This window comes from Astatotilapia calliptera, chromosome 16 (genome assembly GCF_964374335.1).
Source record: "Astatotilapia calliptera chromosome 16, fAstCal68.1, whole genome shotgun sequence".
Taxonomy (NCBI): Eukaryota; Metazoa; Chordata; class Actinopteri; order Cichliformes; family Cichlidae; genus Astatotilapia; species Astatotilapia calliptera.
Window position 1 is genome coordinate 18,190,158 of NC_137437.1, and position 137,922 is coordinate 18,328,079.

The 137,922-nt window shown below is 41.0% G+C and overlaps 3 protein-coding genes and 1 long non-coding RNA gene across 14 annotated transcripts; 1 reads left to right on the forward strand and 3 right to left on the reverse strand.

Annotated features, from left to right (window-relative positions):
- The first annotated feature begins 2,275 nt into the window (after positions 1–2,275).
- rpe (ribulose-5-phosphate-3-epimerase) lies at positions 2,276–7,051 on the forward strand. Its single transcript, XM_026145745.2, has 6 exons — positions 2,276–3,110; positions 3,411–3,490; positions 3,568–3,707; positions 3,888–4,022; positions 6,190–6,276; positions 6,379–7,051. Exons 1-6 carry the CDS (start codon positions 2,989–2,991, stop codon positions 6,499–6,501), a joined length of 687 nt encoding a protein of 228 aa, XP_026001530.1. The 5' UTR covers positions 2,276–2,988; the 3' UTR covers positions 6,502–7,051.
- A 9,308-nt stretch (positions 7,052–16,359) lies between these two features.
- igsf3 (immunoglobulin superfamily, member 3) lies at positions 16,360–94,499 on the reverse strand. Of its 2 annotated transcripts, XM_026144082.2 has the most exons (10): positions 93,775–94,499; positions 93,528–93,685; positions 75,808–76,188; positions 47,399–47,818; positions 44,030–44,416; positions 37,523–37,930; positions 34,710–35,135; positions 23,546–23,956; positions 21,367–21,813; positions 16,360–20,200 (listed from the first exon to the last, which is right to left on the reverse strand). In XM_026144082.2, exons 2-10 carry the CDS (start codon positions 93,565–93,567, stop codon positions 19,950–19,952), a joined length of 3,171 nt encoding a protein of 1,056 aa, XP_025999867.2. In that variant the 5' UTR covers positions 93,568–93,685; positions 93,775–94,499; the 3' UTR covers positions 16,360–19,949. The 2 variants fall into 2 exon arrangements, with proteins under 2 accessions (XP_025999867.2, XP_025999866.2); XM_026144081.2 differs by having other exon boundaries at positions 93,528–94,499.
- A 21,109-nt stretch (positions 94,500–115,608) lies between these two features.
- LOC145421130 (uncharacterized) lies at positions 115,609–123,587 on the reverse strand. 10 transcript variants are annotated; one of them, XR_013902431.1, is made up of 6 exons: positions 123,175–123,587; positions 118,907–123,076; positions 118,288–118,389; positions 117,721–118,109; positions 117,427–117,516; positions 115,609–116,658 (listed from the first exon to the last, which is right to left on the reverse strand). XR_013902431.1 is itself a non-coding variant. In XM_080290984.1 (6 exons), the coding sequence occupies exons 3-6, from the start codon at positions 118,319–118,321 to the stop codon at positions 116,555–116,557; spliced, it is 408 nt and encodes a 135-aa protein (XP_080147110.1). In that variant the 5' UTR covers positions 118,322–118,389; positions 118,907–123,076; positions 123,175–123,586; the 3' UTR covers positions 115,609–116,554. The 10 variants fall into 10 exon arrangements, 2 of the variants coding, with proteins under 2 accessions (XP_080147110.1, XP_080147109.1); XR_013902430.1 differs by having other exon boundaries at positions 117,174–117,516; XR_013902432.1 differs by having other exon boundaries at positions 117,174–117,516; positions 117,930–118,109; positions 118,247–118,389.
- A 5,995-nt stretch (positions 123,588–129,582) lies between these two features.
- On the reverse strand, positions 129,583–133,851 carry LOC145421131 (uncharacterized). Its single transcript, XR_013902435.1, has 2 exons — positions 133,319–133,851; positions 129,583–130,451 (listed from the first exon to the last, which is right to left on the reverse strand). It is a non-coding gene; the product is annotated as an uncharacterized LOC145421131 (long non-coding RNA).
- Between the last annotated feature and the right edge of the window lie 4,071 nt (positions 133,852–137,922).

Consider the following 137,922-nt stretch of genomic DNA (forward strand, 5'->3'; position numbering starts at 1 on the left):
CCATGAAGAAGTAGAAAATATAGAGGAGGCTACAGACGGGCATTTGAGGATTTTCAGTCATCCAAATAGACTTTGAAATAAATTGTGCTTTGAAGTCTGTGGAGAGGTCCACCCTCTCACTTTAGTGTTAAGTAGGTAAGATGAGATGGCGTGGCATTATAAGCAAACAAACATGGCTCATGGCTTCATTCATGCTTTGTAGATGACTACAATGTATCTTAAAAACTTGACAATATGACAACATGAACATTGTATGTGTTGGGAAAATAATATTATTTCTCAAAATACTTATTGAGAAATTGCATTATATGTAGTGCATAATCACTGATATGCATGTGATAATATGTGACATTATGCGGCTGATACAAAGCTGATTTTTCAATTTTTTTTGTTTTGTTTTTAAGAATATGTCAAGAATGAACAAGTACAGCTTGAAAACATCCGACAAATGACTGCAAGTCACATTCCTCAGCAGTCCCTCCTCCTCTTAACCATAAAAAGGTGTGTGTCCCCAGTAAACAGAGGCTTATGGTTGGCTGAAAGTATGTGCATGGTGTTAAAGCTGTTTAAAAGTAAGAATGCTTTTCTTTCATTTTGTGTTTTGGTCAGCTGCAGGAAAAAGAATGACTGCCTCTTCAACCTAAAACACAAATTCATCAACTGGGCTTGCCGGCAGTGGTTTGACCTTGAGTGTGACCCAAGTAGAAAGAGACTTTTCAAGCACTCCTAAATTTAAATTTTTTCTAAATCACTTAACGAGCTGCAGTGAATCACCTCTCTCATCAGAACGGCTCGAGAGAGTGAGACACTTTGCACAGAGAAAAACTGTGAAGGACTGTTGTATGAGCCGACCAATAAAACGCCTCTTTCAACAACTGCACCAGCCCATTATATGGTTTTCAAACCTCAAAGCTTCATTTTTGTGATGCCTTCTTCAGTTTCTTGAGGCCCCCAGCTTCTCTACGGCACAAACGTATCCTGCCTGAGCCCTTCTTAGAATCTGTGTGTATCATGACCGCATGTCAATCAGGATAAGCCATGCCTCTAGTATTTCCATTACTGCAGTGGTAATGCAAAAACTTGGCCAGAACTCCTAAATGTCAAATTCTGTTGAGCCTATCTGGGTATAACAGCGCAACTCTTGTGGCTTCCAGAGTGCTGCAGAGAGGCTCAGCTCAGCTTTCTGCTCGTTATAAATCACAGCAGCTTATTCAGTCATCTGGAAAAATATTCAAACTATTTTAGGGGACTGCATCCAGAACGGTGAAAGCGACAAACAAATCACACAATAGGGAGCTAAAAGTTAACTGAGATGAATTATAACTCATTTAAGCTTCTATACCAACTTGTGCCAACTAACCATGAATGGGGGCATACCAAATGTGATGTAACATGTAAACACATTATTGGAGACTTACGTTTTCTATGCAGGTGTCAGGTTTTTAGGAGACATACATGTATTTGGGTTTTTTTTGTTTTTTGTTTTTTGTTTTTTTTTGGGGGGGGGGGGGGGGGGATTGTTTCATTTACTTGGAAGCCAGCCTTTTTCAGTAATACTCAATCAAACTTTTCTTCACAGACAGACTTATATTAATGCCTTCAAACTAGCGATTGAGTCACGCTAACATATATTTATGACAGAGAGAGGTCATAAGAATAAACTTGTTAAATCTAAGAGAGATTCAACCATAAAGCAATGGTCAATTGCAGAGAAAAAGACAGGAGCAGAAAGCATGCTAAACAATTAGAATTCAGAAAGGTTACAAACAACTTAACAATTTCAGGCCTTTTTACACTATTTACTACATCCAATTACTTTTTACAGCAGCATCCAATTACTTAAAGCGACTGAGGCAGCTGCAGATCGGGAGGTAGAGTAGGCCGTCTACTAATTGGAAGGCCGTTGGTTTGATCCTTGGCTCCCCTAGTCTGCGTGTTTAAGTATCCTTAGGCGAGATACTGAACCTCGAGTTGCCACCAATGCATCTATGCGAGTCTGTGTGAATGTTAGGCAAAGCACTTAGGCATAGAAAAAGTGTTTGTATTGCATATGTGTGAGGAATGAGTGAATGAGGCTTGCAGTCAGAAAGCAATTTGAGTGTGCAAATCGAGTAGAACAGAGCTATCTAAGTGCAGCCCATTTACTATTTTGTGTTTGCATAATTATCTGTTGTGATGTCTCAGGAAATGGATTTGCCTTGTTCTAAAACTATACCAACCCCCCCCCCCCCCCCCCCCCCAAAAAAAAAAGAAAAAAAGATTTGCTAGAAATTGTTGCACCTACTTATTACATTGTGGGGGAAATAACTATTATAGTTTTGTTTTGTTTTTCAACCATTTTTTTCTTCTTCTTTTTTTAAGAGGCTTTGTGATCTTTCTTTTTCCCGATCAGCCTTCTGCTGTTCAGATAAAAACCACTAATAGATGTAGGAGCTCGTTGCTATGAGCTCTGCGCCATCTAGTGTCCAAATGCACACATTGTCTTAACCTGAAGGCGGAAGTGTGACAACAAAACGTGAGAGAAAGTTATCAAACTACCCACTGACACTTAGAGCAAAACAGGAAAGTTTTTGAAAAAAGTTAAGATGTTAAAAAATACGTCTTTATTCATTCATAATTTTAGTACTTTATTAAAATTGGATAGTTGCCTTTAGCTTGTTTAAGCATAAAAATGCAATAATACATACTTTGAAGATATATATCGACGGGAAGAATATCACAAATGAAAAGACATATGTCTTAAAGACAGTCACACGTTTATCTAACTTCTTCTTAGCATAAAACACAGACTTGCATGATGTCCTAAATATCTTCGAAGCTTGTCTATGCTGCCTAGCTACATATTTCTCCACGACACGACGCCAGACGTTTCGCTCTCCGTTCTTGGATTTTATTTTGAAAGTCATCAGCGGAAGTTGAGCTTTACGGTACGGCGAGCTTGTCCTGTTAGGTGTCAGGCTGCACGCAGAGAAATACAGCATTAGCAGCATGGCTTACAGTGCGAAGATCGGTCCGTCCATCCTTAGCAGCGACCTGTCCTGTTTGGGCAGCGAGTGTGTGAGGATGATGGAGTGTGGGGCGGATTACCTGCATCTGGACGTCATGGATGGGTCAGTTGGTTAGCATATAGTTTACCTGTTGTGCTAGCTGCTAGCAAGCCAATTTCAAGCTCAGTACTTGAGAGCCAAAGTTGGCTAACATCAACAAGCTAACCTAGCTTGTCAAAAGTTAAGCCGGGCTAAACTATTACAAGACTGTCTTTAAAGTGTTATTGCCTTATACTTCTCCGTGGTAGTTTTGACATTTTTAGCTTTCTCCACACTTACGCAAGACGTCAGTGTAAGCTTTTTATGCAAGATGAAGAGCACAACAGTTGCAATCTAAAAGTTTCTCTTTGTTTCCTCTTTAAGGCACTTTGTACCCAACATCACGTTTGGCCATCCCATGGTGGAGTGTTTGAGGAAGTCAGTAGGCCAAGACCCGTTCTTTGGTGAGACTTAATGATAAAACAATCACTGTTATTGTATTGTTGTGCCGCACAGTATTGGGACAGTGTGAATGTTGCAGATATGCACATGATGGTGTCTCGGCCTGAGCAATGGGTCAAGCCTATGGCCGCAGCAGGAGCCAATCAGTACACCTTCCACTTAGAGGCCACCACCAACCCTGGAAACCTCATTAAAGAGATTAGAGAGAGTGGCATGAAGGTGAGGAAAAGACCCCAAAAGAAGAGACAGACTTGCTTTACTTATTCACTGCCTTGACGATAAAGACATCTGCATAATTATAGTGTAATTGTATAATTGTAGTGATAGGGAATTATAAAACCCCGGCATTTGTTATAAACATGTGAGTGTTAAAGTGACCCTCGCTCACTTGTATTACAGGTGGGTTTGGCTATTAAGCCTGGTACTACTGTTGAAGAGCTGGCTCCCTGGGCTAACCAGATCGACATGGCTCTGGTAATGACTGTTGAACCTGGTTTTGGGGGACAAAAGTTTATGGAAGACATGATGCCCAAGGTAAGGACTAAGCAAAGATGGAAGAATGACCTTTCTGAAAAAAAAAAAAGAGTATTACACATAACCACAACAGAACAAATTGGATTTATCATACTTACTGAATTTACAATTTAGCACAGTGCAGTTTCTATACTCTTCATTAGCATATGAGGTGTGAGGTCATTGTTTGTCTTATTTGAGAAGTTTAAGAAAGGAAATTAAAGGAATATGCATTAAAAAAATCAATGTGCGTTTCTCTGTACACTACCCCTAAAATTATCCAAATAAAAATGCATAGTAAATGGTCATAGCATTAAAGACTGCACAGGAGACTGTATAATCATGGTAAAAAGAAAGCATGCACTCATAGTGCTTCCACATGAATTAAGAGGGTACGTAGCAGCCAGGAGCGGCTAATTAAACACACTTCATTAACTGACCATCAGTAAGTGTGAAATGATAAAACAATCAAAAAGTAAAAGTGGACGTTTTGTTAATTTGTTGGTCTGGAGGATTCAGGTGTGTGTTAATTCTCTAGGAGGAAGGATAACAGCATGATCTTACAGAAACGATCATTGCTATCCATCAATCTGGGAAGGGTTATAAGGTCATTTCCAAACAATTTGAAGTCTGTTATTCTACAGGGAGAAAGTTTGCTCATAGAAGGCAAACATTGAAGGCACTTGTCAATTTTCCATTAGTTGATGTCCCAGCAGATTTATCCCAAGGTTATTGGGTGCAATCCTCAAAGAAATTGCAAAAATCCCAAAAGCTACATCTCAGACTCTACAGGCCTCTGTGAGAAAGTTCATGACAGTAAAATTAGAAGATTGAACAAGAATGGGTTGTTTGAACGGGTTGCCAGGAGAAAGCCTCTTCTCTCTAGAGAGAACATGACAGCCCAGCTCATCTTTGCAAAGTTGCATCTGAGCAAACCACAAGACTTCTGGACCAGTGTCCTTTTGACAGATGAGACGAATGTGGAGATGTCTGGCCAAAGTGCACAGAGCCACATTTGGTGAAAACCAAACGCATATCAGCACAAACAGCTCATACTGACTATCAGCACTGTGACAGAGGGGTGATAATTTGGACTTGTTTTGCAGCCACTGAGTCGACTATGAACTCCTCTGTATATCAAAGTATTCTAGTCAAATGTGACGGCATCTATCTGACAGTTACAGCTTGGCCCAAACTGGGTCATGTAACAGGACAATAATCCGAAACACAATAGCAAATCTGCAACAGAATGGCTGAAAAAAGAAAATAATCAAGGTGTTGCAATGGCCTAGTCAAAGTCCAGACTTCATACTGATTGAAATGCTGCAGTGGGCTCTTTAAAAGAGCTGCACATAAATTACCCACAAACCTCAAGAAATTGAAGCAACATTGTAAAGAAAAATGGGCCAAAAGTCCTTCAACACTGTAAGAGACGATAAAATCATGCAGTCAACTTCAAGTTATTGCTGCTAGAGGTGCTTCTAAAAACTACTGAATCATTGTCACACGCTGCTTCTAAATTTTGGCTTTGTTTTTTATTAAATGAATAATGACACAGTATAATATGCAGTGTAATATTGCTCACCTGAGCTTGTATTAAAATAATTATAAGCAAGGATCAGATCTTTTTTTTTAAAATGTCCTGGTATGTAAACACTTAGAACTGCTAGTGTATTTTACCATGACTATTCTTTGTAGCCAGCCTGCTGTGGGCAATGCTGGTTTTCCACAAGCATAGCCCACAGCAGGCTGATACAAAATATTGCATTGCACACTTAGAAAAAAGCAGTGCAATGGGTTCAGGTATATGTGAAGTATGTGGTGTATGAGTGCTGCCGGGCCTTTGTAGTGATCACGTACAGATGCTTTTCAGATGAATCTGTGTGTTCCATTTTGAGGAGGACCTCTTGTGTGGGTGAAAATTTGGTGTAAAAAGCAAAACACTGATCCAAGGCACACTCTGTATGATTTGTGCAGACTGTTGGTTGTTGACAGTTCTGAAAAGATTATTCAGTCATTATTGAAGCAGATATTTACCACAATATAGTGGTTTTGTTTGGCCTGCAGTCTTGTTGAAGGGGGGTGCATGTGATTAAACCGGCATTATTGTGTGCCTTTGCTCTCCTACTAATCTGTGAAAATTGTATTTGGCACATTTTGAGTTCTTTTCTGTGTATGTGTGACCCAGGTAAGCTGGCTGCGGAGTCAGTTCCCATCATTAGATATTGAAGTAGACGGAGGGGTCGGTCCTGACTCTATTCACAAGTGTGCAGAGGTAAACGACGCATACACGACAGGCTAATCAAATAACCGTCTAAAATCAAAATGTATATGCTTTTAGGTTTTCTTACATTTTGTTTGCTCCCATTTGCTCTAGGCAGGGGCTAACATGATTGTGTCAGGCAGTGCTGTGATTGGCAGTGATGACCCTCGTTCTGTCATCGCCCTCCTGCGCACCGTGGTGGCCGAAGCAATCCAGAAACGCTCGCTGGACCGCTGAGATGTTCTATTTATGGTCCTCACAGCGACACTCTACCTACCTGTCCCAGCAACACCACCACAGCAGCCAGCAGAAAGGAATCAATATGGACATTTCTGGGTTAGAGGTTGAGGGTCCAAGTCTGAACAGGGGGCTTCAGTGGAGGGTGTGTGTTGACAGCCAAATCCAAATCACTTTGATGGAGTGAACTTGCGTCGTGCCTCCTAAAACTTGAACTTCATCCTTTTTGCCACAGTCTCCTGAATAGTTAACTCAAAACGAGTCTCACCTCAGCATAGGAACATCTATTTCAGGACTGGAGCCAATGCTACTCTGAGAAACTCTGTAAACATTCCTGAGTATTGTTTTGATTTACACTGTGTTCTCCCTATGAATCACAGAAATAAAATGGCCCAGATATCATGGTTCATACATCACAAAATCCAATTTTGACTCGTTCATTGTTGTTGAAATCACAAGCTATTTACTGTTATACTGAGTAGAAGTATTGTACACCATTCAATCAAACCATGAAATTTGATTTTGCAGATTAAAAAAGTTAAAAGTGAAAGGAAGTGTGTGTTCTTTGCAGTTTGACCATAAATGTGTATTATACATTATGTACTTATATCATTGGGTACACTGCTTAACAACACAAATGCCTAGTTAGCCAATTACATTGTATTAACTCAACACGTCATCTGGACGTAGCGTTTTCAGTGGGAGAAACGCTCCATCACTCATCCAAGTGACTTCTTCAGTCTCAGGTGACTGCAGGTTTCCCCAACGCTACACGCAGATGAACAGAATCAACTTTTGGAGATTTGGAGAATCCATCCTTCGTTGCATCAAGAATACAGGTATGTCGTAGAGCTGAAATGGTGGTCGGGGGGGATTTTTCTGGCTCATTTGGACCCCTTAATTCCAATTGAGCATTGTTTAAATACCACAGCGTTTATGCATGCCTTAAGACCACAGTGTACACATCTTCTGACGGCTACTTCCAGCAAGATAACACATCACAAAGCTCAAATCATCTCAAACAGCTTTCTTGAGCTGACTCAGCTCACTGTACTCAAATGGTCTTCACGGCCACCAGATCTCATCAGCATCCAACTCGGTACTAGAAAGGTGTTGTAGGTTGTGATCCTGTTTAAATGGTTGAAACACTTCAAGCAAGTCAAAAATGTGGAGTACACTGAATTTTATCCAGCAGGCACTTCTCTGTTTGTGAAAATAGAAGGATGTCCATGTTACAGGCTACTGCAAATCCAGTCTTAATACAATAATTCAAAAGATGCATGTTTAAAAGTAATGCCTGCAGCAGTATGAAAGAGAAACAAATGTTAATAGTTTAACACACTGTAAATATTTTAGACATAAAATTGGAGCTGCCTCAATGAGACAGAACTGTAAGGTGCTCCTTAAACATTAATCTTGCAGCAATAATCTTGAATTCAAACCCCATTTTACATTAGTGGAGCTGATGAACAGCAGGTGAACATATTTCAGTTCTCGGGAATGAGTATCACAGAGAACCTGTCACTGCCGGCACACACCTGCCTGGATAAGGACGCTGAGGAGTGACTGTACTTCTTAAGAAAACTGAATTTTCATGTCAAGTTCTTGTTAACTTTTACTCAGGAGCAGTGGAGAGCAACTTAACTAGAAGCATCACAAAATGCTTTGATTTTCACCAGCATCCATCTGTTGAGCCTCACTGTTAACAGTGAGGTATCTGCATACAGCTCAAAGGATACTAAAAAAAAAATTACCCACCACAGCCTGTTTACCCTGCTGCCATCTGGCAAAACGAGGAGGGATCCAATGCTGTACCACCAGACTCCGGAGCAGTTTGTTTCCTCGGGCAATTTACTTATTATTCTTTGTTAGTGCAATACATTTACAAAATTTGAATTTGTCATAAAACCTTGTGTTATATGTCGACAATTAAATCTTACATTTCACTGCAGCAGCCTGCTCGATCTCTTCTACTATTGATATTAAGTCTGTTTTTATTAATCCTCACTCAGGTTTTCAGTGTTAGACTTCTGCTTGTCACTGGGTATATTTTCCACAGCTCTTTTAACTCACGTGGAAGGAGATTAATGGCTCCTTCACAGAGAAAATCTAGAGTACATGATCCAAGCTGCGTGACTGGCTTCCACTGATTTTTTTCCCCCCCTCTCCCATTTGTACACAAGATGGCGAGTTTGGACAAAAACCTTTTTGATTAAATAGTCAGGGGTATATTTATTCATTTGTAAACACGAACAAATATTTTACAAGCCTCCAGATTAAAAACTCTGCGCTGTAATCTATGGTGTGTTCAGGCTTACTAGTGTGAACAGCAACGCTACAAATTCAGCAGATAATTGGACACAGAGTGATTGCTGTGAATAAGAGGAGCCGTCTGTCTCTCTGCATATCGACAACACTGCTTTAACCTTTGACTGCTTTTCAAAGACTTTTATTGCTCTGTCAGTTTCAATCATTACACTGAAAAAAGGGGGCTGTTATTTTTCAATTGATTACTGTCTCGCAGTGGTGCCAGTGTCTGATTTGTTTGAACAAGGAGAAATGCAAGTTTACGAGCAGGATGTGTTTCCAGGAATCGATACGTAGCATTGTATTTGTTGAATCACCAGAACCAGAACCTTGTTTTTCCCGCACACCCAGAAAGACCAGAGATATATCTGTGGTTTCTCTCATCTCTTTATCTGCTGAAAGAATCCCTCCTGTCAATGAGAATCACCCATGACATACTTCAAACTGCAAGCAGCTCACTCTTAATAATGCAGCATATGTCTTGGAGGCAATTCACAGAGCTGCTGAAATATTGATGCCTAAAAATCTGTATTTTTATTTTAACATCACAGATAACGGCAGATAATGTCATCATCTTTGCTTACAGGGTCGATGCACACGTGTATATAGAGGTTTGCATACTGTGCGAGTGTGTTACAGTTGAGTTTGTGTATTATATGTGTGTTTGCGCATTATTGGGTGAATCTACTGTGACCGATTTCTGTTCTAATAGAGGATGACAGCCGTTTTGTATGCCTGTGTTGCTGCCACTTGGAAATGAGAGACAATTCAATGTGAGTGAGTCGGCAGCACCTACACATGCTCCACACTACTTAAGCCATGTCGTAGTGTCATTATTAGTTAATTGACAGTTGCTGTTTCACTCTCCACACTATCTACATGCCATTTGTTGATTTGTTACAAAGTTTTAAAAGCAGAGAGAGAGAAATGTCGGCAGCAGCAGTGGGAACAAGGACAGAACCGGTTCGCGGGGGTTAGAGGATGCTCAAAGAGGGACATATGCACACACCTCACATACTGGCCCTTAACTTATAGATCAAAGTCAGCCATGACAACAACATCCAGAGGTACTGTTATTTGTGGTTAAAGGCCATAATAGATGTGGGAATGACTGGAGCACAGAAAAGAATGGTCCCAGATCAATCAGCCCTTGGCTTGTCCTAGTCACATGTAAAGTACCTATGCCTTTCACAGCATGCTACTGGCCTTGTGCAAAATAAAACAATGGACACACACACCACACACTGGGAATGGCTGAGAGCAGGTGTTGAAAGTCCACAAAACGATTTTACACTAAAAAAATGATTCAGGCAGCCGTCATGCGGAGCTTTTGATCTTCAGAGAGCTGAATGTCTCAATGCCTGGCAGAGGTGTTTGCAGACTTCAGAGTACCACAGGGTGTACAACCAAACAGTGAAGGTGGTCAGATCAGCAAACAGCATGTCCCTCCAGAACCTGTCTCGATAGACTGCAGTTCACACATTACCACAACAGGGTTTTGCTTTAACACCTTGTTTGAGTACGAGTATCTACATCTACATCTGGAAATTTTACCCCAGGGTCTCAGACATTCTGATACCGGTATCTCTTACCATATGCATGATCACGAGAGATGAAAAACAAGATAGGAAAGCCTACTACATGCTGTCAAATACTCAACTGGCTCATCCAAAGATGCCGTTTGAAGTAGCTAGCTTGTCACAGGGGAATATGTTTTTTATGTTTCTGTATTTTCCTCTCCTACTCTTCTCTCTGCTGCCATTTATTTTGTTCCATCTATTCCCCGCAGCACCATCTTTGCCTCTTCACTCTTTCCTCCTTTTCTGGGATTATTGTATAGCAGAATTATATCTTTCTGCTCCTCCAGTCTTCTTCAGCACTAAAGGCACATTAGTGAACTCGCTTTGCCCGCTCCTGCTCATTCATAATTACTTGGCATCCCACAGGAGAACAAGATGCACATCACTGATTAGCTTGCTGTTTACCAACTTTACTTATGCATAAAGGGCTCATCTGATTGAATGTGCATCATTATATTAACAATTAAAAACATCTTGCCTAAGATAAATTTACAAAAGATCTTTTTTGCTTCAGCTCTCAGCAAGGTGGGCTACTTTGTAGAATATACTGTTAATGTATAATGGATATAATGGATAGTAATGGAGGTATGGGTTGCCCTCGTTGCCTCTCAGCTCCTGCTATAGGGCCTACTGATGTGTGAAATAATGCATTTTCTGGAAGGTGACAATTAGCTTGCATATAGCTCTTTTTTTTATAACTATATGTAAGGCCTATGGTCTTAGCTGCCTGGTCTCAGGGTACTACTAGATAGACTGCCATGAAATATTATAATTAGACCCTAGAGAACAAACCCTAGAGACCTAAATGACAATTTCACAGATTTTTGCACTTCCCTGATGTTAACATTAGTGGGGACTGGTGAAAACTGGAGAGGAGGAAAACAAACTTATCATGCTATTTTACACTAGCTGGGAACTTACTCTATTTCTGCATTTTAACATTCAACAAAAGATTAAGTTAGATTAAGTCTTTTAGATTTCATTACAACTGTTATTTATTGAGTTCTTGATGGGAATGCTTGATGTGTTGCCATCTGTATATGTAGCGTCTGAGTCTGCAATGCATTTTTCCAAATGTCCAGTAGGAGGCGAGTCTTGTGCTTGGTTGGCTAAATTGATCTATAACCTCAGAAAACATTTTAATAATAACTTCTTCTTTTTTTTTTAGCTTGTGAAATATAACATATTGCTCAGTTCTACATTAAATGACCCCATTAGCTTGCATTGTCCTTCTCTTATTCAGTCAGTCTGCCTCTTACTCATCACATTCAGTTTAAAAATGGCGGTGTATGTCCATCTTTTTATATGCACTGTCCAAAAGGGTCACATGAAAATTTTGGGCTGTTTTCTAAAGCCCCTCCATAACAGTCTCAGCTGTGACAGTAGAAGCCAGCAAATGATGACATAGCACACAGTACATTATGCCAAAAATGCATCAGCTCTGCTACAACAAGCTAACTGCTCAGTTGGTTAATGCAAGTTGCAAGCTAACACTAAAAAAAAAAAAAAAGAAAGAAGAGAGGAATAAAAATGAAAAAGGAAATGACTCCACTGAAATTTCTAATTTGCAAGCAAAATTTGTTTGCAAGTCAGAAATCATGACTCTATAATTCTAAATGTATTTTGCTTCTATGTCTCTACAAACATTCATTGCACTCACAGAGTGTAGTACAGAGAATCAGTAACATACTGTCATATCAATAATGTATTGTGGCTGTTGATTGGTTAGGGAGGATGTTTTCTGGTGGTGCACTGTTGTGCATGTCTTGGCATGCATTAAATTAATGCAGGATCTCCCTTCAGAAGGACAACACAAGCTCCTTCTTGCATACTTGCAGTATATGCAGAAAAGTGCTGAGACACCTACACATTACATCTACAGGAGCTGCTTGGCTATGGAAATCCATGCCATGAAGCTCTAGGGCACAATTTCTGTGCTGATATTAATGCCTGGAGGTCTGGAGTTCTGCAGTTATTGAGTAAGCGGAGTGTTGGCGACTTTTATAGACTATGCCCCTCAGCATGATGTCAGCTTTATCTGCCACATCCTGACTGGATTGCTGTGGTTCCTGAACACTTTCACTTTGCAATAAAACCACTTAACAGTTGATTGCGAGATATCTAGGAAAATATATAGACCTTATTGCAATAATGCAATGATTTTACTACAACTACAGCCACTGAACTTACATGAGATCTTTAGAGCTACACATTCTTTCACAACTGTTGTAAAGCCGAACTGCCTGGCCTGGTTTATTATATACCCCCATGGCAACAGGACTAAAAACATCAATGATTAAGAGGTGTGGTCCAGTACCTTTGTATATTCAATGTACACACACTCATGCATACAATGCAGGCTGTCGTTTCCCCTCCTGCCTTCCTTGCAGGGGTTAAAACAAACATTTTAATCAAAATTGCAATGGATTATGTCTAAAGAGCAGGAAAAATCTATAAATTATACTGAAATTTGGGTAATAGTTTATTTCAAGCAATTACTCTTTCATGTTTTGATCTCCTTCATGCCTCTAGAAAACAGACGAGGAGAAATCTCCTCTGCCTCTATTTAGCAGCCTCCTCTGGCTGACACAGTTTTTATTTTAAACGAAATGATTTTAAAGCTGATCAAATTTGTGCAATACATGCTCCCGCCAACCTCAGCGCACTTGATTTAGGCGCTTTTCATGGTGTAAATGCGACACTAAATGTGTATATAGCAAAGCTTCACCTTTATTTTTGTTGTATGTTACCACCGCTGTACTTCCAGCATCATAAAATGGGTAGCACTAGTCTTTTTAAAAACTCTCTCAGCGCTACCTTCACCCCTGCTCTTCCCGCTCACTAAAGCTTCGTTCTAAAATACATCTAGCAAACAAACCTTCTCATAGTCAAAAGTCCTGTGTGCTTTGAAAAGCTCAAGAGATTAAGTGGACTTTCTTCATTTTTTTTTCTTCACAAAAACCAAATATTTTGCAAGGCAATTCCATCCATCAAGCTTTAAAAGCTCATCTTAATTAGGTCTGCATCTGAATCTCCCGGCTTCCTCTGAGAATTGAGAGACTAAATGCTGGGGTCCCAAGCGAATGTTGCAGCAACCTTAGCACCAGTTTACTTCATCTTAGCCGAACCAGTGGAAGTACACTCATTTTGTGTGTATCAATTATGAATAAGATGAGAATATTTCAGTGTGTGTTTGAATGTTTTATATCTATAATGAATGATGTGGGGCCATCAGGGTTTTTGTTGTTGGTTTGTCAGTAGAGGTGTCTTCTGCAGTACATCATTTGCCTGTAAGTGTCCATGATAATCTCTTGACCTTTCCCCCCCCCCAACGGACAACCTTTACAAACACGTTTTGAATGGAGCTATTGATTCTTTTCTCAAGCAGCTTTTATACAGATCACAGATTAAAGACTGCTGCTGAGGCATCAATAGCAAATTACAGTGCAATTTTCAAGAGTACAGGTGGCACAACTGTTTTCTACTTTTACCGCCTCTTGTCCATCATCCACGCTAATGTCTCGAGAAGTAAATGTGCAGATTAACATTTCATGCCCGTTCTTTCTGATTCAGCCTTACATCACCGAGTGAGTCATACTACACAAAGCAATGTGGTATCATACAACAGTGAGTGCAACAAGCTGTACACAGTCCTCATCTACCAATCACCCTTTACAGGGTGTTAATTTTGTAGCTCTGCCTCCCTTATGTCTCTTCTCTAAGAACCAAACAACCTGTCTGTAGCAGATACTAAGCTCCGTGATTAAGCTAACATGTTTTTGCACACAGGCGAATATTCCCTGCAGAAATTCACACATGATCTGTATCCATCTTCAAACATTTTTATCCCCGTCCTTGTTTGTTATGCATCCAAGCTCACCATAGTGCAAGCAGAAGAGAAAATGTCCTTTCTTTGCATTTTCTCCAGCACTTTCTCTCTTCTATTGGTAATAAATCATAATATATTTGCCCGACTACTGCCCTGCTGCTCTGGATCGTTAAGTACTGTCTGCCCAAGTGTGCCCTTAGGTGTCTAGATTCTCTGCAAGAACTATGGATTTGTGATTATTGGTAACTTGTATGCAAAACACATCTTTCCTCATAGAGGGAATGCTTGAGAAAGTGGAGACAGACAGCACAGAAATCTTGAAGGAACTGGGACAGGGAAATAGTGCTCAAAGGGGGACAATTGGTGTTTTGCATCCTGTGAGGTTGCGACACAGTTTGCCAGAAAAAACACACACACAAAAAAACACCCAACAACCAACAATGTGTTAACAGTGTGTGCTAGCTATCTACATCAACAGATCTTTAACGGTGGCCTCCCTTTCAGGCAAGTTGAGAATCTGCATGAATAACAAAACCAGATGAAAACCAAACCACAATTTCTTTCCCTCACCCTTTCTTTTTCTGTGGCCATGCTTTATGGAGATAATTTCAGAATTTGTTCTTGGCATCACTGGGTATTCCTTTGCATTATAACAGGTAAATATGAATTTGGGAGAAAAACAAATGGCATAGACTGACTGAAGACAGTTTACTGCTGCAGTGTTTGATGGAGTGACGGTAAAAGATTGAGAAATTCCACCTGTGTTGGAGTTATGTAACTGCAGAAGTGTTTTTTTTTTTTTAAGTTGCTGGTTAATTTGCGTGAGGATCTCCAAGATCCACCTTACAGTTATGATACAAGTTTTGTAATTTTTTTCTCTGTACACCACCGCAACATGTTTTTACTATAAATGTGATTGGAGTGCCGAGTTTCAGCTTTAATTCAAGAGGTTTAACAAAAGTATTCAATCCTTTTGAAGCCTAGAACCCATGGACATCACCCAATGCCATGTTTGGTCCTTTGTTTGATCTAGCAAAGATGCTTTGCTAGATCTTTACTGCATCCACTTTTGGATAGCTGCTCATCTTTCTGCCTTTAGTTCTGTCTTCAGTAACTGAAAGTCATCCTCTGATGGGTTTAGATCAGGTGACTGATTTGGCCATTGAAGAACATCACATAAACTCTTGGGTTGTTATGCAGCATGCTTTAGGTCATTATCCCTTTAGACTGTGAAGCACTTTTTAAATCAGCTTTGCAGCTGAATATGAGCAAAGAGCTGTAAACTTCAGAGTTAATCCCATCACTTTCACTGGTATTGGCAGTCATACATGCCCAGGCCATCACATTGCTTCCACCATGTTTGAGATAATGTGGATTCAGACTATGAGCAGTTTGTCTCCTCCACCCTTTTCTCTTCTCATCATTCTGGTACAAGTTAATCTTTTAGTCAGTGGTTTGCACATTGTTGTAAAATCTGTATTTCCATTCAGCAAAGCATCTCTTGACTGTAGATTTTGACAACAGTGTTAGATTTGTTTTTTTCCTCATCCTCCACTTATATTTACATCTTGTTGGACCTCATACCTTGTATATATTATAATTTAAAAACGATTGTCAATTGTTCACTTTCTTTTGAGCATCTGACAATCGAGGACTTTGTATAAAACTGGCTGTTAATGCTGTGCGTTTGATAAATCAATTGATATAAAGCTGAAAGTCTGCACTTCAATCACATTAATTGAATGTTTGGTTAAAATTCACTGTAATGGTATACAGAGGTGAACCTACAAAAAAAAAAAGGGTCCAAAAACATATCGATCTACATACATACTTTAACATGATGATTAAATTCCTTTTATGCACAAACTCAAATGAATAAATAAACATTCATAAAATGAACACAGAACATACAGAATACAGTAACTGTTGCCCAGCAAAGGACAAAAATCTTACACTAACTGAACAAAAACCATGCCTCCTATAGTGCTAGTATCATTTAAAGAAAATGTAGATGTTTTGCAAGGGTGTAGAAAGCAGCTCAGCAAGTCGTGACTGTTGTGAAAAGAACTGATAGATATATCGGTTTAATGACGCATCTCCAAACTCTGCAAAATGTATATGGTTGGAAGCAAAACAGGAAGAGGCAATCAATGTATTTTTATTGCAATAAACTGACAATAGCTAAGTGTCTCTTCAATGGTCACAATGGTAACTATTCGATAGAATAACATAAGGAAAAATAAATTAACCATGGTCATATAAAAATACATCAGTGAAAATAAAGCATCACTGGTTCAACTGAACACATCAACACACACTGTTTTACACCTAAATCCGGAACCAGCACACAGCCAGAACATGCAGCCCTCAAAACACAGCTACAAGACTGTCAGAATGTGTGGAGAGATCTTGGGAGGTATGGGTGATATTATTACCACAGAAACACTAGAGACTGAGTGTACAGCGCTATTGATGGTAGTGAGCAATGTGACATGAAAAACCACAACCGCATCCTCCACTTCCTGGCTAAAGTCTAGAAAGATACAATTAATGTTGCATGAATTAAGTCTCAGATTGTGGGATTTACACATTAAAGCCGAAGCAGCTGTTCTGTGGGCACCATTTACCCATCCAGCATCCCTGGAAATGTCTGAGATTCATAAAAGGCAATCACTCAACCAACAAATGAGTTCATGTAGACTTTTTGTTTTTTCCTTCCCAGCTTTCGATTTAGCGCTGACGATAGCGCAAGCCCATAAGAAGTGGAAACCATTTTTGTCAAACCACACCAGTTATTTATGTCACTGACTTCCTTCCTGTTGTGAGTTTTTTTTTTTTAAATCTTGTCAAGAGATGTAGTTGTAAACAAACACAAAAATAATAAGGCAATATTTTGACCACCGAGGTCTTTGTTAGGCAAGCGCATGTGAGAGAACACTTAGAAAATTAGGACCATTGAGAAATCATAATGCAAAAAAGGGGAAGTCATTTGCTATGTATACAAAACAGGCCAGTTTTATGCATGTAGAATTAGCTTAGTTTCAAAAATCAAAATGTTGCCTCATTATATTGCTGGCCTTTGAGCTGGTACTACTTGTCTCGTTTCCACTGTGTGGCACTTTTTTTCTCCCCCGAGCACCTTGCACCTGACCCGGGATAGGATATGATCCGCAAAAATGTGTTTATCCAATCATGTTGGCATATGCATAATAACAGATGGACGGCTAGTTGATGCTCCAGGTTCTGTTATGACACTGATCAGGTTAGTTGTAGCTGTATTTGCTGCACATGCATCACATTTCTAACTCCCAGCCTCACTCAGATTAAAATGGTATTGTCTACTTGAAAAGGATCATTTGGAGAAAATAAAAAAAAACTAGGAAGCTGTGTAGCTCGTGTCACAGTATAGGAAACATACTTGTAGCTTCTTTTTTGTTGTTTTTTTTCTTGACATAAATATGTTTAATGAAATGCTGCATAAAAGCAAAGCATTAAAAAGACGAATAGGAGCAATAAATATCAAACACAGTCTCCACAACACCCATTCTTGAAATGATCTATTTCACAGGCTCAAAGGGCATGTAGAATTGGCAGTCAGATATCGTAAATGATGACTGGGGCCGGGGCTTCGTATTCACTCTTGGGTCAGGAAGTTTGGGGTGGGGCGGGGGCGGGGGAGGGGCTGGGCTGGGCTCTGTCACACGAACACAATTCACAGAGTTCGAAGTTTACAAAACATCAAATTTCCTCCTGCAATATTGTCATGCAATATACACGTTGACACGACTGAGACGACAATAATGTCACGTTTCTCAAGAGTTCTCATGTCCAGTCTGGCAGTGAATGGGGGTTAGGCCCACATTGGATAGAGGATTTCACACCTCCCCTGGCACTCCAGAGAAGGCAACAGAGGTTTTCAACCCTTCTCCCTTGCGTCAGGGGAGCTGAAGCGGATGCCTTCAGCCAGAATCCTTGATTAGAAGACATGTTAAACAGTTCCGCTGTCTTTGACCAAACATCCTACCTAAGGTGTTACATCACACTTCACTAAATAAATGCGACTCAAGCAAAAAAAAAAAAAAAATTGAATAAGCATTTACGTGAATCTATTTTTGTGACTTGCCTGGTCAACTATTGTATATTTAAAGCCACAGTAAATTTCATTATAGTTATAGATATACAGTGTTTTGACACTGACCGAACTTGACAACCTGGTATGAAATGCGCAGGACAAATCTAGCATTTCTACTTCTACCACATTGTCAACACACAGGCTATTGACATATGTGCTTGGTGCAGTTGCCTGGCAACACAAGCAGAAGCAGTTTTTTTCTTTTTTGAAATTCAAAGCAAAAAAGAAAATCTTACAAAGCTATGCAAAACAGTATAAAACAATAAATAGAAAAAAAACAACAACCTTAGAATAATCACAAAAGTCAAACATTTGTCATCATAAACTGGTCTTCTGATGTGCAGATAATGTGTTTAGTGGTTTATGATACATCTACACATTTTTAATCTTCAGTGTGGCGCTATACAAATCCCTTAAAAAAAATATGCATCTGATATCTTTTAAAGATGTAGGACTTCGTGGTCGTACGGGGGAATTCAAAGAAATGTGCAAGAATTCAATTTCAATCAAGAATGTGGAAATTCAACCAGGACAACTCAACTGATTCAACATAAGTACATTTTTTTCTTTTGTTTTTGCCAACAAGTCCCATAAATCCACAGCAGGAGGTAAGAAGACGTATTTACAATCTGCCTTTGAAACCCCCCCCCCCCTCTTTAAAATTTCAAAGAGTAGCTGTTGAGGAAATAAGGAGGACTTGGCACTGAGAAAAAATCACTTGTGTTAAAGTACATATATCCTCAGCAGGAGGGAGCTGTTCATTTATTTTCCATAATTTCTCCATCTCCCACTCTTTCGCTTGCAGTTTCTTTTCTGGGAGAAGAAGAGTGGGACAGTCTCCCACTAAGGCCAGAGTGTCTGGCAGTGTTTAAGTGGCACACCAGGACCTGTTTCTGTCTGCCAAGCTAAACTCATTGTGAAGGCAGGTGGGCCAACACACATACACACATCCTCACTTAGGACACAGACTTGTGTGTCCTAGCCTTTGTCTCTATGCAGCCTGGCAACCAAGTCGGCAGCTACGAAGTCAGTGGGCGCAAAGCATCACTATGGCAACCAGCATAGTGGGCAAGGCTGTAGCTGCTCCTGGATCAGTGCTGAGACTTTTTTTTTGGCATACTCTTAATGCCAGAGTTGATTATAGAGTTCCTTCTCTTAAATGTTCTTCCTAAATTGGCCCGTGATCTCATGTGCACAGTTTTTTTCCCTCCCCGCACTCTTTTGAAAAATAGACGAATATTCAGAGTAATAAAGATGCAACTAAGAAATTAAGATTCACAAAAAAAAGACAAAACAAAAAGAAAATGAGAGAGCCTCATGATACTTCCTTTCCCATACTTTGCACGTGCACAGTTAATTGTGCTTACACACTAGACACAACCTCATCCACACACACACACACACACACACACACACACACACTTTTTTAACATAAAACAGACAGCCACCAGGGTGTGAATTTTCAAACTGATCAACTGATTGACTAATTCAACACAGCAGTGAACGACAGTAAGGTCTGAAGGTGGAGTCCAGATCTGCTCCCTGGCATAGTGTAGGCTAAATCCACGATTTAAGCGAGGCAGTCGGGCAGGACCCTTGCTTAGTCGACCGAGCCGGGGTGCAGGCTGAGAGCTGGCGGGTCCAGGCAGGTGGGAGAGTAACTGAGGTGAGGTTCTTTAATCCACAGTAAGGGAGCACCGTTCTTGCCTTCTTGGCTCTTGCTGTTGTTGCGGCTCTTGTAGCGGACTAGCAGCAGGGCGATGAGGAGGATGCCAAAAATGGGGAAGGGATAAAAAAAGACAAAGTAGAAGAGGGAGCTATTGGAGCACACCACTGACTGGACGGTGGACACTGTTGGCAGAAAATAAACACGTTAGTTGTTTTATTCTTTCAAAAGTTTCTCATTTATGTGTCAAAATATCACCATTTACTGATATATATACATACATATTATATTTCTTTCTTCCACCTGAGAAGCTGCTGTATCAGCATATGTAAGCTGCTATGATGTCACATGAATGAATATGTGGTTATGTGAGAATAAGTGGGGGGGAAAAGAAATTGAAAACTACACCTCTCAGAATTTGTGTAAAACAATAATTAACAGGATTTCCGGCTTTTAAAAATAGTTTTACCAAGTTTTGGCAAAAACAGAAGGAACTTAGATTTTTCCTAGATAAGCTCAGTGCCTTTTTGATCAGCGTGTATATATCTGGAAGTAAGGAAAATGATGTGGCCCTCTGTAATGGAGAAAAACAAAATGACCTTAATGACTGTAAATAGAGAACATTCAGAGTTTTTCTCTTTTCTGTCTGTAGTCATAAACTTTTAGAAGTTCACCTGGCGTCACTGCAGCACATTTGAATAGGCTAGAATTTACTGAATAAAAGATGTATATAACCAGATTGTACTCGTTAGAAATGAGATTACGCAAGCATTTTTACACAATGAAACCAGGGGAACCAACGAACAGGACAATGTGAGTCAGACTTCAGAGGGTTAATAATAAACATAGCTGAGTACTGATAAATACAGAGTGCAGGTCTCTTACAGCTTGCACTTTTTGCACTTCTAAATCATCTTCTCTTATTTATTGAGCCTTGTAATTTGATTTATTTTACTGCTTTAAATACCAGCACAGCTTTTGACACTGTAAATGACTCCGCTTCAGTGCTAAACAGTAAGCGGCCATGTCTGGCTCTCATTTTTACTTGTTAATTGCAACTGAGGAAGCCAGATCCCACAAGATAGAAATTACGAGAAAAAAAAAGTAACTAAGAGCTGCATAACTTGCTTATTATTAGTTTCCGTTTGCCTGCACCAAAACACATATTAGGAGATATTAGGACTGCACAGTGTGACAATACATACGATAAGCCTAGATTTCCAAATAAGCAGTAGCTAATTGGTAATAAATTACCAGTATGCTGTTAGAAGGCAGCCATTGATAAAAGTATAGCTTTATGCAATCTTCAGTGTCACGACAGATCAAAAGATTCTGTCTTTTACGAGCTTACCTTGTTGTAATACATTGACAATAGTGTACCCAGAATTGTTGGTGGCCAGGCGGTACCATACGTTGCGGGGGTTGAGCAGCCACTCTTCAACGTGGCAGTAGTATCGGCCCCCGTCTGTTGGCCGGGCCCCTTGAATGGTCAGGCTGTACTGATCAGAGGCCATCCTCTCAAACTGCAAGCGAGAATTTGGCCCGGGTTCCTCTATGGGGCTGCAGTTTCCATTTCCAAAAACGGCATCATGTCCAATGGAGAACACGCACTCCCGGTCTCCTTCTTCTTCCCCTGGCTGATCCTCATTGTTGTCGTTTTTAGGGCGCTCTACATACCAGGACACGGAGAAGCGGGAGTTTCGGGATGACTGTGAGGGAATGCTGCAGCCTAGTCGGATTGGACCGGACTCTTCCACAGTCATGTTTGACTCCAGTTCTTCAACCTGCAAGCGAACCTCTGCAGGGGTCCGGAAAATAAACAGAAATTGAAGACCCTGAAGCTCTCCAAGAAATTTCTAATAATTTCAGCTTAGTTCAAGTTCAAATACAAAACAAACAAATCAGTTAATTAGTAGGTTACCATGCTGCTATTCTGAAGATCTTCAGAATAGCAGCATATTAATATTATATTATTATTTCCCCATACAAAAAACGCTTCTGTGATGATGATTTTCTTTTTTCTTTGCTGTCAGTTTGGCATTCGGTAGCTGTATTTCAGTGTTTTACTGATAAAATCATGAAGAGATGTTCTTTTTAAATGAATCAAAATAAATGCCAGTCATTGCTCTAATTTGAACAAGTCCAAAGAAATTAATACTACAAAACAGCAAATGATTCTGAAAATGGGACACTAAAGTTCCCAAATGCACAAACAAAAAGGAAAAAATAAATAAATCTCAGAGCGCTGCCCAGAGCTATCACTAGTCTTTCAGCTTCCCAGCAGGGTTGGATCCTACCCCAAGGCTACTGTGTCTGGTGTGCGGTTATACTACAGTCCTTCAGGGGTGATACTATGACCCAGTTCCACTGCAGTTTTAAAAAAAATGACAGTACAGACTTGGCATGCCTGGACTCATCTCACACACAGTTTGGAACGGTCTCCTTGTTAAAGCATAATGAGAAGCAGAAAGCACAGCAGGAAAGCAGGGGGAAAAAAAGGAGAGTTCTGGCACACGTCTCCCCTCATCTTTTTTCTCGACAGGCAGATTTTTGGATGACTTCCTGGGTGAATGTTTTAACACCTTAATGAACATCTACGACGTTTATACCGCATTTTATATTTAGCTTATGAAGATGTTTACATGTCCATAAAAGTTGAAATCTATAGGGTCATGAATAATAAAAGTTACAGTCCATGTTGCATGATGAGTTTCCACATATATTGTGTTAACTCTCTGAAGCATGAAAGGGACGAGTTAGTCTCCCCAAAACAAGCCTTGTATACGATGCGCATATTTCAAAATATTTTCATTTGCGTGAGTAGCTGAGTGCTTCAGCTATGCACTGGTAGACCAGATTCAACTTAAAAACATAGTACTGTAAGCACTTCTTACTCTACGGGCTAATCACCAGGTGTTTTCATCCTCACATTCTAGTTGGACAGATGCCTGATCAATGATATAAATTCTGCATTGTAAACAGCACACCTGGCAGATGAATACTGCTCCCCAAGTGCCTGAAAAGTCACCTTCAGCAGGACTGTTCAGTTATTATTGGCATTTATGGGGTTAGACAAAGAATCTCTTTGTATATGAAGAGTAGGAGGGTTTAGGTAAATGAGAAAAGGGAGAGGAAGTTAGTCAAGTTAGGGAGAGGAAAAAGATACAAGTTGGAGAGTTCCTAAAATAACTGTAATGAGGTGGGATGTCAGAGTGTAGGTGGCAGTTGGAACATCATAGCTTTAAGCTCAAGTTTTTGAATTCTGGACAAGAGGATTAGGGTTTTCCATCAGCTGGCATGACTTCAATCCATCTTTTTCCACCTGAGCTCTGGCTGGGGCAGGTGTAAGGTCATTGGAGTGAGACATAGCATGTCATAGAGGGAGGAAAGCAAGTTGGAGGAAGGATTGAGTTAACAATGGTTAAGTGGTTTAAAGGATCACAAAATGTAGGGCTTAAGTGGCAGCTGCTACCTCGCTGCAGTGGGAATAAACATGGATTTGGTTAAAGGGAAAAGCACTGCTTGCTCACCTGGTTTTCTGACCAGAACCTGCGTGAACCCCGAGGAATCCCGGGAGAGTCGATACCAGACTCCATCTGGGTCACTCAGCCACTCCTCCACCAAGCAGTAGTACGTGCCAGAATCGCTGCTTTCAGCCCTGTTCAGCGTCAGCACATACAGACGGGGTGACAACCTCTCAGCCTGCACACGCCGTCTCAGTCTCTCCTCATCTGCGTAGGCGCCATATTCGAAGGCCCCGGAGCGTTCGATCCTCAGCAGCAGCTCGTCAGCCTCCGACCCGGTCGCTCGTCTCACGTACCACATCACGGTATGCTGGGAGTCCTGGTTGGTCTGGGAGGTGATGGAGCAATTGATCCTGACACGGCTGTCTTCCAGGTACACCTGAGACTGGTTGTTCTTTTGCACTCTCAGCTTACTCTCTGCAAGGAATGAAGGGAGATGGGGGAAAAGGGAGAAAAGGAAAAGGAGCAGACAGTCATTTCTATGGGTATAGGAAAATGTGAGCGCTGGTGACAGGTACACAATGCAATTTCTGTTTTGTGACAGACGACATGTTGCTAGGTTTATTTCTGGTGGCACCAGGGGAGGAAAAGATAGTGATGTGTGGGTGGGTGCAGCGGTTGATGAAGAAAGAGAGAAAGAAGGGAACAGGAAGGAGAGGGAAATGTCAAGAAAACCAAAGCTGCAGGGATGGGAGGTCTGCTGGTATCAAAGTAAAAATGTATGATAAGATGCAGAACAGGAGAAGAGACAAGGGTGAATGGTAGTGGGGTGGATTGCAAAGTAGGGCTACGTTATTAAGTAAGATATAAGACAAAAGCAGTTGGGGGGGGGGGGGGGGGGGGCGTCTTGTCAGTCTGCCAGAAAGTAAACGAAGTAGGAATCCATTTATAAAGTCAAGCAAGGAGGGAAGAGAGCAGATAGGAGAGGAAGGAGACGACAGCGAGGTGTGACTGGGATGTCAGGAAGGAACTGAGGCTGCCCTGAGTGCTGTGACAGGATTGGTTACAGTGACATTGGTTGTGCGATAGGATTAGTTGCAGGTACATCAGGTGTGACCGCAACCAGAGTCCCACTGTCAAATGCCTGGGGGGAGAGGGATTAGTTGAGCAAAGTATGTAGAAAACCACAAAAATGCGTGTAGACATAAACATCCTTGTCATAGAATGTATGAAAACACAAGGACAGAAATTGTGTGTTTTCATACATCTTATGTCCACCTGCACCTCATAATTCTCCGTTCCTGTCGTGAAAAGCACATTTTTTCATGATGTAAGAGCTTCTGTAATTTACATGAGACGTGAAAATACTTGTTATAATGCAGTGAAGATCTGTCTTCAACAATCATAACAACAGGGGTACTTACAAGCAATCAAATATTCATACATTTAAGCCAAACAGGTCTGCATAGTTTTGCATTTATAGTTTATTTTTTAGCGGTTTTTCCCAGTGGAATTGGCACACCACCTCTATAACTAGTTTTAACCATCTTGCCTGCACAACAACAATTTGACTGGTAGAACTCATGTGCAGGGAAACAGATTCCATACATGTGAGCAGCTATAGACATGCATCTTGAGGAAATGCCATCTTTCTTCACACCAGAATGAGTGTAAAACACATTTTGAGGTATCAGCTAGCATTATCTAAAGGACATGGGTGATTTCTGGATGGATTAAAACAGCAGTTTTAAAAAACTGCCTGTTGTAATGCATCTATAGATGCAGTTTTTATTGTAATTAATAACATAAAGATTAAACAGACACAAAAAACCCCCAAAATTGATACTTAGATATCATATACTTGAGATCACAAATAGCACCATAGATCTCAAACCTACAGTTTTGGCAATGCTGCAATGCATCTGTTCCACTGAACATCAAAAACTGTCGAGTACCTAAAGCTGGCATAAAATGCTGGATGACAGCCATATTCTTTTTCCACTTGTCCTCCATCCGACCATTTCCGAACCGTTTTTATATTTTGAGATGGAAGCACAGTTTGACATTTCCCCCCAAAGTTAAAAGAAAGATTTTATTGAAAAATTTATTTTCAAAGGAAAATTTGGGTATTGATGCTTTGAGAGTCAGGCATATCTGTAAAAAAAACCCAAAACTGTAAATAAAAACAGATATGATGTGCAATATGCAGTGCATTTGTATTAATTCGATGTTAATGAGTTGTCATGTACATTTTGTTTCCTGTTTGATAACTTGAACTATATCTGACCTCCTTTTAAAGCTTCCCAATTCCTTTTTATGTTTCTCCTTTGTAAAACAACCTTCTGTATCCCCAAATTCATGCACCCTTCTAGCTCACGCTAGGCTTTGCTATGACTGACTGAATGATTGACTGCCTAGGGTCATAGCCATCTGCCTAGAGAGGCTCATCCTTATCCACAGATTGGCACGCATGCTAAAATGAGAGCCGTTTGTAATATTTCAAAGCTGCCGCGTACATTCAGTATGCGTGTGTTTAGCTGCATTCAAAAGACGCCTGTCTACAAGACATTGTGAGACCACCATGTTGCGTAAGAGTAAAGCTAGCATCTTAAATTAGTCATCATCATTGCCCCTTTACCTCTGTACCCACTAGACTTGGGAGGAAGCCCGACAATGTCCCTATCCGGAATTGCGGTAGAGCCCTGTGGAATCCTGGCAATCCTTTTTTCTTTTTCTTTTTTTTTCAGGAGAATTACTTCCGAACCTCCTGAAGTGGAACCATGCAGGATTGGATTGGCACAGGACAAAGCGATTCTCTGCCATTTCCATTCTGAAGTTTGAATCGGCAGCCAGGAGAAAAACTGGGGGCTGAAAGCCTTTTTTCGTACATCAGTGTTTACAGATATGCCGTTTAAAAATCTAAAATAGGCTAATTATTTGAGAGCTATTAAGTAGCATCATGAGCTATTACAAGTTATTATTGCTCAGTCAAGCATACACTGAAGGGACAAAAAAAAACAAAAAGAAAAAGAAGTAGAAGAAAAAGAAAATCTGAGAACAATGAGCACAGAAGCAGAAAGAAAAATTAAAGGAAAGAAAATGCATCTTTTCATATGCCAAAACATCTTAAAAGTCTCCGCTCCCTGCAGAATCCTCATGCTGTGAAAGCGACTTCACAGATCAGCCTGTCAAATCCTGACACGTGTCCATTCCCACAGAGAGCGAAGTTCCTTCTGTCAGCTACACTATAGCCATTCCTACCAAGAGTGCATGTGCTGACGCAAGCAGCAGACGAGCTAAAAATTCAGGATGATGTGCGTACAGTGTGCAGTGCTTTTTTATGTGCAGCACTGATGGGGGAAGATTCATTATGTTGTGGGAAGAAAACCAGCACAGGGAGACAGTTCAAGCGTTGATTGTTAACAAGGATGCTTATCATCTATGTGCATTCCCTAAACAGCAAGAGTAGTTCTGCATTCTTGTGTGTCAGCAAGGCTGTCGATACCTTTTTTAACTGTCATCACACGTTTTTGGCTACAGCGTTTCTTTAATAAGCCTCAAGGGTTCATCCACGAAGTAAGACAAATCCGTAATTGGAAACACTTGTTCTCACTGCTCCGCATTAGTTCACGTGCCAGTCAAGTTGTTAGTCGGGTGTGAACAGCAACGCACGGAATTCTTTATGTAGTAACACTTGAATTCTCTTCTTTAAACTCACGGAATAAACATAACAATTTTTCATTTAACCTTGAGCATTAACGTTGACAGCATCTTGCACTGTTCACCTGCCGTTTCCAGGGCAACGCTTTCTTCATGATCAACAAGGGTGGCCAGGATATATTTAAGAATGTCAGTGAGCTCATCCTCAAATAAAAAAACAAAAACAAAAAACACACAACTCAGTTAAACCTTACATCAGCATCCAGGACTGAATAACGTTTAATCAAAAAGTCTGATTTTTGCTCCACAGAAAGCCTGAAATGAATTTTACTTGATGAAATGGAGATGTAATGAGAGACAGAGCACGGCTCAGTCCACAATTGTCTCGGCTCTACTGGAAATACTGTGTTTCAGCAGTTTGCTGGGCATGTACAGTCATTACAGTACACACAAATCCACACAGTGGAGTCACACTAATTGGCTCACTGAACCCTCATCTCATCCCTTCTCCATGTGTGCGGATATTGTCTGGTTTAATAGCTACAGGAAAGTGCAGAGTTGAGACAAAACTGTCTTTATTCCATTTAGTCATCAGTGGAGGCAAGTACATAAAGGCTACAAACAACAGCCCAGTTTTGATGCAAAAAAAAAAAAAAAGGGGGGGGGGGGGGGATAGCAAAGTGCACTGCAAATCCCAAAAGCAGCACTGCACAATTGTTGTTTATGAAGCATAGCAGATGAAAACAAGTTTGAGTCCAGGGGGAGGAGAAGTGTACAGCTAAGGATGCTACTGTGGCACATCAGAGCATACCAACCACAGCTCACACAAGCACACGCTCATAACAAAATTTTAGGATAACTTCAAAGGATCTACAAAACTGCCCGGCCGAGCGCTCAGAAGAGGAGAATACAGCTAGAGATGGTAAATCAAAGAAAAAAAGTTATCCTTTTTTCTTTGTCAAGGGAGAAAATTGCAGTTCATTTTCCTTTTTTTTTTTCTTCTTGCGTGTGTGTTTTGTGCTGTCGCCGCTTTAGGTGAAGTCTTTTAATACATTGAGTTTCAGGTTAAAAAAAAAATCTGATTCAACCCTCTCGTCGTGTGCCTTCATCACAGTCTTTGTATTGATCAGTCATAACCTCTTTGCCCTACAGTCATTTATGCCAGTCTCTCTAATCACCTGATGCTTGCATGAATATTCAACAGACTAACCTGTAGATACATTAATTTTAATGAGGCATACAGTAAATGAAGTGTGAACGCCAGAGGTGCTGCTGGGTCTCTGCCTAAGACTTTGGCTTCTTTTTTTTTTTTTTTAAATAGTCTAATGATTACTTAATGACCACTGAGCTGACAAGCTTTCTACTAGGCCACAATATAATGCCTCCACTTTAAAGGGAGAAAAAGTGGGCAAGAGACAGGGAGAAAGAGCCACACACAAGAGAAATGAATAAAAGCAAAAAAAAAAAAAGGCGAACATAGAGAGGGATGAGATTTTTTTCTTAAAGAAGACAGGATGAGAGAAAAATGGAAAAGTTAAGGGATAAATCATCAGCTGAACAGATATTCACAAGACAAGTGAAAGTGAGGGTGCAGAGGGAGGAAGAGAGCCTGGAAAAGATGAGAGAGATGTAAAAGACAGAAAGTGAGAACATGCTCCTGGGGGGATTTTGAAAAGCAGCAGGCAGCCTCTTCAGCTCCACTCCAGAGGACTTATAGTCTTAATGGCTCCCTGCTCCGCCTTTAGCATTAGCCTTAGCACAGCCTGGGGCTTATCCACAGCCAGGACACCAAGCATGTCAGGACTGAAGGCTTTAGACACACCCCAATCCTCTGCAGGACAGCACGCTTTGGCCTGATGCTACTTGCCAACCCCTGCCACTTTACACACAACATACAATGCTACAGATGCCAGCTTGTCTGGACCTCTGTGAGCGGGGGCATAGATAAGAGTGTCAGAAACAACGAGGGAGAGGCTTCACCCGACTGACAATTGGCTTCTCTTCTGAACTAGGAGGCTAATGTCTATGCTAACGACCATGATGTATCTATGATCCCATTGTGTCAAAGGGATAGCACCACTTCTCAATTCTACTCCACAACTCCCCTTGAATAATTTCATTAAGACTGGGCCTATTATAGGGATATCTGCACATAAGGACAGCCTTGAACACATCCGCATACAGGGCAAACCCATGCAATATATATTCATAGCTAGTTGTAAAACACAATGTCAAACCAAATTCATTTCCTATTTCCTGCCAGCCTGTCTGAAAGACTGACTGTTGTAAGCAGGCTGGAGAGCAGGAACAGGATGCACAAGAGGTGTGCATCCTCTTGGGGTCAGGGCAACGTTCGGGACATTAATGACCCAGAAAAACTTTGCACAAAGGGGAGAGCACAAGATGTATCAGACTGAGCCATGTGTCTTCATGCTTGCCTGTGTGTGTGTTTGAAAGGGGTCTGCCAATGAGCATAAAACACATTATGCACATTAAACCACAGAACAGTGGCCATTCTGTTAGTGCAGGATGGAGGAGGGCGAGAGCGGGTGTGTATTCAGGAGGCAGCACTGCAGGGCCGTTTTCTGCTCGCTCCTACTATTAGCTGCTGATTTACATGGGGAGCAGCAGCACTGTATCTAGCTCTGAGTTACGACTTCAATTACAGCAGCAGCAGGACACACACACACACACACACATATACACACACGGGTGCTTATGAGAGATGGAGAGACACAACACAGAGAATCTCATTGTGTCGGCAGATAGGGCCGAACAAGGAAACGAGCCGGAGATTGGATTGGGTTTGACAGAAAAATGTGCCGTTGTGAGTGCACGAGAGAGAACGTGAGGATTCGCTCGCGTGAAAAAGAAGAAGACGCGATCGGAGGGAACCTGACCTTGAATGTCTGAAACAGACGTGATTAATCAAAAAACCTTTTTGGGAAATTATTTTCCGTTTCACCACACCCCTCAAAGTCTCTTAATTTATCACACATCACGACCTTGCGCGTTTATGCGCGTGTGTGCAGACAAACGGCCCATGACTGCACGTTGAACATTTGCATATGCAAAGAACACATTTGATGAGGCAGGTGATGTGTTTCAGAAATGGATGCAGCAGCCCCGTACACAGAGCTCTGCCTCAGGTGAGCTTGTGGCAATCCCAAACTACATCCATCGCAGGCCAACAAAAAAAAAAAAGGGAAAAAAGAAAGGGGCACAAAAAAGATTTAGAACCCTGTCACCAGCAATGACACTGTGGTAAAGCCTCTATTGTGCAAAAAACAAGCAGAGCTTCCATATCCTTATTATACAGGAGATACTAACAATGATGAAGAAGCTATCTGAAGAATTATGAGGAGGAGGGAAGAAGGGAATTATAAAATACTGAAAATCACAAGACTGAGGCAGAAGCTGGGGGCGTTTGCAGGGAAACATGCAGCTAAGTGAGAGTAAAGGGGAAAGAGGACATTAGATACTTATGGGAAGAGTGAGAACACAATATAGAAAGAAAAGGAAGACATGAGGGTGACAGGCCAGGCCCTAAGACAGACAGCTCCCATCTATTCCCTGATACGCAGCAATCTCCAGTCACTGCAGTGAAGGCAGCATTATCAATAAAAGCCTGGGAGGCAACTACTTCAGTGGCATGAAAGGAGGGCGCACGCGGCATCTCCAACTGCTGGCCCACAAGGCGGGACATGACGGTATGAGGAATATATTCTCTAACTCAAAGCGCAACCACAAGGGAGCAAAACAAGAGAGGAGGCTAGGAACAAGCAAAAATAAAAAAGGAATCCATTCCTGCACTGCGATGTTTGATCATGTGAGCGAAAGGTAGCCAGGGAAACGCATGTGTGGGAGATTAGATGAGGAGAAACTCTAAGTGGGACACCCCACCCCATCATCACCATCATCATTCTAACTCAGCCAATAACCAGGCGGCCTTAATATCCCGCTCCTCATACCAGACACGCACGCACGCGCGCGCACAGAAGTGCACACGCACACACTACAGTGATGAGAAAAATGTATTGATCTCCCCAAATTATCATTAATCTAAATTCTCGTTCCATTAGGGAAGATTCAGCATAATTAGTTTTGTGTTTTCTGCGTACGAGTGTGTGTGTGTGTGTGTGTAGTCTGCGTTATGAGTAGATGATATTAGATTGTGTTAGAGAGACTGAGGCTTCCCCGGTGATCTGCCATGCTGAACATGTGTTTGCCATTATTGCGTTTCAGAAAGATACAAAGAGAAAACTCAATCAGGTGAAATCTAATATCACTACCACTGTACGTGAAGCTGTATAGCCACGGCGTGTTTATGTTATTTCCGTTTGTTGGCGACTATACTCTGCTGTGGGATCTAATACGGAATCATGTTCCATCATAAGATAATTACACTTTTGCTCAGGGAGACAACCCCCCTCCAAATGTGTGTACACACGCACACATAGACACTGTGCTCTTGTATAGGATGATGATGGTTGTGCTCCTATGTGAGCGATGGTTTTCTCCATGTAGGCTATGGTGGATAATTCAAGCCAAACTGCTGCACAGAGTTGCCTCTCACAATGAACATAATAACTGTATGCGTGTGCAGATATGGTGGTGAACTTGTCTGATATGACTCATGGGACAGGCATCGTACTGTTAATGAAATCTGGAAAATGTAGGCTTGGACTGGGCTACAGACACCCCACTAGTTTGACGGTGTATAACGCTGACCAGCCTACTCCTCAGAGGGTTTGGTCCGGCTTTCATCGACTTCCAACATTTTTATTTTCTTCTGTTGATCAAGGGCAAACAAGTTTTAAGTCCCTGCTTTTGAAGTTCAGCGATATTTTAATGAAGAGCGCCATTTCACATATACAAACCTCCCTATGCTTGGCACACATGTACCTTTCTTCTGAATTAAAGATAGCGGTATAACAGACCATCAGAAAGCTGAGAGAAACTGTTTTTCTGTTGGGTGATTCTTTATACATTGGTAAGCCACTAAAAAAAAATATATATATATATAAATATGTTATTATTATTATTATTATTTGAATGTAGTGGTACATCAAAGTAGGTCAAAGGTCAAAGTAGCCACATTTCAAGGTTTCTTAACAGTACATTTTTAACAAGCTGGTCAACCTGTCAGATATTAACATGAAAGCTTGCAGAAGCTGACCATAAGGTGTGCGGCATGCCCATATGCAGTATGTATGTACGCTGCCAAAGCAGCTCATACATATTGAAAAAGTACCTCTGGAAGCATGGTTTAAAGTCTCTCAATTATGTATCTGGTCAGATGCTGTGTTTGCTCACACCTCATTACACACACTCTCCTTTATCCCACTTCTGTGGGAGAGGAACAGTAAATGCCAGCCGCTCATTTAGCCAGGAGTGGTTAACATTTAGGGAAACAGTGAGGAAAAACAGATGGTGAGGAGAGGCGTGAGGCAGAAAGAGACGTCCTACATTTTGACAAATGAATCATCGGCCTAAATGCAGGTCACAACCAAAAAAAGAAATGTAGAAGAAGAAGAAGATAGAAAACCCCATAAGAGGCAGTGGACACGAACACGGCATGACCATGACTGAAATAAGCTTTGGCAACCAATGAGATAAAGGAAATCAGTCGCTCGCCCTCCCCTGTGTGACAGTGCCCTCATGCACAGAATGACTGCATCGTTACGGTTACTGATTGGATTGAAGTCGATAACTGATCACATCGTCATGGTAACTAATGGTATTACTAAGCTAACCGATCACTTTGTCTTAGAGACAGACACTGCTGGAAAAGAGAGTGGAAGGAGGAGACCCCTGATTGCTATGAAATGTCTGTCTCTGTGTGTTTGTGTCCTTTTACATTTTTCTGGTTATGGATAAACAAAGTAAACTGCGCACGGGCAGGAGGTAAATGAGCATTCAGGATGATAAGTTGATTTCCAAATACTTTTTGAAGGGGCCGGAGATGCAGCGCGGTCTGCATGAGCGGTTAAGGTCAGAGCAGAATCAGTCACGCAAGTAAAGCACCGTCTCTGCACTGTAGTGCTTCTATAGGTTTGTTTAATACATGTTTGCATTATGTATTGCTCCATTCTAGATAATAAAACTGAACTCTTATTGCTCGTATTTCTTTCTTACATGTTTTAGTCCCATCTGCACTCATCTGGAGGTGCATGTGTGGGTTACACTGAGGACCGCAGCGGGAGAGACATTAAGTCTGAGTTGAGTTTGAGAGCAGGAAGAGAGGTGATGTTCAGCTGGGTCATCTTGACCTTGGATCAAGTACGAAAGCTGAGTCAGTGTATTGTACTGACTGACAAGAAGATGTACTGATGAAAATATGATTTTGCTGAAATTCTACTGGGCGTGGGACACTTGGTCAAAACAACCAAATTGACATTCACCATAAGATGCTTTGCTAAAGAAAGTTTCATCTGTTGCAGTATGACTTTCTGCAACAGCATCTGAATTAACAGCACCACGGAATGAAAGACTATTCATACTATACGTGCAACGACATTCATCTGGCCGACTTGAAAAGTGCTGTTGATCATCACAAAGTGCCTCTGAACTCAATACAGCATCTCACTTATCCCCACCTGAACAGGTGCCTGCAGGCACGCATTGTTCACGGTCACATGTAGAACACTGCAGACCAAATCTTTGTATTTCACTTCAATGATTGCTGATATTATTTTAACACTTGAAAGCCTACTTGTCATCCCACCCACACATCTCGCTGACATTCTTCCTGCTAAATCCAACAAATCGGATCCCCTGTTGTACAGCAGGTACAACAACGCTTAGTTGGACTGCTTTAAATCCTACGAAAATAGTGGGTTATTTTATCAGCAGGATGAGCTTTTTTCCAGGGGTAAATTCACCTGAATAAATGAAGTATCGTACTGTTAAGGTACATCAGACTGGGCTAAATTGGGCCAAAGCGGGTTTGTGCTTCTTTGTGGGGATTTTTTGTTTGCATTCGGCCACTAATTGGGCTGTGTCTGAATGGGTTCTGTGCGTGCATGTGAGTGTGCCTGTGAAGCACAGAAGGCCAATGAGGGCGGAATAGACAGTTTAATGCCTCCGCTGAGGAAAAGGGTTCAAGGACAGATCGCTCACTCCCTTTATCACACTTTCTCTCTCGCTCCGTCTCTGTCCTTTGCTACTTTCTCTCCTCCCTCCTTCACTCAGTTTTCTCTTCCTGTGGGATATTTAGCAATCCATTCACTGCGCTCCATTAGGAGGCTCCACCCTGCCCTGCATACTCAGACACACACACACACACACACACACACACACACACACACACACACACACACACACACACACACACACAAGGACATCCACAGAAACTCCAATTAGTGGCTAAACCACAGACTAAGAGCAATTAGAGCAGGTAGAAATCCTCTAAGCTCTGGTGCCTTCACCCTATTTGAAAGTGTATAAGTCTGTGTGTGTCTGTGTGTGACTGTATGTTTGAATCTGTGTTTATCCCCGTTTGTGTGCTGGTCTGTGTCCACTCCAATTAGATGTGTGTCAACCTGGCAACACAGTCTTGCAGCTTTACCTGGCTGTAGGACACTGATGCCAAGTGGGTTGGAAGTGCGATTGGCCACTCTGCTCCAGCTGTTGTCGTAGTTCCTCCTCCACAGGACTGCAGTGCAACGATATTTGCCCGCCTCACGGCGCCCGGCCCGGGTCACAGACAGCCAGAAATTGGTGTGGGAGTGGGAGCGGTCCACGGTGGTGCGGGTGCCCAATCCCAGCAGTTGCTCCCCCCACTGCAGCGTGCCTTCGCGCGTGAAAGTCACCAGTTCTTTGAACTCTCCTTCAGCCTCGCCATCGATTTCTGTTCCAGCTGGCTTAAAGTGCCAGGTGACGGAAGTGGGGACGCGTGGGTTATGGCGGGGCTTGACCAGGCACAGGAGATCAAAGGAGTCTCCGAAGGTTATGGATGGTGTGCGCGATGAGGCCGACACCGAGAAGGAGGACTCTAGATGATGGAAGAAGAGGGGAAAGAAAGTTAGGCTGGCACACAGTCAAATGGGCTTTTTATCTGACTAATGATAAATCTTTACATAATAAAGTTTAAAAAGTAATCACATTCTGGAAAGAGTTTTTGTTTCAGCATAGGTACCAGGAGGAAGAAAGTCCACTGCTGAATAAGACCATACTTATCTAAGAGTTCACAGGTAAAGCATTTCTCAGTCTCCAAGTATTCTCCAGCATCATTACAGGTGTCAAAAGACAGCTGTGTGTGCGCGTGAGTGTGAATTTGTAAGCTTGACTGTGAGAGAGCGCCTCAAAATTAACGGTGATGCAACAAAGAAAACCCAGGGGGGAGATTTCCTCTAAGCGCCGATGTTCGATCTACGCTCAACTGCTTGCCAAGTCTAAACTATCCTCATTAAGCTAAAAACAATCTCCCAACTCCTTATATTACTGCCAACAGACACCTACACTGGAAAACAAGAGTGATCAGAGAGGGAGAGAGAAAAGAGATAGGCTGGGTGAAACAAATAAACAATAATAATAATAAAAAAAAAACAATCCCTTTTCTCTCTGGCCCTGCTGCACCTATTTCAGGGCACTCATTGAATGTGACTGATTGCACTTGAAAATGAGAAAGATGGTCATACACAGATACAACACCAACAACAACAAAAAAAAGCGTGAGGTGGAATGAAAACATGTTGATGAAGTCTGACTTTTGCCAGATCGGATAATTCGTTTCCTTGAGACTTTGCGCATTCTCCATTATGTTCTTGTCGACAGCATCGTTGCTTTCTCTCCGTCCCTCACCCTCTCCTGTCCTCTGACAGTCATCATCCTCAGCGTCCTTCAGGATGTAATCAATGGCTTTCTGTCCAGACTTGGCTACAGCTGGGACAGCCGCCTGGGGCCATAATTCTCTAACAGACAATAACTCTCCCCTCTCACTCCATCTCTCATCGCCTGGCAACCCTCTTCCATTTTCCCCTCACAGTCTGTCTGCCTCAGTGACAGAAAAGAGGATTTCACGCTGATCCATTTTTTTCCCCATACAACTCTCTTTTTGTGTGTGAATAAACATTGTGTTTCTTTCCATTACCGTACAAAGTGTGCTTGATTGTTTGGAACACCGTGTGTGTGAATATGTACCCTCCACTGTCATTTGTCTGCTTATGTGTGCCACCTGAAACACCATAAGGGCCCCTAATGCCAGTCAACTAAATAAGTCCCAGAGGACATCCACTTGCTATTCTCAGTAGGTCTTGTCAGGAAGCAAAGGGAATTGTGAATAAGGATGATATAGAATACGGTATGGGCACAGTGGCCGCATGAAATTTCACCCACCACACTGTCAGTCACTGCTTTTACAAGCAGTAATCAATCCTGTGTTTGTTGTTGTCGGAGGCTGGGTGGGACAAACCCTGCTTTTGATGCAAGTTTTGAATGTCCAGTATATGTCCAATGATATACCCCTTGTCTCAATCGGAAAATGCTACTATTGGCCTTTTAAGCTTTAAGATTTTCTTTTTCTTTTTAAATCAAATGCTCCATTCACATGGTAGGTTTAGGTCCAATAAACATGCTTTTGGAAGCTAAAGTGAGGAAAAACACAGGCCAAAACAAATCAGACATAACACACGTATTGACCGTCATGCTATCATGCCTATTTAGAAAGCCAAGCATGGAGGAGAAGAGGGTTGTCGAGAAGTGCAACTGAAGAAAGATGAACATCTTTGGACTTCCTTTTTTCGGATTTGCATAATATGTCCCTTGTTCCTCAAACAAATGTTTCTGTTGTTGCCCAAACTTAAGAAATGGCCACTTAAAAACTGACATCTCCTCTCTGCAGCACCACTGTCTGCTGCTGTAGGGAGCTAATCCGTTAGTTGTGTGTCTATGTGTGTGTGCATGCTGCACCCGGTGCTCCTGCCCTGCCAGCGCCTCACTGCTCTGCTCCAGTGGCTTCCTCCGCCTGTACTGAGGATGTTCAGCTTAAGTCAGCAATGACAGAGGAGACCCACAGACTGTGAAACACATTTCCACTGCATTTCCATTCTAATAATTCTGGCTAATCCAAGTGTGTGTGTGCGCACGTGTGGGTCTATCATGGGTGTCATGGAAGCACTGCTCTTGACATGAGGCAGGTGGTGTGAGAGTGTGTGTCATAATAGCTCTAGCCCCTAAGCAGTACATGAATAAAACATGCTTTATTCTACCATGTGGACTCCATGTTTTTCCTGAGCCATTTGTCAGTCTTTAGCAAATCACAAAACCCATGTGTGTCCCTTTGATTCTGTGTACAGACATGCTGGAATTGTCAGGGCATTTACATGCCTCACTGACTTGTAGATATTAGAATACAGATCAGATTAGGATGACATTGCTCACCGACAGTTGTGACATTGACCATCTTGGTGTCGGATCTTTCTTCACTCTTCTCCCAGTTTAGCTCAGATTCAGAGCCGGTGTGAAGCCACTCAGTGGCTGAGCAGCGGTACAGGCCCCTGTCCCCAGGTAAGGCGTTGTGTATGGAAAGAGAGAATGTGTCAGCTCGCACCTTCTCCACGCGTATCTCCCCATAACTGGCACGCTCTCTGTAGCTGGGGCTATGCCATATTGTGCCGTCCCGATCAATGGAAGCCACTTCCTTGGTCAGTGAAGCTGTTTTGCTGTCTGTCCACTGCCAGACAACAGACACGGGGCCCGTGGTAGCGTGGACTGTGCAGGTCAGCTGGATCACGTCACCCTCTAGGACCACTGAGGAGTTACTGGACAAGAACACTGTGATGTTGCTCTCTGAGTGGGAAGAGAAAAATACAGAGATAGACAGTGAGTTGGTTGTGATGCAGAGAGAAAGCTGACTGAGAAAATATCCACACGCCCGTTTACATAAATAATAATACTAATAAGCTGGAGGGGGAGGCTGGGGAGAAGAAGTCTGCGCTTCTCTGCTTGGGCTGCTGCCCCTGTGACCTGCCCCCAATAAGCAAAATAAAATGGATGCGATGGATGGATTACTAAATTCAGAACTCTGCAAAAGTCTATCCAGCATGGCTCGCAGTGTTTTTCAATAAGTTCATGTCTTAACAGACTTAAAATGTGACATCTTCAGGTCTCTCCACGGGTAAACTGTGGTTTTTTAAACTGTGGGCTGTCACAGGGCCATTCTGACGAAAGAGCTGCACTTCTGTCACATCAGACCAGAGAAAAGTTTTCTTCAGCCTTTTAATCTGAGTCTGTTTGTCAGGTCAAATTCCAAGTGGGCTCTAATACATCGAGTCACAACAGTTTATCTGCCTACTTAATGTTGTGTAGCTCCCCCACTGTGTTGCTAAAGGTGCTTCATATTGAGGCCATTAATGTTAAGGCTCAAAGTTTGTTCATCTTATTACAAAGCAGAATGTCATTAACTTCACTGATCAGTGGTACTATTGTTGTGGCTGATCAGCATCCTTTAACTCATGAGTGGCCTTTGAACAACAAGGACTGTCAAGGTCAGTCATAGAGGGGCTACGTCCAAATCATGGTAAATATTTTATTGAAGAAAACAGACTTAAAGTGATTTTTTTTATTATAATTATTTCTATTATGGTGAATTATTCATACAGAAATACAAACTCTAACTCTCCTACAATAGCTTAGAATTAAGAACACTTATGTCTAACAAACAAACGAGAAAAGGAGAAAAAAAATGAAAGAATGTATCAGTAGAATTTATTTTTGATGTATTTTTCTCAATATGCACTTTTTTTCTGAGTCATTTCCAGTAAAAATGTTTTCTTGCAGACTATTAAAACTGTTTTGTCCATGATGGAAATCTAAAATTATTCTGATTTCATTAACACCAACAAACGAAACAACATTTTAATGATCAATCTGTTGAAAGATAAAAAAAAAGAAAAAAAGAAGCATATATATTTAACCACACTTTGCTGTGATGCAAAACAGCTTAAGCCAGATGCCTGGTCGTTGTTTTTCTCTTCAAACTGCAAGTTTAGTGTTTGGTTCAGGTTCTGTGCTGTGAATATTTTCAGGATGGATTGAACGTGTGCACAAGTAACGAGACTCCTGTTTGGTGTTCGTCTTTATCACAGAGAAAGTTGCCAAATGCGTTAAGTGCTGCCAAACATGCAGAGCATTGGAGCAGCTTGTGTGAGTGTGTGTGTGTGTGCTTATAGGTGCTCTTTCACAGTCAACTGCAAATGGATTGCTGAGAAGTTCAAACTTGATTTTCTGGGCTTCAAAGTCAGAAAACTCGCTCTGAGAGCGCAGTTGTGTTTGCTCAGTTTTTCAACAAAAAGTGCAACGGGCAATGCAGCGCTACAGATCTGCTCCATCATCGATTGACAGCAAGTGACTCGGGTTTCCTTCTAACATCTGTTTCCCACAGGGCCAGATTGGCTTTAAAAGCTCTTGCATGTTTCATCATCACATGGCCCTACCCCTGAAGCTGCCCCTACCACAGTGAACTGGTATTTCGCACCAAAATTCAAACTCACAGAGCCATTTTTCATCCACGAGCTCTTTGGCATCTTTCCCTTTGCTTTCCATAAACTCAACTTGAAACATCTTTCCAGCACTTTCCCTTCATTTAACCATGACGCTTCTGTGTGATAGGGCATGCCTTCATGTCCAGACATCATCTCTTAAACCGTTGGTTCATGTAATGATAAATGTTGGTGTTACCGGGCTAATTCCATGTTCCACTTTCAGGGTTTTACCACACAACACTTACTGGTGTATAAGGCAGTTATAAACTGTGACTTCACCAGTGCGTCTTCTCCCACACAGCTGTCCACTAAGCCACTCTTTTCACCACATATCGCAGGCGGTCCATCTGTTGTCATTCCTTTGGCGCTCCCCCAAAGCAGCTTCATTTAAGTTACGCACTTCGATTACTTCTTCAAATATGTCTTTTCCCTTAGTTGTGCCATTGCATTGATTTAATTCCCAACAGTTCCCCTGGAGTCAGCTCGACGCGTGAAGATCGAGAGCTGGGCAGTATCAACCATGTCACAGGAAGGGAATTTGCAGCGAAGTCTTCTCCTTTTTCCATCAGCTGTTTTTGCAGATTGGTGGCAACCTCACAAAGACAATCGGTAACAGTATTCCGAGTACTTAAAATGCTTACTTTTTGTCTGGGATTGCACACTTTAAATATGCACCACTTTAAAAATTCCTCCTCACTTTGTCACCAGGCTGATTTGGCCATTGCTTCTGCCACAATAAAACTGGCTTTAACAACAGCCTCTCTTTGAAATGTTGCTTCTGTGAACACAGTCTGCCATGACACCAAACTTCTTTTCATCTCTTCTGCCTTCTGAAGATTCTGCTGTTTGTCCTGGCGTTTTGTTTCATAGTGTCATCTTGTGCTATATTCTTCAATTATGGTCACATCGGCTCCGCACACAAGACAAAGAGGTTTACCCTTTCATGTTAGCGATCAGTTACTCTGCCTCCCACTTCTCTTGAAAGCCGCCGGGCCCTTTTGATCTTTTTTTTGTTTTGTTTTGTTTTGTTTTTAATTTCGACTGGAAAAGACTGGTTGATCATGAGGCTAACAAGTATATCAAATCAAGACGTGTGAGGGGTAGCTGGCACTAGTTTCAATTGACACGCTAATGCGCCAGCCATTCCAGTGCAATCAAACCAACTTGGTGTATACATACTTCTGTTTTGTAAAGCACTTTGTGAGTTTTGTTCTTGAAAAGTGCTATATAGTAAACCTTACTTACTTACATACCAACTGATAAGATTTTTAAGACTGATACCAAAACCAAGACTTATATTTGTAGATTTAAAAAAACGGATTTCCCCAATATTTTTATTTTTATTTTTAGACTTTTAAATGCACAGAAAGCTTTTTGAAAGAGAAAATGATCAGAGCTGTGAAACCAAACTTAAAAAATTGTGTGTAAATGATCAGTCTTCATTCTGGAAAAATTAATATAAATAAATAAATGTAAATAAAATTAAATAGTTTTACTTCACATTTGTGCAAGGATTGAACCACACATTTGTGAGTCTTCATAAATTACTGTACACATTTGTAAATCGTTACACTTGTGGATCATAGCATATGCATTTTTAGGCATATTTCTCTCCATAGATTTTACTCCCATGCCAGAATTTTACTGCAATCTCTACACTTGTGTAAAGTAGAGGTTTTTCAAAACATTTTCATCTTTTTTCCACTAGTGCAGCGCTGGGTCCAAACCTGGAACCAGTTCCATACTGAAAAAAACAGACTGGGGCTGGTCATTGTTTTTAGTGGGAACGTAGCCTGTGGTTTCTGTCTGCTATATTTTTCCTTGTATGAAAATTACTGTATAATTTATGTTTAGTTCCCAATCCTGATAAAATATTGGCTGCTTATAAAACACAGATCAATGCTATGACTGCACCAGCACAGTCACCGTGCTCATAGAAAACTAGATGATGGAAAATAATGACGTGTAAGTGTCGATTAGGGCAAAATGTCCACGATATCAATTAAAGATGAAATACACAAAAAGCCCCCCAAAAAGAAAACAAGAGAAAAAAAAAAGGAAAAGTGATCGGATCTAGATACTATATTTGATACGGATTTTAGGACACAGGAACTCATCCAAAAGCGTAACTCCTTCTCAAACTGAATCCAAGAGATAGCTAGAATAACTCTGTCTGTGTCAAACAATTCAGAGAGCAGAGGTGGCCATGGGCAATAAATCAAATTGCTGAGCTTTTCCCTGGAGTGCAACACTGTAAAAGTGCTGTGTGCGTCTGTTTGCATGCTTATGAGTGTGTATGGAAGCATGTGTCAGGGTAAGATAGTGCAGTTTTGTAACTGGCCCCAGGCACATCAGAGTGACAGCCACAGTAGACACACTGATAAGTTTTGTGTGTGTGTGTGGGTTGAGATTCTCTTCCTGAACCTTGTGAAGCTTGTTCACCAAGTCCTTAATACGCACAGGAAAGAAGGTTCAGATCACAGGGCTCAGTGGCACTTCAGAGGAGAAGGATAAAAGTCTTTACTGACTCTTCTGCTCTGTTTTTCTGCTTTATCTAGACTCCTATCACTTCAGCATCCATCAAACATCACGGAGCTCTGGTTGACCCATAAGCTCTCCTCCCCTCTGCGGAGCTAGTGCTGCTGTCTCGTGGGGGGTGCGGCTTAAGAATTCTCACTTTTTTTTTTTCCTTCCCTTAGGCCAAGCTCTGCTGCCTCCCTCTCAGCTCACCGGCTCTCCTAATAAGCATGAGTCCTCTGTGAATATGAAATGAATTCAATTCTTATTTCTATCAGATTCACATTAAAAAAGGGAAAATGCTTCATCCTTTACTTTTGTCTTTCATTTGAACAGCTCATAGTTTTCTTACACAGCTAAGAATAGACTGTAACATGTAGATATATCTGCCTGCCTACCCTTAAAAATCTCTTGGTCTAGTCAACGTTCCTTTCCCTGTTATTTAATTTTTTCAATTTTTACCCACCGGCTCCTTCTCCTTTGTGCTGAACAGAATGCATTTTTCTCTCCAATCCCAAAGAGCCCCAACTCTCTTTCCCTACCTTATCACCTGTCCCTTCCATCTTTATGATAGAGATTCAGTCTGGCAAGTGAGCTCTCCCTCCCTCTCTCAGTGCAAAGGTAAACTCCATCCATCAACATTCATTTGTCATGAGTGTTTACCCCTGTTTTTCCTTCGCTGTAACCTCTGCCTGCCGCTAAATCATCAACTATAAACCCCTGTCGCAACCCATTAACAGCTTCCCCCCCCCAATTCCACAAATTAAAGTGATGAAGCACATCTTCAAACTTTGTGTCTGTGCCTGAATGTAAGAGAAAGGAGGCATAAGGAAAGTCTGCATACGACACACACGCTCCCCGAACACTACTGCTGTGTTTCATGAAAGTTCTCCACCAATAACCATGCCCATTATCTTGTGTAAACCCTATAAACATCCTTTATATGGCATTAGGGCCTTTTGTTGGAAAAACAAACCTTCCATACAGAGATATTCCCAAGAGACTGCTGCAGGCTCTGGGCCATTGTTTTGGGGTGATTTAACAGGGGCTGCAGAACGGTCAGAATAAGGTAGCATCGGCTGCTTGAGCAGAGATACTACTTTGTGGCCATTATGTTTTATTATGCTGGTATCAGTTGGCTGGCTCCATGCACTGTTCTAGTCCTCAGAGGCATGGTAGCACAGAGAGACCAGGGAAGGCAGCATCAGACACAGATGCTATGAGTGTGTAGAAGAAAAAACACCAGAAGTGATTTGGGAACAAGGTTTTAAAGGTTTAACTGTATATTTGTATCAATCAGCTGCAAGGCTGACATCACCCCATTGGCTAGCCCTGCTTAACCCAGCTGAGGAGGTTTGCCCCAGCAGAACACATTAATTTAGCCTAGGGAGCCACTTAGAGGGCCCTGGAGAGCTAGATGCCATTCTCTGCTTCTTTTCTTTCTCCACACTTTCATTTCATGGCTGTTAGCTCAGCCTCCTTCACTCAGGACTCTTCTGCTCTCCATTATCCTACTATAGTGTTACCCACCCTCCCCATCTCCCCCACTAAGCCAAGGAAATGGGAAGGACCATAATGCTGCATTACCAATCCTTAGCAATCCACTCAAACAGAAAATAAATCAGGAATAAGAGTAGCATTATCCCATTCCCTCTTACTCACAGCTAACAATAGAACCTCTGCAGCTATCCGTTATAGCCACCCTTAGAAGGACAGGACACGGGGGTGGGGTGGCAGAGAAACGCAGCAGAGGATCACAGCACGATATTACATGTGGACTAAGTGAAGATAAAACAGCCATTATCAAAATGTCATCATTCTTAGTGAACTTGACAACTAAGGACAGGACGGCCACACAACTGGCTTCAGTGAACAGATTATTACTCACTCAGTGCCTGGACTGTGATCTGGACATTGCGGGATCTCTTGCTGCGGTCGATGAAGTCACCCGTGGGCGTCTTCTCCCGCTCTGTTACGCGGCAGATATACTTGCCGGCATCTTCAGGGCGCAAGTGCTGCAGCTTGAGCAGGTGCACGTTGACACTCTCTTTGCGCACAGTCATTTGACCGGCGGCCTCCCGGGCGACATAATCGGGGCCCAGATTAGGCACGGCACTGGGGCCCACCACGGCCACCGGTGAGCTGCTGAAGACCCACGACACCGAGAAGAAACGCTCGGGGACATTCTGCGCCTCAATGGTGCAGCGAAGCTCCAGCGGCTCACCGGCCGTGAAGGACCGTCGCTCCGTGCTCACCTGGATGCTGAAATCCCGGTCTGAAAGAAAGGAAAACAAATAAAAACAACAAGGTTAAAGGCTAATAAATGCACGGAGATTTCAATTAAAGCTGCTCGAAACCGAAGCGCACAGTGCTGCTTCATTTTCTTGGTAAGCTGAACATGCATTACCCAAGAGAAAGGGGTTAAGAAGACTGAGCAGTGGGTGGTAGAGGTGGGGTTTGATGTATTCAGGAAAGCCATGGGGCAATAACATGGCATCAGCTCGTGCAGAGAAAAAGAATATAAATTAGAGATGGTTGAGGTCACTCGGTGGGATAGTGGCATAACAGACAGGCCTGCTCTCTCCTCTCTAGTTTTCACCTCTGCAATTAGGAAAAAAAACCCACTTCTAATTAAAATTCTCGTTAGCTGTTTGAAACAGTCAGGCACGCTTTTGCTTTCCTGCATGATCTAAAACCACAGAGCAGAATAAACACTGGTAGGGCCCCCTACCTGGCCAAATCATGCTTGTTGTCTCTGCATGTGCAATTGCATTTGTGTCTGTTTGTTATATTAATGTTCAGATCCTGAGTTCTGTACGTATCGGAGACAGCTGCAAAACATCTCAGTGAGTTGGTAGCCCCAAGCAGTAATTACAAAGACTTTAAAGTGAATCGTGTGGAAAAGGTCAAAGCCTGCCCCTAGTATGGAGCTAGTTACGCAGAGATAATTATGATGAGAGGTAAGAGAATATTGTTGACACATACAAAACATAAATGTGTATAAATCTGCCTTCTGCCATGTGTTGCTGGCAACAAATTCCAAATATATTATTAAATACATATTAGGAAACTAAGCATTCATTACTGGGATTATTTTTTTTAATTTAATACAGTATAGATCTGGTAGAAGATCATCTTAAAGAGCCAACACATATTCATGTTGGGGTGTAATTAAAAAAAAAAAAAGAAGTAAATGCTAAGCACAAGCAGCCAAAGTGAGGAGGAGAGGAGGAAGGAAAAAAACCTGCAGTGATGAGCAATGTTTGCAGAAAAATAAGAGGGTATGTGAAAGAAGGGAACAAGGGAGGAGATGAGTGGAAAGACCAAAAAAGATAGGTATGGTGGAAAAAAAAAAGGGGGGGGGGGGAGTGAAAGGTACATTAAGATTCTGTCTGTTGCTCATCTCTCTGATGCCGGCAGTGGGTGATTAGCTAGTGATGGGGCTGTCTTGAGATCCACTCCATCTTTTATAATAGGAGTCTAATGGAGAAGCTGCTCCCTCTCCTTTCTAAATTTCCCTGGCTCTCTGTCAAATATGCACTTGGACAGGTGGAACGTCACATACACCAGTTCAGCCTTAAGGCGTGCAAGTGGCTCCTTCGTCATGCAATAAGCACGTGGAAAGAAAACCAAAATGAATTTACGCATTACACTGAAGTTTGAGCAGTTACATTCATAGCTCGCACAACGCAACTGCTTTATTCTCTTTGTCACGCAACAACCCTGCATCCATTATAGATTATAGGGAAGACAGAGAGTAACAAAGGATGTTTAGAGATGAGCTCTTTGTGCCCTTTGTCTCCTCACTAAAGTAGCAGGAGCTCATCTGACAAACCTGCTTTACATCGGAGTTCTCACTCTCCTTCTCATCCACGCACGACTATCTGGGGCACCATCAAGTCGCATCGGTCCAGAGCAGATCTGATGCTTAATGGAGAAAAGCAAAATGACTCCTCTTTGAAGTGATTTACTGGCATGAGACATTCGCCACTGCGTGCTTTCTTGGTAACTGAGCTAATGTCAAAGCAGTTTATCACCCATCTCTTTGGCCCTTTCTTGGAAGCATACAAAGGGATACTTTATGTATGTGGAACGCAGGACAATGAATGTGATGGGCTCGAGTCGGGTGAGAAGCTATAAGGACATGTAATGAGATATTAAGCTGCCTTTTTTTCTCATCTTTTTGGTCTAGAGGTTGGCTGCCTATTAAATAATTATCATATGAGCCCACTCAACACATTCTTTGTTTCCACACACTTGCACATCACGCAAACCTTGTTATTGCTACCCCCGCAGTACCTCCCTAAGATGGAAACTCCCATAATGCTTTCCGCTTTCCATAGGTCTCTTTCTTTACATTTGGCAGAAGCATTAAAAGAAAGCTGTCTCTCTCATAGCAATGCATTCTAGCCCAATCAACACCGGACAAACTGTTGGCAGGAAGTGGCTGAAAAACACATTCTGCCTTCTGAACCATGGGCCACATGTTGCTGGGGAAGCTGCTTATGTGGAAGCCATAGGTCTCCTGTGTCAAACACCCACGCTATTTGGAGCTGGTTACATTTTTCTTGGATGTGCTTGTAATGTTGCCCATCAAACAGACACAAATACAAAAGTAGGGAATCTGCGGAGGTTTAGTTAAGCCCTTTTTAGAAAGCTAATGAGCTTAGCCGGAGATACTGATCAGCAATCAGTGAAACCCGGCCCACATGCATGAGTGTGTGCCACTCAAGAGGACAGAGGGGACTGACACTAACCAATATCTATACCCTGCCCACCACCCCTCCTTTTCTTTCCCACAGAATACGATCCCTTTGGCCTATCTCTGAGGCGCAGAGAGAAAGGGAATTAGGGTTCACAAGGTTAGTGGTTCAAACCCCAGTTCCTCATGTCGGTGTTTCTAAAGCCTCTGTTCCACTAGTACCAACTCTGCCAGGCTCACCTCTGTTTTAGGGTGTTCCATTGGATGATAGTACCTGGTAACAGGTACCTTTTTTAATATCCACTTGGCAGGGGTTCCAAACGACCTGTGTCGAGCCCACCAACGTTGCGGTGGTACTCACTTGTAATGGAAAATGACTGAAACAGAGTAGAGTTGAGCCGAGTAGAAGCTAATGGAGAAGAAGTATAACGGTCTTGTTGGACGGCAGCTTTATCCACTGATAAATGGTTCAGTGAGAGAGCTGAATGATAGTTGCACTGTGTATGCAAAGGTAATTTTTTTTTTTTTAAAGCAGTCCATTTACAATTCACTCACCAGTGGGCTGAATACGGAGCTGAGTCTTGTCGCTCTGCTTGCGGGTCATAGCAAACCAGCTTCCATCTGGGTCCTGAATCCACTCAGCAGCCTGGCAGTAGAGCAGCCCCTGGTCGACTGGCTGCAGCTTGTGAATGGTCAGCCTGTAGGCTGTAGCGCCAGTTTTATCCAGCCTGAGGTCCCCCGCTGCCATTCTCTGCCGATACGGCCCCCCAGAGCGCAAAACGAAGTCTCTTGACAATGTGACTAACTCCTGAGGCGGGGCGGTTGGGTCCTCTGGGGACCTTAAGTACCAGCCTACTGACAAGTGAGTGTGCTGCACTGTGGTCCGAGACACCTCGCAGGTAAGCTGTAGCGTGTCGCCTTCCACTTTGGACAAAGTCTGGGCCGGAGCTGTTACTGTCAAAGAGTCAGCAATAACTGAAAAACAAATAGAAGAACAGGGGCAATTATTACTTAGCGTGTATAATTGTAATTATTCTGTAATTACTCAGTTTTAGACTAGCATCATCTGCTTCCTTAAATAATATATGAACCCTTTACCTCTGTGAAAAAAAAAAAGACCTTAAAGAATAGAAAGCTGATTAAAAAGGAAAACCAAATACACCCAAAAAAGCATTTTGGGGGGTTTTCAGCTATTATACATGTGATAAAGTCCATTCCACTGTTAGCTATTAATTTTATGCACTGTGAGAAAAGGTGTAAATGCAGCCTTGCTTTTTTCCCTGAGGTGACTGCCCTCCATTTCCTCTTCCATATATGACTTTCACATGTTACTGTGTGGTGATGGTATTTTCTCCATCTCACACAGACAGAATCCTCCAGAGACCCCTCTGGCACTTCTTTCAGACCGATTATATCCCATATGGCTGGCTACAGAAAACATAATAAAATGTCATCTTACAGTGTCTCACTAAACTTTTGGAACATTTGGATCACGCATAGTAAATATACAAAACAGCAAGACCGAAATTTACTGTAACAAATTCAGCCCAACCCCTTCTATCTACAATACAACTGAGAATAAAAAGGATGGGATCCAAGCCAGATGGTTGAGAACAGAAGAAATCAGAGAGAGGGGGGGTGCAAGGAAGCAGAAGATACATCAAAATGTGATAATTTCAGAAAGGAAGATGGAGTGACTCTACACACCGACAGAAATAAACATGTATAGCCTTTAAAAGGGAACCTGAAATAGCTAAAGAGGTATTTTTAGATAGGTACCAGAGCAAAACTTTATGTATGTGTGTCAGGAAGACTGAAATAGAGACAGCATTAGATCTGAGCTTCCAAAACTAAATCCATTACAGACGAGCAAAAACACCAAAAGGCAATAAGGTCAGTCATAGGGGGTGGGGGCGGATCATGCTAGAAATAAAGGTTACTGGACAAAATTTAATTGGGTAAATAATTCACACAGAGGATTCTGCGCTTTGCCATGCAGGGACTGTGACCACTTCTTAAAAGCCAGAAAATTGAAGTGCATTGTGTTTGGCTATTCACGCTCCTAAGGGAATGTCACTGTGAAGATTACAATTCAGCATGTTTGAGTCTGCCTCTGCGCAGTAACTTGCTGCGTCTAAGTGTAGATGCGTGGGAAAGAAAAGCTTTACTCTTGCATTATTTTGAATGTATGCAAGTAGAGGCCACTGTGGTGATGTCTGTCATTTGCTTTTAAAAAAGAAAGAGATATCAGAGGGACAAAAGTGCATAGAACCAAAGAGGATTTTGAGAGAGACTCAATATATGGTTATCCAGAGTTTAACAAAGCACTCAAAGAAAAAGAAAACAATGAGATAGTAATGGCACAAAAATACGGAAAGTAATCAGGTGGGCCACAATCTGATAAGACACTGCCTCCTGAAAATGGATTAAGTAAAGATGTATAAAATGTCCAGACGAGAATAAACAGTTTCTGCATTTTTGTGTCTTACAAAAACACAGACAAGGTCTGATTCAAGGTAATTTGGAAGTTCACTAGAGGTCATATTGAGTGCTCGAAAAACCACCTAGCAGCAAGGGATGCAAATGGGAGCCTTGGGCAGGAATAAAGCTATCCTGCTGATGTATTTGTTTGTTTCTTGCAATAATACAATAACTGACATGGGAATCTTACTGAGCCTGGATTAGTGTTTATATTCAAATACTTTATTTGTAACAGTTTCAGAAACAGAGCAATTAGTGGTAATGATGGTAACTGCTGGGAAATAATTGTTAAATATTATCAGTTATGAACTTCCGCAGAATCACTCTGGTGTGATCTTATGGGACTCTTCTAAAATTTGTGTTGTTTGAATGATGGATTCTCAAAGATGAAATTAAAATATAAATTAGTAGCTGATTATACATTTTGGAGTTGGTTAGTTAATTTGGACATCAGTTTCATAATCCAGTGCAAGTTACTCCTGTAATATTAATAATATCTAATAATATTAATAATATATAATATCTCTTCTTTGCTCTGTGGTGTTTTCAATACACAAAAGTTCTGCACTTCAAACACTGGTTGTAGCAAAGTCCTCTCACTCTGACACTCCTGTCAACAATGAGTGAACAGCAACCTCACACACAACACACCTACGCTACAACCTGGCATTGCCATAGCAACTCTCCCACATGGTGCTGAGGGCCTGTGAGAACAGTCATTAGTTACTATAACAACCGCACCCACCAACACAATCCTGAAATCGACTTGCATTCTTTCTGTAGACACACTAATGGACGGTGAAAGCAGTTAGCTGCTTCCTCCTGTCGGATGGCCCGTTTATTGTGGGCATATTTAATATTTTTGACCTCATCTCAAGGCATCTGAGCCAATCGGAGCCCTACACCAGATATGTCGGGAGGACAGAACAAATCAGATAACACCAGCCAATCTCAGCCTTTCCAGCAGTCGGGCTGAAGTTGTACACCGGGATCATCCAATAGTACCACTGACCTCAATCTGCAAAGGATTAGGAACAGCGTGAGATGGCATTCTCTGGCATACATGCAAAAAACAAAACAAAAAAAATAAATAGAAAAACGTGCATGCACACATACTTCTGAGGACTTATTTTACCTGTTCGGTCCTTAACTGCAAACATTACAAGAGCCTTTAGAAATGAATCTAAGGACATTCTGTGTTTTTTTCTTGAAGATCACACAGCTCAGAAGCAGAATTTGTGGTAGCCGAAGCCCAGCGCTTGGGCAAATAACTCGTTTTATTGAAGAAAATATTGACTTCTTTTCACTTCAGAAGTTAAAGGCCTCAGTTGTTGTCTGAGCTGTTATAACATCAATACCCACACTTTTGGACCAGGCAAAGTATTTTCATCACAATGAACACAGGCACTGCAGTTCATTTAAGGGTGTCTAGTTTAGTTTTGTGATATTGTCTTTATTTTATTGATTTTTTAAAATGTTTTGCCAACAATAAAATAGTACAGTCTCAGCTTTTGGGATAAATAACAGTATTTCTTAAAAAATGAAATAAAATACACATTAATATACATATACATACAAATACACACTACTATATCACCAGAAATTATTCAAATGTTTCCTTAAAAAAGAAAGAAAAGACTTAATAATAACAAAAATTACCATGTCACATTGTCCATGATAATACCAGCATGATGTTTTGTGTGATAAAGAAAAAAAAAAGAACGCGTTTTCTTCATGATATCAACAATATCAATGTTCCCTTGCGTGCACAGCACCAACAAAAATCCAGCCATGTCTGAGAATGAACTTCAACAACCTCCAGCAAAGCACAAAACTTTGAACAAACTTTCATACAAACAGGAAAACTGTTCCTGAATGTGGAAACAGCAAACTGAAAGCAAAAATACACTGCCGAATACAACTAGGCTATGAAGGCACCCAAGCAAAAGATACTAGCAGCAGGTGATGTGCGACCCTGAAATTAAACAAATGACGAGTATTTCTGGAGCACTCGATAGTTATGGATGGATGGAAATTGCAGATGTGGTTGCATTGCACAAAAAGCCACGTTAGAAAACACTTTTTAATTTCAAATTTATTATGTGACAATATTGTACAGCGACCTGCTACCGGCACCTTGTGGCAATAGTTTCACACTTCGAAATAGGCAGTGTGTTGTCAATGGCAGTAAAATGCACATAATTTTCTTTGCACTTACACAAGCCTATGCCGGTAAACTGCAATCACCAATAAAACAAGCTTTTTCCCCCTGTATCTCTACAAATATCACTATTACAAGTTTCCCTGAACTGCTGTGGTATAATTTTGATTATGTTGTCCACCCCTATCATTTATATACTCCAGTACTTGATCGGGGATTTTCTACCATAAATTGCTTGGTAAATGGACTGGTTCTTATATAGCACTTTTAAACTCAATGTACTTTACACAACATTCATGCAAGCACTTTTTCTGTGTCTAAGTGTTTTCTAGCTTTCTATCTAACATTGACACACACATTCAAACCCAATGTATTGGGAGCAACTCGGGGTTCAGCATCTCGCCCAAGGATACTTTAGCATGCAGACTGGAGCAGCCAGCCTACTAACCTACCGATTAGTGGAACCTGCTCTACCTCCTGAACCACATCCACCAATTTTGGCATCAAAGGAGAGTGGCACCGTTGAGGTTTCCCAGGCTGCTTTGCAGCCTTCAACTCTTCTGCAGTTTTAGGTGTTGGCAGCGCTCCATAGATTCACATGGGGTCAGGCAAGTGGGCTACCCCAATCAAGCACAGTAATAGTAAAAGTAATAACATGGTCAGCAAAAGATTTGGTAGCAGTTCTGGCACTGTGGGGAAGTGCTAGGTCCTGCTGGAAAAAGGAAATTGCCATCTCCATGAAGTTTGTCAGGAGATGGAAGTATGATGTGCTCTAAAATTTCCAGGTAGATGGTGCATCGACTTTGGACCAACATCTGCAGGTGACCTCAAATCATTACAGATTGTGGAGAGACTTCACACTGAACTTCAAACAGACGGTATACTGTGCCTCTCCCTGCTTTCACCAGACTTTGGGACCTAGATTTGTAAAAGAAATGCTAAATTTACTTTCATCTAAGAGGACTTTGACCACTGAGCAACAGTCCAGTTCTATTTCTCCTTAGCCTGGATAAGATGCTTCTGATGTTATCTCTAGTTCAGGAGTGGCTTGATATAGAAATGTGACTCATGAGCTGCTGTGTTTCAAATAGGATTAATACAAACACATGTAACACTCACATACTAAAATTTGAAATTTAAATGTTTATAAATATTATAAATAAGAAAATATCTTTTCAGATATTCATAAACTTTAAGAATTTCTCTTTTAACCCCGGTAAAACTACCAGAGATACAAGGCTGACATTGATGAGAGTGACTCATTTCAATTCATTATTAACATCAAAACATCAAAAATCACATTCAGTCATTTCTCAGCTGCAAAACACTCTGCATGTGTTCCCTGCAAATCAGCCTTTATTATCATAGGATGAATAAACATTTCAGTGGTTTGTGAAGGATTTCAGATACCCCCCACCCTCTGCAAAACATTGACGGAGACTGGATTTCCAAAAAATGCATTTTTCACCAGTGAATCAGGTAATCTTACATTTTGAGATGAAGGTTTTCATGTGTGGATGGTTTGCATTTCTTATCCTTTTTCTTTTTTTGACTGGCAGCGAAGCTGTCAATCCTCGATAAATCTTTAAAACTACGCTCTTCCTGCTTTACCTCATCTGCAATTTTTACTTTCATCTCCCTCCATTCCAGATCTTTTCCTACTCTTTCAGCTCTCTGATGTGAGTGACGGTTGTCATCCCCCAAGCTAGCCTTTTAAGTCCAGTCACATAGAGATAGAAGTGGGGGGTGACATGGGGACACACCACCATGGGGAAAAGGATTTCACAAAGATGACACATGGAAAAATAGATGATAATTTATTAAGCCTGATCTTTACATTTTAGGATGGGTTTGGAAGTAACAGGACCAGAAAAGATATCTCACCGAAAGAAAGCACCAACGGCAAATCAAACAGCAGTGTTGTGCATTTGTTGTTGTTGTTCTTTTTCCCTATATATTAGAGTTGTTGTGGATTGCAAAGATCCAACCATTCAGCACTCCATGCTGGAAGATACAGAAAAATCTTCAGTCCTCACAAAAGCAGGCCTGCTTTCTATTCAGCAAATAAAATAACTCCTGCAAACACGCACAAAGATATCATTTTTAAATCATGGGTGCCAGTGTGCGACATCTTCAGCTTTTCTTTGAGGCATTGTACAGAGTCATAAACGTTACAGAAACATGTTTGCATGATAAAATCTGGGTGGGAAAGTGAAGCGGTAGTACTTGTCCCACCCACATCATCATCATCAGTGTTGTGCTCCTAATCCCAATGCCTTAAGTGTAGCTGGAAGATCAAACTGTGGTTCTAATGAACAGTTTCCGTTCAGGATTGAATTACTGGCTAGTAATAAGGCCTGACTCACTGTTGTCATTACAGATTGCAAATAGTTGAGAAGACCAGCTGGTCACCCAGAGGTTGAGGGTTTTGGTTACAAGGTTATTGCCCAGGTCACCCGCTGCGCGGCAACCTGTCTCAGTCCGACTGACTGACTACAATCAGCCTAAAACAGATAATTGCCATCTAATTTATGAATGCAGACACACTGCCAACATGTTGCAATCAGTCGAGTCAGTCTGTGCCAATGAGCGCAACTGGTCTGCTCAATCCAATAACGAAACACCCAAATGTCAGTTATTAAGGTTTGTGGCAGGAAAATTTACTGTAAATTGAACTAAATGTAACACCAAACAGCATGTCTTATTTTGCGGCCAATGCGTGTGTGATAGTTGCTGCTAAAAGTGTGTATTTACTTGGAATGAGAGGGGGAGATATTATCAGAAAGAGTGCGTAACTGGCACAGTTGGATAGCTCAAAGCTGTGAGTTGTGCCCCGTCATTCTTTACTCAGTGCTCACCTCTGAGCATTTAGAGCTGAACTGCACGTTCTGCTCCACAGGAATATTGGTGTTTTATTGAAACATATCAGAACTGAGCTGAACTCCACAGAGCATTGACGAGAGAAAGGAAGAGAATCCCAATGCAAGACAGAAACAAGAATACATCCTGTTTTCTTCTTTAAAGATAGTCAAGCGAGTTCCAGTGTTTTAGGCTCTTAGTCATATTTCTACACAGAGATCAGCACACAGTGAAAACATCTCACTCTCTCTCGCGCGCTGTCTGTCTTTTACTTCCTTCGATAGGCGCTTTTACATAACATGTGTCTGTCAAAATGCATTTATTAGCTGGATTGTGTTAGTGCGATTAGATTAGTCTCGGCACAATGTTCCCAGCATCACACTTTCCTTTTCAGACACTGAGTCAAATGCAGCAATACAAATATTTCAACATGCCGGAATCAAATCTCCTATCTTACTGATATTTGACCAATTTTGCCTTTACCATCTGTGTTTAATTTGAAATAATATCTAAATGCAACACACAATGTGTTGTCAGTTTAAAGAATTAATAAGTATAACACTAAAGTAGATTTCTAAGAAAACAGTTTGATTTTTTTATGCTTTCCTGCAGCACAGCACATTATTTTTTTGTTTATTTTGTAAACAAACAAAACATGTTTTACAGCATCATGGACCACACGTTCCTGCTTTAAATGATGGTGAGATTAGGGTTGACCTTCTAACTCAAGAGTGTGGCTGTTCCTTTTTATCAGCCTATCGCAGTAGCTGCAGCATGCTGCCAAGCCAACAGTTTATTCTTTTGTTAGTGCAAAACTGGCCCAATCTCGGAGTTGTGCCCTATGTGTGGATTTTGTGCAGTCCGCCGGTGTGAGTTCCCACAGACTCCACTATAAATCTGATGTAACTAGCAACAGATTTGCAATTCATCACAGTACATTATCACAAACAGATTGCATGCAATTACCAACTTGACCCCATTCATTTGAAAACTGGTTGTAGACCGACTCCGTCTTATTGCTCTTCTGTTGCCATCTTATTGCCCCAAAGACGGTTTGAAGACGGCAACTGACTACACGTGGTCTGATATCTGCTCGTCACCTTTGAATTAACCTTTTCAAAAGTAGGGAGATTCTAAGGTGATTGCACACAGTCGCAATCATTTTGGTTGTGCTGTGGACACAAATCATCATTTTCCCTAGCATGACTACAGCTAAGCTGAAACTAATTATATAAACACACACCAAAATATATAAATAAATAAATAAATAAATAAATGAAACAAACAAACCCCAAAAGCAAACAAAGTGTGATCATACATACCTTTGGCACTATATTGTATGTCAATCACAAGTGTACTGCAAGACGTAGCACTAGAGATATTTAGACACAGCTGAAATGGTTACCACTTATCAGTGGGTAAAAGCTTTAAGAGAGAGAGTGAGTGTGTGAGTGGATGTGTGTGCGTGCATGTGTTGCTGCAAAGCAAATGGCCATTTGGCAAAGCCAGTAGGGTAATTATTGTTAATTACTCTCTGAAACTAAGAGTACTGCTGAGAGGAAAACAAAGCAAGTGGGCGAGCCGCCGCTCCACTTCATGCAAGTCCAACCTCCTTGCTGAACAGACGTCACTTGCTGACCCAGTATGCCTGCTTGTGTTGCAGGCATACCGGGTCAGGAAGTTGGAAAAAGAGATTTAAATACAGAAGCTGTGCCTACACCTGTCTTTCGTATTCCTATTACCCAACATCCTGCCCATTCACATCCTCCACTCCTTTGTTATTTTCTGTGGAGCTGTCGATGAGTCAGAATGAGGGATGAAGAGGTTCAACTAAGAAAATGGGAGAGAGTAGATAAGAGAGTAAAGTGGGAGGAAAAAGAAAGACAGCAAGATGAAGACAAAGAAGAAAATCGAGCAAAAAAGCAAAGACAAACAAAGGGACAATGCTCTTTTGCTTGATACAGCCAACCACATGGATCAGCATCAATGCTTTGTTATTTCACAGCAAGAAGTAAAAAAATAAGCAAACAAAAAACATGATAAATAAATTATTGTGTTTGTAGCCTATATTTAAGTAGTATCAATGCACCATTCAAGTGCACCAAAAACAAAACAAAATTTAAAACAAACAAACAAACAAACAAACAAACAAAAACACATCGAGTGCACTCTCTCGGGAGTCTAGAAAAAATAATCAAGGAAGTTCATGAAACACTGCACAACTAGCAAACTCTGGTGAACTCAGGCCTACATATAGTCCCCAAGAGCCTGCACTGATAGTAAGGACACGATACAGAACAAAACAAGGAAGCAAGGGCAGAGAACGGATCAGGACTGGAAGGGAAAAAGAGACACACAAGAGCCCTTTTTATCCAAGAGGAGGGGGAGCATGTGGAAAAAAGAAAGAAGAAGAAGACAGGAGTCAAAGCCTGTCATTTTGGGATCTGGGTCCACAGCAGGGGGCACATCCATAATACAACATAAGCTTCTGATCAGATGAGAGCTGTACCTAATTGAATCTTAGATATGGAGCAAGCTCCTTCCACCCATTCTGTTTTGTTTTTGCATATTCATATGTTATACAACACAGGCCTACAACATCTTGTCCAAGGAAACTATTATGTTTCTGTGCTATACTTTTTTGTTCCATGAATTTTTTAAAGAACATTGTTTTACTAGTTTTTGTTCCATGTAAAATATTAATGTAATAGTTTTCTGGAAATATATTTCCTGTTCTGTTACTAGCATGGTTTGTTTTTGGTTTTCAGGTCATGTGGTGGCAACAGCTTAGAAAACCATCCAGTAGCAAAAGGTGTGTTGGCAAATTTAAGGGAAAAACTGAACGAACAAGGGCTTTGCAAACTTTCCTAACCCAACAAAATTCCTTTATAAAAAAGTCATTCTAAAAATATCTGTTTTAAAGTCTTTCAGAACTCCTTTGCATCATCAGCATCAACATAAATTCAGGCATACGGATTAATGAGACTGGATTCCATATGTAAGGGTTAGAATTAGGGATTAGGGATGTGCTCAAGCTGTTACTACCCTGTCTTGAAGATGGAAGCGCAATGACTAGCTGCTTGATCTTTTCCCCAATTGTCTCCTATTAAAAAAAGTGATACTTTTCTGCTAAATCAATAATTGTTTTTTAAAAAAAGAAAAAAGTAATTTGGGTCATCTATTAAGTGTTCTGCTGGTGATTTTGGAAATCATTTCTACCTTAATAAGATTTAAAGATTTGTGTCCTGTGACAGCTGTGACTGACAGGCTCATCTGCAGCTCACACAGGCTTCTCAACTAAATTTTGGGAGTTTCGGTTTAAGGAAACAGAAACGTGCAGTACTGACTGTTTACGTCACCCTAATGCAACTTATTATCTGTCATGATTGCGGCTGTGTGCAGGCTGGATGAGGACCCAATCACAAAGTCACGGAGGCAGGAATGAACTCAAAATTCACAGCTTTATTGCTGGAGAGCAAAACCATACAAACTAAACTGGGAAACTATAACGTAATACACAGAGAAACACACAGCCATGAATGAAGGAGAACGCGACACAGAACTGAGGGAGATCCGGACATAAATACACAGAGGGTTAACGAGGGAAGTGGGAGCACACGGGGAGACAGCTGACACAGATAATCATAATGAGACAGGGCAGGAGTGAACACAACATGACGCATACTGACGAGAGACTGTCAAAGTAAAACAGGAAGTACACAGAGGTTCAGACAGGAGGAGAGAGAGCACGGACATAACGGGCTGGGGAAAACATGGGGAAACGAGGGCTCACAAATACACACAGGGGTACACAGGGGGTAATCAAATAAGAAACATCTTAACTAGGGATGGGTACCGGGATACCGGCAGTGCAAAGGAGGTAAGTCCTCAAATCTGATGAAACACCTGGCGACATATAGCATTTTGTTAAAAGCCGAGAAATGCGTCGTATTTGATAGCTTGCTGCGAGACCTCACATCGTGCATATCTACTGCGGGTGTGGTGCCTGTTATCTGACCTGGAGTTAGCAACATCCGCAAAAAACCCGAGGAGGCGAGTCCTGGCCCCTAGCCCTGCCAGTGTAGCAGAAATGATGACGGATGATGATGGCAGCAACAGCTGTTCTTCTCTGGGCGAGTAGCTTAATGTTGTTCATGTGTAATTTACGTTGAGTAGGCTAACTGCGTTATTACATTAATGCATGTAAGGTGAACTAGCAAACACAGTTGTAGTTACATGCGGCTTTCTTCTTGTTTGATGGCAGGTACTCCCTTCATCCTGGCCAAAAAAGCTAAAATGACCAAAGAAAAAGTGGAAAACAGCTAAACATGAGAGGTTTTTGGACAAAGTTTGTTTTTTCCATTGATTAAGTGCTGCTTCCAGCCAAGAGTGATGCCATAAATCCCCTATAGCTGCAGAAAAGGCTAACATTGTTATCTTTTTTACAAAAAAAACAAAAACAGCTGAACATGAGAGGTTTTTGGACCAATTTTTTGTTCTCCATTCTTTAAGCACCGGTTTGAGCACCAGTTTGAGCACAGTTTAAGCACCGGCACCGTTTCAAAAGTACCAGTTTGGTACTGGTATCGGATAAAACCTAAACAATACCCATCCCTAACCTTAACATAACAACCTAGAAACCAAGGCATAAATAAAGAACAAAACCCAAAACACACGAAAACTAAGAATGCTGGGCCAACATGGCCCAGGATCATGACATTATCAGTAAACAGCAGAGAGAGCACCTAGAGGGTGTCCATATTGTTGCTGGGGACTTTAATAAGGTAGGTTTGAAATCTGTTAAGTGTCCTACCAGGGAGACAGGACACTGGACCATGTGTAGAGCAACATCAAGCAGGCCTACACAGTAACAACCCTCCCCCATCTAGGACAATCTGACCGTCTCTCTTTGCTCCTCATCCTTGACTACATCCCCCTTAGGAAACAAACTCCTCCAAGCACCCAGGTCATTAAAGCACAGCCTGATGATGCAGGAAGACCTACATGAGGATGTACAGTGTTCAACACTATAATCCCAGACATTATCACCACCAAACTGGACCACATTCAGACCCCCCCATATTTAGCTGCTCCTGGATCAGACTTCCTAACCAACTGGCCTCAGGCTACGTCCACACTAGCCCGGATAGATTTGAAAACGCGTCCACACTAGCGTTTTTAGTCGTTTTCACAGAGTTGTGCGTTCACATTGAAACAACCGAAAACGCTTACGTTCCATTCCTGCGCATGCACAAAAGCGAGTGAGAATTAAAGAATTTGAAGAAAAGCTATCTGGAGCATGTATAGACTGATATTAATCTTTTTTTAGGGCTGTCAAAATTGAGAGCAATCAAAACAACTGCTGTATAATGCACTCCGCTATCTATGTTTAATTGGTCACATGACTGCATCACATGACTAAAATGCGTCATCGTTTTAGAAAGTCTGCGTTTTTGAGCGTCCACACTGCGACAGGACAGCTCAGTTTCGAAATATGCGTTTTCGAGAGCGTTTTCAATACGCTGCGTTCGTTTTTCCTTGAGGAAAACGCCTTCTCAGTGTGGACGGGAGGCCAAAGCGGAGAGAAAGTGATGCGTTCTCAAACAAAAACGCATTAGTGTGGACGTAGCCTCAATCAGTCCGACTTGGCCCCCGCCGTCACACAGCACCGGATCCCAGCAGGGTTGCCTTCTCAGCCCTCTACTTTACACCCTGTACACATATGACTGTACACCAACCCACCCAACGAACGTCATCATCAAGCACGCCAATGACACCACCGTGGTTGGGCTCATCAGGCTCAGAAAATAACCTGAAGCGGAACATCCTTAAAACAAAAGAACTCATAACGGACTTTAGGAGACACAGACGGGTCTACTCTTCTCTCTTTATATATGGAGAACAAGTGGAATCTGTCTTCACCTTCAGGTTCCTGGGCACCCACATCTCCAGTGATCTCACTAACGCCCTGGTAAAGAAGGCCCAGCGGTAGCCACACATCCTGAGGAAGTTGCTGCTGGCCTTCTACAGCTCCTCAGTGGAGAGCGTACTGTCCTACTGCCTGTGTGCAGCTTTCCTGTTCTCAGGAAGTCTGAACACCACATTTGTAAATCAAATAGTTGATAAACCTAAAGTCAGAGACATGTAAATGTTTTTTTTAATAAAATGAACGCGTGTGTGTGTGTGTGTGTGTGTGTGTGTGTGTGTGTGTGTGTGTGTGTGTGTATGTGTATGTGTATATATATATGTTTCCCAATACAATATAATATATAAAGTATAATTTCAATAAAACAGAAAACATGATGTTTTTCATAGTGTTTACAACCACATACAGGTAAGTGTATCAACATCATCTCTGGGCTCATATTGTAAGCACGCACAGAATTTCTGAATCATCAAAGTGCTGTTTAAAAAGAAATGTATCAAACTTCTGTTAACTATCATTATATCCTCTGCAGATGAACGCATTGCATGTTCTGAGCTGAGTGTGCAGAAATAATATAATTCATATATTGTAATGAATACATTAACCATTGTTTATTATCACAGCTGACAAATTGCAGCCCTGTAGTGTAAAAAAACTCATTTAGAAAAATTATTAAAGCAGACAACAAATTAGTGCCTGATTTGAAAAGCAAATTATCGACTATGAGTGGAATATCTCACACTATCTTGACCGATCAAAGAGGCCTCCGCACTGCGCTATTATATCACACCAAATCCAATCTTCTAAAAATGTGAAGAGAGATGAAATAGAAATCAGGGGGGTGAGCTGAGAGGGGTAAGAGGATATGAGAGATCTTACAGATGCTGTTATGAGATTTTCAGTGAGGAGTCGGTGCTCTACCGCTATTGGAACATCACTCTGGGTGGGTGTTTGAGCGTCAATGTGTGCCATACGCTGTAACACAAAGGTCACGGTGACCGAAAGGAAAAAGGCCTCTTCGTTTAATAAAGGGGTCTCTCAAGCATTCCTTTGTCTCTCTCTCCGCCATGCATGTCTGGGCTCTGTCCCATTTTTCTCCTCACTCAAGTTTCATTCTAGCCACACACCAACACCTTCACTATAAACCCTTACTCCCTTATGCCCTCTCCACCACACGATCTGGTGAGTTTCCTTTGTTAGACAAGTTGCTTGTCAGCACCTAATTATCACTTATTTTCCTTCTTTTTTTAGTTGACTTTCTCCTCCAGCTCATCTTTTTTTTTTCAAAACAGGAAGGCATCTCGATCCCACTTTAATCTATTCTTTTTTTTTTTTTACATCACATAATTATCAATTCTTTTTTTAAATTCTTGTGTATTCTAAACTAGTTAATGAGTGGCATCCTCTCCATATGACACGGTGCAAAAAGAAATCAGACATGGAGAAACAGAGCGAATCCCCTGCCTTTTTCCTTTCAGCTCATTATACCTAAAGGTGGAAGGGACAGGCACATCAAAGATGGGCGGTCTCTCACACTCTCTCTCACTCTCCACTTTCTCTCTCTCTTACAAACTCACCTAAACACACCGAACGTCAAGCCTGAGGGAACAGCTGCTCTCTGACACACATAGATGGGGATAAGTGACTGAGGTATTTCCCTCTGTGTGCCCAAACATTTCCTCCAGAGCTGTGACTTAGCGGTGATGGGTCACTGAATCATGCACAGCGCTAACGGACATGATGCTTATCAACATTAAAATTTAGAAAAAAATAATATCAAAATCGAGTACTTCATACCATGAGTTGCTTTCCAAAAGCATGAATCTCCTGCCATCTGTGCAACAACCACAGGGGTTCTGATAGAATTTGCAGTACAAACGTCCACGGTCGCTTGTGAGTTGTAGTCTTCCCTTCTTGTAATAACCCTCTACCTACACCTCTGCCCCACCTGCTGCCTCCACATTGCTCCTCGAGTTGAGCTTCCATTACATGACTAATAGAGGTGTCAGGACATACACACCTTGAAAAAGTTAAGAGCAGCAATTCAGTGTATGAATGTTAACAGAGACAAATCAGGAGGAGGGTTATGCAACAGCTATGGCTAAAATGGAACAAATGTTATCTGCTTTTGTTAAAATAGATCACTTTTTAACTATGAGCCTCTTGCAATATTGTTGGTTAAACAGCATGTGTGTACATAAAAGTTGAGAAATAGCATTTGAGAAATAGCAGTGATACACTAATTAGCTTTGTGCGAATGATGCTCATACTAGTTATCAATGTGAAGGCGTGTGTGGTAAATCAGAAGTTTTATCTTGATCTTAAAGTCCAAATTCACACTGCAGTTGAAGACGGCAGCAGTGAATGTAAACAGTTGTCCAATAAAACTGCCGAACTCGTAATGTGTAATACCACTGCTGTGGTGTGTGTCTAAATAAGGGCAGAAATAAGAAGGTTCTATTTGTGAATGTGCTGCAGAAAAGTTTAGTGCCTGTGAGGGCTGGAAGACTCCAGTTTACTACTACGACTACTAAAACAGCATCCCTCCCAGCTCCAATTTCTAAAGTAACAGGAACCACAGACAGTAGAAGAAAAACATCATCCACTGGTTTCTGAAGTCCCACTCTGAAACCTCTGTCAGTGCAGTACACAGAAAAACCAGATGTGAGGTGGAGGAGCGGGTTTCGCTGTAAAACTGCTTGCTCGTAGGTTTTTATCAATTAAATTGTTGGCCAATATGCGCATGAATATTATAACAGATAAGGCACCTTTTTAAGGCAGTATGCCCAGAATAAAAAAATCTGTTATCAATTTTCATTGCTATAACCTAAGAATGAGTAAACAGAATCAGAATCAGAAAACAGGCCAATAAACTCAGCAGGAAATTGTTTACAGAGGTCAAGTCAGGAAGCTGTTTTCCCATAGACATCGGAAGTCTTTTTGCAGCCACAGCTATTTCCACCCGAAGGCTTTCAGATAGACTGCAGGTTTAAGACACTTACAGACTGTTTTTTTGGGGGGTTTTTTGACTGGCTGGAAGCTGCATCCATGTTTTACGCTGTCTAAGAAAGGAACACAGCACTGGTAGTCTGGTGAAAGCTGCGGTATTTAAAAGATTTCTCAAAGATTTTCAACTGAGCTGGAAATATAACCACAATATAAAGTATGAATAACAATATAAATAATAATCAGAATTATGGAGTTAAACTTACAATCCAGCAATGATCAAGTGATTATGCCTGGGGTAAAAAGATTTTTTTTTTAAAAATGTCTTCAATTTGATCTTTTTAATGAACTGAAACTGTGGCCTTAAAAAAATCCAAGCACCCCAACCCAACAGTGAACCCTCTTTCAAAGACACTTAGATCTTTTCCTCAGAACCAAGAAGGCATGCTCGGGATTATTATACGTGCCGCAGAGCATGAATTAATGTTAACTGCTTAATTGTACCATGTGGGCTCCTGTGTGGAATCATCTGTGTTCATTGTCTTTCTCTGCTCATTTATTTAATTTCTTTCTTCAGTTTTGTCTGGTATAAATTCACCGGTGTATCTCGCTAGTTTGCTTTTATGAGCTTTATGTGAATTTGTTCACTTTCTTGAGCTGTACAGCACGGGTATAGAGGGAGTGGAATAACAAAAGAAGAAAGTGGGAGAAGAAAAGAAAGACGGGCAGTGAGTGAAAGAGTGGGCTTTGTTATTGTGGCGGAAGAACGGTGACGTAGAGTTAAAAGGCTGAATTTTGCGATAAGAAAGGGATCCACGGTGTTTCAAATATGAAACGGTGTTTACACAAAGGCAGAAGAGGGGGATTTAAGACTAACTAAGATGCACAGGAACACGCACGGGCACACGAGCGCATACATACGCACAAAATATGACACTACCTCTTACTGAGGACCAGCCAGGAAATGAGCCTGAGTGAGTGAGTGAGTATGGAAGATGGAGAGTAAGCAAGAGATTAAAAGGCAAAGCGTGAGAGGAGGGGTAGTCTGAAGAGAGGTGGGAGTATGAAAGACAAATCTTCCTAAGAGCGTTTGAGAAGAGCTGTGTGCAAAGCTATCGTTGACTGAAATCCTTTAGAGCATCAAAGATTTACTCATCATGCCTAAACACATGAAATATTCCTTCTACCCCACCCTTCCCGATTCGGTATCAACCTCCTCTTCCCCCCCCCTGCTTTCTCCATGTTTCTCTTCTTCATCAGCTAAAGACCAACTTTATATGTCTTTCCATCTGTCATACGCTTCCTTTAATATCTTCCATCTGGCCATGTATTCAAATAACATGAATTACAGCAAACACTCTGCACCCAGAAAACGAGAAATATAAACAGACACCACCCCAGTGAGGGTTTGTTAGTTTTTATCCGTTGCTACTGTCCTGAAGGTTGTTAGCACATGTGCAGGCTTTTGCTCTGACGGCCAATAACATCCCAGAGTTAAGCGCACTTCTACACACAAACACAGATGCTGCCACGCAATACTCTGTCTACCTACAGGCACACATGAGTGCACCCGGGCAAAGGAATACAACATGCGCAATTATTCACGCACCTTTTCCTCTTGCATACTACAAGCGGCTTTCATCAAGCATATTATGATTGCAATATTACTGGAGGTGGAAGTATTAAAACTAATAGGCTCCATCCCTGTCCTGCACTAGCTGCATTTTCTACTCCTGCCTTACAGGAGCTCCCACCATTTTCCTTCATCGTCACTCCAGCCCCAGATGGTAAAGCACTGTGACCAATTAAAGACTTCCCTGAGGATAGAACCAGTTATAGCCCCAGCCATCTGACCATTTCTGTTTTCTAGTGTGTGTATGTGCATGTATAAGCCTTGCAAGAGATATCAGTGCTTTTTAATCAGACTACAAAGCCTTGTTTTTTGGCCAGTTCCATACTCCCTCTCGCTTAAAAAGCATATACTGGCATACAAGTCCAGGAATAGTCATCTAGAGCCTTTGCTTGGCTCCTCCTTCGTGGCTCCTGTATCACCACATTGAATCAAGCTAGAGACAGAGTCAGGGTCTATTAGTGGTGAAAAGTCTTAGCAACTGTACACGTGCTCTGTTACCATTTCAGAAATGGTATCACTGAAGGAGATGGGTGACAAAGGGAGGTGGGCAGTGCTCAATCACTAGGCACCCATCCAGCAGGGCAGCAGATGAGGGAGCAACTGTCTGTATGAGCTGCCAGCACTGAGGGAAATTAGGCATGTGCCAGCCCTGCTCCTCTCACTCTCTCTCACCCACATGCAACACACCCACACGCTCACACCCACTTCTTTCCGCACACATCCCAAGGTGGCCACCCAGGCACCGGGGCACAGGTGGCAGCATATGTTTGTCGTCTGCTCTGAGGTCAACTGAGAGGAAGAAACCGACTGCCCCTGTCTGCTCATGTGTGAAGCGTCAGTCCGTACTTACAAAAGCTTTTAGATACTTGCAAGTGTGTGTGTGTGTGTGTGTGTGTGTGTGTGTGTGTGTGTGTGTGTGTGTGTGTGTGTGTGTGTGTGTGTGTGTGTGTGTGTGTGTGTGTGTGTGTGTGTGTGTGTGTACACATTGTTAGAATCTGTACAGCAGATTTAAGATAGTGTTTTGTCCCCGAGTTGGAATTTGAAGGCAATGAGCTTGCTTGCCTCGGTGCTGCTTCACTAAATTGAGTTAAGCCTCCCGGGCTTCTCTACTTTTATTTTTTCACTTCTACACCAGCACTTAAAAAAATAGCCCGTGGCATTCATCCTACACTCAAATCCACTACATCAGACATTTTAACTAAATCTCTGTTTCCCATTGCAAATAACGAGGCCGTGATTAGTATGCTAATGAGGTGGGTGTGATGCTAATCTTTAAACCGGTATCCATTTAGTCTCCATCTCCTTTAACCGTCCTTTGCATATGCCTGTCAATAAGGACAGCTAAGAGTATACAGAACTATAAACAACAAGGTTACCCATGAAAACTTAAAGTAGTGCAACATCCCTGTCAACTTGCTCTGTGCAGATAACATTGTTAGAGCCTTTTGATTAAGTTGATACTTAACATAATCTACAGCTTCTTATCCTGCGTGGTCTTTCTTCCACATGCTTGATGCTATGTATGAGCCATCAGCATGGAGGCCCAGTCCCGTGAAGTGTAGCTTCTGTGCTTGCTACTACAGCCAGTTGTGCTGCACAAATGGTAAGATCGTTGCCAAAGATTAGTTGGCAGAGCACGAAAAATTTATATGGGTGGAGTAAAGAGTAACTCAACAATGCAACTATTCTGCCATTGCACACACAGGACACGTTATGTCTTTTACAGTTGTGCAAGTGTCATGCCCTGCCACATGGCAGGCCGTAAATGCCAGTATTTGTGTATGCTCTTGTACATAAAATAATGTGTAAATACATTTGGATGGTGGTGTGCATCCATATTAAAAGGGGTTACTGAAGTGAGAAAGTCCCTCCCCCCTTTTTTTTTTTTTTTTTTTTTTTTTTTTTTAAATGAGGCTTCCAACCAACCGCCAACTTTAAACAATGGAGCAGAAGCATCCTGTAACGCACTCAGAACCGTGTGACTGCTCGAGGATATTACACTAGAAGTTCCACTCTTTACCAACACATTTTAACAACGTGAATACAACCACTCATTAGCAAATTCATTCACATCCATATTTATGATGAATTCATATTCAAACGGTGGCTGTGCTCCGTTAATCTCGCAGAGGAGGCAGCAGGCCCCTGAGGGTTAGCGCTTAGCTAAGCTAATCAAATCAACCAGAGGAACGGTGGAGTATCTTGAGCCCATTACATAAACATTAATACACACAAATGCATGTGCATCCACGTGCACATGCATTTGTGTGCATACAAACATGCATTTTATAGTTTTCTAATTTGTTGACACACGAAATCCTTTCTCATCTGCCAAACTCAGTGGTGTAGGGCAATGAGCTAAATGCAGAGCACCACTGACATCGTTAATATTTTTGTAAGTGTTACAGTCAAAATCTGCAAGGCAGTGAATGTCTCAAAATGTGTCTGTAGGCAATGATGGTTTTCAGCTTTGTAACAGCAATAGCTGGCCCATCTTGCACCTTAGTAGTTTTCACAGGTACAGCAAGTCCCTTACAAGATCCAGGACCTGATTTGGTCCAAATCTTACGCACTGTAATAGGGTAGAGTGGTGTGAACTGAGCCCAGCTATCATAATGTTCCCAATATAAAATTGCTGTTTTAAACTGTGTACAGAAAACATGATTGTATTTTTTAAACAACTATTCTCTTCTTATTCGTTTGTTTAACACTATTTTGAGTCAGGGTCGTTATCCTGTTTACTTAGACCGTACCAATTTTAGATCCCTTCTTTAAAAATAATGTTATGGAAGTCAGGTTCCAGTGTTTGATCCGCTTGCATTTGAGTCTAAAATGTTGGAACTGTTAGTATCGGCAACCTCATTAGTTTGGTCTTCTGTGACTTTGGCAATGTACACAATTAATTTGTCCGATATCCAAACTGCTTTCTAACTGAACGCGTCTATTCAGTGTTTCAAAGTCACTCGAGTGTCAGACAGTTGGCAGGACCTAAGAGGCATCTTAGAGCGGTACCTAGTGTCAGAAAGACATATGTGATCTTGACTGTTTTGGGAAAGGTCTGAAGATAAATTTAAAATGTAGTTGCTTAACTGCCAGTTTTAAAGAGCCATAGATTGGTAGGAAAATATAATTTCGGAATCATTTTTATCTACCCACTACACAGTTTGCACATGTACATACAATAAAGTCCGACTTGTCCTACATGACTACAGAGAATCAAGGTATCCTATGCAGCACTATTATACTCAGTGCTACATGTTCTATTCAGTGGTTGTATTGTCTAACACGATGATCCACCGGGTTGTTAAAGCCCTCTTCACTGATGTTCAGTGGAAAGCGTGTGCTCCAATGGGAGCACTACAGCACCATCCCTCTCAGACTCAATTATGGGTGCGACATCTGTCCTGACTGACAGCTCACTACATTGTGTGACTGTGGCTGTGTTTGCGTTTCCAGTGTGCATGCATAAATGTGTCTGCGTATGGTGGGTAAGAGTGGCAGTAATGTTATCGAGCAGGAAACCCCGTCCGCTAAAGTGGATGAGATGTGCAAGAAATTGCAAGCCAGCCACAGTGATAAAATCTCTTTCCATCTGGAGTCCTGCCTGGTCGGCAGCTTAGAGCCAGTTTGTGCATGCATACGCACACATACACACGTTTCTCTGTTTCTGAACACACTTAGTCATAATGCATTGCCTAGCTCCTTTCCTTTTAACTTTTTAGCCAAATCTTTGACAACCTTTGCACTAGCCTGAAAACCAAATTTAACCCGCCAAAAAAAGCCATTTGAAGGTCACAAAAGGAATGCCTTCACTGTGTTGGTTGACTCACACAAAGACCAGAAGATCTGTGTAAGTGCAAGAGGCGTGCACAAATGGAAGGAAAGGAAATCTAATTATAAAAAGAAACAGAAGGCTGTTAAGGCAAATCTGAGGGGAAGGAAAGAAATTTAGGTGTCACTGCAAGGAGAGACAAGAGATAAAAAGCTCCAGTCACATTCAGGCCTGTGCTCCCGATCAATACCAAGAGACACAGAGATACAGCTTCCCCTGTCTATTCATCTGCTCTTTCTCTCCCCTACTCGCCCCTTTCCCCCAAACAGGCAAACATTTTACTCTTTTTTATTTTCGACACAGGGCTTCATCTTCCCTTCTTCCCTTAAAAAAAGAAAAGAAAAAGAAATTCCTCCCTTCATATTTTTCATCCTATTTTTCCTCATCAGCCTTTATTCAATCACAGATTTCCTCCACAATCTTGCGCTTCAATCACCCTTACAGCTTTCTCCTGTGATAAAGCTCAGTGAACAGCTGTATTGACAAAACCATATACCTGCATGACAAACATTGGCTGGGGGGGCTGAAGTCTGGAGTAGGAATTGACTCTGTAGATTGATGGAGTGAGCGGGATTCAGATGGGGAGACAGCATAGAGAACAGGAAAACAGGGGAGGGGGGGTGTCTTTGTACGAAAGATAGTGAGATGACATTTTCTTGTTCTGTCTATCCCATTAAGTGAAGCAGAGGAGTGCAGCTTGGCAGCATTGAATCCTCTGCGAACAGAAAGGCAGGGGAAACGCACAAATCAGACACGTGCACAGTGCTGAGATCAGCAGAGGCATGATCCCGCCACTCTCATTGGGAACGTATGTTTTTAGCAGTGCACAGTCTCAGCAATGCTTCGAAAAATCCACACTCCTCTTTTCCCCTTTCCCTACACATTATGACCTTTGTTGGGCATCACTTCACTACATAAGCACATTTTTTTTATTACTGGGTCAACAAAGGGGAAGAAGTGCTCCCCTTCAGACCCTATAAGCACTGCAATGGACAGAACATGTTTTTTTGCAGATTGGTTTAATCTGCAAACCAATAATTGCATAAATTCATTATCTGGACTGTGCCTGGATCACTGCTCACTAACTATTAGTTCTAATAGAACGGTACTTGTCATTGGGAAACATCAGGAAGCAAAGTTAATCATATTTAAAGAAGAATTGTAAAGGACATTAAAGGGACAAATGGTTATAGCTGGAAACGTAGGTCAAAACATCTCCAAAGAGCAGGTCAGAAGAAGAGCTACAACATCACAAACTGCTAAAAGCAAAATGTGGCTGTGAGAGAAAAAGATTGCAAAGCATGCAGAAGACTGCAGACTGCTGGAAGTGACAGTTAATGAGCGCAAGACTGATCAGAGTACCCGTGGTGACCCCGTCCACTCCTAGAATGTGTACAATGGCAGACATGCATCTGAAGGAGACCATCTGCTGCTACTGCCTTGGTATTTGATATCACAGGGCGCCTTCAGAAGTGTCTTGAAGTCCATACTGTGACAGATCAGCTGTTTATTGTGGCTGGTCCGTGTACGGGGAATTATGATTAATAGAAACAGGCTAACAGACTTGTAATGATAACAGACATTCACCTGTGCTTTGCACCACGCTAAAATAGCCTCGAAGGAAACTCAACAATGTAGGAAAAACATCAAAACACACACCGGTATCTTTAAGCTGGGAAAATAAAAAATGAGCCTGCAACATACGCACAAAGATAGAAAAGGAAATATAAGTGTTCAGCATCCTATGGACTCACTTACACAGATGCAATGTTGGCAGTCTTTTTTTTAAAATATTTGTTCAGTCATGGTTTAACTTATAAAGTGATTCATTTTGCTTTCAAATACTGGTTATTTGTTTTTTAATAATGTTCATTTTTATGCCTGAGAACAGAATATGAGCTGGGTAAGAGAATACACAGCAGAAAAAAATAAGGAAATTAAATAAATGAAATATGAGCCATAAAAATAACCAAAATAAAAACTCTGGAAAAATTGGGTATTTTGCTGTGGTTTGTTATGAATTTGTTTTTGGGTTTTTTTGCCCAACGGTATTTGAATAATGGGAATCTCCAAGGTCTCAGCTCTAGTCTTTTACTTTTTCCTCTTTCCTTCTCAGACGCCTCAATTTGTGCTGGCTAATTGCATTTAGGAGTTGCATGGCAGTTGGTAACTGCATTAACCTCGGGAGTCACATCAGGCAGAGACTATTTAAAAACGCACCCCTATAGCACCAGTTGTATTGTGGGTAATGCCTCTAGGAGGCGTAACCAATCACATCGGAGTGAGACGAAGAGCTCATCATTTATTGGTCACACACTCTTTTCAGCATCGCTCCACTACCTATTTCCAATACTGCCTCCTTCTGTCCCTATTCCCCTCTTTTCCAATTTCCTTATGTCTGCCTTTTTTTTCTTATTTTATTTTATTTTATTTTTCTTTAACAAAAAAAAAACAACACACCATATATTGAAACTTTTACTTCCTCAAAACTGCTTGCTGCCAAATGTATTTTTTTCTGATGTCACACATCTCAAGATGGACATGTTCTTCTTTTCGCTCATTTAGAGAAGGCGAATAACAGAAAGCCATTTGTTCATGAACTTACCATGGCTTTGATTACCCATCTTTTTTACTCTGTTACTACAGTCCTGGCTTCTGCCAAACATGGAGGCTAGAATCTGTATATGTGCCAGCACAATGACTCCTGTGTGTTCTATGGCAGTGAGGGTATATGGAGAGCAGCGTGTCTCAGCGAGGGCTTGTTGTTCTGCTAGTTGTTGGACAAGCTCGCACACAGGCTGGTGCGTAGGATAAGGACAACCGTGACGGCCATGTCAGGCTGTTGTCCTTTTCTTCTGCAATCTGATGTGTAGGAGGAAGTCAAACAGGCACAAGCACACACACATAGAAAGAAAGAAAAATCACACACAAGAGCATACACCCAAGTAAAACAGACTGAGCTTAGTCAGCCTCCAACTTAAGAGAACGGAGGTGTACAAAGGGAAATGCCAGGTGATCTTTGACTTTAAAAAGCTTCACATCACTCAGGTTAAATGCACGCCTTATGTAATATTTGACAATGACAGTGGAGCATGCATAAACAACAACAACAACAACAATTATTACAGTAAAAGCACATGATTAAAAAACAGGAAAAAGGGAAAAATGGTTATGCATTTATACGACATATACCCTCTATTGTGATGACCATAGCAAATTGTGGTTCACTCAACCCAGTTTGCTAATCTAGTAAAGCGGTGTGAATCATAATTATTGCTCTGTCAAACAGTCATGTGGAGCTTTACATCTGCTGCTGTCCAGACTTCCCATCAGAGCTGCCCACTGAAAGCTGAAGGTTTAAAGCAGCAGGCGAGCATTCAACATATAACAACGTGAGCAGCGCTTCTGTTTAACTGATGAGAGAAACTAAATCGTTTACCTCATCACAGATGTGGGAGAACCTGCAGCAACTGTGAAGTGCATGCAGACAGCTGTGATTAGGCTTCTGTAATAAACCCTTAAGTGTTTAGATGTACTTAAGTTTAACACTCAGGCTAAGACAGACTAAGGTAAAAACAGAGAAGCATGGTAGATTGTTTTTGTTTTTTTAAAGGAGTTAAAATCATAAGCAACATGCTTGAATAGAAAGACAGATGATGTTTCAACCATGACTCTAGTAAATTCATATTGGTGACACAAAGGAGCAAATACTCGAATCATAATAGGAAACTACTAAATTTGATTTCACTAACAGAATTCTAAAACATCCCACACACATTTTCAACCCTGCAACAAAAAAAAAATCGACAATTTTAACACAGTTGGGTAGCTGCGATGAGTGTACCACCAATTCATTAAATAACCAAATGTAAAACAAGATCACAATCCACTTCTGCTTGTGTGTTTAACAAAGGCAAGAAAATATTTTTAGGGTGTTTTCACACTTTAACCTCTTGGTTTCGTATCCTTTCACACTAAGACAAATCCAAGTGAACAAATGTCCCACAGAAGTACACTCGGTCTGCTTACTGGCCTGAAGTGTCTCAGAAATAAGCAACAAAAGTAAATACAGGAAGACTGTTTTTGATTAGTGGATAAACAGAAAATCTACATTTATTTTATGCTACAGTTTGTGTACATCTATAGAACTTTTCCAACAGTCAGATTGCTTTATGTTCAAGGATGCAGCAGTTACTTCAAATATGTAATGTACGCCCGAGCTGGGTTAGATCGAGATGATGTAAGCGAACCCTTTTGGAGCTCAACTGGAACCAGACTGAGAGCACCTCCTCCAAAGGGCCATGATGCGGTTGTGCTGGTACCATTTTTCGCAAAAGAGCAAAATGAATCTGACTTCTAAATAACAAAGGTGTGAAAGAACATTGTGCTGTCAAAGTCAAGCTGCTTTCCCAATCCAAATGCACAGAGGAAAATAATAAAATGTCAAATCTAACCTTTTCTCCTACATACTAAGGATCTTCCCGTGGTTTGAAGCCATTCCATAATTTAGTGGATATAATCCAGAATGTGTGCAGTGGTGGCTAATTATCATTTGCACAGGTGAAATATTGGTCTTTTGGGACCAAGCAGAGAAACCTTTTCAGCTGATTAATGGCTTTACCTTCATGGAGGATAAAAAAAAAGTCAAACTTTCTATCTACCCCCTCCCTAAAAAAAAAGAAACAACCCCTTTCAGATAAAAAGAGAAGCAGGTATCCCATTTCAGGTAGTCAATAACACACAGTTGTTGTATCCATCTGATAGACAATACAGGATGTTAAACAAAAGGTCACAGTATCGTGCTGAATAATGTGCAGGTTCATGGCTGAAACTACTTCCCTTTAGGCAGCAAGTGTTAAGTTCCACATTAAAACCCTTCCCTGCTCTTTGTACAGAAAGATGACAGTGGATGAAACATATCACCTTGAGTAAGACTTAATACAGTAGTACTCAGGGCACAGATTACTGTGCAGCCTTCTTCCCCTACAATTAACCCAGCCACCCCACTGCCAGACACTCACACAGACATATCCCTTCTGTCTCCCTTTCTATCTCACTTCCTACATGCCTATATGTCTTTCATAATACTCCCTGCTTACGATCATCCTTTGACACTACCCTTGAAACACAATTCCTCAAAGGCACCATCAGCAAAGGTTTTTTTAAATACATCAGAGGGAGATCAAATTAGAGAAAGGGGCCGGGGTTGATGATTAATAGAAACAGACACGTGACAGTATGAAAGCCAGACGAATGTGCTATAGAAGAGAAATAGGAGGGTGAGAGGAGGGAGAACAAGGTATTGTTTGCTCACAGTGGTCCAGGGAGGCAAACAGCTGCCAGGGGAATACACAGGGACTCAAAAGCACAGTAGAGGAAAGGGGAAGAAATGGAGACCCTGCTGCGTACCCCTGACCCTAGAAACTGGGTTAAGAGGTTAGAGACACAGAAAGAGGCTCAGATAACAGTCCCTCAACACCTCCGCTCACATACTCTGTCTAGCTCTCTCTCACACACTGATCTATAAATACTATGTGCTATCAGCACTGCTGTTTCACAGTGCCCTGCAACTGAGCCCTGCCCCACATTCAGATCATACTGCTCATGCTAGAAAATACAAACCACTGAAGTCCTAATAATAACTTATTTGGTGAAAAAGAAAGCTAAACTAACCATTGATCTTCTAGGCAAACAATGTCTTTGCAATGGTGACTCAAAAAGTATGCAAATATTTGCATTTCTCAGCTCGCAGTGATACTGTGCTTTCATCCCATCGGAATCTGCTTTGACCTTAAAAGGAAGGTCAGTCGTGAGAGAAATAAAGGCATGAAGTTATGGGGGGAATGGAGTGACAGCTGTGTCTTCAGTACTGCCTTTTGGGTAGATGTGTGTATGACTCCGGAAAATAAGGAGCGGGAGAGGGGAAACTACTGACTGCTACAGTCTCATATTCTGCCAGTACACTGAAAGAGCCCACGGCAATAGATAAATGGGTGGTGTGGGAATACCTGTGTGGATGCGTCTTGGTTTTCCCCCCGTTCAAAACAGGTGGGAAATACATGACAATGTAGTGGAGGGGAAAGTCTTTCAATGCATGTTTCAGTGTGCGCAGGTGCTTTTTTTTTTACAATTATAATTATCCTAACAGTCACTGATCAAACTGTTATATCATTACGCCAAAATGGATGTTTTTTTGTTGCTTTTTTTTTTTAGCTAATTTGATTTAATAAATTAAAGTTTTCAAATTTCTGCTAGCAGAAAGCAGTAGAATATACAGTAATGTGAAAAAGTCTTAAGCCACTCCACATGTCTTTATATTTGGGTCCCAAGATATAACACTTTCTTGTATTTTTTTAGTGCTCTCGAGCAAAAGTTCTCCAGCCTTTTCACCAATTTTCCATCCAGTTCTTGTACCCGATCTTTTTCACAGGAATGCTTTTTTTTTGTTTGTTAAGCCACTAAAAACTGACCTATGAATCATTCAAGCATTAAAAAGGCACCTAACACAAAGGAGGAAATCATCCATCATGTTCATCGATGGGCTAGCCTCCCTAGAGCACTACATTACTGAAGCAGTTCGAGATCATCTTGACAGGAAATGGAAACAGAAGGCAGCCAAAGAAGAGCTTTGAATGTCTCAAGAATGCCTTGAGAACTATTGTTGAAGATTATTTAAAGAAATTAGAAGAAAGGCTGTGTTGAAGAATAAAGTTCATACCAAATGCTGACTTTCAAGATGTTATGTGTACATGTTTCAAATCGCTGCACGTAGTTCCCATCCTAGCAAAATATTAAGAAATGAGGGGTGACTCGAGACTTCTGCACAGTACTGTATATCTGTGAAGTGGCACATAAACTGCACTGCTGCAAAGGTTAGATTAGTGCTAATGAACCTCTGTTTGAAAGGTGCAAAGCAAACCTCCTCTCCCTAAGCTGAATGCTAATTCAGTATAAAATCTTCCAATTATGTTTCTGTATGCGTATCACAGATGTCACATTAGCTGCATGCTCATGCTCAGCTACACACAGTTTTAGTACCTGTGGTACCGAGATGTGGTTTGAGTGCGTGTGTGTGTGTGTGCATAAGCTTGTTTCTGTGTGTACACGTGTGCTCTTAGAGACTCACCAGTGAGGTTGGTGCGTGCACTGTAGGATCCCAGGTACCGCCCGTCTGTATTGGGTGTGTAACACTCAAACAGACCTTGGTCCTTGGCCTGTACTTTGGTGATGTGCAGCACAGCTGAGTCACTACTCAGCTTCTCCACAAAGATCTCCCCACTAGTCACCCTCTGGGAATATACGGCATAGGCATAGTTTTTCGTAGCTGTGCTCACAATGCGAATCTCCCGGTCTGGTACTGAAGGGAGGTACATGGACCATTCGAAGTTCTGCTCCGTCCCCTCTTTGTAGCCCGTCACGTTGCACCAGATGGTCACGTGTGAGCCTTCAGTCCGTACGAGCGGCCCACTCTGCACCGTTACCACTCGCTGAGCCACAGCGACACCGGCTAGAGATGGAGAGGTAGTGGGAGCAAGGGAGGAGTGGACAGGGTGAAGGCAGGGAGAGAGGAAAGAGAGAGCATAGGTTACAAAACTGCACTTTAAATATTTAGCATTAACAGAGTTTATGCCCCCCACATCTCCCAGGAATACAGAAACAGTGTGACATGTGCAACTAAGCATTCACGGGTGTGCTTACCAAGGTCGAGGTGTGCACACAGACTCACCCGAACGAGTTCTGAACACCAGTAACCACTTAGAAAAACGAAAAAGAAAAATCACAGTAGCTCACAGCTATAATCTAATCACGCTCACGGCAATCACACACACTCGCATGTTAACCCTTCCCCACAAGGACACCACCGCAGCTGTACTACACTGTGGTGAGAAGCAGCCATCTGGGAGTCAGGACGGAGGTCAGCATGAGCTGGTAAAATGCGTGTCAAGCTGTACAGACTACAGCTGGGGTTGAAACGGATAATAAACACTGGTTGGCTTGATGCATCCCTAATCTTTAGTCCACATCACGAGTAGAGGTGTGAGCAGACAAAGGATTAGAATCAAACCCATAAATCAGCTGGGTTTATATGATCAAACAAATTTATTATGAACAACATATTGGTATCCAATATGTTGTTCATAATTTAGATTTATCCGGTACCAACATTGTTGGCTATTCTACTAGCCTGTCATTTGCTAAGAAGGTAGCTTTAAAACATCTCCCTCCTGGCTACACACTGCTCTCATTATAAACAAAAATAATTAGTGAACTAAACCATCACAGGGGACTGCAACAAACTGCGAGCAAACCAAGCCCTTGTCAAGACCGATTATTATCACTCTTTGTAGCCTATATTTAGGCGTTCAGCATATGTGAAGTTTGCCTTAACTCCTTATACACCCACACGCACACACACACACACACACACACAAAACCACACATATCAAACACACACACAGAGAACATTCGCCATTCAGGGAACAACTACAAACATCCCTCTCATTGGGGCCAGAGACAACAGAGCATTTACACATACCCCCAAATCCAGACAGAGTGACAAGTACGCTGTTTCCTGTCTGCACAAGCAACTGGGGATTGCAGCTGTGTTTTCGTGTGTGGGTGCGTGTGTGTGTGCATGTAAGAAAGAAAGTCTGTAAGAGGCTGTGTCTGTAGGCACAATGCTCAGCATTAATAATTCACTAGAACAGCTTTTTAACTTTAACATCCTCACTCTTACCATAGTAACTTTCTCTCACACTTGCACTACACCCGTCCTTTCATTCACTGTGAGCGCAGGTCCATTAACACCCATGTTTGCCTGTCCAAGGTCAATCTTGTAGAAAAACAAAGGCCCTTTTGCAAATCGTGCTCGCAGAGTCCGCAAAACGTAGATGAACGGGAGGAAAAGTTACGATGATTTTGCTGTAGGAGAATACTTCCAATAGAGTCGGAGCAAGCATCGTTATCTAGATGAGGGGCTCGTGTGTCGTTTTGTTTTCCTTGCTTCCTGAGATTCCTGAACACCTTCCACAAATGAACAAGTTTTACAAATCTATTATTGTGAGTCCCTCACCTTAGTACTCTATGAAATCAGTTAGACTGAAGTGAAAACTGATTAAAATAATCATTCCTCAAGGCAAGGATTTCAAAATTGTACGCCCTCATAATTATGAAAGCAGCCACTGTAGATAGGTTGACCTTTTCTTCAAAGAGAAATGAAAAACAAAACGCAAAAAAACTCAAGTTAAATTGTTCAAACAGCACAATTATGTTGTGATATTATTGTGTTACTATAGAAACAAGATAAAAGTTCGGAATCTCATTGTAGCTTCCGGTAAGGTCACCAGGCCTTGCTACGTTCCTGTGCGAATATTATAGAAATACTATACAAGACTTGAAATGACAAAGTAGTGTTCCAATTCCACTCTTAATAATGCTGCACTCGTAAGCAGTGTGTGTGGGGGTCATAAGCATATTGACATTTCGAATGCGGTCTTGAGTCATTTTTCATAACGCATCGACAATGCTTTATTTACACATTCAATCAATAACACACAACCCATTTAGGAAAGTCATATTTTGTTTGAACATGGAAATGGAAAGGAATTCAAAAAAACAAAAAGTCACTAAGCAAAATATTTATCCCCAGATTTCTGTGGAGCCCCCCTGGGGGTCATGTGGTAGAGGAAAAATAATTAGAAGAGGATCCACATAAATGGATTAATAAACCGCGCACACCAGTCAGAGAGGGAATTCAACATGTTTTCATTTATTATTTATTATATTTTCGTTAATAAACTTGCATACTTGTTTATCCAATTTGTATGCAATCTGTGCCGTCAGCTTTTTTCTGCTTATCTGCCAGCTTTGCACATCTTTTTGGACCTGCACATACTGCTGTACCACACTGCAATGAATCATAACCTGTTAAAAATTTGGCAACTGACTTTTACTTGATATAAAAAAATGTTTCTACAGAGAGAAAGCATTAAGCACTCAAGACAGAACGTCTACAATGAAATGTGCTGGCAAAATCTATCTGACCACAGCATGGAATGTAGTATGTAAGAGCAGGAGCCATCAGTAATGACTCAGACCTTGGTTCCCCCAGTGTTTCTTTGCTGTGATGTCAGTGTGCTAATCTGGCGGCACCCAGTCTACCCAAATCCAAGTCTGTACTGCTGCATTAGTGCTCCTCACGCTGCAGCTTCTCACCTAGAACTGCTGGAAACATATTACTCATACATCCAGAAAAAGAAGGAGGAAAAAACCCCCAAAAAAAACAAACCATACGACTCATACTGTGTTGGTGCACTAAGAGCTTTCCTTCACTTGTCTCCTGTCATCCTCATGAAACAAGCTTCTCCTCATTTCTGATTACTCTCACTCCCTTCCTCCATGTTTCACCAATCATCAATCCTCCCCTTCATCCTGCCCCTGCAGTCTCTCTTTCTCTGGATATTCCTGTCTCTTTTCTGTGCCTCACGCTTCTCTGCATCTTTTCAAGCAGGATTTAAGCAGCTCTGTGAAACTTCAAAGTGTCCATCGCTCTGCAGGCTGTTTAGAAAGGATGACAATGACAAACCAAACCCTGCAGACCTTCAACTGATCGCTCTATTCCACCACCCTTCCACAGTAATCCTGAGCCCCCCCCCCCCCCCAATCTCCCAACTTTTTCACCTCTGGCTGCGCTGCCTTGATCTCCAAGTGTCCATATTTGTTCAACAAGGCCTCAGATATTCTATTATTAACGCTCGTCTCCATCTCTGCATACCGCAGATGTCCTGCTTTGCTACCTTTTTCCTTCTCTGGTGTTCCTTTCCTGTATCTCATACCTCATCATAGCTGGCCCATTGCTTCCCACACAACTTTGGTGCAAGCAAAAACATGTGTCCCACATCAGGTGATGAAGAATGACCACAAGCAAGCTGACCTTCCTGTTGATCGGTTGGAGGATATAGCAAATGGGAGCAAATGATTGCAAATGCGCGCGCGCGCACACACACACACACACACACACACACACACACACACACACACACACACACACACACACACACACACACACACAGAGAGAGAGGGAGAGAGAGAGAGAGAAAGCTGCAAAGAGGATTAAGCTAAGAAGAAGGGGGGTTAAACACTAATCCAATCATTCGTGGCCAGTGTCTTATTCTCAGCGGAAACAGCAGTGAGGCCACTCGCATTCATTCATACCTACACCTCACATCATCACTCTTCTATGACACATGATAATTATACACCTTGAAAGGTGTATAATAAAAAACACTGTAGGGCGTAAGTAATATAGAGGGCATTTTCACAGCGGTGCAAACACATGCTAATGTAGAGAACAGAGCTGTCCATCAATGACTCTCACTTTGCTTCAGTTTTTAATTACATACCCACACGTGTAAATACAGATTATATTCTATACGTGCACACAGGGACGCCCATAAAAAGTTTAAGCAACCTAACGAGGATCAGCCTAACGTAGTTCCTTCATCCCAACCGCAGTCAGGCTGTACAATACCCACACAGTATAAATACTGTTTAAAAATGATGTATATTATTATCACTTCCACTGTACTTTACGTATATATCAAAAAGAAAAATCTTGGTGTATTTTACTGTATATAGTAACCATCTGCATCTTTAATTCACCTGTTCTTCCCTTTTGTTGCTGTAACAAGTGAATTTCCCCAGTGTGGGACTGAATAAAGTATGTCTCTGTTTATGATATAAAGGTGAGGCGTCAGCCTTGCTTTACTAATATAATATATGAGGTTAAATTACTGTGAATTCATAACACTTGACTGCTCTAATACAAAAAAAATAGATTAGACTCCTTGTAAATGCATTTATTCAATTGCCTTATTCGGAGTGAATAGATACTATCAGATTTTCTCAGCGAGAATAAAAGCTCTGACTGTTTCACATCAGAGGTTTTTATATTTCTGTGTTTGTTTTGTTAAGAGTTTTACTTCTCTCACTTGAAGCAGGTTGTTTCTAAAGTGGAAGAAGGTGGTCACAACTCCAAACATCCATCCATCCATTTTCTTAACCTGTTATCCAATTCTATGTCGCATAGGGGCTGGAGCCTATTTCAGCTGTACACCCTGGATAGGTCGCTACTTGATTACAGGGCTAACACGTAGAGACAGACAATCATTCACGCTCACATTCGTACCTATAGCCACTTTAGAATCACCAGTTAAAATAACCTACTGAGAGCCCACACAGGCACAGAGAGAACATGTGAACTCCACTCTACCACAACCCTACTGTATAGCTCCAATCATTTCTTGATGCAGACGGAAGACTTTTTTGTTGTTCTTCAGTAGCGATAGAAGTCAAGGCGTGACAATATATGTCCACAATAATGATGACATCACATTACACTGATTCTGTGATACTGTATTCACTGCAAGAAAATCATCTCTATAACTGAAGGAGTAAAAAGCAGCCTCAAAAAGGCAAAAAATTATTTTTTTACCCTCTGCACAATTGCATCAATGACTTTATGTATTATTATTATTTAATTTTAATAACGTGTCAGTTGAACCTCTCAGTTCCCTGATTAGCTTCTCCCCCCACTGACTGCTGTTTCCCCTCTGTGAGTTCCTTGTTTTTCTTCACAGCTGCCACTTTTTCAAGTTGGTTTACTTGTGTTTACTTCACCTTCAATCATTTGGTAAACTCCACCACAAGAAATCATGAAATATTGACTAATAAGGTTGCAACTTAGCATGAATTATTAATATTACAGGGAGATACGCAATGCATAAAACTAAATAAGTTCTGTGACTATTTTAGTTTAGCGCACAGTGGTTTGAATCTTAAACTGGGATTATAGCCAGTGTTTGAGATACTGCCGGCCCTTAAACTTCACCTCAATGCTTTTTGGCAAAAACTATTTAGGAAAGTTGAACAGGGGACCGTCTAATGATTCAGCGAAACACGACTTAAACATATGAACATGCTACATATAAAAAAAAGTGCTCTACATCAGTGTCCAGTTTGCCCAAGGGAGGTTCAAAATGATCCAGAGTAAGGCAGCAATAAGAAGAGCAAAGGATTACACGGGGAGCAGAGGGAAAAAAAGAGCGGAAGGGGAAGAACGGTTGCCTCCAGGTTGCAGAACATTACAAAATGCACAAAGCTTTTGAATATATATTTTACACCTTGGGGTTTGGACCCCCTTTTGCCTCAGGAGCTGATGATGTAAATCTTCTGTTCCACAATATCCCAAAGGCGCTCAATTAGATTGAGATCTGGTGACTGTGGAGGCCATTTGAGTACAGTGAACTCATTGTCATGTTGAAGAAAGCAGTTTTAGATGGTTTGAGCTTTGTGACATGATGCAATATCCTGATGGGCGTAGCATTCAGAGGATGGGTACACTCTGGAGCTACACTTTCATGTTTTTAATGCCTAATTCTGATCCAACCATCTGAACGCTGTAGCAGAAATCGAGACTAATCTGACCAGGCAACATTTTTCCAATCTTCTAATGGCCAATTTTGGTGAGTCTAGCCTTAGTTTCCTGTTCTTAGCTGATAGGTGAAGCGTCTGGTGTAGTCTTCTGCTGTGGCAGTCTGTCTGTTTCAAGGTTAATCACTTTTTGTATTCAAAGATTCTCTTCTGCATACATTGGTTTTAACAAGTGGTTATTTGAGTTGCCGTTGCCTTCATATCAGCAGTCTGGCCATTTTGCTTTGGCATCAACAAGGTATTTTCACCCAGAGAACTGCTGCTCACTTGAGATTTTCTCATTTTCAGACCATTCTCTGTAAGCCCTAGAGATGGTGGTACAGGAAAATCCCACTAGATCAGCAATTTCAGACTCAAACAAGCCCATCTGATCCTAACAACCATGCCATTCAAGGTTGCTTAAACCACCTTTCTTTCCAGTTCTGGTGCTCAGATTGAACTTCATCAGGTCATCTTACCGTTGTGCACATGTTTAAACGCATGGCCTAAATGCTGCCATGCAATTGGCTACTTAAATATCTGTATTAACCTGCAGTTGAACAGGTGTACCTAACAAAGTGGCCAGTGAGTGTGTAGGCATGCTGCTAAATAATGTGCTGCCATTTGTGTTACAGAAAGAAATAAAGACCAAAGAGCGATGACGAATATTTTCCTGTCCACTCTTCCCTGCACTCATTAACCATACTCCAAAATCACTCTGTATATTTCTCCCTCTAGGCCCCTGAAAGCATTTGACCCTGTTAACATCATTACCAGAGACAGCAAGAGTGCCAAAGACACAGAGAGATTCCAAGATGAGGCAAAACAGAAGGAAAGAAGATCAATGAAGAGAGATTTTTTTTTAATGCAAGAGGGGCACATTAGCAGTCAGTAAGGGTATGATCACAATACAAATTCTAGCTTCTTTCTCAAAACTGTCCAACAAAATAAACCTTTACATGCTAAATCATATCGTGCGCCGCAAAGAGCACGAATTGTATTTTTGTAATGCCTCTTACGTGAAAGTGTCTGTGCAAAAGAAATGTGATTTAACAGACTAAAATTCTTCACGTTGCCTCTGCAGAATAAATTTAACATTCGGCTTGTCAGGCTTTCCACATGGCACTATGTAATCATCCAAATGTAAACCCAGCAATAGATTGATGACAATACCCGACTTTATTTCCTATAGTTTTCTCATCGTATTGGAGAGACTCTAGACAGCATCGAATATTGCAATTCAGGCCTCGTCCTCTTACTCCTCTTGCCATCCGTGTCGTTCCTGCAGCGATAATCATGGCGTGTGTCAGATTGTAGAAGTCGCTGCAGCAGGGCTGTTTTTAAAAACCTCTGACCCTTGTTCCAGCTTCAGAATCTTTAATATTGACAGCCTCATTTATTAAGTGGGAGCATCTTATCTTTTGTACTTAAGTGAAAAACTAAATGTTTTCCCTCAAGGCACTGTCGAACAAACATCTGAGTGATAGGGAGAGATGGCTAAAAAAAAAAAAGAAGAAAGAAAAAGCAAGTGTTACGTCTTCCACGAGAGGTCAGTTACATAGGCCGGCTGGTCAATCCAACTGCTGACGAACAGCTACAACAACTGCCCATTACACCCACACACTTCTAATCACAGCGACAACGACAGAGTACAGGATGTCCACGGGGTTGGTAGAACAGCAGTTCAACTGTATGTCACCATCTTGTCTTTGTATGTGTCAAGTAAAGAGACAGAGGTGATGTTAGTAGTACATCCCGAAGTCTATCTGGATTCAAAGACAATAGATCTTTTTTTTTTTTTAAATGCCATTCAAGTCTCACTGCATTCAAATCAATCATGCTATAGTCTCCATTTCTGTAACTCCCATCTAATTCTCAAATCTCGGTGTAAACTAGGACTCCTGCTTTGAATCACACCTGGGTCATGCTGTCCTCGCGCCTCACTATGCTAACTAGTTCTAATTTATGGGCCTCCTGGGCTGTAGCAGTCATGACCTCACCTGCGCTGTTGCTCGTAACAGCTGGTGAGACCAGGATGGAAGCCGAGGGGGGTTCCTAATTCCTACTTCTGCGTCAATATGGTGCTGAATGCTCGAAGTGTGAGTGGCCACTACACTATAAATGGAACCAAGCATTAAGGATACGCCTGCTTAGCTGAAATGTAATTTTTCAGTGTGTGGGCTGATTCATATTTTCTCCTCTCCATTTCCGGTGCTGGCATTATTCGTCAGTAGTGTCAACAGCGCAGAGCAGATCATAATCTATCCTTCTCGACAGAACAGCTGCCTCTTCATCCTCCCTCCTACACCCTCAGCTGCTTCGCCTTCTTGTTGGACCACGTCGGAAAAAGAGCTTTTAAGTTTTATTGTTTTATCCGGAGAGATCATACGGAACGGATAATCAACACACAGTCACTACTGTGACATACACAGCTAGAGCAGTAGCTTGACATATAAATTTAATTAAAACCTTAAACGTGTGCGTGAAGGTCATTCCTTAACAACGGCGCATAATGATTAAAAACAGAGCTGGCTAGTAATGCTTTGTCTTCCACGCTCCAGCCAAGGCTACAGCAAATTCAAAGGAACCTATTATGCAGGCATTTCCTAATTTCTGTCATAAACCTGTATAATAGTGGATGCTCATAAACTCTTTCCCCGCCAAAGCATTGTTTACCAGTGACTCCCGAATCGCTAATGAGTCAAGGTGTCTTTACTCTATGATTTATATCACAAAAAAAAAAAAAAAAAGAGCAGAAAGTTGGATTTTTAACACATCTCATGACATAATTGCTGTAACATGTAATTACTGGTGATGATGGTGTTTAATGTGGTCAAAGTATCAGTTACTCACACCAGCCTATGTACAAGCAATCCCTGTGACCCAAAAGCTTCAAACTTCCCTAAATGTTTGGTTTCCCTTATTTTTTCCTACTCTTGGCTCACAGATGATGACAGAGAGTGTCCTAATATGGTCATCTTGGTTCCAAGGGAAAGCCAATCAGAAGACCGTTAACTTGAAAAGGAGGGGGAAAGGGGCTGCAACAATATTAAAGATAATGCGAGCAGAGTCTAAGAATAAAAATATGCCGTTGGAAATTATATAAATATAACAGGTCCACATCAGGTGTTTGAAATGCTTTTCTGGAAATGTGCGACTCCTGAATTATGGAATCTGGGTTACTGAAAGGCAGGGTAAACACATACAGTGTAACAGATGGCTACAGTCACTGTAGACTGATGAACAGAACTTGAAGGAGGACCGTCTGTGCCACATTGAGGTGTCTACATTAATAGCTGAAAGTGACAATTTTTCCATGGCAAATACAGCCATAATTCCAACTACTGTTTGTCACTGTGAGGAAGACAAAGGCGTCTGGACAGAGGACAGAGGTAGTCTGTCTGGGCCAATCATTTCTACGTGCACACACGAACACACCTTCAGTGCACTTAGTGCTTCCATCTACACCCCACCCCAAATGCATTAACTCTATGTGGACACCTGCTACCACACTAACCTCCTCTTCCCCAACCCCCCAGTCATAACCAACCTGATTCCCTCCTCCCAACCCCCCACCTGCCACCCCACACACACACACACACACACACACACACACACACACACATCCCCCACCCGGTCTGAATGACAAAGCATTGCGGTCTCAGAGCTACGCCCAAACCAAGCTATTCCTCCAGAAATAAGACTAAAGGAAATATATAAATAATAATAAAGCTGTACACAATATATGCAGTCGTGACTAACTCTTACAGAAGAGTCGAATGTTCACGTTAATTGTCGCAAAAGAAAATGTAGCTATAAAAGCCGCACAGCTATCTCTGGTCATTATCCATCTTGTACTTGTGTACAATTATGCCTGACAGCTGCGTCTACTTTATGTACACTGGTTAGGTTTGGGTTTTTTTGTATGACTGGCAACTTGCTATCAGTTCCCACGTTTGTGCATTAAGCCGCAGATTGGAAAGAAAACTAATTAACTATTAATTACTCTACTTCAAACAGACTTTTTCTGCCATTGTCAGTCATTTTGCCTCTCAGGCAATGAAAGACATGCGCTTGTAAATTCATGCATTTATGCATAAGCAATTAGACACACAAACACACACATACACACGCCAGCACATCTTTGGTTTTATGTGTAAAAGCGAGCGCCGTAACAGAACATAGCGGTAAAGTGAGTCAAGCGCTTTTTGCGAGGGGAATGTTGAAGGCAAAGAAACGTTAATATAGACATTTAATTATGCGCACGTGCTTCTTTAAACGCGGGCATAGAGATGAGTGTCTGTCAGACGATGAGGACGTGGGGGTGGGGGGAGTGGTCGCCATAGTTACAGCGCCTGGTGTGCATCCCACCCGCGTGGGATCTGCTTGGGTGGAGGATCAAGCAGGGAGCAGGGGAGTGTAGCAGCGTGGAAGGACAGCAACTCAGTACTGTGGGTACTTGTGTGTGTGTGTGTGTGTGTGTGTGTGTGTGTGTGTGTGTGTGTGTGTGTGTGTGCGTGTGTGTGTGTGTGTGTGTGTGTGTGTAGGAGTGAAGTGGAATCCTCTTGTCAACCAGCCATCATGACTCCTAACACAGAAAACGGGAGGAGTCGGCAAAACCCCCAGGGATTTGGGGTGGGGGTTTGTTGGTCTTATAACTAAGCAAGAATGGTGCATGTAAATACACCCACTAAATGCAATTGTTAAACTTAGCACCTTCCCCTGAAACTCCAAAGATAAATATCTGGTTTGGATCACACTTGACGGCAGTTTCTAATTAGTGCTCTTTGAAGAAGGGGTGGGCTGGGCACAGTATTGTTTAAAATGAGTGGGGGATGGAGGTCAGGGGCTATTCACTGGAGGAGGAGGAGAAGCAGGAGGAGAAGGAGGGGGAGGCATGCTGGAGTACCTTTTAAGCGTGTGAGTGAGGAGAAGCAGGGGCACGTATGCAAATCAGCTCCAAAGAACACTTAAACAGTTTACAAACTCAATGGCTAAAGGGATGTAGTTGGGATGTTATCGCAAAGCACGAGATTGGATCTGAGGCGTGAATAAGCGAACAGGCCCGGGAATGAGAATGTGGCAGAGTTATGATGTAAGGAAAGGCCTGACAGTTTACCAGAGATACCGCAGCAGAGTTAAGATCAGACACAAAGCAGACGCTGCCTCTTCTCTGTCTCCAGCTCCAGCCACTTTCCTCATTCGCCGTGGCAGGCAGGAAGTCTCCTACAAGAACTCTGGTTGTCTTCAGTCACTTATCTCCCCATGTTGGAGAGAGACAACTCCGATGTGGGTCATGGGGAGGTGGGGGTACATATAAGGAACTTTTGTTTTAAATGTATTGTGAGCACTAGAAGTTTGCTCAGTTTCCTGATGTTTTCTGGATGTTCCCTTAGAAGGAAACATGAGTTTAATTGCAGCTTTTCACCACTCAGACGATGCAGACAGGAGGGCGAATGACAACAGACAACACTGGTGTTGTAGGTCTGTGAAGGTTTTCAGTCATCCAGGTCATGGTGTTGTAGGAAAACTCTGGTCACAATTGGGTGCGAGCAAATGGGTAGTAGACTGGCGTCTACTACAGGGCAACAATTCCTTGGCCTGAGGACATGCATACCAGCCAGTATCTGACTTGCTTTTAGGTACACATGACACAGGAAGTTCCCAGAAGACAAAACATTTCCATACTGGCACAATCACAAAACACCACTCATGCAGCTCTATTGATCCATGCCTAATGAGACATCTCAGTCATAATGTTGACCGACGAATAGCTTCTGTTGTCATTATACATCCCAACTTTAATGAATATTTACTGGGAACTTATCACACAGTTTGTGGATGATAGCCAAGCTGTCAGTCTTGTTTCTGCTTTGGTAGTCCCCCCCCCCTCTGTCGAGTCAACAATGTTATGATATGAAAAAACAATAGCACAAAAGGCATCCTGTCATGGGTATACACAAAGAGATGGGTCTGGTGTTTATGATGCAAACAAGCGTGCGTGCAACTACAGAATACAGCAGGCACAGAAAATAACAAGGGGAGCAAACAGCGCTGCAATCAGACAGCTGCACAAGCTCGTATTCCCCCTAACAGAGAGAAATTGGTCCTCTGACTCTGGCGACAACAGCAGGAAAAAAAATAATAATAATGAGGAACAAATCTTGGGACTCGCACCAAAAATTCCCATACCATAAACATAGATCAGCTATGCAAACAGCTAGCCAATGAGTTATTGCTTTCTGCCTCAGTGTCTAGACGGCACTGTCTCTTGTGTCAGCTGAGGCTTAAACACACATGAAATGCATTCCCCCGTGCTGTAACAGCTGACTCAAGGTGCTCAGCATGAGGACGCACTGGTTTGACCGCAAACAAGCTGTAATGCGCGTAATTTTCGGGTGGGGGGCTTTCAGCTGTTGTTCTTATTCGGGACAGAGGAGAGGCGGGGTGTGCATCAGGGAGTGGCACGACAAACTTTGAATCCCAACAAAATTTGAAATGCCTGAGTCAGCATCAGTGATATTAGCATGGTCCTTGAAAGCGTGGGAGTATAATGGATCACATTCAATGTGTATAATCTGTTTAATGAGAGAAGATTACATTTGCAAAAGATGTGTTGTGAAAATATACTTATATGATCAAGGATTACTTTCAAATGTGTCCATTTTTCATGAAAAGCATTGTTATTAATTGATGATGATGATTAATAATGTAACAATACTGCTTCTGTAAGGATAATTTGAATGAATCAAGAATAAAAGATGAATATCCAAGGACTTTTCTTTTTGCTCTTAATATAGATGGTTGAGATGGTTAAAAACAGAAAAAAAAAAATGAAACATTTTGTGGTTTTATCAATTTTTCTACTAAAAAGAAACTTTTTTTCCAGTAAATCAAGTATTCCTCTGACAACTTTTGTTTTTGACAATTTTATTTATTATTATTATTATATTAATGACGCAATGATGTAGCATCTTACTTCTCCTCAAAGGGAACCCATTATTATAGTAAAAAAGACCAAGATTTCAAATAATGAGTGTAATTCTTACAAGCTTGAAAGTCAACACAGGCACAATAACTGGACTGAAATTAGTGAAAACACAGCCAATGTCCAGAGAAAAACTTTGAAATTCCTTCAGAAAGTCTGGTGAACAATTGCTCAAGAACACCTTAAAAAATCTACACGAAAGTCTGGCTTCATGTCTCCATATAGAGAAATGACTGAGGTCTTGGGACTTTTGCACAGTAGTGTATCTGCTGTTCAAATCTTCTGTTTGCAAGAATAAAGTTGGCTTAAAAGGGAGGATGATTCTGAAGAGGTGTGATTTAAAATGACACAAAGATTCTGGAAAAGAAAGTAATGGGTCCCCTTGAAACCTGCATCATAACATCACTTATAACAGTTATGTGCAATTGTCTTGATGAGTCAATTTCATATGCAAGATTCCTAATTTCTTTCTCTGTTAATTATACAGTTTGTTCACATTAAGAAATGCAAACATTGTAATGAGCTTGTCTGGAATGAAAAATGAGATCAAAGTAGAACTACTTTCAAGCATTTGCGACAATTGTCACGGCACCATATGGACAATCAAATCTGCACTTGAATGGCTGCAAGTACCGCCCTTCTATTTCTGTTAAAAACACAGGGGGGGGGAAAAGGAACACTACACATTAGATATGTCTAAACTGATAATGAGCTTATAAGTACCTTCATTTTCTTTGATTGGGCCGGTTTTAGAGGGCCAGCTTGATAAAGGGTCGGCTGATAAGCTCAAAGTTTGATGGTGCTACAACAAGTACTTAAAACTTTTCTCTTTTCGATCAATAGCACTGTAATGAGCCTGGATAACAGGCTATGGTTTCAGTTTCTCTACAGACTTGAAACAAGTGATCAAAAAATAGCATCAAAATCCTCATAAGAGAAGAAGGGAGATGGCTCAAAGGAAAAAAGAAAACAGCCACCACACACACCACCACTATACCATCACTTTTGAAAGTTTTACTTCCTCCACTAAAACTTCATATTTCTGCTGACCTTTTTCCCCAAAGGATATCATTTCTGCTTTTTTTTTAATGTGTTTTCCTTACAATCATAATACCAAAAGGAAGAGACTGTTGAGTGAATGAAGCTCCATTATTACACTCCAGTAAGGACAATTTACTGTAGTCAGACCTGAAAAGCTACTTGGCCGTGTTTAAAAATGAATGCAGACAATACATGATTAGCATGCCAATGTGTTAGGGGAAAAAAAATTTAAAGGTGAAGAAAAAGATAGAAAAACACTAAAGTCACAAAACTGTGATGCTACAGCAGGGTTATACGTTTAATCTTTTGTAGCAAGCTACGTTCAAGTGCTCCCTCTTAAGGGCCCACCGCAGCCGCTAGACCAGCATGTCTGAGCTATATAGCACACTTGATAGGCCAATGTGTAAACCACAAATGCTTAAACCATTATAGTATAGATCCACTTCTTCATAGTTTGTAAGGGATGAGCTAAAACATAAATCATTGGTATAGAGTTTGTAGTGCCTGATATGAGACCTGATTTTATCGATGTTACATAGCTATACTAGGTATACTACACGTTAAAAACCTGTATTACTCCCTTCCCATCCCCATAACTAACCGTCTCATGCAGGTTTATGCAAATTCATTCATAACGCGTTTAAGCGTCATGAGAACAAGGTAAAAACAGATCTTGTTATGCAAGTTGGAAGAGATATTCGACAAATACAGAGATACAAAATGTGAAACACACACACAGGCGTCAGGATTTTGCGCTAAACAGTGTGAAGCTGCTCTTAGACAAGCTCAACAGAACCAATGGCAGCTCATCAGAACCTGAGCATCCACTGGCCGCTCTTCTATCAACCCAGTAAACGGAAACCACTGAGGCATTTCGCAGTTAAACTTGACAGCCTCGCACATATCACACTTCCAGTTTAGTTACATAAACTGGAACATGTTGGATAGCAAGTTGGCTGCCCGGTTTCAAACACACTCACACAAACAGAAGAATGCCCGCACAAAGCACACACACTTTTACACCAAAAGCATGACATCTTTCTCGCTCACTGAAGGAGAGAAGGAAGACATTCTGTTTGTAAAGCTAATAAATATTCGTTCCTTCAGGCGACTCCTTTTATAAGCTTTATATCATATACCCTGGTGCCACAAATAAACACACACACACACAGACACACACACACGTACCTGGTTGCAAACTCAGCAGCATAAATAAGCCAATATAAGATTTGCCTGCCAAAAGAATGTGTAAGTGGCACCTCTGTCTTTAATAATGACTGATACAGCCTTCATCTATCACAGCTGTCAGCCATCTTTATTATGTTCTTCCTTATCACTCACACACACACACACACACACACACACACACACACACACACACACACACACACACACACACACACACACACACACACACACACACACACACACACACACAAACAAACAAGCACTAAAACATAAAAAAAGTAAGTTCAAACATGTGCTTGCTGACACACTGCGAATGAATCACACAGCTGATCACACACCGCCAGACAAGTACCTCTAACCTACCACAGCTGCTTGTGTATGCAAGTAGATGACAGATAGACAAATGATATGAAAGTATGTGGCAGTGCATATGCTAGTGATGCATTATCAATATAGCAATACCAGTGCTGCTAATATGAAATATAAGCATATTTTTCCTTCAGACACGTTATTTAGTTATTTAGTTCATGGCTCTGATGGCTCTAAAATTGGAGGACAGGTATAGAATTTGAAATCATTGTGAACAGAAATGATTCAAGTAAAAAAAAATTAAAAAGTTCCTGATGCCATCATGCTGATTTAAATTACCACTTCTATTTTGGAATAACTGAACTTGACTGCTTGCCAGTTGATTGCCACCCCAATATTTTTTTTCTGTCTTCTCGAGGGGGATTGGTTTATAATGTCAGCTAACAGTGAAAAATACCAATCACAAGTTACCAAAGCCTAAAGACATGTCATGCTTTTGTTTGACTAGCAGTCTAATCCCACAGACATTGTTTACAGAACAATCAGAATAGTCTGAAAAGACTCCAATTTAAAGAGCCAGAGCCAGAGAATTTGCACTTTTGTTAACACACTGGTTCCAGATAATTTACTCTGAGTCTATAATTTTTCAGTTGTGGTGATTTTCTGCCTTTGGTTTGGACTACGTCCCAGTTGTCAGGTTCACATTACTGATAATGTTGGCAATAATAGCATTAGTATCATGTTAAACACTGTTACTTCAACAAGAGCCACACAGACAGTTGTTACATTTTACTGTCTCCCTCCTTGCACCCAAAAGCTTCTTCGCCACCTCAAAGGGCTTCCAAATTGAATCATGATTATGCAACATGAAAACCCCTCTCTTATCCCTTTTTACCACCGATATCTCATCTGTACTGTGACCGTGTGAAGGCCAGCGCATCTCACATTCGAATTGGGAAACCTGCACAGAGGTCTGATCCTAGTGAAAGTGACTCACGATGTGCTGAAAGGGGATGAGAAGCAAGGCACAGGCTGGTAAGCCAAGTGGGGGCCTCCAGCAGGCTGACTTCCATTCCCACTCCCGCACGCCCCCTCCTTTGTGCCCCCCCTCAGCAGTGCTGACAGGCCACCCAGTCCAGGAACAGAAAAGCCATCTGGTGTTTGTTTGGGACAGTTCACAGGCAGGATGAAATGTATATGTGTGTGTCAGCAGTGATGTCTGCATGAATGTTTGTATCAGTGTGTGTGTGGTGTGTGTGTCATCAATGTGTCTAAACTTGCATTTGCAGGAAGGTCTCATACAGTGACAAATGGGTTTTATGATGATGACTTACTGTAAAGCAGAGCAGGCACTGGGTGACATCAGAATCTATTATGCACAGATCCAGATGTGTCTATATTATGTGCATCTATAGGGGATGTATTGATACACGTGTGTGTGGCGACAGCAGCTGGTTGCCTATATGATCAATCCATTTAACACTGCAGGACTGTATAAGCTTAGTCTCTAACTAAAGACCAAATATCACATTAACCTAGTTCACCGCGTACACACACACACACACACACACAGCTGTTCACGGGCATCTGTTATTATTGCAGCGATTTAACCGAAGTAGTCTACTTCCACCTGACTCAGAATGACTACTAGCCCAGTTCCCCTGCCTGTAAAGAGGTTTGATTGACATGTCTCATACAGGTGTGCCGTGACAGACAAACAGCAGATGCCGATTTTATCTCGGAAATCTGAGCACTGATAAAAATAAATAAATAAATAAATAAATAAATAAAAATCAGATAACAAACGCAGTCTCAAAGCTTTTTTCACCTTCTTTTTTCAGATGACTTACCAAGCAGCGCGCAGACTAGAAAGAGCGCACCGGTTGCCATTGTATGTGTGTGTGTTGCTCCGCTGATCCACTTTTAATATCCCCTCCTTTTAGATGAGAAGCCGGTGGCGTCTGACAGTGTGATCAGCTGCTGGTCCTGAACCAGAAAATAAGGAGGTCTACAAAACCCCGGAGGCAAGAAGAAGAATAAAAAAGCTTCCTTGAGAGTCAAATCCACAGCTGGCGGCTTTCCAAATGTGCGACCCACCTCTCTACAACGTCCTTCTGTTTAAAATAAATAAATAAAAAGCCTCCGATGTCGTTTCCTCTCGCCTTTACCCTCACCTATCTGCTTTTATCGCTGACGATGAAGTGTGCGTATGCCCAGCGCCTAGGCGACCCAACCCACTCACTCGCAGCACCGGCTCACTACGCATCCGAGACTGCGGAGGCGATTCGCACTCGCAGCCTCCTCAGTAAAAACTAAAAGTCCGGCGTGACTCCTGCGTATCTGGATACACGAAGGGAGGCGGGGAGTGCTGACGGTTTTGGGAGTCAGACTGGAATAAGTCCCGGATAATTTTCCTTCCCCTCACTGATGGGAGCGCAGGATCACGAGCAAGCAGTCCAAGCAGGCTCTGTTTTTTTCCACGGCAAATCCCGTAGACCTTATAATCAATCTCTCCACTATCGCTCCGCAGAAAGCCCAATGGGCGGGCGCTCCAGATGAGGCAAGCAAGGCTTTATACTCTGTATAAAAAAAATCACATCAGATTGATCACAATACTCTAACCCAAAATAAGTGATTTGAAGTTGTTACTGCCAATTCAAGTGGGCATTGTGTGCTAATTTAAGACACTATGCGTCTAAATCTTGACAAGATTATTAAAAGATTTTACGAGCTCAAAAAAATGAAGCAGTTCATCCCCAGAAAGAAACGACCCAACCCGTTGCTTTTCCTCTCTGGAGGTTATTTCCTTGTTTTCTGCCTGACCAAGCACTTTGGCAGTTTGAAAACTTGAAAGCGTGTTGCCTTGCTCCACCCCTAAAACCACGCCCCGGCCGTGTGGGTCTGGGGTGCAGTGGGACAAGGACGCATTTGCATTTGTTTGTTGAAATTCTAGTTCAGGCCGTTGATAGATTGAATAGGTTAATCGGAGTGGAGGGCAATTAAGCCCCTTATGCTACTAGTTTTCCCAGCTTTTTATTTGCAGGGTAGAGTTCAACCACTTTTTTGAGGTAGACACGAATTGTTCGCGCAACATCTGTTTACTGCATAAACGCACGATGATTATCACTTGAAAAATAAAATATCAGGCTATTCTTTGATGGTGTTTGTTTATTTTGCGCCGATCACAAATGTCGCCTTCTCATGTATAATTTACAAAGCAGTCTGCGTGTTATAGACAGATTTTGTACCTCTCCTTCCCCCTCACCCCACTTCTCCATACACCACCTGCGTTACACACAACTGGCAATCAACATAATGAGGTGCCGCTCTGTTTGGGAACTGCAGAAAAATATCTGAGAAAAAAACGCAGTTCACCTTTCATGGGTTGAAACTCCATCCCTCTTTGAATCAGATTATGAGAACATAAACCACGCATCGCTTTGACATAAGCACAGATTTATTGATTTTCGTGACTGCTCCATTATTAGCAGGATCTAAAATAGACAGGGTGAATGGGAGTTTGCTGGGAGACAGAAAATAGCACAAGTGAAATAAAACTGCTCGGGTGAGAAGCTGTGAAGTGAGAGAGCTGCTCTCTGAAAAATTGAATTGAAAAGCCCAAAAAGCTCTAACTTAGTAAAACTCTAAGCTCCCTCCTGTGTAGCACATAAATAAATGAGTAGGCCTTTTGCATGTGCGTACAAAAAAAAATGCAATTGCAGTGGACCCATCTGTTATTTTCTTCATCAGCTGGGAATTGCAAGTTCCGAAACCGCCTGAATGTAACATAAAAACATTTTTTTTGGAAAGCAGTAAAATGATTCTCTTCTTCTTTCGCCTTCGGATTTGAGCTCAAATGAAACTTAACGAACACGGTGTGGGCCCTGAACAACAGCCAGAGACAGAGAGATGTTTACAGAGCACACGTGCGTCAATAAACCGCAACATGACATCTAAAAGACAAGAGTTTAATGGGAAGAATACATCTGTTTGTCTCTCCCTCTGTGTGCCATGATATTAAGAGGGAAAAAAGATACATCTTTTAGACTGCTTATAGAGCAAACAAAGGCTTTAGCAGACGCTGCTGCCAAGAAAATGTAAGTGAGAATGGGATTAAACACCGCTATGAAGCATGTGGACTACTGCCTCAGCTTTTCCAAAGGTTTGTCCAGGTCTAGTGCTGCTGAGTTAATGCACATCCAAAAAGAGCAGGCTAGGTAGGGCATGTGTGTTACTCCTGATCTACATTTTTGCTCCACACTTAAAATTAGCTCAGTTCTCCGCAGAGCCCTTATTGCACAGCCAAGTGAGGCCACGTTTTTGTACAGGCAGCTAAAGCCAGAGTAGCATTGTTTGAGCCTAGCATTATGTCAGCGCTAAAGACAAGTTCACCTTTGGCCCAATTGCACCTGTTTTCACAACTGTCGAACGCGTGCTTATAGAAGAATAAAAGCTTGAGGGGCATGTTGAGTATAGTGTGTGCTAGGGATCACAATAGGTCTCCATGGAAACAGAGAAGTCTGCATTATGTGTACTTCATAACAGGGCCCTTATAGATGATGCCTTGAGAGCCACAGCTTTCTCATTAGTATCTTTCAGTTGTTCCGCACTGTGTGACACTTGTACAGGCCCACTTATTATTACTTTTATTAATATGGACTTACTATTTCAGTACCCTGTGGCATTATCCATTGAGGTGGTGTCAGCAAGGTTACGTTGTATAGCTGAGAGGCACATTGTAGGGAACGAGGGAGTTTTGTTCACTTATTTCATCATACTCAGATTTTCATACAACGTCTCGAAAATATATGAATGATTTATTAGGTTTCTCTGAGCATTTTTTTCCTACTGCAACATATGAATGCGTCAGTATTGCACAGATGATAGTGTAAAAGAGGCAGTTCGCTCACACACGTGCACGCAAACATTTGGATCCTTTAAATGGAAATGCAGGCGCGCAGACGTCGTTGTCGCTTTAAATTACAGAAGAAAGCTGCTTTTTGAGATAATAAACTTGCATATGAAAAGAGGAGTCCCATTATAGCATGGAATCAGATGTGCACCCAGCCAACTTGCTGATGAATCCTGACTGTAATATGGGGTACACAGAGGATACACTGAATCTGGTTACCTAAATGATCTTTGACATAAATGGGAATTGGGGGGGGGGGGGGTGCTGATGGAGTCAGAAAGCATGTGCAGTAAACTTTTGAAACTACTTCTGCTTATAATTATTTTGAGAGGCTTCCCTAAGAGGAACGAGACAGAGACAATGAGCGAAGCAGGAGGGGAATGGGGAAATAATCCAGATGGGTTAAGATCGAGGGGAAGATAAACAGAGAAAGTGTTCTCTAGCATTTTGTATGCCAAAAAAAAAGAAAAAAAAGAATGTGTTTTGTAATATTTGGCTCCCAGGTTCAAGTGAGGAAAAAGGGGGATAAGCTCTCCAGTTTGGTCAAAACAGTTAGATTCAAGTGCCACTCTTCCATGTTGGATTTAATGTGGGTTGAGTCACTGCACTACTCAATTTCTCATGCCACACTTCACATTGGCTTGAAAGATTGCATACTGCTTTGTCAGATAACCTCTTATTATACCACGCAGTGATTGGTGCAGTTAAAGATGTAATTTTACCTTTGTGTTATAAACCAAATGTAATGCATGACTTATTTATTTTTTTAAACCAAGCTAAGGTCTGCAAATATACAGCCTTATGCTCAAACTTAGTACTCATCAAATTTATTCTGTGTACATCCACAGATTCACTCACGGGGCTTTATTTTACATTGCATTAGCCTGCCAGGAGCACAAATCACTACATTTTCCAGCAGATTAATTATTCATCATAGGGGCTCTTAATGTAGAGTATTAATATGAAATGACTGTCAAGATACCAAATTTTTGGGCCTTCTATCTCATTCTATCTCTGTCTCCTTTTCCATCCCTCAGCTTTCTTAGACTATTTCTCTCCCTTACTGCATTCTACTTGTGGGACTTTATGTCCTCGCTTCTTTACACTTGCTTTGATGCCATGATTGCTTGATAATATGTACTGGTGCTTATACGTGTGTTGGAATGAGTGATCAGTGAGATGCTTGGCTACAAGTTGAACAGCCACAAGGGGCAGTACCCTCCATGGAGAAGGAGGCTAGAGGCTAAGATCAAGGTAGCACAGAGGGAGGTTAGCCAACTATCGGAGTTGCAGAAAGGTGCGAAGAAGAAGGTGCCTAAGAAATACAGGAAGCTGTCCATACCTGAGGCCTTGGAAACTGCCAAGCAACGACTCACAGCCTTGTCCAGCCACTTAAAGAGGTACACCGGACAGATAGAAGGCAAGAGAACAAACCAGCTGTTCTCCACAGAACCAGCCAAGGTGTACTCTCAGTGGCAGGGGAACAATATAAGAACAGCACCACCAAGGCTGGAACAATACTGAAAAATACTGGAAGAGCATATGGGAGAAGGACGCAACCCATAACGGGTGGATCTGGGGGCAGACCACAGCAACCTCCCTGAACAGGGTCCAGTAACCATCACAGTGGCAGACATCCAAGAAAGGGTCTCCAGTATGAAGAGTTGGACAGCACCAGGCCTCGACATGGTTCATGCCTACTGGCTGAATACTGCAGCCAGTGAGGCTGACTGCACTCCACAAGCGTCTGGCAGAACAAATGGACCAGCTGCTAGTTGACGAGAGACCCCCAGAATGGTTAACTGAAGGCCGGCCAGTCCTGATCTTCAAGGACCCCCAGAAGGGACCGGTCCCCTCCAACTACTGACCAATAACCTGCCTCAGCACCACGTGGAAGCTCCTGTCAGGCATCATAGCGGCTAAGGTGAACAGGCACATGGCTCAATAAATGAGTGGGGCACAGAAAGAGATGGGCAAGAATACCCGAGGTGCAAAACACCAGCTACTGGTAGACTGAACAATCAGCCGAGACTGCAAGACCAGACTGACCAACCTGTGCACTGCCTGGATTGATTAAAGAAGGCCTATGACTCAATGCCCCACAAATGGAATGGCTAGAACTATACACAATCAACAGGACCCTAAGAGCCTTCATCAGGAACTCAATGGGGATGTGGCGTAGCCAACTTCAAACCCATAGCACAAGTCACCATCAAGTGCGGGATCTACCAAGGAGATGCTCTGTCCCCACTGCTGTCCTGCATAGGCCTTTACCCCTTAACCTCAGTGTTATCATTGACAAGACTGGCTACGGATACCGACTACGTAATGGAACAGCTGTCAGCCACCTCCTGTACATGGATGACATCAAGCTGTATGCTAAGAGTGAACGAGATTCACACCACCAGGATATACAGCAATGACATCAGAATGTCGTTCAGACTGGAGAAGTGTAGTTGGATGGTAACAAAGAGAGGGAAGGTAGTCAGAACTGAGGGGATTGAACTACCAGAAGGCAACATTGCAGACATAGAGGACAGCTACTAGTACCTGGGCATCCCACAGGCAAATGGAAACCATGAAGAGGCCGCTAGGAAAGCTGCAACCACCAAGTTCCTGCAGAGGGTTAGGCAAGTCCTGAGGAGTCAGCTGAACGGTAGGAACATGATCCGGGCTATCAACACCTACACCCTGCCCGTGATCAGGAACACTGCTGGGATAATAGGCTGGCCAAAGGAGAAGATAGAAGCCATTGACATCAAGACAAGAAAGCTCCTGACCATGCATGGAGGGTTTCACCCCAAGTCCAGCACCCTGAGGCTGTACGCTAAGCCGGAACGCCATAACCAAGTGGCCAGCCTAGTATACAGGAACATCTGTGCCGAGTATAACCTGGAAGTCCAGAGGTCAAAATGGGAGATGCCCCCAAGGGTGATGGAGATTGACCAAGCTAAGATCCTGTGGGACTTCCAGATACAGATGGACAAAATGGTGGTGGCTAACCAACCAGACATAGTAGAATAAGACGGCCATAGTGATCGACGTAGTGGTTCCGAATGACAGCAACATCAGGAAGAAGGAACACGAGAAGCTAGAGAAATACCAAAGGCTCAGAAAAGAGCTCGAGAAGATGTGGAGGGTGAAGGTAATGGTGGTCCCATTGGTGATCGGAGCACTAGGTGCAGTGACTCCCAAGCTAGGTGAGTGGCTCCAGCAGATCCCAGGAACAACATCGGAGATCTCTGTCCAGAAGAGTGCAGTCTAAGGAAGCGCTAAGATACTGCGCAGGACCCTCAAGCTCCCAGGCCTCCTTCAACCTGAGCTTGAAGGATTGACCGCCTGCAGGGGCAGGCGGGGAATTTTATATACATATATATATATATATATATATATATATATATACATATATATATATATATATATATATATATATATATATATATATATATATATATATATATATATATATATATATATGAATCATGATTGTTCCTTTTGAATAAAATGAACAAATCCTTGGACACCACAGTAGATGCTTTCAGCCAGCCTGGTTAGACTAGTCTGTAGGTAAAATTACCCAGTGTTACACCAGGTGTTCACATACACACATTGTCAGCAGCAGAACAAGTCAAATACAATTACGGTAGTTTCTGGCAGCAGTGTGGATAAAAAAAAAATCCTCCTGTGTCTCAGTGAAGGACAGCTGTGCACACTCGTTCTTCAATGCAGGCAGCAGAACTCTTTTTTTTTTTTTCTGGGATCTTCATTAAAAGTAATTGTAGTAGGCTTCATGCATTTGTGTTGCATTCATCTCTTCTCTTCTCTCTGTCTGTCTTTGTCTTTCTTTCTCTTCTTGATTATGTGGGTGTTGCCCAACATGCAAACACAGATGAATGTCATGCATTATTCATTGGTTCATGCCCGTCTCTCTCTTATACACACACACACACACACACACACACACACACACACACACACACACACACACACACACTGACGCACACGCAGGCGAGATATTCTCAGGGAATAGCTCATGAAGGCAGGAGCATCAAGGTGAGCTCGGGAAATCATTCGACTTTGCGCCCCAAAACACCAACGACATTACACAACAACACACGCGTTTCATCATCATCCCTCGCAGGTACAGACTTTTCCTTTTTTCTTTTCTTTTTTTTTTTTTTTTTTTTTTGCTGTTGGGTAACAGCAACAAAGGCAGATGTTATCTATCAACTCCAGGCTACAAAACATTATTTGCTTGTCATGGTCACATTTACTGGAGCATTTGCTTTGCAGAGCAAGGTAACTCATTCACACCGCACAACCCATGTAAAACTGACATGACTCATGGCTGGAAGAGAAAGCATGTGGGCAATAAAGGCTTTTGGAGGCAGAGTTAATACAGCACCAGATTACTGAATCACATCATTATCCAAGCTGGTAACAAAGGAGCAGCACTCCATGCAGAATTTTATTAATTTTTATAGACACTGAGGATCATCCTGAGAGCTGCATTCACATGTATCATTTACCTTTACTCTATATTGTGTTTACTACCTACATTCAGTATAAACCAAGCAATAAATTGTATGTACACTGCAGGTTATTCTTCAGAGTTGTTGGAGAAGTAGCAGTCACATTTAGGATTTCTAATAATATCTGAATGTCTCACAATGAACAACTCATTCTAATATTAACATATTGGGCATTGAACGCATTTAACACTGTTTTACTTTTTATGAAAAGGTGCTAACACATGTTAAAACAATAATTATGGGATTAATATGTGCTTAACAGAGCAGCACTTCTACCTTCAGGGTATTAGTCTGCTGCTGGTCATCTAAACCATAATTGTTACTGTTGCATATTTTAACAGGTTTTTAGAGGCCTTTTTAACAGATGAAAAGAATAAAATAATTCTTAAAAATATCTAAGAAATAAAGATGCAGCACTCAGTGTTAACTGGCTGAACACTTTGGTATAGGTATGGGAATTGTGTGTAATTATCTCTATGGAACAATGGTGAGCATTAGAGTTATGTCGCCTACCCTTGACAGCAGTTCCACTGGTAAATTGGTCAAATTGGTTTCAAATAATCCAGAGTTAAATAAAGGGTCTGTGCATGAAAGTGGTTTAAGGGGTTAATTTGACAGCAGGAACATTAAGTACTAATTATGTCATAGCAAGCTGGCATATAATTGGTGAGTGTGAAATGGCAATTACTTCTGTCTCAAACAGCATGCTTTCAGGTCAGTATCTTTATTTTGCCACATGTTTAATACCTGTTTGTATTATAAGGGCGGTGCAAACAATTCTGGCAATCATTGCCTGTGATTTCTTTTTCCAGTCAGATTTTCACTCCATCAAAGTACTAAGAGACACAATGGCCAATGGCTGGGAATCAAACCCACTGCATTTAAAAGATCCACTGAGAAAAGCATATTAGCATATTTGCCACTGCCATGCTGTATGTTACGTGCAATAAGGGACAATATTTTGATGAGTGATTTAATTAATTTTTTAATTAGTTAAGCTTTATTTCTTTATTTTCTTTATAATGTGAGTTAGCGACAATATAATCTCGAGACATTTTTTTAATTCTATGTGAAAGGTAATATTAAAAAGGGAACTCCAACAATCCAAGTATGAGGTTTGGATCACTGGGGTTGTGGTGTGGAGGAAGAGGTTCCCCGGTAGAAACAGCCACCAAAGACCTATGTCCAATTAAAAACAGCAACCTGCATGTGATCAAGATAAACTGGTGGTAAGGGAGTAAATGTGTTGACTGACTGGTCAGCACAACAACTGAACCATGTTCGGTTTCTAGGTGATTGGATTGCATATGGTTGTGCTTTGGTCTATAAACACTGTTTTCTCTACTGTGTCCGTACCTTAATGCAACTGGTTGGGTGGTGGAGAGAAACAAAAGGCAGAGGAGCACAGAGAGACAACAAACAAGTTAAAATGCAAACTGTGTGAGAGAGAAAGCAAAACTGAATGGCATTCAGTAGTGGCATATAATAACTGAGGAGTGGAAAACAGGAGAAGTGTTCAGTGCTTCCTGGGAGGTCCACCTGCAGTCTAAGCCTATAGCAGCAAAATTAAAGGGCGCTTCAGGGCCACCTAATCCAGGACTAGCTATAAACCTTGTCAACAATGAACGTTTTAAGCCTGAGGTGGCTCAAGTTATCAAAACCAATGCTAGCAAGTGTTTTAGAGAGATGCGTGGCTCAGACACAGATACCCGCTAATTAGTGCTTAGTATAAATACTAGTGTTTCACTACTGAAGTAGACTTTGCAGATGGACTGTTGTTTCAGCATTTGATAATTGCATTAAAATGATCCAGCAACACAAATAAAACAAAATCATGCTTGCTATATCTTATAGCAGACTGTAAAAAAATACAAAATAATATATATATATATCAGATTTTAGTCATGATTATCTCTGTTGTAAAGTTGGGCAGTTTACAATAAAATGGACTGAATAGGGATTTTTGTCAGCCTCAAGTGCACATTTGATGAAATCTGTTTTTTTGGGACTTCAGCGGTGGTTCTTTTTTCCAGCCCTGGAGGTTGCTCTTGATCAAACACTTCTCTCCTGAAATGAAAGAGGACTAAAGCCAGCAGGCAGTTAGCTTAGCTTAGCATAAACATTGAATAAGAAAAAGCCTGGCTCCATCCAAAAGGTAATAAAAACCAACCTACCAGCACGCTGAGCAGAGTAAGTAACAGATGATTTAATCCTCCAAACAAACAAGCCATAATGTGCTAGCTAATTAGTGAACTTTTTCTGAGCTGTTTCTCCCTGCTTCTGGTTGCAATATTAAGAAACGCAAACTGCTTGCTGCCTGTAGCTTGATGTTTAGCATGCAAAGATGAGAGCAGCATCAATCCATTATCTCTGCAAAAAAGCAAAATGAATACTGACTTAAATTGTCAAGCTATTAAGGTGACAGTGTGTTTATCACTGAGCTACTAGGTTGCATCAATTATCCACTCCCTCATACCAACGTACAATGAGTAAGTGACAACAAGACTACAAACGGAAGAGGTGACACACAACTTGAATCATAAGTTGACGTATCTATATACTCCACCCAGCCAGCCAACAGGCTGGAACCACCTGCCTTTAGCACTATGGCCATTCTTATGGCATTCTTGTACCATAGATAAGGCAAATAATATTCAGTCGTGATATTATTTAAGAAAGCCCAAAACAAAACTGTGCAGTAATTCAAACAGCACTAATTTATTAATCATTAACTTGTAAGTGAAACTCTTGAGATCCAAAAACTATTTTGCAAGAGTGCCCTGGGCCCAGATGGCAGCATTAACCTAGCAGGTTTTTCAGGGGGAAACTTAATAGTAACCAGATTACAGTAATGCATTCACTTATCCGGGAAAGCCTCTGCCTGAGTTTCTTTGAACCTAAAACCACAAAAGTTACAAATTTTGCAAGGGCATGGCTCTGCCAGCCAGAAAACAATGTGACATCATCATCAGTGGTGAAATCTGACTTGGTAGACTGATGACAGTACCACGGTCTCACTGTAGTATCTATCTGTCCGTATATCTGTATATATATATATATATATATATATATTTTGGTTGAGTTCATCTGAATCTGTGAACTGATACTTAATCAAACCAGTCACACGGGAGTTGAGCATTTGCAGATAAGGATTTCTGAGTCGGCCGTGTTTTCTTTTTTGGCAGAGGTAAAGCCCAGGGCTTCTTAAATGGTCAGCTCAGTTCGATCTTATCTGTGCTGCCTGCCAAGCAGAAGAAACATGAGCTGTCTGCCTACCTCAGGCTGAGTCATGCACTTCACTCTCTTAAACAAACACACTTGCATATTTATCTTCACGGACATTCACAGAGAGACTCATGGTGCGCAGACGTTTAGGGATACACGTACATCAGCTGTAAAAACCACAACACAACTTTGATGCAAGCATTATCTCATATTATCACTTGCATGCAAAAATGCCTTCCCGATCATGCCTTTGAGCCTGCTCCCCTTTTTCCTCGCTCCAGCATCGATTAGTCACGTTCACATGTGCTTTTCATGTCCCTCCACAGCCATAAACAGATTCACACAATGTTGTATTTTTGCTCCCGGTGAAATAGTGTTCTGCAGGGAGGAGGGAAAGGGTGCAAAAATATGAACATGTAACCATCTTGTGCAGACCCACAAACACTCATGCATGGCTACATACAGGCTCATACAAGAATGTGTTGACTGTGCTCAAAATCTGATCTTGCCCAAATACACCTCAAAACTCAAAGCCTTCTTACTGTAAGCACTAAGGGCAACGAGGGCCCTTAATCCAATGAAACATAACGTAAAACACTTTGCACGCCTTGACATTTTCTATTTGCAACTCGATTTGTTAGCCCTTTGCACTAAATGTGTTATTTCAAAGAAAATAATGACAGTTTATACTAGTTAAAGGTAATTATAGGTTAGGATTAAATGAGCAAATATGATTCTAGATCAGCATGAGCAAAACATGATATTAGTGTAAGCATATTAAATGTTCCAGGGGATGTTAGTTCAAGGACTTGCAAATGCTACAGGAAGTTCAGATGAGTAATTAATCAGATTGTCATTGAAAAAATTTGGCTTGGATTGCACAAGTGATAAGCATTAGTTGCAACAATCAATGGTGGATTAAGACTAAAATCCCCTTTCCCTTTCAGCTTTTGTCTGAGGTAATGACCGTAGATTTACTTAATCCCTGTGGCAACAACAAACTTACAAACAGGCTCTCAACCTTTGTAAAAACTGAAAAAATAAAATGTAAAAAAAATCAAGAACAGGGCATTGTTCAGCTCATGGCTCATACGTGCATGCTTTACTGTAAGCATACTGCACACACGAAGCAAAGAAAGTATCTGAATCCAGGACCCTCAGGACTCTGTATATCTCGTCTCTTCGACATTCTTCAAATGACTGAGTGTATGAGTATGAAAGAGGCAGAGAGAGAGGGAGGGAAGAGTGAGAGAATTAGTTTTCCTCCTTTTGAACCAGGCAGGGCTGTTAGCAAAAAGGTTTTAATTGATTTTGAAGTAGTAGCTGTTGGGAATGCCTCTCACCGTTTAAAACATGCTTGACACACAGAAATCAAAACAGCCTATTACCACATCAAAGGGGCGACCACCCTTGTGCCATTCGTGGAAAGTGAGCAGCCAATTTTGATGACACGGACCATTTAAAAATTGTAATTTCTAAACTTCCCTTTAGCTTCGTTAGGGTCATTTTATTAACTATGCTCATAATATCCAAAAGCCATTACCTTTTAGGGAGGGATTGCTGTTATGTTCAATATGGATATTATTGCAGAGTGTGGCTGGAAAATAAACAAATTCTTTCCCGACAGAATGATTGAATTTTGTTAGTAAAGTATTGGAGTCTTAAAAAAAAAATCCTGGTAGGTGTTTATCGGAGTGATATGTTGCTCACTGTACAGGTTCAGTCGTGTGTTTTCTGCAGCTCTGATATCAGACTGTCTCCAGCACAGCGTGAGGCTGAGCTCTGGGATAAGGAAGCTGCTTACCAACAGAAATACCAATTACTGCACACTGCATCATGATGCCTAATGGGCCTGCTGTGGTGGAGAGATGCTCAGGATGAAAGGCTTCTAAGTTCTTTTACGGTGAAACCTGCATCCCAGCCCTCACCAAGTTGTTTAAAGACCACTGGCATTATGGTTTTGAACAACCTAATGTTCATGCTGGGTTGATTTATTTGTATATGTATATTTATGGCACATTGTCCAGCACGAATACAACCCTAATATACTACAGATGCTTCATTTAAACAACAGCATTTGCTGTTAGACAAGGATTTAAACTTGGATGAGCTTTGTCGGTTTAATACTTTCACCCAGAAAAGCGAGGCTAAGCATGACAAACATGCTATGGGGCCATATCTCCTGTTTGAGATTTGCCAGGCGTAAGCTGTTTATGTTAGCTGTGTCTGTGCAAGATTTCGCTATTTCCACTGTACACAGGTTATCAAATATATCCACAGCTTTAAAGCAAAGTAAAAATGTGATCATATCCATGCACTCTCCCTGCAGTCAACAACACAAATCATAAATTCAGGTGCCTGGGTTATCCCACATCTTTACCACATTTAGATTAATTTTCTTTGCTGTTGCAACTGTATGCTAAATTTAGATTTATTTGTTTGATTCTGCTGACATCGCTAGCCATTTCATTGGATATGCCTGTTTAAATTAATATTAATGTAAATATCTAATCAACCAATCACATGGCAGCAACTCAGAGCATTCAGACATGTAGACATGATCAAGACGACCTGCTGAAGTTCAAACTGAGCAAAAGCAACTTTGAATATGACATGGTTTTTGGTGCTAAACAGGCTAATCTGATTGCTTCAGAAGTTGCTGATCTACTGGGATTTGCCCACACGAACCTCTCTAGGGTTTACCAAGAATGGTCAGAAAAACAAAAAATATCCAGCAAGCGATGGTTCTCTGGGTGAAAATGCATTTTTGATGGAGAATGATGGACAGACTGCTTTGAGCTAAAATGAAGGTTACAGTAGCTCAAATAACAACTCGTTAATTCTACAGTAGAAAAAAGCAGAAAAACCTCTCTGAACAAACAATATGTCTAACCTTGAAGCAGATGGGAAGACACTACCTGGTGTCTTTCCTCCCAGTAAAGAACTGGAAACCAAATTCACACGGGCTCAGTAAAATAGAACAACATAAAGTTGGGAAAATATTGCCTGGTCTGATGAGTCTCAGTGTCTCCTGTGACATTTAGACATTCATAGTGTTAGAATTTTGTATAAACAATATGAAAGCCGACAGAAGTGTACCAAAGAACTTTGTTGTTCACTTCATAGCTGTAGTAGTGGTTTGAATCAGAATGTATGAATTGGCTGGTTTGGTTACTTTACTTCAAGTAAATTCAGAGTAGTTTACCCATTTTAAAAGCTCAGCTTCTTCTTGAAGTTGCTTATTTTTATTCCCTTGCATTCTCTTTTTACATTCCTCTCATGCCGTTGAGGTTGGGGGGTAAAATAAAAACCCTCTTAGGCAAGCTGTAAATAACTAACTAGTCTGCATATTCACCATATTAAATTCCAATTAAGAGAAAAGAAAGGATGAGAACATTTATTCTTGTCTAAATTGTTCAGGACATGTGTCTAAGGAATTAAACTTTGTTTAGAAATTCACCCTGAATGAGAGAGTCGAAACTGCTGCTGAAATGCTCTCTGTGGGCTAAACTGTCAAGCTGCTACACTCTTGGCCACATCCCAATCAGTAATGTTTTCAATTAGCAGCAAAAAGAAAATCAACCACATTTACATCTCTAATTGCAGTTTACTTACAGATGTAAAGCGATTCAAACTTTCCCTGCACTGCCAACCTTCCTCCCTGTGTGAATCAGGAAGGATTATAATGACAATAAAGAGAGAAAATATAGATCTATAGAATTTATAGATGAGATAATATAACATTCACATTTTTACCTAGCTGATAATGAAGGAATGTATTACAAACAAGTAATAAAGGTATCATGTGATCTTTTCTTAGCTCCATTAGGACTTTGAGTAATCCTGTTCCATATACTAGGAAATATGATATACCTACATGTGGACTTGGACCAGATCATGTCTCTGCCCCAAAGCTCTACTGTGCTGCTCTTTAAGACTTTTACAATGTTTGACAGGACTGCATGCTTCACTGTCACATCAACCCGCTGCTCAAAATGTCAGTGCAAGTGAAAGAGACAGTGACAGAAATATTAAAAGATATAATGGTTTATATTTCTCCATTTATTTGACCAGTAGTCCAGGGTATAAACAAAGGAATCTCTGGAATCATAGATGAGATAAATCTAAGATAAATGTCAGTTATAAATAACTGTTTCATTTACTTTATGATTTTTTTCTTCACATTTACCTTTAATATTCTCAAGGAGTGGGTTACCATAGTAGCCACTGGGTGATTTAAAATGGGGGATGGTAATCAGATTCTCCATCACAGAAGAGATGATCATGCATATACTGAATATCAAAGAACTATAGTGTTTACACTTAATAAGGAAAAACCCTATAAACACTGAGTAAATCTATGTGCATATGTATGAATGCACATGGCCATACCTTTTATTGCCATGTGAATGTGACACTGCATACTTGAGTTCCATAAGTAAGTGCACATTTTGGATATTTGCATGCGGTTGCTGATGTATACAAATATGTGTTGTAAGATGCCAGCCCCTCCATGGAACAGCACTGTTTGTCAGCTAATTAGCAACATGAGTTAGTGCTACAGCAGTTGGGGGAGTGCCTCACATGCAGAGAAAGGCTGATGGGAGCTGATGGGCGCAGCAGAGCATCATTTCTGGTGACTTGGGAGGAGGGTGGGGGGGGTAATGCTTCTAAACCACTGCTAATGAAGACATCAGCTTGTTGGCACAGCCATCTTAGTCACAGGCGAGGCAGCCGTCAAAACTGGCATTATGGCGTAAATAAATTGCTCAGACAGCGCAGAATCGTCAGACATTCAACATGCCAATGAGGAGAACAGAGACATTTGTGCCTCTGAGCACACAATTATCCCACTCCAGTAGGGGTGTTGGTGTCCTGATGGCAATGCACAGCTACTCAAATGTTCAAAACTAAAGTAAAGAAAAAAGTAAATACAATCAGATTGGCTCTGTTTGCTCGATGGATCCGTCTGATTTGAGCTTTGAGCCAATTTGTGTCATCTCAGTCTTTGCTGCATAATTTGGATACACAGGCAAATACAATAATCCACAAAGACTGGAATAGAGTGGCTCATAAGCAGCAAGGGCAACTGAAAGTTTCTATTATTTTTTTAAGTTTCAGGTGGCTGTCGTTGTGCTTATCTCTTTGAATTATTATGACAATTTAGAGAGTACAGGAAACAGTTCTTGCATCTCTTAAGTGTGAGTTTCAGTTTGATGTAGGTTCACATAATGGTGAAAAAATAATTATGTATTCCTGAAGGAAAAAACATAGGGTTTGAAATTATAAATAAGAAGGGCGTAAAGAAATATATTCGGTAAAAGGGAGCTATATTAAGTTGCATAGAGCAGCAGACAGGTTTCACACATAATTTGTGGTAGAAGATGGCAAACAGACACCACAGGTGCCAGATTTTCCTAGCAGCTAACACCTAAAACGGTGGTAGCAATCTCATTCTCATTCCTCTAAGAAAATTTGAAGCTGGAGCATGTAGTCAAAGTCAAACTGACCATGACATTTCTCGCCTTGCTACCTTTCAGGGAAACATTTTGGATGCGAGACCCTGTTGGACAGTGGTTATGAGGAAAGCCTGAGTGCCAGAGGGTGATGAGTGCCAGCTTGGAAGGCCGCTGCTGATAGGCTTCCCTGATAGCTGCATTTGTTGCCCCGCTCTGAGATACCAGCGAACGAATGTTTTGGAGGCAGCTGACATTTTTCTCGGCTCTCATCCCTTATAGCTAAGAGGCCTTTTCTCTGTAGCACTGCTGTCAGTATTGAAATCAGATAAACTGTAAACAGACAGTGTTGAACCAGCTTAGCCGCTTTCCCATTTTCTCACCACAGAGAGTTCTCATTTAATAACTTCAGTCAGAATCCAATTGTGTGCCATTATGTTGGCTTTTGCTAAATGTTTAGAATTTGCTAAGAGCCTTTTCTTTAAATTTCCCTGATCCTTTTACACTTTTTTAATCAGTCGAATTTATGCATCACGTGTTTGCAGCGGTCATCTCGAGGTGCTTTAGATTGGCTTCTATGTTCTAAAGATGTAAAGGTTCGTAGAGAACAGGACCCAAGTGTAGGAGGACGAGGAAGTGGTGAGCAAAATCCTAGATCTAAATTAGGCAGTCAGTAGGACAACTAGTTCCAGCAGGAAGCAGGCAAAGTGCATCGTCGAGACAAAAGGTCATACACCGGGAGAACTCCACTAAGAACACAAGGAAATAAAAATACACAAGAAAATCTGAACTGTGAAAAAAATAAAAGAAATATAAAGAAGAAATCTGGCCAAAAATCTCAATTAATCAGAATGATGAGTTTGCAGGTGACGGAGAGAATTGAGGGAGTATATATGTATGTATCCTCAGACTCTATGCAGTATATAGTGCGTGGTTAAATGATCGATCATAGGTGAGACAAATTTAATGTGGTAACAAATCTGCTTGTGCATTCATTTTTTTTCTTCTGGCTTTCTAAGCCATGATCTTAAATGTAAAAAACCTTTGCCGTCGATGACATCTCATCTCATCAGTAAAGGCCTTCTGTCTCCTTATTTAATCAGACTTTTGTTAGTACACTGCCCAAAATATTAAGGGAACAGTCGAGCCTCACTAACCCAGTAAAACTTCAAATATATCACTCTCTTGCATACTTTTGGCCAAGCTATCAGAATCAAACTCCATGATGGTGGCACGAGCTCCCGACGTCCTTTCTGTGCTCTCAGTCCAGCACTGTGCAGCTTGATTGCCATTTGCCAGCGAACACCAGAACTGGCTGGCCTGCCACTGGCACCTTGTTCTTTTCACAGATGAGAGCAGGTTCACATTGAACACATGTGACAGATGTGGTAAACATCTGGAGATGCCATGGTATCGCTACATGAGTAGCCTGTTGGAGGACGTTTTTTGGCTTTCGCAGCGCTCCTCCTGTTCCTCCTCACACAAAGGAGCAGATACTGCCGCTGGATTGTCGACCTTGTCCAGCTCTCCTCGTGTAGTGGCATATGTCCTGGTGTGCCTGCTAAGACTGTGCTAGGATACACAGCAAACCCTCTTGAGACAACAGGTCTGGATGTGCCACCCCGGAGGAACTGGTCTACCTGTGCAACTTGTGTGACCTGCAGGTGCAATCTCATGTTCCCAGTTGCGACAAAAACAGCAGCAAAAAGAAAAACAAGAGAAAAATCAGCTAGGATAGGAAGAGAACAATGGTCTGTGGCTACCACCTGCAAAACCACTTCCTTTTTTAGGGGTTGTCTTGTTCTTGCTTCTACAGTAAACCTGTCGCCACTTTTATTTGCACCTAAGCAGCTGAAATGGATTCACAATGGTTTACGCTCCCTAATGGGAGAGACGAATATCTCTGAAATTTAACTGACTTTGTGTTCAGGATTGCGTGTCCCTTAATGTTTTTTTAAGCAGTGCATTTTCTAGCACGAATGCTGATAGTCACAATAACAACCAAGAGTAGCTGCAAGGCTCGCACCAGAGGGAAAGCCCCAGCAGTCCTATAAAGGCACAACGACAGGGCAAGCGTTATCATTTTATCAGCTCTGGAGGGTATGTAGCATATAATCCCCCAAAAAGCAAATCTATTTCTTGTTTGTCAGTGGGAAGGGAATGTCTGATTAAGTGAAGTGGTCTGTAGAGAATAGGCGAGATGGAATGATAAAGAACAAAAATGCTCTATCAAGAGTCAGTTAGGATTCATTGTTTTATTCATGCGCCAACAGCATGACAAAGGAAGCAATAACAAAAATAAATATATAAAAATTCTGCCAAGAAAAAAAAAGCAAACTCAAGTTCATTTTGACACATGAATCAATGCTTCGTGGTGCAGTTATAATGAACTTTGAATTTGCTGGATGTGTTTTTGTTTTTTTTTCGTTCTTGTTTTTATATCTACTGTCAGGGGAGGCTCAGTTATTTCTAACATGATTAAAGGTTTTAGTGACAGCACATGCACATACATGTAGACAGGCAAACATGACAGACACACGCTGGTAAGTTATACTATAATAACAGGAGGCACACAGATAAAGCAGCTTTGGGGTATTCATTCATGCAGTTCCAGTATGTGAGAGTAAAGCTGAGAAATAAAAAAAAAGAAAGAAAAAAAAGTGAGTTCTGGGTTTGTTGAGAGCTCCCTTGACAGGGAGCAGAACAGGCTATTACTTCATATTGCACCATTTAAGCTGTTTTTATTTTGGACTCTCCAGCTCCTTCTACCAGCCGGCACAGTCTCTGGGGATAATAATCAGGCCTCAACAAGAAAAAGCAGACAGCTCTTAACAGTTTAGAGAGTTGTATATAGTTTGTGTGCCCACATATCTGTGTGTTGAGCGGTGGGCCTGGATAAATGAGATAATACTCTGTGTGCTTGTGTGAAAAGACCTGTCAGTCACACTCCGTTAGCAAGTACTTTCCTAAATGCTGTATCAGAAGACAATGTGCAGCTTGAAGTGGCATTACATCCTTAGACTCTTAAGGGATTTTCACACATGAACTCCAGACCATGTCAGTAGAAAGAGGTCATTTTTCAGATGTCTATCCCTGTTTCTCATGTAGCTGACAGTGTGAGACACTCTGCTTCAGATGCATTCTCACCGTTTGGCTTAGGCGAGGGTGCTGCTAGGGTAAAGTATGCTGGAGGCTTGCAAAAAAAAAAAAGCACTCAGTCTGTATGAATACACAGAACTATTACCTTCACAATTTTTACAATGGAGCAGGGAGCTGACAGGTTAAAGACTGCTCAATGCCATTTCTAACGGAATCTTTTGCATTCACTCATGCATGTCCGTTGGGTAGGGTCTAAAAAAGTTCAGGGCTGAAGTGCATGTGTGAAAACAGCTATAGAGACTATACGTCTCTCTGCTTCATGCTCTTTTGCCACTTTGCAGACAATTTTCTTCTATTCTCTCATATACACAGACAGAAAACTTGCACACAAAGCTCGCAGCACCAAGAGACCTCAAATCAACAAGTGAAAGGAGAGAAAGTACTTGACAGTTTTCAAAGTCTTACATTTTCAGATTGGGTGCTACAATGACAAGCTGGCCAGCACTTCACTTCTATGGTGACGGGATGACTGCTGTGGATCTCTGTCATTCTGGGTGACAATAGCTCCCTCTGGTGCTGACGAATAAGACTGTGAGCGAAAGAGAAAGAGAGAGGGAGGGAAAAGTGTCTGCAAGTGAGAGAGAGAGAAAGCTTTTGGTTCAGACTGGGAACAGAAGGCAGCGCTGTCAGGCTGTGTCCTCTTCTTGTGAGAAAAGGGAATATCAAAGGCAAGACAGGAGTCATGAGGGAGTAGAGTGGAGTTGGGGGTATAAGCAAAGAGATTCAGCGAGATGAGGTGAAAGGAGGCAGTGCTTCAGAGAAGACTTTCAGTGTCGATGAGAGGCGTTACGTAATTTGTGCAGATGGCAGTTTGAGTGTCTCCCTCTCCTCCCTATGTTATATCCCTACCTCTGCCAGTACACATTATCCTCTCATTCAGGAGGGTGTTTTAGGTCTAACTTTGATCATTTGTTCTGTGTGTGTGTGTGTGTGTGTGTGTGTGTGTGTGTGTGTGTGTGTGTGTGTGTGTGTGTGTGTGTGTGTGTGTGTGTGTGTGTGTGTATGCGTATGTATACACTTACGGAAATACCACGTCATACACAACTACTTGGAGCCTGGTTAAGGTGAGGAAATCTAATGTCAACTCAAATTTGTGTTGTTTTAGCAGATAAAATACGAATATAATACTTCACTTTCTGACTGTTAGTGAAATAGAATGCAAGACACTTGTATTTAGCATTAATGTGAATGTTTTTTCTTGCAGGTTTGGGGTTTTGACCTGGAATCTTCATCTGTCAGATAGGCAGGCTAGTAAGGTCATTATTTCGAAACTGATGGTGGCACTAGAAGAAAAAATCCAATTTTGCATCCAGTTTTTGTCACTAGATTAAAAGTCAGGGGCTCAGCACAGCAATTAGTGTTCTGTGCACATCATGATTATGTGTTGCACATTTTATGACAACGTTGTGGAGATGTTTCGCCAGAGAAGAGGTCAAAGGATCAGCAAAGTAAAAGTGAAAATAAGAGTTTGGGGGATTTATTAGCATTTATTTTGCCACTGTGCCATTCACATGCATTGATAAACTACACAGGCACAGTACACAACTGGCTTTTCGTTGTTTATGTATGTAGGTAAGCACAGGGGTGTTGTTTTTGTAAGAGTAGTGCTCTTTTGATTTCTTTTCCCAAAAAGACGTATTTATCGCAGCACCAGACACCGTATGCCCGCTGCTGTTTTATCTCTATTACTGTCTGCTATAACTATCTATCACTGTTACTATTGCTATTATAATTTACATTTATGTGGGAAACCTTTCAAAGCAACTTTGGTCCTCTCCCTGTATTTAGTTGTAATAGAAAAATGGTTGCACGATTGTCATAAATCAAGTGCTTTCATGTCACACAAAGGCCAGAGCATCAATCTGATGTCAAATTAGATCTGGAACGAGACTGCAGCAATAACGATAACCAGCTCAATGTATTCAGCTACATGCAGGCAAAAAGTTCAAGTTCAGAAAAGAGAAGGATTGTACTGTTTTAGTAAATCCGGGCTTTTACTTTACACTGCATGCAGCAGCACTAATATGAAAGAAAAAAATGGATGGAATGACTGTTTAATATGCAAATGTTTGAGACTTTATTAAGGCAAAGAGCATGAAGAGGGAGCTCTAATGGCTGCCGCTCTGGATGTGATTTTGCCTCTGCTAGTCTTTGCTGCATAGTTACAAGCATTGATTTGCCTCCCAAATTCAGTGTTTCTTTGTTTGCACTGACAGGCATTGCCATGGAAACACAAGGGAGTGAAATTACAGTAAAGTTAAGAGGGAAGCTGTACCAAGGAGCCCAGTCCACCACTCTGTGAAGTGCTGGTAAAATTCAAGACCAAAGGCAGCACAACATCATCATCTCTCTGGGGCTGAGAGAACTACAGTCTACCATAAAGTTCCTGAGTGTTCTTTTAGTCTCTCACATCTTTCAGAGAAACACTGCAAGTTTTACCTCAACTTGTACACAATCACCACACAAGAGCCTTCCTCAGTATGACAGTAATCAGATGTCTGCAGTTGTTTCTTCTAAAGTGAAAGCAATAAGTAGATTCTATTTCAGTCTCTAAAACAGATGGGGTGTTAAAGATTTATGGGGCTGATGAAGGAAAAAAAAAGAGTCAGGAAAAGGGAGGAGAGAAAGAAGGAGAGTGTGAGACAGATGGAGGAAAAGCATCAAAAATTTGATTGGATTTATTCAGTTTTGTGCAAGTCCAGAGATTCGGATCCACACTAGCATTTATAGGCAAATATATACAGTACATTGCAGTCTGTGAGTATTTGTAGAGCAACACATTTTTATTTTGGCACATTGGTTTACCACGGTATGACTTTATTCTTTAAAATTATTCCCAGCTGCACTGTAAACTGGTAGAGCTATTCCATGAAATGCTCTGAACAGATAAATTGAAACAAGAGTGATTTAATTGGAAAATATGAGTTAAAAGAAGATAAGCTATTAAATTCTTTTGCATATATTGCATCACATAGAAAGAATGTCTCTGCTGTTCAGTCGTCTCCACCTTGATTGGTGTTCAAAGGGAGCGATTCACCCCAGCGAGATGGAGTTGACTTCTTTCCTTTTGAGCCTTTATTTCTGCACATCTTGAGCATCAGTAGCAATATGGCCATGACTATGACGATGAGAATTGTAATAGTTATTTTATAGGTACTCATGTTGCATTCAGAGATGTGATTAGCATTGCCTGCAAAGAAGAAGACAAGGAAAGGTATTTCCACTTGATCTTCTTTTGATATTTTCTGAAAGAAATGACATTGAATTAAGGTACATTAATGATAATTGCCTTAAGACATGCCTACCTTCTGTGAGAACACTGACATTTAAATTAACTGACTTTTCTACTGCAACTCCACCCATGAGACAGAAAAGGCAGCCACTCCTCTACCTCACAGAAATACAGACCACTATTTTCAGGACCAAGGTTCAAGAACGTGAGGCTGAATTATCTGGGGTCAGGGTGGTCGTATCTCAGGCGAACATTCTCCCCAAACCTGTCTTGTAGAGTTGTGTTCCTGTAAACTGTGAATACGGGGCGCTGTTTAGTTTCTGATTTTTTTCTGCCAAAACCATGTGACCTCAACTTGGATTCATGGCTGGGTTGTTGGTTGATGTTGCAGGGGATGATGAAATTTTGCTTTCTTGTTCCTCTGCTTTATCTCTGCTTTCTCCTTTGGAATAGAGAGACTGTTTTCTGTGAATAAGCACAAGGGTAAAACTTTAGTTTAACAGACCTTTAATAACAGACCAGTCAGTGAGACTTATTCTGGGTTATACTGGCAGACAAAAGAGATAAAAGAGGACTTGTAAACAACCAAACTGAGGGAAAAAAACAATTTAACAATAGGCAGAACACAAGCAGCTTGCACACAGGATAGAATAAGAAATGACTCCATCAACATCAAAAAGAGAGATAGTGCAGAGATCAGCTTTGCCCAGAAGATGACCAGGAGAGGTGGCATATTTTGCTGGGTTTTGGGAAATATGCTTTTTTACAAGGAGTTAAATCAGATGATCAGCATTGAACAAAGCTGCAGCAAGAAGATATGAGATTAATTATAGCTTCTTACGCTCATTTTCAGCTCCATGTTTATTAAGTGATTCTATAAAATAGCTTTGCATGCTTCACAATGCAAAAATGTATCCTGTTTTAACTCAAAATGGGTAACTTCATGTGCCTGAATCTGTTTTACCAGAGACACATCGTACCTATAAAAATCACTGTTACAGTGGTAGTTTGTGCCTGGCTGTGAGTCTTGCTATTGGGTTTCTGCCCAGACACGGGTACACAGGACATTTTGACCTCATCAAGCTCAAGGATCAGCTGCTGGACGCATCACCCTCACTTTGCGACTCATGAACTCCTCTGCTATCTCTGTAACACCCTCCCGACTTATACTGATGATCTTGGTGAACAAGGCCATTGGTGTTGGTTTGTGTTGCCAGGTGACAGAGAGCTGACCTTGAACCCCATCCACTTTACAGGAGAGATGCAGCCCGCCCCCTTCGGTGACATTTACAGCCTGCTGCATTTTGACTGTCATCCTGTTTTCTGTGAGGAGATGAGGCAAGAGACAAATAGTACTGCTGTGTTTGAGAAGTTACTCGTGAAAAAGTAATTTTACTAACAGAAAACAAAATAAATAAGCAAGGTAACGCTTTGTGTAAGTCTTAATAACAACAGATAAAATTAACAATGTAAAAAGTACACTGAATTAAACCCTGAATAACCCAATGTGCATGTGTTAATTCTGACCCGCTGTGGGCTGGAGTCTTTGGGTTCTCCCTCAATAAAAGTATCATCTTGGCCTCTCTCTTGAGGCCAGACTGTACAGATATACTCTCCCTGGTCCTCAGTTCTCACAGGCTTTAAGATGAGACGGTAATCTTTGTTCCCAGTCCGGGCGGCTCTGAACTCTACATTTTTCTGAGGAACATTGTACTCTGGCGCCACAGTGAACACACCTGTGGGACCAATGAGAGCCAGCTCCACACTTTCATTCAGCCATGCTTCAGAGAAGAATCTTTTTTCCACGTCCTCTGTGTTTATGTCACAGGACAGCATCAGCTCCTGCCCGTCCTGCAGTGCTGCTGGCTGTGCTGAGATTTCCACTGCCAGAGACGGAGACGATGGCTCTACCACCTCTAATCAAGATAAAAATGAAAACAGTGAGACATCCACACAGGTGTCTATAGGATAAGTAAACATTAATGTGCTGACCAATATCAAGATGTGTTTTTAATATAGCATGACTGAGTAAAATCAATTAAATGCTTCTAACCTGTGGATGTTTAATTTTTTATTAAGGATACTGTGGTTTACCATCATGAAGAAGTGGCTGAGGCAGTGTGTACATGTCTTAACCATTTTCTTTTGGAGTGTGGCTCCAAGGCTCAGTCTTACTGTTTAAAGAAGAGGATAATCCTACAGTAGATTCAGAAAACATGGTGTTAAATTAATAAAATGTTCATGATTCTCTCAATGCAAGTAATAAGAGCGTGTTGGCATGATTCACTTTATTTTCCGTCATGCAGGAAACAGTTTTCCCCAACGATTGCAAACACTTATTGCTACTTTTTCATAAACAGTGATTCATGAAAATAATTTGGAGTTAATTTAAGTTTATATAGCAGTTAGACTGATATTAAAACATAGAGACCAAAGAAGCATTCTCATTTATGAAACAGGGAGTTTAATCTCTGAGGGTTGTAATCATATAAAATTTGAAAAGGCAAGTTGCACACAACACAGACAACATATTTACTGATGGTGATTCTGTGTTTATCTATATTTTACTAAATAGCACCAATAGCACTACTTACTAACTCTTTCCTTTAAATTTTTACTTTTCAAGCTCATCATCCAAACCTTCAGCTACAAGCCCAACAATATTTCCTCAGTCAGTGTAGCTGTATCAAAATCTGTCTGCGCCTTTTCCCACCTTGATTTAGACTTCTGTGTTGAATCTTCCACTGTGGGCTCCCCCCACAAAACCCTGCGGCATAAAGTGAGACAGGCAGCAACAGTTGTGTTGCAGTTCAGTATAATCGATTCCTCCTGTGCACTTTTTGAATTTATTAGTGAGAGAAAAACAATCATATTATCAGTATAATAAATTATAATCATAGCATGAATGTCCAGAGAAAGACCCCCGCCCTGCCCCCCGTCCTAATCTTAAAGTTTAGCTTTAAGTTATAGCTTTGTAACTTTGTATGTGCATCTTTCACGTTTTCTTGATTCGATTACACATCGATTCAGTTTATAACTTAATTACATAACATGACCATGTTCATACAAGGCAGCTTGAGAGATAAAGTAGTAGTGGGTATTTAATCTGATTCCCCAATCCAAGTTTGCCCCTTTTGAACTGATTTGATTGAGTAATGCTGTAGATTCATGATGCAATGGTGCCACCTGGTGGAGAACCAAAAGAAGTACAGTTTTACCCAGTGTCCTTAAATTCTTCAGTCTCTCTTTTAGTTGCTTTATTTTTTGGGATGTTTGAAAAAGAGGAGAAATGTTAAGAAAGTATTAGAAAGACTGCAATAGTCCCTAAGGAAAATTCACATTTGAAACAAACAAGGAAAGACGTGTGCAAAACAACAACACATTTATCTGGACTGTTTATATGGACTATCGTTGCCAAGTGCTGGCTCAAAGAGCGTGTTCTGATTGTTGGGGTTTTCTCTGTATTATTGTTTAAAGAAAGAAATGATAATTTATCTGGCTTTTTAGCATGTGTGTGTGTTTGACAGGACATAAATTCATACAAACAACACATCTTATCCAACTACTGGGAGCCTGGTACACGTGGGGAAATCTAAAGTCAACTTCCATCTGTGCTTCCATCCTGTTGCGTTATCAGATTTAATATTAAACATGTTCACTGTCTCTTTGTGAATTTGCATGCTGATATTTGTATTTAGCACTAATGGGAATGTCCTTTCTTGCAGCTTTGTGGTTTCAAACATTGAAATCTTGACCTGATGATGACTCTGTCAAAGGTCACAGAAGTCATAAATGATGTAGCTGTTCGGAAGTTCATGACAAACTATGCAGCTCAGGAGCTTCGTGGCAGGTTATTAAGACCCTTATTGCCAACCTGATGGTGGCACCTTATGGTGGCACTAATCGCTTTGGTGCTCACCAAAGCAATTCGTGTTCATTCTCTGCACTCCCTTAATATCTGCTGCACATTTCATAACAATGATATCAATCAATCAATCAATCTTTATTTATAAAGCACTTTTCATACAGAAAAAATGTAGCACAAAGTGCTTTACATAGTTAAAAGCAGCCCACCCCACCCTCCAACTCACTCCCCACACTCTCAATACACATATATCCCCCCACCCCCACCCACACACACATACACACACGCACACACTTAAAGAGTAAAAATTGGGCTGGGCTCGCATGAGCCAAGTGAGGAAACATTATAACAGAGAGCCGTCTGCACCGGGAGCCGGTCACAGACCGCAGCCTCCGGGCTGGGCACACAGCCGGAGGGAGGCAAAGGAGCCCCCCAACCAGGCTGAGAGGACCCCAGAGACCCAGCAGCCACGGTCAATAACAGCCCCGGTGCAGAGAGCGCCCTCCGAGGAAACACTGGAGATATGACGCAATACGATGTATACAGGGTAAAATGATAAAATAAATAAGAACAGGATACAATATAAATATAAATATAAATAGAGTAAGAAGATTAAAAAATGAATAAGAATAAAATCAAGAAATATTAGGTAAATCCTAAATTAATAATAGAATAACAGGATAGAATAAATAAGCATAAAAAATAAATAAACGCTAAGTAAAAGCTAAATTAAAAAGGTGGGTCTTGAGCCTGTTCTTAAAAACATGTACGTTCTCTGTGGCCCTGAGCTCCTCCGGCAGGCTGTTCCACAGACGAGGACCATACCACTGAAAAGCTGCCTCTCCGTTAGTATGTGTCCTGACTTTAGGGACAATCAAAAGGCCAGTACCAGAGGACCTCAGGGTCCGCGAGGGTTCATATGGTAAAAGCAGATCTGAGAGATAAGAAGGCCCAAGACCATTAAGACATTTAAAAACCAATAAAAGAACTTTAAAATCGATAAATTCGATATAGAGACATTTTACCAAAAAATGTCCTCATGGCAGTGCTAGAGAGTTCAAAGAAATGAATTGTGTCACGTGCCTTTCAGGTATGTTGATAAACCAGATACTGTAGAGTATAACTGCCAATTTGTCATGTAAACAAGTAAGAACAGAGACTGTGTTTTGTAAGAGTCGTGTTCTTTACTTTCATTTTTAATTAAGAAACTTTTTTGCAATGCCAGACACCGGATGCATTCTGCTGCTACATCACTGATTTCACTATGTGAATACAGCATTTGTGTGTTTTAAGTTCACAGCAGTGCTGTTCCTGTATTTAGAAAAGTTGTAATAGGAAAACGGTTGCACAATTGTCATAAAAATTCTCATGAAATCAAGTTGTTTCATGGAACATGAAGGCCAGCACCTCAATCTGATGTCAAATTAGATCTGGAATGACACTGCAGCAATAACGATGACCAGCTCAGTGTGTTCAGCTACATGCAGGCAAAAAGTACAAGTTCAGAAAAGAGAGGGATTGTACTGTAGACGTATGAACTGACTGTTTAATATTTTAATGTTTGAATGTAAAGTTAATGTATTTTAATTTGTTAAAAACATTGGATGTGATTTTGCCTCTGCTAGTCTTTGCTGCATAGTTACAAGCATTGATTTGCCTCCCAAATTCAGTGTTTCTTTGTTTTGCTCTGACGGGCATTGCCATGGAAACACAAGGGAGTGAACTGTACAGCAAGGTGCAGAGAGAAGCTGTACCAAGGAGCCCAGTCCACCATTCTGCGAAGTGCTGGCAAAATTAAAGAGCAAGTGCAGCACAACATCATCTCTCTGAGCCTGAGAGAACTACAGTCTGCCATAAAGTTCCTGAGTGTTATTTTAGTCTCTCACATCTTTCAGAGAAACACTGCAAGTTTTACCCCAACTTGTACACAATCACCACACAAGAGCCTTCCTCAGCATGACAGTAATCTGATGTCTATGGCTGTTCCTCGAAAAGTAAAAGCAACAAGTAGATTCTATTCCAGTCTCTTACACAGACGTTGTTCACAAAAACAGATAATCCCAATGGGTATGCTTGCTGCAAAGAAACTCATTCTTTTACAGTGGCGGTCTCCTTCGGCCCCGTGTTTTAAGAGGTGGCTTAACAAGATGGTGTCTGTGGCCAGGGTGGAACAGATAAGATTTGACAGGAAAGGGAAACTGGTGCGTTTTTGCACGATTTGGCAGCCATTTCTAAAATTCTTAAAAATGAACTGATCTTAATTTTATTCCTCCCCCTCCTTATTTAATTACTTATTTATTTATTATTATGGTTTTTTTTTCTTCTCTAAATTTTCTTTACCTCTTTAGTTTTTTTTTTTCATTAATTTATTGTTCCTCATGCTTACAAATCCACATATGCTAACTGTAGTAACTGTTTACAAATGAATCTGTATAAGTATGTTGTGTTCAGTTGTAAAAGCAAAAATAAAATATATTAAAAAAAGAAAAGAGGAGGAGAAAATTACACTTATGTATGAAAATATATACAATACATTGCAGTATGAGTATTTGCAGAGCAACACAATTTTATTTTGGCACAGTAGTTTACCAAAATGCTGAGTTTATTCTTCAAACTTATTTGTTTTTGCACTGAAAGTAAATCACTAGATCTATTTCAAATCAAAATCAAATCAAATCACTTTTATTGTCACATCACATGTGCAGGTACATTGGTACAGCACATGTGAGTGAAATTCTTTGTGTGCGAGCTTCACAAGCAACAGAGTTGTGCAAATGGAATGTTATAGACAGGTTGATTGAAGACTGGTTCTAAATGGTACTAAAAAGTATATGCAGTCCAACTACAAAGTCTTGCATATAACATCATGTGTTTAAAAAAAAGCCTCCCTGTTCAGTCATCTCCACCTTATCTGATGTCCACAAGCCTGTAGCAATAGGACTAAAACTAAGATGATGAGAATTACAATCGTTATTATATAAGCTCTTGTGCTACATTCAGAATCGGCATTAGCATCACCTGCAAAGACGAAGACAAAGAAAGGTATTTCCTCATGATCTTTTGATATTTACTGAGAGAAATGACATGTTAAGAGAAATGTGTTAAGACATGCCTACCTTCTGTGAGAACACTGACATTCAAATGCCCTGACTTTTCCACTGCAACTTTTCTCCACCCATGAGACAGAGAAGGCAGCCACTCCTCTACCTCACAGAAATACAGGCCACTATTTTCAGGGCCAAGGTTCAAGAAGGTGAGGCTGAATTGGCTGGGGTCAGGGTGGTCGTATCTCAGGCGAACATTCTCCCCAAACCTGTGTTGCAGAATGGAGTTTCTGTAGACTGTGAATATGGGGCGCTGTTTCGTTTCTATTTCTTTCTGCCAAAACCATGTGACCTGGAACTTGGATTCATGGCTGGATTGTTTACTGATGTTACAGGGGAAAGTAAAATCCTGGTTTCTGCTTATATTCATCGCTGTATCTTCCTTTGGAACATAGAGATTGTTTTCTGTGAATAAGGACAAAGAAAACTTTTTTTTTAAAAGACATTAGAATGAGTTGGTAATATTGTCAGTTCACATGCCTGGTTTATCACAGCTCACATCATAATCAGTATGAAAAGTTAAAAAATTTCAGATCATAACCCCTTCTGGTTGTCTGTGGTGTTCCCCAAGGATTTGTCTTTTGCTCACGCATAAATATTCATTTTTTATCTTTAGCTCACATTTTTAGGCATACGTTTACGTTGTTAAGCTGATGACACCAAGTTGTATCATTCCACTAAGACTAGTTCCACTCTCCCAACCTTCTTTTGTCACCGACTGCTTATATGAGATTAAATTGTGGTTATCTGCTAATTTTATGAAATTAAAAGTGAGAAAACAGAAGTTCTTCTTAAAGGAACTAAAACCATTTTGAATAAATGTGGTAAATTCTCTCATGTATTGACTTTTCTCTAATTGCTCCTTCCTCCCAGGTTTAGAGTCTAGGTGTTGTTTTGATAGCACCTTATATTATGAGTATCACTTGGACTGAATATTCCCCTCGTATTATTAGTTAGCTATGCCAATCATTTACAGGTAACAGTACTGTTATTTTTGTTTGCGCTGGTTATGTGGTTATTGATTATAATGATTCTGTTTACTTTGAATCAAGGGCGTAGATTTGGTTTTGACATTGGTGGGGACGGATGATTCAACCACCGAACCCTGCCCTGTTTCTTTTTTTTCTTCCTTTTTGTGTTTGCTTCTTGATTTAAAAAAAGAAAAAGAAAAAAAAAGGAGAAATATACTTGCCTACATATGCTATTCTACATGCTTTTAAACTATTTAAAATTACAATTCATAGTTTTATATGTGAATTATATAATGTTAAATTACTATTAAATAAATGACTAAGTATTTTAGGCTTTAGTTTACTTCAGCCATATTCCATATAAATCTGGTATCATACAAAAATAAAAACAGCTTCATATACAGTCATGACAATAAAAGAATATGACTTTAAGGACTTAACAACATTACTTCAGTTATTGTACACCAACATCTCTGATACATTAGCAGTAAGGCTTGCCACTGAAAAAACTAAACAGAGCTCCCTGAAAGGCACAGCCAATCACATTGGCCATATTTGTCACATGACGTAGGACTCCAGTAAAGAACGTAATTTAGCTCTTTCTGCTCCGCTGGGTGAATGAGACGCTGACAGATCGTTTTTCTTTTCTTTCTCTAGGTTTTGTTTTTCTTTACTCGAAGATATCAAATTATTGGTGGGGACAATTCAATAATCGCTGGATATTGGTGGGGACACGTCCCTTCCGTCCATGCCAAATCTACGCCCTTGCTTTGGATAATCACAGAAATCTCTCCATAGGATTCAAATGGTTCAAAATGCAGTTTCTCGTGTAATTACCAGAACCTTCTTAGGTGAGAAGAATATCCAAAAGTATCTTCATGTGAACTGATGATTTGGATCTCAAAGTCTGGGTTTGAAGGCTTCGTCATACGGAATTCAAAATGTTTGTCAGTGTTTTCACTTCTGAAGCCACTCACACTGCAGGTGATGTAGAGGGGAGAGCCTAACACACGATACAGAGGCCCAGCTTGTGCTTCAGTTTTCACTCTGAGTAAAGCAGAGACAAAACACAAATGAAGTCATCTGAATCCTGAAACTTTGAAGTGTCACTCATGTATTTATAAGTATTAAAGTATCATATACTGTAGGTTATGGCACACTATATAGACTGTGCATTGAACATCTATTGATATATCAATTTTTGCAGGTATAAAGAATATTTTCAAAAAGATATATTTAATTGTAATTCTGATTAAAAAAATGTTTGCACATTTTGTCAGAAATGTCATCTGTATCTTGGTCACAATTTTTCTATTTCTGAAAATTGGGAGTTCCTGTTATAAACTATATGAGATAATGTGTACAAGTCTAGACAAAGACCGAGCTTGTCAGGAGTATAGTGACATTATCTTGTTGTTTGGTTTCTTTTTTGCTTGTTTTTTTCCTTACATTCCTTACATCTATTTTCTTCAACCAATCCTATTGTTGTTCGTTTTTTGTTTTCTTTTTTGTTTTTTGTGGTATGTTGGCTTGATTCACTTTATTTGATGTGGGAAATCATTTTCCCCAAAGAAAGCAAACACTTTTTACAACTTCTTCATGAACGAGACTTTTAAAGTAATTTACAGCCAATTTGTTTTCATGCAGCAATTAAACTGATATTAAAACTATGGAGACCAAGAAGGAATGAACATTTATCAGTGAGTTTACTCTGTTTTTGCTAAATGACATTTTATAAAATTTGAAAATCATTTTGCAAAAAGCACAGATGGCATTTTAGAATTATCATAGACATTAACCTTCATTTACATCTATTTTTACTTATTGGACTTTTATAAATTGGTCATAGTTAATATTCTGACATTTCCCATTACTCCTCATGATCATCAACCAGGCTCAAATGCAACTACAGGAATTCAATGCTACTTACGACAATGTAAAAGTTGACCCAGGCAGAGCATCACTCTGACCCTCCAAAGAGACAGCAGGAAATGGCTCATCGTGAACCTTCAACTTCAGGCTCAACACTGTACGTCCTCCGCTGCGATCAAGCTCTTGGTTAATGCAACTGTGTAATCTGTGTAATCCCTCTGTCTGTTCACACCTTGATTTACCTGCACTTCAGGCTACGAACCCTCTGAAACCTTTCCCGCTGCAAATGGGAAAATGTAATTCTGTGTCCCGTTGAGGAAGACGGCAAATATTGTGATTTGGCCTGTTCAGATCGCTCCTGTGCATTCCCGAACTCAATAAAAGGATTCGTAGGATACATATCCAATGAAATTGCCAAGCCTGTGGGACTGGACGTGAGAAAACGTACGAAGAAGTGGAAAAACTGGAGGGACAAAAAGGAGTGGGGATCAAATAGAGAGAAGGGCATCCCAGACCAGCTCATAAATTGACCATTGCAAGACTTAGCATTAAATATAATAAATCAAAAATAAAACCTGCTGGACATTTTCAGCTCTGAATGTAAACTAAATCAACGACTTTGCTTGTTTCCAGCAGGTGATGCAAGTTTTTGACAAATTCAGAGAAAGATAATTTTCCCCAGTCCCCCTGTCCTTGTCACAAAGATTGTACCTTTGCAGCTACTTCCTCTCTGACAATAAATACAAATACAAAAATAATTTGTAACTTTTAGATTTTTTGGATTCGATTATTCGTCGATTCAGTTAAAAAACGTATTTACATCCATGATCACATTCTTGCAAAGGCAGCTTGAGAGAGAAAGTAGCTAATTATGCTGCTTAGAACCACTCCATCTAAATTTGGACCCTTTCTGCAAACTCTGCAAGCTTGAATTTATTTGTTTGAATGATGCTGTATATTAATGACGCAATAGTGCCACCTGGCGGAGAAGATAAAGACATGCAGTTTTAACCAGTCATATTCAAATTGGCAATTCAATAACCAGGCTGCTTGAAAATAGAGGGGAACTTTACTTTTAGATGTAGAAACATGAAGTGCTCATAAAATAAAGACAATAACGTTTTCAATTTTTGTCGGTCTCTCCTCTGATTGTTATTTTAAGGATGTTTGAAAAGGCATAAAGAGCTTTAGCAGCCGTTTCTACTTTTAAAAACCTTGGCACTGTGGCAGGCTGGCAACCTTTCCAGGGTACACCTCGCCCTGTGGTGCCTGGGAAAGGCTCCAGCCCCACAACTTTCGTGATAGAAACTTATTGTGTTTTCAAGGATAAGCCCCCCAGTACTCCTGTCTACTTTCTTCATCTAGTGACTATTCCCCTTTTGTCTTTGCTAACCGCTTCATTTGAATACTCTCCTGTACTTCCTTATTGCACCACCAAATCTCCTCGTCCTCTTTCCTTCTTGGCAGTTTCCCTCAGCACTTCATTTGTGCTCTCCCAGTTATCTGATAACTTTTTCCTGCAACCCAGAGCGTGTTTCAACTCCTCCCTGTACTCTGTGCAACATTCTTGCTTCTTCATTTCCCACCATTTAATCATTGAAGCTACCTTCATGTGCTTCCTTTTTCAAAATCATCCTACAGATTACTATCTAATCTTTCCTTGCTGCATTCTTACCTGTAAATGCATCATTTCTGTTACTGTTACATGAGGAGAGAACTTAATCTAAGGACGGCAAATCAACAACTGTTTGTTTGTTTTCAGCATTCTCATTCCATTACTTTTGTTAGTGCTGCTTTGTAATTCATCATGATGTTACTGAACATGTCATAATTAAATTGAGATACTTCAATTGAGTTGAATAAAATTGATCAGTTTTAACAATAGCTGAAAGCTAAAGCTTAACCCCCCCCTGCTTTGGAGGAATGTTTTTCTTCAGATTGATTATTTTTACTTTTGATATTATATACACAATTTTCTAGCGAAGTGGTGAGTTTTAATATTACTTTTGTGCCAGCCCCTTTGTGGAACAGCACATAGCTTGTTAGCTAATTAGAAACACGAGTTGTGCCTTACATATGAGAAAGGCTGAGAGCGGATCATCATTTCTGTTTACTTGGGAGGAGGATGTGCGAGTGAAGACATCACCTTATTGGTACAGCTGTCTTTGTCACAGGTAAGACAGCCATCCAATCTGGTAGCATGGCATAAATGCAAATCCCCCATTCACTTTCTAGCTTCATACTCATGATCCTGTCTGATACTCTTAACCTCCACAACACCATGAGTACACTCTTCCTTCAAGAATACCCTACCCTATTTGTTTTCCTATCTGCACTATGGTAGAACACTTTGAATCCCTCTTCACTGTACCTGGTTTTGCTTCCCTGCCACCCGATCTTCTGCACACAGATTAGCTTCCTCCCTTCTCTTAATTATATTAGCCAGGTCTCTATCTCTATACCAGCCATATCCCCCACATTTAAATTCCTTAATCAGGGCTCCAACCAATCTGGTATGGAAATCTCATTTTGATGATCCACATGTTTGATTTGGCAAAACCTTTTTTGTCAGATGCCTTTTCCATACTCAGCCCCCTCACCCACTGTTTATTCTGTGTATTATTGTTTAAAAAAAGAAATGATCATTTATCTGGCTCATTTGTGCTTTTTAGCATGTGTGTGTGTTTTACAGGACAGAAATTATTTCATATGAACGCCAAATCTTATCCAACTACTGGGAGCCTGCACTCTAATAAGTAAAACATTGGTTCAAATAAAAAAAACATGTTAACGTTTTCCACTAGAATTTTTGAGTTAAGCCAACTTCTGGCAGAATAACATTAATTCAAAGCAATATTTTTGAGTATGGTGAAGTAGCTTTTTTGGCCACAATTAAAAACATTCTTAAGTAAAATTAACTTAATAATTTTCGACTAGAACACAAAAATTTAAGTTGATCCAACGTGAATTTTATGTATAGTGAAGTTACTTTTTGGCCACAAAAAAAACCACATTCTGAGTAACATGAACTTAATAATTGTCAACAAATACACAGGAATTCAAGTTGATCCAAGATTATATTTATGTACGGTGAAGTAACTTTTTGATCAAAATAAAACACATTTATAATTAAAATGAACTTAACTGTCGGCATAAATAGTATTTATGTTGGTCAAATATGATATTTTGGTTACAGTGTAGTCATTTTTTGGTCCCACAGGAGATTCTATAAGGGCATTTACCTGTTTCCCAGCAGGCTAATTCGCTCCAAAATACAACCTTGATCATTTGGCTGTGTCTTATAACCATGACTACCGCGTAGGCAGGCTCATGCATGGTGGTGCCTGCCCACAAAGAAGTCAAGGTTCTAAGACCTTAGAAACTTGTCGATCACTTTTTTTCCCAAACGAACGTCAGCCTTAACATGGGCTGTGTGTGCGCTTGTGTCATGACCTTCAGAAAAAAGAAATGGATGTTGTGTGTATTTGTTTGCGGCAGATGTGATGCCAAATACCTGGACATCAGCTAAGGGACTCGTACCTGGTGCTCAGAAAGAATAGAAATTCAGACAGATGTATTCAAATGAGTTAGACCCATTTAATTACAATAACAAACATCACAATTCTTTAACGTGCGTGCGAAGTGCAAGATTTGTGGGCTTCAGTTTCCTAGAACACAAATTGCCCACTGAAACTTAAGGAACTGTGTATTAAAATTGTAATAAAACCTACTACTTGAATCCTCTTTTTTTTACTTTAACATGTGACAGTGAATCAAAACAAAAGATGACAGGCTGCTATACATTAAATGCATTAATTTAAACATAAAATGAGCAAAGCTTCTTTCATTCAACTTTGTCAGCACTCTTACAAAGTATTCTTGATTCTCTTCCATATTTGACTTTTCACCCTCAAGATTAAGGCCAGCTAAAGAGGGCATTACACAAACTTTAAAACACACCAATACCCTCAGAACACAGGTCATGGGAGAAATTAAACGCATTCCTTAAAAATGTGCAAATAACAGCATTTAAGACACGGCAAAACATTAACTCAGAAGACTTAAGAACAGCGCTTTAAAATTTAGTAAAACACAATGAAGTAGTGCCAGAAATGCAGGAATAAGGTTTTTGTGAAACTCACTCACGAATGGTCTATCAAGTCTGCTCTAGAAAATACCAAACTTAAGATTCATTACTTTAGAGCTGGCTTTTTGTCCATCAAGCTCAAGGTATAGCTTTTGAAATACCTCAAAGGTAAATTTCAGCTGCTTGGGATAGGTAAGGTTCAGAGCGTAGATTACTCCCATCATCAAAGCACAGGATCTGGCAACATCAATCCTCTCCAGGATCTTGGATCCCTCAACGATGATGGTTGGAGGCCCATCACCAATGATAGCAATCTTCATGATTTGCATTGCAAGGTCTGCGTTGAGCTCCTCCTCATCCTTGTAGGAGAAATTAAATGTTAGGATGTATAAAATACATAGCTCAAGCACTTCAGGATGACGTGCATAAGGGAATGAACTACTACAGGTAGGAAAATAAGCCAAAACAGGTTGTCTTTTGTGTTTTTCAGTGATTTTACTTTGTCATTCTGTAATTTTTAAAAGCTAAATTAAACCATAATCCAACGTTTAAAATAAAAAATGTCTTGTTTTTCACAGTTTTGTTTTTCCACTTTGAAAAGAAAATCTAATAAATCATTTTTAAGGGTTATTCCACTTCTAAGTGAAATTTTATCTATTGCCATATTGCCACAGTTAGTGTTTTCAGTTTACGTTTCCCTGTCTCGTCAGTTCTAATTTGCCCCAGCTGTGTTTCCCTCCTGTTGTCCATTTTCCTGATTGCTCCCTCTATGTATTTAAACCCTGTGTTTCAGTTGGTCATGGTCGCGATCTCCCTCGTGTTGTAAATAGTTTGATGTTTTGTTGTAAATAAATAGTTTGTTGTAAATAGCTGTAAATAGATTTGTCGATACTTTCGTTTTGGGATTTTGGTGGTGAGCTTTAGTGGGGGTTTTTTGTGTGTTTTTTTTCTTTATTTTTACTTTTTTTCGTGTTGCACTCCGGTTGCCTAGGCCGGGGTGTAACAAATGGAAGTGAATAGCAGGTGCTAGCATGTTGTGTGCAAAAGTGAAAAAATAAATAAAAAAATGACTAACAAAAATGAAAACAGTAATGAAAACAAACATTTCTTGGGAGCTCAGTAATCATGTTCACGGCAAATGAAAAGTGCAAAAGTAACACGGAAGATTTGCAGAAGCTGATTTAGACTTGAGACTACATTGCAGTTACGACAAACACCGCTGTAAACATCCACTGCATGGTGCATGGATATAACGCAACAATTGGAAAAGCCTCCAGCTTCCATAAACAAACACACACAGCCACTACTATACAAGCATGGTAAGCTGCAGTAACAATGGATGGGTCTTTGATTTGTTGAAGAAATATTGCACAAATAGCATGTTGGTTTATAGACACTGGTCGGCAGTGGCTTCAACTGCTGTGTTATAACCATGTGGAGGCTTACAGCAGTGCTTTGTCGTAATGTAGTCCAAAGTCTAAATCGGCTCCTGAAAATCCTTCATGTCAATTCATACTTTTCATTTGCAGTCAGCATGATTGTTGAGCTCCCCAGGAATACTTGGTATCATTATTGAGTGATTTTAATCACTTTTGCACACAAAATGCTAGTACCTGCCATTCACATCCATTGTTTATGCTCTGCTAAAGCTGCTGCCAGATCAGGAAAATGACTGCGCTGGCTACAAAATTTTTTATCCTGTGTGTTTATGTTGCACCTTATCACGGAAACAGGTTTCTATTCAGCAAATTATGTTCAATGACAATGGCAATAAACATCTTCGGATTGTAATTCTGAAATGCTTTTTTCTCACTTATACATGGCAATCTTCACTTAGGGTTGGAATGTCCCTTAACTCATTCAGTGCCAGCCACTCTCAGATTTCATACCCCCCTCAGTTCCAGAGATATTTAGCTTTTTCACTGATTTTGAAGGCTCACAGAATATTTTGTTCTATGACTATGTGAATTCTGAAACCACCATGACAAAAATGAGTCTCTCTTCTTTCAGCAGCAAAAAAAAAATGTTTCTACCTCTGTTATTTAGAAATCTGCAGTAGAAAAGACAAACTTTCATGACAAAACACCTGTTTCTGGATCAAAAGCGCTTTGTGTAAATAGGTTTTTCTAGCAGATCAGTGACTTTGATGTAAATATTTCGTGTTTCAATGATTCATGCAACATCTCAACTAAGTTTTACTACTATGAAGTAAAAAAATCACCTGTAAAAAATGTACTTTTGGCAGATTATTTTTTGTATAAAAATAGTTGTTTATAGACAATTTCAACATTTGAAAAATATATAAGAAAAAAGCGACTGATTTATGATTCAGAGAGTCTGTGTGTGTGTGTGTGTGTTACTCCCGCATGTGCACAAGTGAGTGCGCGACTTAGTCTGTTCACCCCCCACCCGGCCATCGGTTCGTCTATCAACAATTTCTGTGCGTTTTATGCAGCAAATCGTTCATTATTCTGGTCCCTGCTGCCTTCAGAAGTTTCTAACAGGAGATACTGGTCAGATAAATCTGGTTCATGTTCACTGGAATCGCTAGAAAAACCATGACGTCAGGCTGCAGACACCTCAAGCTCGAAATGACGAGCTGGATCAAAAATCGCGCCACAATACTCGTTCTCAGTAGAGCTGACTGTCACGCTGGTGGGATTTTATCCATGTAATCAACTCCACCACCTTCTCAATTCAATAAAAAGCTCAAGAGGCGTCTATGGCACTGAGCGTTCGGATTCATTTTGACGTCTAAAGACGTCTATGGCACTGAATGACTTAAATACTCAACCCTGAACAGAAAATCCAATGAACAAAACACAAAGACCCAACAGAGACATGCATTCAAAACTAAACAAAAAATTAAAAACCAACTCAAGTACTTACGCTGTATTGTTTGAAAAGATCCTCCTCCTTCTCTCCAAGATAGACTATGAGGCAGCGAACAGCAATTTCTCTGCGCTTTTCAACTGTGTTGTCCTGAATGATAGAAAAAAATAGGTGTTCAAAATACTCTTTTTCAGTGAAAAATGTGATTTTAGGCTACCCCATGACTTAAATGAACAAAAACAATCTAGGTAAGGACATGGCAGAGGCTGTACACTGGGGATATGGCGTAACCTATAATGTTTCATCAGCTCTTCCTTAGTGGAGGTTGCAAATTTACAGATTTTGCAAGGCCAATCCATACTTCATGATTCTGAATTACTCAATTCAAGCTTACTTGTTAAAGCTTACTTCAGAAGGTCCCTTGGTATTCGATACCAGGAGAAGATGATGGTTTGAGCCTTTGTCCTGGCAAGAAACACAGCAAAGTAACTGAATATTTCGGTGAGATTCCCACTTTCTTTAGAAGGCTGACCACGTCTTAACTGGAACCCCTAGATCTGCAACGCCAGGACAGTGTATAACACCAGAAAGTTGTGCCTGCACAAAAATACAAAAGATGGTATTTTCAACTTCACCTGTGAGTCTTCAATACAGTGAATAAGTTTCACCTGTCAAAGCTGTGTGAGCTAGAACCAAACATTCAAAACTACATAGACCTGAATACACTGGGTGCTGGAAAGCCTAACGTGGCTTTCCATAGATCAAATATACATAGAGGTGACATGGACTGGGCCAGTCTGTTGGAGCATGTATCCCCACTGACCGCGATCTTGGAGGGGTCTCCACTCGCCCCCAGTGCATGTATTTCTACTGAGGAATGTGTTAACTCAAAAAAAAAAAAAAAAAAAAAAAAAAAAAAAAAATATATATATATATATATATATATATATATATATATATATAGTGTAAAAGCGAAGCTCTCAATTTACCGGTCGATCTACGTCCCTACCCTCACCTATGGCCACGAGCTGTGGGTAGTGACCGAAAGAACGAGATCGCGGATACAAGCGGCAGAAATGAGCTTCCTCCGAAGGGTGGCTGGCCTCTCCCTTAGAGATAGGGTGAGAAGTTCGGCCATCCGGGAGGGGCTCAGAGTAGAGCAGCTGCTGCTCCACATCGAAGGGAGCCAGCTGAGGTGGTTCGGGCATCTGACAAGGATGCCCCCTGGGCGCCTCCTGGGTGAGGTGTTCCAGGCATGTCCCACCGGGAGGAGGCCCCGGGGCAGACCCAGGACACGCTGGAGAGATTATATCTCTCGGCTGGCCTGGGAACGCCTTGGTATCCCCCCGGATAAGCTGGAGGAGGTGGCTGGGGAGAGAGAGGTCTGGGCCTCTTTGCTTAGGCTGCTGCCCCCGCGACCCGGCCCCGGATAAAGCGGATGAAGATGGATATATATATATATATATATATATATATATATATATCAGTTTTTATCAACAAAAGCAAACATAAGGTGTGGCATGACAGGACAGAATCATTTCTGACAGTAAATACGAAAAAAAAAACCAAACTTTTTTATACACAAGCTACAATGTCAATAATCCCACTTGATCTGTTTTCATTTCATTCTCCAAAACCAAATTGGAATCAATGCTGAGTCAGCAGCTATGGTCATTTTTGTGCACCCTAGTGTTGCAAAAACTGGCATACTACTGAAACCATATGTGGGATTATTGACCTTTCTTGCCTTATCTGTTTGGAAAAATATTTAAACATTTTCCTTATTTACCATGGGTGAATACATTCCTCAGTAGAAAAAATGCACTGGTGGCGAATGGGGACCCAACCAAGATGGCGGCCCGCTATTGATTTTTTTCTTACTTTCAACCTTTATTGAGGCATATCAATGTTACAGCCAGTGCCAATGCACGTCGCCTCTACGTCTCTACAAAACACGGAAAGTACCCAAAAATTAGGGACAGCTAACTAGCCTACCATATGCGGCACAGTGCACTTAAGTCTGGTCTTTTACCTGTGAAAATAGGCCGAGCAGCCGGTGAAGAACCGCTCTTAGCGGTCAACAGACACACCGGACTAATGGCGACCACACTTCCTGCGCAGAAGCCAATGGGGTTGAACTTCACCCCGTAACGTTACGAAAATTTAGAAGCGTTTCTTAACAATTACTAACATAAAATGCTTCCCTTCAAAAAATAAATTTCACATTTCAAAAATAAAATCACAGTGAACACAACTTAGCTTGGCTAGCTACGTTAGCATAGTAGTTTGCGCCGGGGCTAACAACGTCCGCTATCTTTTAAAAATTATAAGACAATTACAGTGGTCTGCATTAGAGTAACGTCAGTGTTAAATTTTCCAAAAAGAGTCCAACAATTTATGCTATCGCGGAATTAGCTGCTGTGTGTATATTAAAACACACAAACGCGGGGGCAAGCTAAGATGTATGTTATGTATGTTACGTCGTTGTTTTAAAGTAAACTAACAAAATCCAGAGCGACTGCAGATATGTGTAATTTCGCATAAAATTACTCACCGTTCGCGACCAACACAGCTCTTGATAAACCTTGAACACGTGCTGTTGAATATGTCCGCTTGTGTAGAAGAAGGGAACTGTGAGCTGTTTACACGTCATCAAGTTGTATTTTACATCGACAGAACTTAAAATTATATTGTTTTTTGATTAAAAGAAGATTTTAAATTCAGACAAATCACGATTATATATTGAGTAAAGAGGCATAATTTATGTGTCACCCGAACTCAATAAAATAAACATTTTAATTAGGAAGTCTAACAGTATTTATGAACTTGATTTTTCATTTCACAACAACATATATATGTAAGTAATGACTAAAGATCCCATTAATTACTTTTTAGAGTGTGGTTCACGTGAGTAAATCTGTTGTGGAGACATTTTACCAAAAATGTCCCCATGGTGTTGCTAGAGAGGTCACAGGATCAACAGAAGTAAAAGTGAAAATAAAATACATTGTGTCACCGTGCCATTCAGGTATGCTGATAAACCAGATACTGTAGAGTATAACTGTTGAGTGTACAACTGCCAGTTTGTCATGTAAACAAGTATGAACAGAGACTGGTTTTTGTAAGAGTGTTCTTGCCAGACACTGGATGCCTACTGCTATTAAATCACTGATTTCACTACAGCATTTGTGTGTTTTAAGTTCACAGCAGTGCTGTTCCTGTATTTAGAAAAGTTGTAATAGAAAAATGGCTGCACAATTGTCATAAATCAACTTTCATGGCAGATGAAGGCCGGTACATCAAGCTGATGTCAAATTAGGTCTGGAATGAGTCCGACAGCAATAACGATAACCAGCTCAATGTGTTCAGTTACATGCAGGCAAAAAGTACAAGTTGAGAAAAGAGAGGGATTGTACTGTAGATGTATGAACTGACTGTTTATTAAAAACTCAAACATTGGCATATTAAAGACAAATAACATGAAGACGGAGGTCAAATGGCTGCTGCTGTGGATGCAATTTTGCCTCTGCTAGCCTTTACTGCATAGTTACAAGCATTGCCTCCCAAATTCAGTGTTTCTTTGTTTGCACTGACAAGCATTGCCATGGAAACACAAGGGAGTGAAATTAGACAAAATTTTCAAGGGTAGCTGTACCAAGGAGCCCAGTCCACCAGGCTGTGAAAGGATGATAAAACCCAAGACCAAAGGCAGCACAATATCATCTCTCTGGGGCTGAGAGAACTACAGTCTGCCATAAAGTTCCTGAGTGTTCTTTCAGTCTCTCACATCTTTCAGAGAAACACTGCAAGTTTTACCTCAACTTGTACACAATCACCACACATGAGCCTCCCTCCATATGAGAGTAATCTGATGTCTATGGCTGTTCCCTCAAAAGCAAAAAGTAGTTTCTATTCCATTTTCTTACACAGGTTGCGTGTTAAAGATTTATAGAGCTGATGAAGGGAAAAAAATTGAGTCAGGAAAGAGGAGGAGAGAAAGAAGGAGAGTGTGAGACAGATGGAGGAAAAGCATTAAAATTTTGATTGGATTTATACAGTTTTGTGCCAGTGCAGCAACCATACAACCAAGGCAAATAACAGCAGACACTCAGAATCTCACTAGTACTTATACAAAAATATATGAGAATATATATACAGTGCATTGCAGTCTGAGTATTTGCAGAGCAACACATTTTATTTTGGTATGTTAGTTTATCAAAGTGCTGATTTTATTCTTCAAAAGTATTCGTATTTGTACTGAAAGTAAACCGGTAGAGCTATTTCATGGACTGTTATTGGCCAGAGGTCACCAACAGGCAGACTGCTATCCTATACAGACCTACAGCCAAAACAGAAGGTTATGGTCTAGGTTCGGTGGCTGAAGAAATGCACAGACCAACTTGATGCGAGTTAAGCCATCCCACGTGATACCAGTCAGCCAATCAACTCAGTGCATTCCAGGTGGTAAACACTGACTCTACAGTGCAGACAGAATGAGTAAGGTACACATGAAAAGACAGTAGACAGAAGTGATGTAAAAAGAAGAAAGGAGAAATAAAGATGACTGCAATGAGTAATGTTAAAAAAAGATACAGGTGACACGAAGAAAGGAAAGAAAGAATAAGGAACAAATGGTGCTCTGCCAGTAGAAAAGTAGAGTGAAAATAGACCAATGAGTAAATGCTGGGGCTCTCCTGATGCACTTTGTTAATCTTGAAGATGATGTGGACCTGAAAGAGCAGATTGTGTGAGATGACCCTTCCACTTTTAGTGCCCCTGTGCATTTCAACTATATTTGGCTCCACACAAAAGCGAGGCAGTTTTCTTCACAGTTAACATAATCAAAACTAGATATAGTTCTCAATTCATCAATGAGCACCTCCTCATGTGTGTGAGGATGGCCCTGATTACATCCAAGGCTGACAGGACTAAGATTTACACCAATGTACAGTGATTTGTATGTAATTTTAGAGGACTCACAGTCGTGTGCTCCAATCC

Coding starts and splice junctions, on each gene's coding strand:
- rpe (XM_026145745.2), top strand. CDS start 2,989: ATGGCTTACAGTGCGAAGATCGGTCCGTCCATCCTTAGCAGCGACCTG. Junction 3,491..3,567: donor AGGCCAAGACCCGTTCTTTG/GTGAGACTTAAT, acceptor TGAATGTTGCAG/ATATGCACATGATGGTGTCT. Junction 3,708..3,887: donor TTAGAGAGAGTGGCATGAAG/GTGAGGAAAAGA, acceptor CTTGTATTACAG/GTGGGTTTGGCTATTAAGCC.
- igsf3 (XM_026144082.2), bottom strand. CDS start 93,567: ATGGCAACCGGTGCGCTCTTTCTAGTCTGCGCGCTGCTTG. Junction 35,136..37,522: donor GGTCAATGTCACAACTGTCG/GTGAGCAATGTC, acceptor TCCATCATCTAG/AGTCCTCCTTCTCGGTGTCG. Junction 20,201..21,366: donor TGTCAATGTATTACAACAAG/GTAAGCTCGTAA, acceptor TTCTGCCAACAG/TGTCCACCGTCCAGTCAGTG.
- LOC145421130 (XM_080290983.1), bottom strand. CDS start 118,321: ATGTACACACTGCCTCAGCCACTTCTTCATGATG. Junction 118,110..118,287: donor TCAGCCACTTCTTCATGATG/GTAAACCACAGT, acceptor TATCTTGATTAG/AGGTGGTAGAGCCATCGTCT. Junction 117,517..117,929: donor GGCTCTCATTGGTCCCACAG/GTGTGTTCACTG, acceptor ATCTCCTCACAG/AAAACAGGATGACAGTCAAA.